The sequence below is a fragment of the Centroberyx affinis genome, unplaced genomic scaffold, assembly GCF_046629955.1.
Source record: "Centroberyx affinis isolate AG114_WGS23_722 - 3 ecotype Tasmania unplaced genomic scaffold, CSIRO-AGI_Caff_v1 ptg002339l_1, whole genome shotgun sequence".
Classification (NCBI taxonomy): domain Eukaryota; kingdom Metazoa; phylum Chordata; class Actinopteri; order Beryciformes; family Berycidae; genus Centroberyx; species Centroberyx affinis.
In genome coordinates this window covers 26,441-137,578 of record NW_027280606.1, presented here as the reverse complement: position 1 = coordinate 137,578, position 111,138 = coordinate 26,441, and the positions used below count along the sequence as shown (strand labels likewise).

At 40.0% G+C, this 111,138-nt stretch overlaps 4 protein-coding genes across 9 annotated transcripts; 2 read left to right on the top strand and 2 right to left on the bottom strand.

Moving 5' to 3' along the window:
* Positions 1 to 3,279: 3,279 nt before the first annotated feature.
* On the top strand, positions 3,280 to 10,985 carry LOC139655844 (olfactomedin-4-like). Its single transcript, XM_071533218.1, has 7 exons — positions 3,280 to 3,369; positions 4,069 to 4,191; positions 7,236 to 7,454; positions 8,226 to 8,379; positions 8,489 to 8,716; positions 9,390 to 9,558; positions 10,061 to 10,985. The coding sequence occupies exons 1-7, from the start codon at positions 3,316 to 3,318 to the stop codon at positions 10,494 to 10,496; spliced, it is 1,383 nt and encodes a 460-aa protein (XP_071389319.1). The 5' UTR covers positions 3,280 to 3,315; the 3' UTR covers positions 10,497 to 10,985.
* Positions 10,986 to 12,995: 2,010 nt separating this feature from the next.
* Positions 12,996 to 21,399, bottom strand: LOC139655847 (olfactomedin-like). 2 transcript variants are annotated; one of them, XM_071533224.1, is made up of 5 exons: positions 21,281 to 21,399; positions 20,943 to 21,101; positions 16,918 to 17,130; positions 16,248 to 16,391; positions 12,996 to 15,507 (listed from the first exon to the last, which is right to left on the bottom strand). In XM_071533224.1, the coding sequence occupies exons 1-5, from the start codon at positions 21,314 to 21,316 to the stop codon at positions 14,677 to 14,679; spliced, it is 1,383 nt and encodes a 460-aa protein (XP_071389325.1). In that variant the 5' UTR covers positions 21,317 to 21,399; the 3' UTR covers positions 12,996 to 14,676. The 2 variants fall into 2 exon arrangements, with proteins under 2 accessions (XP_071389325.1, XP_071389324.1); XM_071533223.1 differs by having other exon boundaries at positions 12,996 to 15,512; positions 16,259 to 16,391.
* Positions 21,400 to 31,744: 10,345 nt separating this feature from the next.
* Positions 31,745 to 41,258, top strand: LOC139655849 (olfactomedin-4-like). The gene is made up of 7 exons (XM_071533226.1): positions 31,745 to 31,800; positions 32,335 to 32,457; positions 34,601 to 34,819; positions 35,602 to 35,755; positions 35,838 to 36,065; positions 39,091 to 39,259; positions 40,286 to 41,258. The coding sequence occupies exons 1-7, from the start codon at positions 31,747 to 31,749 to the stop codon at positions 40,719 to 40,721; spliced, it is 1,383 nt and encodes a 460-aa protein (XP_071389327.1). The 5' UTR covers positions 31,745 to 31,746; the 3' UTR covers positions 40,722 to 41,258.
* A 4,684-nt stretch (positions 41,259 to 45,942) lies between these two features.
* On the bottom strand, positions 45,943 to 101,214 carry ndrg4 (NDRG family member 4). Of its 5 annotated transcripts, none has more exons than XM_071533213.1 (18): positions 101,141 to 101,214; positions 80,240 to 80,330; positions 77,582 to 77,749; positions 71,260 to 71,298; positions 61,252 to 61,357; positions 57,199 to 57,319; positions 56,621 to 56,683; positions 55,426 to 55,486; positions 54,315 to 54,401; positions 54,055 to 54,111; positions 53,557 to 53,660; positions 53,373 to 53,429; positions 52,852 to 52,903; positions 49,651 to 49,698; positions 49,463 to 49,498; positions 48,105 to 48,156; positions 47,828 to 47,866; positions 45,943 to 46,097 (listed from the first exon to the last, which is right to left on the bottom strand). In XM_071533213.1, exons 1-18 carry the CDS (start codon positions 101,212 to 101,214, stop codon positions 45,943 to 45,945), a joined length of 1,410 nt encoding a protein of 469 aa, XP_071389314.1. The 5 variants fall into 5 exon arrangements, with proteins under 5 accessions (XP_071389314.1, XP_071389315.1, XP_071389316.1 ...); XM_071533214.1 differs by having other exon boundaries at positions 77,582 to 77,731; XM_071533215.1 differs by lacking the exon at positions 47,828 to 47,866 and having other exon boundaries at positions 77,582 to 77,731.
* Between the last annotated feature and the right edge of the window lie 9,924 nt (positions 101,215 to 111,138).

Sequence of the window (111,138 nt, the reverse complement as noted above, 5' to 3'; positions counted from 1 at the left end):
TTGCATGTATGAAATACTTTGAAGCCTCTTGTTTTGTTGATTTAATCTTGTAATGAAATCATGTTGAAATGATGATATCACCTGTGTCTTTCCACACACCTGTGACAATTAAGATTCCCTACATATAGAGGAAAAAGATTGGTTACTATTAAACACTGATGAAGGCCGGAGGGCTGAAAATGCTCTGTCCATCATGGAATAAAATGAGTGCTTAACAAAGTAACATCCATGTGTGATCCCATCCTTATTAACTCATATGATCTAATAACTGGATACCGCACCGAACAGTCTGAGTGCAATGGCCGTACTACTGGCTCCATGCAAACCGTCCATGAGTGAGTGAGTGACCTGACTTCGCCACTTTCTGCCCCCGGATGCATGGCGCACTGTGGGGAAAATATCAGTAACACTTTCTATGACGCCCATGTCTATAATGCATTATAAACATACTTATAATGCATTATAATCTGCTTATATAACCTAGCACTGTATAATTATAGTTATAAGAACTCATAAATATTCATAATGCTTTATAACATTAATCATAACACATTATAAAGCATTTTATAATGACTTATAAGGTCAAATATCATAATACTTCATAATTGCTGGTCACTCACTGACATTTTTTTTGCAAGAATCATAGTGTATTATAATTCTCATAGTTGTAATACATTATAATCATTTTATAATGCATTTTAATCACTGTTATAATGCATTATAATGTGATTATAAGTTACTCTAAGTGGTCATTTGGTGCTTTAAGTTAGGTAATGAAATTCCTGAGGTACTGTATAGGCAGATATAATATATTACAAGCTGGTTATAGGTCACTATAAGTGGTCATTCTTTGCTTTAAGTAAAGTGAAGGAAAAAAATCATTAAATCTATGCAAGAACAACACAAAACGTTGTAAAATTAATTTATTTGTTTAACGGGTCATAACAGAAAGTGAGTACTCCAATTTGACACAACTTTTTGATGATGAACAACTGAATGATGGACATTTACATTTTACTAATGTAATGTTTCCCCAGAAAACTCACTCTAAAGACTCAATTGACTCAAATTATAGATAATAACTGAAACAATTCTACTTTACCTGTAGCTGTATATAATGGGTCATAACAGACAGTAAACTGAGTACTGGTAAGGTACTCCAATTTGACACAACTGAATGATGGACATTTACATTTCACTAATGTAATGTTTCCCCAGAAAACTCACTCTGAACACTAAAGTGACTCAAATTATAGATAATACCTGAAACAATTTCTACTTTACCTGTAGCTGTATATTTTACTTTTATGTAAATGTTTGATCAACAAAAGTGACTCCTTAAAAAACACAGGTGCAAACCATGCACTGGTGTTAACACTTGGTGCTGAATTCAGCACTTCTGTTTATTGTTGACGCACTTGCACCCTTACGTTTCTTTGCAGAGTGGACAGTTTCTGTTCCTGATACATGTTCCTGAATGTTACCTATCTTACCACATCTCCAGCACAGATCCATCTGTCTTAACACACCAAATCATGTACGCTAGTCACCCCTCTTCTTCCCCATTCTTCCCATCCTCTCCAGTCACATCGGCAGATACCAGCCCACTCGCAGTCTCCATCCCTAAAATAATAAAGCCACAGTGTCCAGTGAATGAGATTACCAGCAGTGGAAAGAACCTAACCTAAGTATTTCTACTCAACGTGACATATCTGAGTTGACTTGACTTACCTGTACTTGAGTATTTCCATGGTAGGTAAGTATTTTGTTTTCAGTAATGTAGTGGTGGATAAAGTTATGTCATCATTCAACAGTATTAAATTGAATGAAAAAAAAAACATTCATGGGAACATGCAGGGGAAAGCCCTGCAAGCCCCAAAAAGACAGTCCATAATATGTTACACATAACAATATTCTTGAGTCACAAGCTACTGGTGGGATATCATCTTGAGTTAGATTTTCAATTCTAGTACCATTACTTGTGAGTCTCTCTCTCTCTCTCTCTCTCTCTCTCTCTCTCTCTCTCTCTCTCTCAAACACTTGTATTAACAAGACAAAAAATAGCAAAAAAACTAATCCCTTCAAATAACCTTACATTTACATTAATTTACATTAATTCACCCCTTCATTTATACAAAATCCCCTTAAAAGTAGTTAAGGGAGTGATTCATCGAAACCTCCTTAAACACCCCCTTACTTTTTGACTGCTTACTTTCTAATATAATGAAAAATTCAGGGAGACAGGAACTTTCCATTAATAACTCATCAATAACCCTGTAAACCATGCACAAAAGGCATAAAAATCCTATAATTACTAGTGCCTCCATGAATAAATCCCTTAAAGCTATGTTATTTTTAATGGATAATTAATGTTTATATAATGGAGAAATTAAGGACATTTCAGGGATAAAATGAAGGGTTTTGGTTTGGTTTCTGTAAACGGTGAATGAGTTCTAATTTTGACAATAGTGAACGTATGTAAACCATAGAGTAGTAAAGACAGATATTCATGAAATTACAAATTTTAACTATCATACCATTTTTTTTTTAGCAATCGTTGTCCATTAGCACCTGTAGGCTACATTATTGTTTACATGAGGTTTAGAACAAAAGAAGATACATTTGTTTTCTTAATATTAAGAGAGAGTTTGTTGACTTTAAACCATTTTGACAGCTTGTCTAGCTCTTCATTTACAGCCGTTGTTATAGTGCATACATTCCTAAAAAACACACTGGTGTCATCAGCAAATAGTGTCTGCAGCGTTCGGCAAATCATTCATGTATACACGATATAAAAGTGGAAAAAGAGCCTATCTTCATATAACTTACATCATGTTGATACTATGAATTTCTATTATTTTCTACAATGATTTCTATTAGCCTAAAAAGGTGAATAAACTCTATTCCTGCAAATAACAAGCTGGGTTAAAACCAAGTTTAGGTTGGTTACCCTCCACTGCATCCTTAATTGTTTTCCTTACACTACGTTTTAAAGCAAATTACACTACAACTTTAGTCTTTATCTGACACTTGCAGTATATGAAATTGGTACACTTTCGAACTTTAAATTCTCCCCATTTTGCTTGATCAGCAACCCACACAGAGATCATAACCCCAACCACAAGGAAGAAGTGAGCCATTCACTGATTGTGAATCATGTCCTGGAGTAAACAGGACACACACACACACACACACACTGCACACATGCACATGCAGGGGAAAGCCCAGTGGGAGTGTTCGGAGGTCAGAAGCCGCTGCCATTTATTCAAACTGTGTTCAGAGAAAGTCTCATTTTGTTCTGCTGTCTGATCCACCATGACTCTGTCTGTGATCGTCCAACTCTGTGCTCTGCTCACCATCAGCCAGCAGGTAAGGACTACAACAACAGTACAAAATATGTAAAGTAACATATAAATAATGTATATTGTATAAAAATATAATGTAATATGATATATTATAATATAATATAATATAACAATATTATTCATTTTGTATTTTATATTATTACATTATATATTATTATTATGTTTTTATATATATAAAGTATGTATATATTAATTCACATATCCTATTTTATTTGACCATTATTTTATACAGCCTATTTTCAAAACTTGGTATACTTTTCTATATACATTAATAACACTTTATTAGAGATTAAAGCTTTTTACAGTTTCCAGGGACACTTTAGTTTAAAATTGACTCAAATTACTAAAAAGTTTTGTTTTTCATTATTATTATTAATATTAAAAACTGTACACCTATTTTGAAACAACTATTATAAATGATACATAATATACAGTAATATAATATTTAATATAATATGAAATTTGATATCTGCACTTGAGAACCAACATACTGTACTTCCTCAATAATGCCGTCATTATGTTCTTTCCCATCTCTCCTGCTCTGATTCATTGGTAGCTGTGTTGATGTAATAGCCTAGAAACTTTTTTTTTTTTTACCTCACCTGCACACTTATATTTCTTTTCTATTTCATTTTTTCATTCATTTGGTCTTAACGTGTGCAAAATAAATACATAAATAAATAAAATTCTTCATATTTCCCAGGCTGCGTCCTTGCCCAGCTGTGTGTGTGACCTCACTAGCTCAGAGCAGCCCTTCCCTCATGATAAACTCAGCAGTGTGGAGGATAGTACAGTCAAGTGTACCGGCAGCATCACCCGGCAGAAGGTAACTACTGCCAATATGCTGCAGTCCATTGTACTCGGAACTCTGAGAAAAACGACTTCCGACACAGAAAACTGCAACAGAACGGTCATTCAAGACATAATTCCCAATACCCAATAAAGTATAGTAGAATATGAAGAACAAAGTATGTGAATTTACAGCATATGTACAGGATGTGCAAAGCAAACACACTGAATCCCTACCAGCTCCAGTGCTGCTGTTCTTTAGATGAGCCAGACCTCTGACCAGGGTTTCCGTCAGAAAAAATTGGTGCCGGTCCACGTGTCCTGGAAGATTTTAATGTCCCGGACAAATGGGGGAAATTCAAATATTATCTGTGTTTATTGAGCTTAAAAACAATTGATAGGCAGGCTATATAAAGAATGACATCATCAATGCATGTAGATTTATAATATTTTTTATTGAAAAGTAGGTTACTTTTGCTTATACATTATATTCCAAATAAAATAAGTCCCGTTAATAGACTCACGTGTATAACGCTAACTTATCTCTCTCAAACACACACACAACGTTACCATGCAAAATCGAAAAATAGGATCATCTACTATGAAAATTTGCACTTTACTTCGTTCCTGACATGTATTTTGTTGCCAAATAGCCATATGCTTTCACCATTACGCAATGCCAAATGCCAAAAACTACGTGTCCCTCTCACCATTATGCAATGACAAATGTGCAACGTGCATGTCCCGTTAACCATCATCATACGCAACCTCCAACCAAGAAAAACAACACAGAAAATGTGTAAAAAGCACAGCCCAGCAAAAAGTCATGAAAATAAACTGCAAAGGCATCTTACCTTCACCCGACGCACAACGTAGGCCTACCCGCACACACACATCGCCCTTGATTGGTTAATACATTACACTACATTCAAAACAATTTAGTAAATCCTCCCCAGTTGTCTCATGTCACTTAAATCAACTCACGTAGTGCAATATTTATTATTAGGCTACTTTACTGAAAGAGACTTAAAGCTACTCAAAGCTACTCGTCGGGAGCAGGTTGGGAGACAGACTGGGAGTATAACTTAACCTGTTGCTGTAACTCAGTCTCAGTAAAACAAGGAGCACAATGTTCCAATAATTGTGCTTAGAGGGAATTATTTTCACCGGACATTATGACCGGAGAGATTTAAATATGTCGGACTTCAACAGATTTTCCCGGTAAAAAAACAGTAATTACCGGATAACGGAAACCCAGCCTCTGACCTCCCTGTGGAGGGGAGCAAGAGAAAAGACTAATTTCCCCTTTTGTATTACAAACCATACCACACGTCTCTCTTCCTCTTTTTTTCTCCCTCTCTTTGAATGGATAGAAGTTAAGATGTTGGCTTCTGTTGTGGCATAGATCAGCGAGGATTAGACCAATATGCAGTATGGGTTTGCTGACATATGGGGTTAATATTGGCTGTTTATTAAAAATCAGATCTGGTCCAGTCACACTGGATGTCTATGGGATATATATGTCACCTTCTATAGTACAACAGGTGGTGACATCACCTGGCACCAAAGGTTAGCCAATAGCAGATGATCAGTTCAGTACTCTACTTCACACCACAGATTTGGGTTTGGGATTTCGTTACTCTTTACGAATCCCCATCAGTCAGCAGTAGATGAAAGTATCTCAGTGTTTTTGCCGGGCCCATGGGACCGGCCTAGAAGAGTGAAAGTAGCTAACTGACTGACTGACTGACTGAGTGACTACCCATTGTTGAAAGTTGCGCGAGAAGTGGTGTCAGGACCTGCACCGTTATGGTGGTATTCAACCCATAGGCAGTGGTGGAAGAAGTACTGAGATCCTTTACCTTTACCTTTAAGTAAAAGTAGCAATACAACAATGTAAAGATACTCCATTACAAGTAAAAGTCCTGCATTCAAAATCTTACTTAAGTAAAAGTACATAAGTATTGGCAGCAAAATGTACTTAGAGTATCAAAGTAAACGTACTCATTATGCAAACTGTCCCCATTTAGAGAGTTATATTTTTCATAAATTATTGGAATATAAATACTGATTTATTGACATACATGTACACATGTACGTACACATTTTAAAGTTGTCAACGTGAAGCTAATCTTAACAATTTAGCTATACTTTTGGGTAGTCTAATCTATAACAATGCTATTTTATAGTTATTTTATAAAGATGATCAAATGTTTTAAATATAAAATATTGATCTGAAAAGTAACTAGTAACTATAGCTGTGAAATAAATGTAATGGAGAAAAAAGTACAATATTTCCCTCTAAAATGTAATGGAGTATAAGTACAAAGTAGCATAAAATGGAAATACGCAAGTAAGGTACAAGTACCTCAAAATTGTACTTAAGTACAGTACTTGAGTGAATGTACTTAGTTACTTTCCACCACTGCCCATAGGCGAGAGGCCATCTCTTAGTCAAAGATGCCCTCTAGAGGCCATCTCACGAAGCAACATCTCACTAAGCATTACTGGACTGCCTGCTGCATGACCTGAATTTGCCTCATGATGCCCTTGGCTGTGTCGTGGGAAAAATACAAACCTGACACAAAAAATATTGACTCCTTTTTTTCTTTGTTGCTTTCACACACTAAATTGACTAGATTTTTTTCACTTTGCTGATGTCACACACTATCGTGGTTTGCAGATGAATCTATGAACAAACGATGATTCCAATAACAGTGACCACTGTATGCAGCCGAATGCTACTTTTTTACCTTCTGGAACAGCTGCATTGTTGACACCATCTGCAAGTAACTCTGGGTATACATAATAACACCTGCACCTGGGAGTGCACAACTACCTTTCATCGTATGTGTACCTGTGCACTTTACAATGACAATAAAGTTCAATTGAATTAAAGTGAATATCAAAATGTTTGTTTAGATGCACTTCCCAGGCAGGAACCCTTAAAACTGTAAAGTGCCACTTATATAGTGTATCACTGCAATGCAGAGGACAGTACAGAAGCGGAAGCTAAGAGGCGAGACATCAATGGCCTGGCTTGCACTAGGTCAACCTCGTATTGTTCTCTTTTCCATGCAGAGTTTGGAGCTGGATAGCCTGTTGCTGGGCCTGCAGCGGCGTTTGCCCCAGCTGGAGGCAGACGTGTCTCTGCTGGAGAGGGAGGATGACGGGGAGCTGTACGGAGCCGTCAGCCTGCAGGTGATCGAGAACGAGCTGGTGGAGATCATGCAGCTCATGAACAAGCTCAACAGCACCACGCTGGCACACAGCCGCCTCACCTCTGACACCGCTCAACAGGTACGTTCATGTGGCAACCGGCTCCTGCAGCACTGACATGGCTCACAACATAGATACAAGAAAATCCAAGTTCTGAATTCTGACCCCGCTCAGGAGGGTAGCTTCACATCAAACCTCGTTTAGAACCTCATTTTTACATTTTCAATGTTGTGTTTGTCTGTTTCAATTCACAATGAGGTCTACCCGATATCAAGTTATTATATATGTTTTACGTAATAAATACACAGGTGCAAAATATTAGAATTGTAACTCTGTGGCAAAAATCTGATCTTTTTATTTCAGTCAAAACAGGGAGAAACCAGATGTTTCTTTCATATTTTGAACTTAATGAAAATGTCTTGTATATTATGACTTTGACGTACAGGAACAATAATTACTATACAGCTGCTGAGATTTCTGGATTTCAAATTTCACTTTCCAACATTCCATTTAGGAACAAAACTCCCCACCCATTGGAGTTTGACAAGTACTGCCAATGTTGTTGCAGTTCCTACTAATTGCCAGTAGAGGCCAGTAAGCTACATAGATCACATAATGGGAGAGGGAGATTAAAAACACAAATGTTTGCTGAGTTTTAATGGTTGTCATAAATTTAATGCCTGAGATATATTTGTGTTTTGAGAATTCTAGAAAATATTCTTTGTTATTCCAGTCCAGTTCCTTTGCTAACTGGCAATTTTGCGATCATCAGAATTCTAATTGATGTAATTGAAACAGTTCCCGCATTTCAACAGTAAATATTATACCGTCCGCCACGCTGCTGTCTTTCAGGTACAGGACCTGAAAGTGGAGATGCAGCAGCTGGAAGTCTATGACAGCACGCAGGCGGTGAAGCGCCAGCAGGCCAACCAGCGTCTGAAGAGAGACCTGGACCAGTGCAGGAACGGACATCACCCCACCACCCAGCCCACGCAGCCTCCAAGTGGTACGTCCCAAACCTCCACCTAACCTGCACCCAACATGGTATGTTCCAAACCTTTTCCGAACCTTCCTGTGAGCAAAACCACCGCTGACCTTCCCCTCTCTGTCCTCAGGTATCTGTCCCCACGGTCACTTTCTGAACGTGACTGGGCCAGGGGTCTACACAGCAGGAGAGTATCCTGGCTCCTACAAGTATGGATCCTGGGGTCGCGATCCCAAACCTGAGGCGGGAAAGGAGAACTGGTATTGGCTGGTCATGCTCACCTCCAGCAACAAATACGCCAACTATGTACGCCGCTACTCCAGCCTGAGCTCCCTGATCGTTGGGGTGAGCGTTCCAGGTATAGTTGTGTTTTAGATGTGGTCTGGTGGTTAGTGTCCTGATACTACACTGATAAATGGAGGTATGGAGTTCAATCCCCTTAAAGTCATCACAAAGATTTCAAATAGCGGACCTGATGCTAGTTTTGAGGACTGGATTCCATCTGTTTGTTTGTGTGTTCCTTTATCCGTTTGTTCATAATGCACGATAATGCACACCCCAGCCCAAGGGGGGCGTTACAATTTCAGGTTAAAACAAGGTACTGATTGGCCCAGAGGGGGACTGCATCATTTGTAGGGGACAAGATGTTTACTGTTGCCTTATTTTATTCTTTGGGTTGAGGCAGCACAATAACCTACACACCCAAAGTTTCTACAACTGTCTTCATGGGATGTTTCTTTGCTGCCTGTGCTTCCCCACTGGAAGTATCTATTGCAATTGCTGCTTTGGGAATGCACCATGGATAGTTGTTTCTTGACTGCGAGCACTCCTTATAGCATGCACTGGTACACTTGAAATGCTTCACAGTACAGATACAGGAGAGAAACTATCGATCGATCAGCCATTGGCTGATTTGTTTCTTATTAAAACATATATTATTACTAACCTTTTTACCCATCTTCTCCCTCTCCTTCTTCTTCTTCTTCTTCTTCTTCTTCTTCTTCTTCTTCTTCTTCTTCGTCTTCTTCTAGGCAATGTTCAGATCCACTCCTCCAACCCAACCACCAACACCATCCAGGGGCCAAGTGCTGTTCTCTATGGAGAGGCCTTGTACTATGGCTGTTATAACCGAGATGCTGTCTGCAGATTCAACCTCACCACCAAATCTGTTACCTCCGTACAATTGCCTAAAGGGATCAGGTTAAGTTTTTTCTTTGAAATAGAGTTTTGCTGATGCTAGATAAAACCCTCCCAAAAAGTAATGAAGCTTTACACTTTTGGATGCGTGCAAAGGTTTACATTTTCAAAGTTAGAAAATGATAAATAGTTGTGGCATGAAAAGCAGCAGCAAATACTAATAACAAGATACAGTAAAGAATAATAGATTATAAATAAGAACAGAGTAAATGGCAGGTACGCTACTAAACATAACGTAACCTACCATTCCAGTATTTCAAGGACATATTAAGTGGAATGCATATTAAAAGGAACAAACTAAAAAATGTGTTTGCGGTTGAAATAGTGAGACATTATAAAAATACTGAGAACATATGTGCATAAAGTGTCTAGGTGTGAAGACGTACGTTGTCTAAAACAAACCAAGCAAATACACATTCTGAATTTCCAGATGTTTTAGTTTATTTTTTATAAAGGAAACTCTCCCTCACTACTGCTTTCTCTTTCCATCTCCTTTCTTTTGCAGGTTTAACTCCAAAGGTAACTTCTGCCGCCTCGATGAATGCTACCCATACACAGACCTGGACCTGGCAACCGATGAGTCGGGTGTGTGGGTGATCTACACCACCTCCCAGGACTTAGGCAACCTGGTGGTGTCCCGGGTGGAAGAGGGCGAGACGCCGACGATCAACCAAACCTGGCACACCTCGCTCTACAAGCAGGCGGCGACCAACACCTTCATGGCCTGTGGCGTGCTCTACGCCACGCGCTACGTCAGCAAAGACGCCGAGGAGATCTTCTATTCCTTCGACACCTCGACAGGCGTGGAGAGGTTTGACATCGGCATACAGATTCAGAAGATGTCCAGCAACATGTATTCCCTCAACTATAGTCCCACAGACCAGATGCTGCATGCCTACATCGAGTCCCACATGGTCTCGTACAAGGTGGTGTTTGGGTGATTGGATTGGTGCTTTCAACACCGATACACTGTAGCAATTTTCTGTACTTATCCACTTGTGTGATTTCCAAAATAAATGTATTTGCATTTCCAGCAAGCATTCGTCAGATGGCAAGGTGCAGGATGTGGCTAAGTTCAATCAAACAAGCACAAAATCTTCACAGTATTATATTATGGCATGGTAAAAATTAATCATCAGTAAGCGAACCTGAGGAAGCAACAAGTGTTGCTTAAGCTTATTTTTTGCAAATGTTATAAGAAAAATAAAGATGTGAGTAAATTGGCAACAAAGTCTAACAGTGTGTGGTTGGATAATTCCTTTATATGGTAAAAATTAATATTTAACTGTTTTGAATTGATATCAGAAAGAATTTCAGCAAAGGATGCAGGTAGCAGTAGACTATGGACATTGTTTCAACTTTCATTTTGGTGCTACATTTACACTAGTTTTCAAAGTTTGTGTAAAATCTATTCAACGTCTAAATGCTTGCTGGGTTATTTCTTTGCTTAGCATCAGCGACTGTACTGTAATTTTTGAGTCTCAGACAGAAGAAATAAAGGAAATATGGTTTTGTCACAAGACTATGCTCTATTGTGTTGAGAGTGCAAGTTTGTCTTACATTCAAAACGGGTGACTTTCTGACATGATTGTCCAGGACAAATGTTGAAAATGATCAGACGTCTCACCCTTAAAATTCTGACATAAAAGTCTTTATTTCTTATTCATTACTTGTTCAGTACCTGGACAGAGACAGCTTACGTATATGTATTTATATATAATATATTTAAACTTTACAGTACACATCTGAATGACGACAACGCAGGTAAGAGTCCTTCTACCTTTTGTGACTAGAAACAAGCTCATAGGGAAGACTCCCACAATATCAAGCAATCCAAACAAGAAAAAAAAGAACAACTTACTGCTCAATACAAATCAATCATAATGGCAGTAATAAGAAGAATTATAGTAGTAATACACATGAACCAATATCATTAAACCAAGATGAGGCTACACCCTATTGTTGCCTATAAAAAAGAGACACTCCAGGGCTTTATGATCTACGCTTATGAGATGCCTTGTGATCTTCCAAACTGTCTTTGTGTGGTGTGTGTATGTGTGTGTGTGTGTGTGTGTGTATGTTATTGCTTCCTGGAAGAAGTAATTTGATACACTACTTACTTACACTACTTTTCCATTACATCTCAAACATTGGTGACTGCATCCTCTCTTATCTGCAATAATTAAGGAGAACTCAGTTGTCTCTCATGTGCGCTTGGGTGTGAATGATCAGAATAACAAAACATCAGATGATGTCAGATGATGCTGGTGGTGGGATAAACTGTATGTTATAGATAATTGACGTTCAATCTGATTGACAACTAAAGTAGTGTATACATAGGTACAACTGCTGAAATTTAAATAGTAACTTGTTATGCTACTTGTTACTGGGAAAGGTAAAACTAGATAGAAATTATATAGAAAAACATAACTCAAGATATATTCATACATACAAGTCTACAACTCTTTCTTTTAACTTTGAACAGCTATCCCTAATTGTGTGTGGATGGGATTAGGCAACTAACAGGAATCCTCATTGGAAATTAATGGGAGCATTGTGTCAAAAAACAAACAAACAAACAAACAAAAACAAAAAAAAAAACATCCTGAACATGAACCACCAGTCTCCAGTCTTTCCTCTTACTATATTGACCAGGCCTTACAGCTCCCTCTGGTGGTAAAATGGGTAGCTTACTTTCCTCAGGCTGTGTTTTGCATCGAATTGATTTACATACTGAATGTTTTGCAGTATGCTCTGCAGGCATTATACAGCCTGCCTTACTTGACTGGAAAATATTGTGAGTGAGCAGCAACAATACAGACAGTACAGCTTATCACAGCATGATACCCAGCTATCCCTATATTTCAAGAAGTCTTAAGGCACATTAGTGAGGACGTCTTAGTCAGCTGAAGTCTTAAGACATCTTAAGACATGGTGATAGTAAGTTGCTGCCTTACCACCAATATTATCCTCCTTCTCAGATGAGCGAGCCCAGGCTCTCAGTGTATCACCCAGTTCTCCTGCCAGTCCCGGCTCATTTGGATTGAAGCATCCACCCATGGCGGCCGACCCGGAACAGATCCTCTGGCAGGCTTTACATGTTGATTCTCCCAGCTCATGACACATTGTGCTTTGTTGTCTTCTTTGTATGGGGGAACTCAAAATAGCTCTATGCTGTAGACATAAACTTGACACAGTCAGGTTAGGGTTTTAGGTGAAACTCTTGTTCCAAGAGAGAAGAACAAAATGTTAGAACTTTATGTTGGATTCATAAAGACAGTACAGAAAACTGTTGTTTTGTGTGCGTGGACTTTATGGACCATATCCAGAGTGTTGGTATTATCTACTTTAGCAGAGTGTGTGTGCTTAATTTGTGATAATAAACACATTACACTTTTGATCTTTTGATCAAGTTTTTTATTGTTTAGCACATCAACACATTTAGAGAATAAAAAATATAAATTTTGGTCAATGTGAAATTATGCACAAGGTATGGCAAAAATAATTCAGTTAATCAATTAGTCAATCAATCAATCAATCAATCAATCAATCAATCCATCAATCCATCCATCCATCCATCCATCAATCAATCACACTGGAGAGCTGGTTTCAATACTAGCTCTTGTGGTAACAATGGAGCTAGCTAGCGATGTTTCTTGTTTTCTTGTGTTTTTTACCAGCTGAATTCATATTGTCAGCATTAACAGTCTTTATCTTTGGTATTTGTAATATACTAACTTTATACTTCATATCTTTAGTAGCACTTCTTGGATAGTCAAATTGTTGATGTTACCCGCATCTGCTAGCTAATGTTAGCATTACGCTAGCATTACCGTTTTTGCGTAATAACGTAGAATAACGTAATAACTTAGCCTATTACATTATTGACTGGTTATCACAGTGCTGACTCAATAACAATTTGTAGTGTCAACCAATGTAATAACATTCTGAAATCTCTTTTATTGTCTTTTCTGCATCAAATAAGAGATTAACATTTACAGTAATATTCAATATTGGATTGGATATTTTGAGTAAACCTTAAATCTGTGTCAGCAACATAATAACCAGTAAATAACACAATAGGTTGCTATTACATTATCTTTCCAAGATTTTAGGCTTTTTATTATGCTAGAGGCTTCATTACATCCAGTTTTACTACATTATTGGCATTTTTTATGTTACAAGCCTCTACAAACAAACAACAAAGTAGCTGACTGCTAACATTAGCTAACACGGATCAACACCATGGATGTTCTTTCAATCCAGTTGCTGTAGCCTTTGATTTGGGCATTTTCCTGCTCTGGTCTTCTCTCGACATAGACTGATCTCACAGAAAAACATGAAATGAACACGACTTGTTAACAGCAAATTACGTGTTTGTCGAACGTAAAGTGTTAAATATATGTATTCCCAGCACGAAACGGTTACGTGAAGGAGACATGATTATAAACAGGAATAGTGTCACATTGAAGTAGTATGGTGGCCAGTCAGAGTGTGGAGGTTGGGGTGGTGGATGGGTGTGTGCGTTTGCCATCGATGCCAGTGACCGGGGTTTGATTCCCAGTGTTTTCAAAGGACATTTCAACCATAAGTCACATTTTAATTTTTCACAAAGGTTTTTCTTATTTAACCATGACCAAGCCCTTTCCCTAACCTTAACCAAGTTGTTTTAGTTGCCTAACCATAACCTTAACCCAAAACTTAACCAAGTTGTTTTACTTGCCTAAACTTAACCCTTAACCAACCTTTGGGACGTAGTTCAATTCGTGGCAGAGGAACGTATTTAAGTTGGTGGCAGAGGAACGTATTTAAGTTGGTGGCAGAGGAACATATTTCAATTAGTTCCAGGGGAAAGTAATTCAGTTTGTGGTGGAGAAACATTATTTTCCCATAATACGTGTCCACAGCATGTAAATCGCCAGTTTAGAGTTCATGGTCATTTCACGTATTTGTGTGAGATCATGTTGTCTCGACAATAACAAAGGATACTTTTGATTTGACATTTAATTTTTCTGTCCAAAAAAACAGTTGTGTTTGCCTCCATTTCCATCTGCTTTTCTTTTTGTATGACGTAAATCAAATATGGCCGACATGAACAAAGCAAACTGCAGAAGCTTCAGATCAGAACTCGGCCTGGTAAGCCAGTAAATATCCATCGTTGTACATGTAGATCTGCCTGTCGGTGGGGTTATAGCTCAGACTGGCCACTCCGGTAGCCACCTTCTCCAGCGGCAGTGCCAGCAAGTTGTCCTCCCTGCCTGTGGCCGTGTCGAAGGCGTAGAAAACCTCCTCGTGGTATTCGTTCACGTAACGCGTGGCATACAGCACGCCGCACACCATGAAGGCGTTGCTCACTGCCTTCTTGAACAGCCTCGTCTCCCAGGTCTGCGTGACGTTGAACGCCTCGCCGTCCCAGGCCAGCCGGCTCACGACAAGGTTACCGTGATTTCCGAGGGTGGCGTAGATGGCCCACAGCCCCGTCTCGTCCGCCTCCAGGTCCACATCGCTGTAGGCACGGCAGTCGTAGTAACAGTATGGGAACTTGTTGTAGAAGCCCACGCCCGTGCCCGGCAGCGTCACCCGTTTCACAGACTTGTCGGTCAGGTTGTAGCGGCAGACGTCGGCGGAGCGGTAGCAGTGATAGTACAGCGCCTCACCATACAGGACAGCATTAGGACCCTCAATGGCGTTGGTGTGGGAATAGGATGAAGCGAAACTAAAGTCCCGGTGGTTGGTAGAGGCCATGAAGTCTTCGTAGTTAGAGTAGAGACGCACAGTGGTGCCCCAGGCGTGGCTGTTGACCAGAGGTTGAACCCAGTAGCTGTCCCGTTCGCCCTGGCTGTCCTGCTGGGCCTGTTTGCCCCAGGAACCAGAGATGTAGCTCTTACCGTAGGGGCTGATCTTAGTCACTACAGGGTTGCTGATGTTGGTCATCAGGCCCTTGTAGCATTGCTGGTCTGGGAGGTAGTGGGAGAGATGGGAAGGGTCTGAAGGTCAGGAGAGATACAGTACAGCCAAGAGTCTCACTGCCTATCTATCTGTCTTCCTGTCGCTCACAAAGTATCGCTCAGTGATGCAGTGCAAGCCATCAGACTTGTTTATATGGAGGGAATTCTGGTTCAAAATTCAGAAATTACATATGAGGAAGTATGAATAGAAAAAAATGGAAATGAATGAAAAGAATGAAAATAATGAATGAAAAGATGTCCTCTAAGCATAGACAGTGTACTTGGACAGCAGACAGGAATATCCATTTATATTTCTATTAATCCCATTTCATATATTGCTGAATTTTAAACCAGAATTCCCTCCATTTTTCTTTCCCTTTTTCTCTCTCTCTCTCTCTCAGTTCAATTGAATGGTGCTTTATTAGCACAAAGTACTTATTGCCAAAGCAAAAACAACACAGTTCGCAACCACAATATTAACAACAATAAATGGCTCAATAATATAATACAGACGGAACAATTAATCAATCAACAAATTTATCAATGAACAAATTTATCTTCCATAGTTAATGTTTCCTGTCTGAGATTGTGACAAGTTAACACATATTTAGCTCTTTTTTCTCCATAGTTGTTGCAATGCAAGAGGAAATGCTCTCTTTCCCACTCTCTCTCTCTCTCTCCCTCTCTCTCTCTCTCTCTCAAACGCACACACACACACACACACACACACACACAGTGACTGACAGTGTACTTACTTGTGAAGTCTTTGGGGATTGACCTACAGGACTCTGCACTGTTCTTCAGATATCGCAGTTTGTTTTTGACGGTCTCCATGTTTATGGTGTCTGACGTATGCATCCTCTGTACATCTCTACGCAGTTTACCCACCTGACACACACACATACATAACTAAGTACTGTAACAGAAACTTTCAAACCTTTAAAATCATTCTGGTCAGATGTTATATTATCCAAATTTACATATTTGTTTTCTTCATATTCTTATATTCTTTCTCAATCTCAATATGTCACTTAGATTTTCACTTATTCCACACTGCATGCATTTCCATTTTTTTTTTTTTTTTTTTGCTATATTTTCATATTGTACATATTTTTCCCCCTTTCTTTCAGTATGTTCTATACTGCTGTTAGTTTGCACATACCTCCAAATGCTGTTATTCATAGTATTTCATACTATTCATTCTCTCATTTCAAATGAATATGTTCTTGACAGGCTGGAAGTGTTGGTTGCATTATGTTTAATGCCCCCCATATTCTATTTTTCTTTGCTGTATCCTATTACTATTTGCTACTGCAACAACCCAATTGTCCTCAGTAATCACTGAAGTTTCATCTCATAATATGGGTTCAAACATTGCTCTCTACACCTCTACATTTCGGTGTCTTTGCCATACCTCCCTGGTGAGTTTCTGTGTCTGGGCGTTGTTTTTCGCGGTGTGGATGGAGCTGATGTCCGTCTCCAGCTGTCCCAGCTCCTGGCCCAGCAGCCGGAGAGACAAGGCAGAGTACAGGCCCTTATCGTTCAGATACTGGTAAGGCTGCAGCCGGGCCGTCAGCTTCTCAACCTGAGCCTGGATATCAGGGAGATGCTGGTTGGACAACTCCACCTACAGGGGAGGAGAAACAGAAACTTAGTAGAAAGAAAAATATGAGAAGCTACTGTACGAAGGCTTTCGATACTGTGAACCATGAGGTACTCCTGTCAAAACTATCTTTTTTTTTTATTTCTCCATTGATGCAATTAAATGGATGAAGTCTTATTTAGCAAACAGAAAGCAACATATATGCATTGGTAACACTCAATCAACATTCCTAAACTGTACCATTGGTGTTCCTCAAGGATCAATACTGGGCCCAATTTTGTTTAGCTTGTATATTAATGATCTACCTCTACCTCTCTGCCCATCTGTCAACATATGTATGCGGATGATACAGTCCTTTCTATACATGCTAAAAACAAACACCAAGCTGCATACAAACTAACTGCAGCTATGGTCCATGTATCGGATTGGTTAAGAAATTCATGTCTACATCTGAACATAAACAAACTGTATGCTTTTCTCACAAAGACCCACAGAAACTCACCAACCTGATGTTTTTGTTAAAGGAGAGAAGCTCAAGATTGCCTGATTTTAAATACCTTGGAATCATTCTTGATTCAAATGTATCTTTTAAAAAGTATGTTAAAAGATGGCCATTGCTGTCAAATTCAAGCTGGGTAATTTTAGACATATTAGACCTTACCTGACAACAGAGACAACTGAGATATCTTACCCACCTCTCTGTTCAAAAATGTACTGGGATCCATTGGCCCCTGCTTAGTATCAATTATAAATAACTCCCTTGAATCATCTTGTGTCCCTGATTATTTTAAACATGCTATAGTTCAGCCTCTCCTTAAAAAGCCAAATCTTGATCCATCCCTGCCCATGAATTATAGGCCTATCTCTAAGTTGCCTTTTGTGTCAAAAATCTTTGAAAAAGTGGTTGCCAAACAGCTTGTGACTGTCTTCAAAAAATATGAAATCTTTGGTAAATTTCAGTCTGGTTTCCATCAGAAACATTACACTGAAACAGCTCTCCCCAGAGTCTCAAATGATATCTTAATACACACTGATGCTGGTAACTGCTCTGTCCTGATATTGCTGGATCTTAGTGCAGCGTTTGACACCACTGACCACTGCATGCTTACTGAGAGGCTTAGGCAGTGGGTGGGTGTTGCTGGGACTATCTTGGATTGGTTCTCATCTTACCTTTCTGATAGAAGCTTTTCAGTCTCTGTTGGTAATTTTGTCTCATCACCCGCTGTTCTGTCATGTGGAGTGCCTCAGGACTCAGTCGTGGGTCCTATTCTGTTCACTCTATACATGCTTCCCCTTGGCCAGTTAATCAGTCATTTAGTGTATTTCTTACCATTGTTATGCGGACAATACGCAGCTGTACCTCTCCTTCAAACCAGATCAATTGGATAAGATAACTGTTTTACAGGATTGTTTGGCTGCCATCAAGGACTGGATGGCAACCAATTTCCTCCAGCTTAACTCTGAAAAAACGGAAGTTCTTGTTATTGACCCAGACAATATAGCAACTGAGGTTCAGCAGTGTATTGGCCCCTTGTCTTCTAGTATGAGATCAAGCTGTAAAAACGTAGGTATTATTTTTAACTCTTTTATGAATTTCGACGGGCATGTTAAGTTGTTGACTAGGTCTTGTTTCTACCAGTTGAGGAACATTGCTAAATTACGGAGGGTTGTGCCTCAGCCGCAACCTGAAATGATTATTCATGCATTTGTTTCCTCTCGCCTGGATTGTAGTAATGCCTTAACAAGTCTTCTCTTGACCGACTTCAGTTAGTCCAGAATGCTGCTGCTAGACTTCTTAGCAGATCCAGTCGGAGGGCTCATGTCACACCCATACTGGCCTCCCTCCATTGGCTACCTATTAAGTTCAGGATTGATTTCAAAATCCTGCTGATAACTTACAAGGCATTGCATGCTGTAACAACGCATTATGTAATAACACCGCATTATGTAATAACTCGACAAAATGTATTACATCTTCACTTCATTATGTAATAACACCTGCATTTTGTAATAACTCGACAAAATGTAATACATTTTCACTTCATTATGTAATAACACCCGTATTTTGTAATAATCTGCCGCATTTTGTAATACAGTCTGAACGCAATATGTAATAAATTTCCCCGCATTTTGTAATAAATTATTACATATTGCGGTGGTTATTACAAAATGCGGGAGTTGCACTTTTTTATGATGAAAATGTAATAATACAGTGAATTATGTAATAACCATCTATGGTTCTTTCTATCGTGGCTACTTGATAAGTAGTTTTTGCAAGTTAAAACTTGTTTTATATTAGAAATCCACTGCAATCAGTGTGTTGTTAGGCTATATGCTGTGGTTGTTTTTCACTTAATTACTTAAATTCTATGAACCCTCAAGTACAGTTTCTATTAAGCTAAGGAATACAGTGACACTTAATGTAGTTTTGACCAATGAAAGATACTAATCTACTGAACTAATAGTATCTTTTTAAAATGAATTTTGAGTCAGTATGATTCATGCTAGAATGCATAAAATAAACATTGTTGTTATAATGTTATAACGATTTTTATGAATGAAGACATCCATTTTGGTTGGTTATTACATAATGCACCATATTATTATATTTTCATGTATTTTGTAATAACCACCGCAATATGTAATAATTTATTACAAAATACAGGGAAATTTATTACATATTGCGTTCAGGCTGTGTATTACAAAATGCGGGTGTTATTACATAATGTAGTGAACATTACATTACATTTTGTCAAGTTATTACATAATGCGGTGTTATTACATAATGCGTTGTTACACACGCCCAGGCTCCGGCCTATATTACTGAACTTTTGTCCCCACACCTTCCTGGTCGGTCTCTAAGGTCCTCGGACCAGGGGCTGCTGGCGATTCCTCAGTCCAGTCTCAAGACGAAGGGTGATTGTGCTTTCACTGTTGTTGCACCTAGGCTATGGAACAGCCTTCCGCTTGACTCGGCACATTTACATTGATGTGGAAACTGAAATGTTGATTAATGTGCATTGTCCCTGTTAAATAAATAAATAAATCATGGATATTGGCAATACCGATAACCATGCTGATACTGTATGACCAATACTGATAACCACCATGATAGCACCACCTTGACTATATATTTTTTGCACTTATACATTTACAACATTTTTACAATAGTATTAGGCAAACAAAGAAGCAAGTTTTAGGTTTTAAACAGACTTGTATAAGACAGATGTAATTTGTCTCCATCTCCATCTGATGATTTAGTATTTTCAATATTTTTTGTATTGATGTATCACACTCAAATTAACTGAGGAGATTTCCACTAGCGCTTGGTCGATATGGATTTTTGAAGGCCAATATTAGTATTTTTGGGATTGAAGCCCCATCGTATGTATTACTTTGGATGTGAATGACATAATTAATGAGGTGCAGACTGCTCGATAGATTTGACCATTTTCAAGTATTCAGTGTTTCCCCCATAATTTTATTCTTGTCAGGGTGGAAAATAGCATAGTGAATAATGATGATAATAATAATAATAATAATAATAATAATAATAATAATAATAATAATAATTATAATAATAATAATAATAATAATCACCATCATCATCATGCACATTTCTGTGTAATCTGATCAAAATGTCTCAGAATCAGTTCAAGTTAAGGTCTTCCCATAGACAACCAGTGTAGTATTGATCATTTCTATAATACATATGTAATCATTCAAACTGCATCATATCCATCATATCAGAGGTGGACCACACTGACTGAACCAGATCTGATTTCTAATAAAATACCAACACTGTCCTGATATATTGGTCCATCTCTAGCTCTTACCCGTGTCTGTAGGTTGTTCACAGAGTCTTCACAGCTCTTCACCTGCTGCAGAACAGCATCGTACTTTACGGCAGGGAACGACCACATGCTGGAGTTCACCGCACACACACACGACCCGCCTTTCTGCTGGCCCGAGATGCGCTGAGCCTGGCTGTCATCCTGCAGGGACACACACACACAAACATATTCACCGACGAATATTCATGTAATATACAAGAGATGATCCCTGTACAGCTGATGAAGTAAAGAATGTAAAAGAGAGAGAGTGGTCTGCATCAGCTTCTTTTGTTCTTCGTCTTCTGAATAAAACCCATGGTAGAATATCAAATGTAACTCACTGTGGATGACAGCAGCAGCAGTAGGAACAGCAGCATGGTCAGAGTTGGAGTAACAAATGTTAAACTGACAGAGAGGAAAGCTGTTAATACTCAAGTCACCTCCCTTCCTCTCTCTTTCTCTCTAATGAACTCAGAAAGTCATGTGGATGCGAAACTCGGGGGAAAAAAAGAGAGAATGTGACATTTCGCAGTAGTTGTAGGACACTCCCATATTTCCCCCTCCTTAGGCAATGGTCATTTCTCCTTAGTTTGCAATATCCTCTGCTGACTTTTTCCTGGTTTTTTTTTTTTATAAAATTCATTGCATGAAAGAATACATCGTGGTTGTATAAAGGTGGCATGTAAAATATATTTCGGGATTGTTATATCAGTGGTGTTGGGGCTCTAGGCAATGCACAATCAGGTATACTGTCTGTGTCCTGCAAAACTTTTATTTTTAATATTTCTGTATTTTATTTTATATTCCTTATTTTATATTCTATTTGTGTGTGTTTATACTATTACTACTATTATACAATTTCCTGTTTCCTGTCTGCTGAAAAGGTTTCATGACCCAGGGTCCAAGTCAAACCACTGAAAAAGTTCTGTCAAGGAGTTGCAGAAGTTCAGTTGTCAAGCAGTTGTTCTAAATTCCTGAAAAGTTGACGTTTTGGAGATGGCTGCCATTGACAAGACATTGAGCTGTAACCCTTTTGCACAATCCATATCTAAGTTGTCTCTGGATGTAAAAATCTTTCTTTAACCTGTCTCCTTCCCTCTTCATCTACATCTTTCCTTCACGTTTGAAGTGGATTTACTCTAATGAAGACATAATCGCATATTGCATGCATGGAAACGTGAAGACTGACCTGGTATTTTTTGACAGAATAGCCAGTTTGTTTCAGTATTGTTTTTGACTGGGAACTGATTATTATGATTATTATTACCACTGATTACCTCTGATTGATTTTATTTTTTAGATAATGTTAGCTTGTTAGCTAGCTAACCATAGCATCTGGTAAGCTAATGAACCGGTGGCCAGACACACACACTTTTGATGGGCTTTACAGTCTTTTAGTGCAATTTGTTTTAGGTTTCCTGCCAAAGGGCAAGTAACATGAAATCATACCTATTTGAGAAGCTAAAAATTAAATTTTATATCAAAGAGTTTATGTGTCCAGAATTGCGCGCCAGTTAAAAGATATGTTCGGCAATTTTGGACCTATATATAGGCTAATTTGTCTCTTACATACCTGTAGTACTTGGACCCACAGATAATACTGACTCCAGAGCTGCTGTCGGCAGAAATGGCGAGCTCCGTTGCCACCCCTCTTGCTCCTAACAATGAGTCCAAATGGGGCTAGGTCCAAATCGCAGATTTGTGAGCTTAATTGGAATTCTTGTGTTGGTTATCCAAGTCCGTTGGTTTGGTCTCACATTACTGGTTTTCCAAATCCCTGGTCGTTTATTTGGTTTTTGCATTATTATCAGCTACTGATCTGCCAGTGCTAAGTTGTAAGGAGAATATATAGGACAAGCGTTTGGCTTGCAGTGTTTCAGCAAGGTAGGTTGGTTTACCTCAGTTGTTAAAACTATGATGAGAGACAGTGGTCAAATTGTGTATTAACATGTGTAACTATCTTTGCCGTTAAAAAACTTTTGGATAGTAGCCTAAGTGTGTAGTGTGCAAACTAATGTGTGCATTTTTTGTAAGTTTAGCCTAGTTTGCTAACGAGCAGCGTTTGTCGTAGGATAGTTAGCTGGCTAGCTAGCTAGTCTGGACCACGTATGGACACATTTGCACCTGTAGGTTTTGCTTAACATTCACACACTGAATTTTTTTGGTTAAAGATTTGATTTCCGCTGCCGCATGAAAGAATCACAGACAGGTAGGTAGTTTCAGCTTTAGGTCAAATGATGGTCGATTTGTTTTAAAGATTTGATGTGACTTCCAATGTTCTTTCTTTTTTTCTTTCTTTCTTTCTTGCAAAAGACTCTTCCCAAAAAGAAGAACCATTCAGTAATATTCAGCACTACACACAAATTAGGCACTATTGTAAAAAAAATACTGGCATATACTGTCATCAGATCCTACAGTGTCAGTTGACCACAAAGGGCCTCCCATTATAGTATATAGAAGGGGACGCAATCTAAGGGATAGATTGGTACATTCAGGAATTGTATAGGCCTATATAAGCTGAGCGCCACTAGGCCTGTAGATGTCACTGCAGGCTGGTTGTATGTAAGTTTCTACTGTTCCTCTTTTAGCTCCACCCCCGAGCAAAGTATAAATACTGACCGGGACCCAGTGTCCGGTGAGAAGGACGTTTCACTACTTGAGTGATGACCTTTCTCTTGAGCACGTAAAATAAAAACATAATCAACAGCAGTCAACTGAGTTGTTTACTGAAGAAATTCCACGACACATGCCAACAGCAAACCTAGGAAGGGCGTCACTCAAACTCTTTTATGCCCACTCCGCAAAGGTTGCTACAAATGCAGAGGATGTGCACAATGCAACAACATGATAAAATGTGAATACTTCTGTCATCCTCATACTGGCAAAAGATTTCCAATTAATGATGTAATAACATGCTTTACTTCTCATGTCATCTATTTGATAAAGTGTCCTTGTGGTTCGGCATACTCTGGGAAAATGTCCTCTAAAAACACAAAATAAGTGAACATAAGAGCTCTATCGGGAGAAATGATAGAGAATACCCAGTGGCAGTTCACTTCCATGATTGTATACATGGCATCTCATCATTCAGGTTCTGTGGTATAGAAAAGGTGAACCCACCAGATAGAGTTGGCGATGTTGGAAAGATCTTAAACCAGAGAGAAGTGTATTGGATATACGCATTACAAACCCTATCACCGAATGGACTGAATGATGAGATACCATGGCATGTGATGCTGTAATAAAAATGGAATCTCTTTCTGATGAAAGTCAAGTATGACCGATGTCCCATTACAATGGTATCTAATCCCTGTATACATACTGTGTACAGTTCTGTATATAATATGTAGTTATTGGGACAATTTGTTGCACGTTTGACTACTGGATACCATAAGATATTGTATTGACTGACCATTTACCCTATTGATGTCATGATTGCCTCACAGCTGAGGACACAGAAAGGGGTGGAGCTTTATCTATTTAAGACACCCGAATGACAAGATCCACTTACTAGTCTGAGGAAGGTCCCGTAACGTTACCGAAACGTTACTTTGTATTAAACAGGTGTTGCATTGCCAGTAGCAGTGATGCGGGAGTTTCTTCCATTGTTTATTCTGGTGCTTCCATTCATGCCTTCACTGACAACTATATTTATTTTTGGTGTTTCTGTTCATGCCTTAAGTGGAAGATACATTTGTTATTTTTGGAATTTGATGTATGTGTGGCAAAGGAATTAACCTTGGAGCCAAGAAGTCTCTATCTGATCAACAATCCATGGTTTAATATGATATATGAGTGTACAAACACATGAGACATCTCTCTGGAATTGGAGAGTAGCTGTGTTTCTTCCAAAGACACACAGTCAACTCCCAAAACAGTGTTCACACAGTGCTTCTGTCATATTTGTTGTTGCAACCCAGGTTGTTGAAGTGACATACACACATGCCCTCTCCTGACTCAAGACATCCACAGAACAAACAGTGTCTAGGCCTATATATGAAACATATTTACATAATCATTAATAGCCTACATAAAGATCAAACATATTGCATTGCAAAATTTAATTTTAAAGTTTTGTCTGAAATATCGCTCTACAGTGTGGATTTCTTTAAAACTACAGAATTAACCTACTGAACTCTTACTTTGACGAGGGGAGGTTGTTGAACCGAATGTAGCTATGACCAATCAATCAATCAACCAATTGGTCAATGAGTGGCAATATGTATTTAATCCGACCCACACCTGAAAATCAAATATTCAAGGTATGTTTTGGTTTTGTGATTATTAACTACAAAAGGAGACTTTGAGTCATATTCTCATTTTTGTGTCTTGTTAAAAAACGAAAAAAAAACAAGCCACATGGGAAAATCAAATAATCAAGTTGTGTTTTGGTTTTCTAATATAAACAAGACAAGGAGAATTCGAGTGGCATTTTCATTTCTGCGTCTTGTTAAAAAACGAGAAAATAAAAAAGTCAGAAACAGCGGTCTGTTGTCTGTTATAGGTTTGTTTAGAAATAACAGACATAAGAATGTGTTCATTGGCCAGTCAGAACTGCGTATTCCACAAAGCAGTGTAATAAATATGTTTAATGCATACAGGCCCTGTACAGTGAGCTCAAAGGTATTTTCCACCCTTTTCCCCTTATGTTTTGGATGTGATGTAATGCCAGTACAAACTGTCAGTATTATGGATTTTCATCCACAATGGATGCACAATTCAACATATACAAACTTAACCTGTCCAAATCCTTTTCCTCCTAACCATGTACAGAAAAGTGTTATTAAACTGTTCACTGTTCCAATACTCTCAAATTAAGTAGTTTAAGTTAATTAAGTTTGATCAAATATTGCATTCTAAATATATTTGGTATTTTCTGGTTTCATTGCAGAGTGGACAGTTTCTGTTCCTGATACAGGTTCCTGAATATTATCTATCTTACCACATCTCCAGATCCATCTGCCAGGACACACTAAACCAAATATGCAAGCTAGTCACCCCTCCCATTCCCCATTTGGATTTCCTTCAAGTTCAAGGTCAAGTTTGTTTATTTATATAGCCCTTTATCGCAAGTCTGTCAGAGGACTTTACAGAGAATGAGCCTAATTAGATCTAACTTATCAAAAATGGTGAACAAAATGATATAGGACATGCATAGCGAAAAACACAGGACAGACAAGAGCAGATTTTAGCCTAACCTACCCGGCACAAAACAATGACAGGATCATGAGCGACGACAACAAAGACAGGAGAAAACTGAAAAAAAGAAACAGCATCAGAGCACAGCACAGTTTGTATGTATACAAACTGTCCAACCTAAAGTGAATATTCAGAATGCCAGGGCCCTCATTTATCAACAGTGCGTCCGTACAAATATGTGTTTAAAGCATGCATACGACCATTTCCAAGCAAAGAATCGCATTTATCAATCTGTACTTTGAAAATGAAAGACCACCAAGAAAGACAGGAACAGACAATCACATGAATAGGCCTTTTCATAATTATGAATATAAAAATATTTAGGCTACAGTAGTGATAATAAAAGTGCATGTTATACCATTCTTAAACAATTTCGACAGTTCATGTTGTTCAACTATATTATCTAGTCCATAAGCATACTGAATTAAATCGACTAATTGGCATCATTTTAAATGTTAGTATGGGTGATGAAATGCAGGGTATAGGCAATAATAAAAGGCCACAATAATACATTGATTGTTGTGTGCGTAAAATGGCTCATCTTGCTTTGATGGATGATTTGGAGCATTATGCATTGCGCATGGAGCGCGTTTTCAGACAGCGCACCAACATTTTAACTGAAACCGATGAGTGGCGACTCAGTAGATTTTGTTTTCCAAGCCCTGTTTCCTGCCCCACCTTCTTCTTCAGGGAGGACCTGCAGGCTTAGAGAAATATGTTCAAAATATAGCCGCAAGTGGCGATTGCGAGGTCCAAGCACAATTTGAAAAGACGGATAGATAGACAAAACATTACAGAAGGTAGAAAGACACACACAAAAACTGGCATGTTGGGAAGATCGGACATGCAGTCTATTAGTTATGGCTTTACACCGGCTTGTGTTGGCCTGTGACTTCTGTCATTGTTGAAGTTATTCCCAACGGCCAAATTTTCAATTACTTGTTCTTTTTTTATTTTTTTTTATTTAAATGTGTAAGAAACAATAACAAACAATAACAAGTGAACATTTAACATTGACTAAGTAACAAAGACATTATGACAGGACATTCAGTGGACAGTTTCTGTTCCTGATACAGGTTCCTGAATATTATCTATCTTACCACATCTCCAGATCCATCTGCCAGGACACACTAAACCAAATATGCAAGCTAGTCACCCCTCCCATTCCCCATTTGGATTTCTTTCAAGTTCAAGGTCAAGTTTGTTTATTTATATAGCCCTTTATCGCAAGTCTGTCTCAGAGGACTTTACAGAGAATGAGCCTAATTAGATCAAACTCAAATCAGTGGTATACGACATGCTAGGGTTGGGCGATGTCTACCAAATAGTGAAACATCGCGATGGACGATGATATAATTGTTGTTGGGGGGGTGGGGGGATTTTATAGACGAACAAGAAAAGATGTTCTTCCATATGTCCGTAATGAAACGAACAAGGCTCTCCTGTGAGCTGCTCTGGTACTAAAATTTGTATATACTTTCTTTTATACTTTTTACATGTATGTAGCCAATGTTGGATATGAATTACTATTTCTATTTTTTGCACATTTGAGCCCACAGCCCATCCTCACCTACTCACCTGGTCTTTCCTTACTTTTCCTCCCTATAGCCTATGCTTAAGCAACCTCATTAAGCAGATCATCTGATTATAAAAAAATATTTTAAATACTAGTCATAGTGATGTAACTGCAGAATATACCAGTGAGTGAATTTAAAAAAAAAAAAAGGCAGCCAGCCCAGCGGATGTGAGCGGATATCGATCAATGACGGTGGCAGATCACCTTGCATAATATATATCTATAATTTGTTTAAGATAATTGCATAATTCGCTTCGCATTTCTTTTGCACAGCAAAATCTTGACTGTTAAATTGGGTTTATGTAACTCTTTGAATGTAAAATGGAAATCCCGAGTGTCCAGGTGGGAACAGCAGCAGGGAAGAATACTAGGCCAGCACTGATGACGGAAGAGCCAGGACAGCACCCGTTCTAGTACCATTACTTGTGTAGACACACAAGACACACACATACACAGGCAGACATGCATACACATACACATCCAATACATACACATATACTGTACACAGGCACAGACAGCTCACCAGAAATAAGCTTACTCAGTCAAACATACAATACACATTTCCAGACACACACATACACTCACACATGGCCACATGCAAACAAAACAAAACACTTACAATATACAAACAGAAAATAGCAAAATATTCCTAGCTGGACTGGCACAAGAAAGTTTTTTTTACAGTTGTTTTGAATTGATTGGGAGCAAAATTAACAAAGTATGGAGGAAGTAAATTCCATATCTTGGAGCCTCTGTATTCAGTTCTAAACTGAGATGTAGATGTGTGACACGTAAGGGGGTCTGAGTGATTGTAGATTTTGTGTAGAGCAGCCATTCCCAAACTTAAGAATCTAAAATAAAATGTATCAATATCCAACCCATCGATCAAATCCCAGCGATAGGTGCTCACTTGAGTACTTTCTACGAGTCCTTCTTTTTGTTTTCACGGATTCATTTAGATCTTCTGATGATTCGCTTGTGGAGGTTGATTCTCCATTAATAGCTTTCCTTTTGCAAGCTGACAGCCACCGCTCCATTTTTACTCTTCCCCCGCCAATGACGAGATATACGACACGTTCTGGCCGGATCAAAAATAGGTCAGATAAATGAAGAATAACACGTAATTTAAATCCCATGGCTTTGTTTTATTAGTTCTGATTACTTTTTTTAATGCAAATATTTAATCATAAATATTTTATGGTAATTTCAAACTTAATTACAAAATTGAAAATTAAAAACTTTTTATTTATTTTAAAATGACCTCTCGCAGCCCACCTGCAGTACCTTCACGGCCCACCAGTGGGCCGCGGCCCACACTTTGGGAATCACTGGTGTAGAGTAATGATGAAACTGAAAATTAAACAAAACGGTATCATGAAAAAAAGGAAGTGTTTTATTTAGCGACCCGTATACAACAAATATGGTGAATATTCAGAATGCCAGGTTTTTCCCACGGCGCAGCCGAGGGCATCACGCGGCAAATTCAGGTCAGTCAGTCAGTCAGTCAGTCAGTCATGTAACACTTCGTGAGCCTCTAGTTTACCGGCTGGGCGGTGTTTGGACCTTAGCGCCAATCACAGTGCTTAAAAATGGAAAACTCCACTCAACCGGGAAGCCGGGACACATTAAACAAACGCACATTACTATTATTATTATTATTATTATGTATCATTTATTATTCTATGCTTACTATCATATTGCACTATTATTATTACTATTTATTATTATTGTATTGCATTCTGGAATATATTACATAACTATCTATTTTGCGCACCCAGGTGTCCTCACTAAGTTTCCAGTTGATGTTATTGAGTTGTTATTGAGTTTAGGCTTACCTTGGAGTAGGGGCGTCTCACCCATCCTGTTGAATATGGGGTTTGTGCTAAGTCTTAATCAGAGTAAGCGAGAACACATTTTGCAGTTCAGGTAGCTGCCATGTGAGAGAGAAATCCTAAAACCCACTTTGCCATATTTTGTAGTATTCATACTGGCTACGTTATTGAGCAGGATAGGTATAAACATAGTTGCACACGTGAGTACTGAGACTAATTGTATTGGGGGTGGGGACTCAGATCCTTCCGCTATCACAATCGGCCAAGGTAGGAACACACTAGTTACACCCCTACAAAGCGGTGGCTCAACCCCTTCGCTACATGCCTCTCCCACCATGTTGAAATACAAGACAGCCCAACGGACAGAAATATATCCATCAATAATTCTTTCCGACGGATCAGTGTGGCCGCAGCTAGTGGAATGCAACACACGCGCCGTGGGCCTGTACAGGATCTGTACTTGTTTGAATAGAGGAGTAGTTTTGAGTCTTTGAGTTGAGTATATAACTACTAATCTTAAAATAACCTTACATTTACATTCACCGCTAAATTCATACAAAATCCCCTTAAAATTAGGGAGTGATTAATTGAGGAGACCAAATCGAAACCTCCTTAAACACCCCCTTAATTTTTGACTGCTTACTTTCTAATTTCATAAGAAATTCAGGGAGACAGGAACGTTCCATTAATGACTCATTAATAACCCTGTAAACCATGCACAAAGGGCATAAAAATCCCATAATTACTAGTGCCTCCATTAATCAACCCATGAATAAATCCCTTAAAAACCCATTATTTTAAAGCTATGTTATTTTTAACAGCTAATTAACATTCATGTAATGGAAAAATTAAGGACATTTCAGGGATAAAATGAAGGGGTTTGGTTTCTGAAAACAGTGAATGAGTTTTAATTTTGACAATAGTGAGTATACTAATATATTTTTAGCAATTGTTGACGCTATTGTGTGAAATATGTGGCTTCCAAGATATGTGTTCGTCGACTGTCACACCAAAGAATCGAGTAGTTTTGATCATTTTTATGGGGACGTTATCAATTAGCACTTGTACATTATTGTTTACATGAGGTTTAGAACAAAAGAAGATACAATTGTTTTCTTAATATTAAGAGAGAGTTTGTTGACTTTAAGCCATTTTGACAGCTTGTCTAGCTCTTCATTTACAGCCGTTGTTATAGTGCATACATTCCTAAAAAACACACTGGTGTCATCGGCAAATAGTGTCTGTAGTGTTTGGCAAATCATTAATTTATATAAGATATAAAAGCAGTAAAAGACCCTATCTTCATATAACTGACATCACGCTGATGCGATGAATTTCTATAATTTACACAATGATTTCTATCAGCCTAAAAATGTGAGTAAACTCTATTCTTGCAAATAAAAAGTTTAGGTTAGCTCCACTGCATCCCCGATTGTTTTCCTTACACTACGCTTTTAAAGCAATTACACTACAATTTTAGTCTTTATCAGACACTTGCAGTACATGAAATTGGTACACTTTCAAACTTTAATCTGTTCTTCCCTGCCGGCCCCACCACTGGGTCCATTATTACAAACGCAAGTTGCACGGTCAAGCGTGGTTCAAACCCACAGAACTTTATTTTAAATTCTAGTCAAGATAACAGGTTTTCCAAAGATACCAAATATGTCATGCTACATACAGGGAAATGTATATATAATGATGCACAAACATCTAGATTTGTGCAGCCATAAAAACATGGCGTCTTGTATTTGAATATTTCAATATAAGCAGCTAGAGCTTCAAGAAAGCGTTGGAACAGCAGATATGGAATATGGATGTGATGTTGTTGTACAGTTAGGAACCTTTTTTTTTTGTAGCTTTGAAGCTAATTAAGGGGAAATTTAAGGGTAAAGTCAGCTAAAGTCAGGGTACAAGAGGTTAAATTCTTCCCGTTTTGCTAGATCAGCAACCCACACAGAGATCAAAACCCCAACCACAAGGAAGAAGTGAGCCATTCACTGATTGTGAATCACGCTCTGGAGTAAATACTACACACACACACACACACACGCACACACACACATAGCACACATGCACATGCAGATGCACATGCAGGGGACAGCCCAGTGGGAGTGTTCAGAGGTCAGAAGCCGCTGCCACAGACTCACTCAAACTGTGTTCAGAGAAAGTCTCATTTTGTTCTGCTGTCTGATCCACCATGACTCTGTCTGTGATTGTCCAACTCTGTGCTCTGCTCACCATCAGCCAGCAGGTAAGGATATATTATTTATTATTTATTTATTTATTTATATATTTTTTATATTATGTATTTTTATATGATATTATAATATTATTATAATACTACTAGACTATACTACTAGACTATTATAATATTTTTATACAATATACATTATGTATATATAATTTTACATATTCTATTTTATTTGACAAATGACCATTATTTTATACAGCCTGTTTTCAAAAGTAGGTATACATTTTTATATACATTATTAATACTCTTTGTATTACTAGAGATTAAAGATTTTACAGTTTCCAGGTACACTTCAAAGGTAGGTTAAAATGGACTAAAATTACTAAAAAGTTTTGTTTATCATTAATCCCATCTCTCCTGCTCTGATTCATTATCAGCTGTGTTGATCTGATAGCCTATAAACTTTTTTTCTTATAAAAATAAATAAATAAATAAACCCAGAGTGGGTGTCTCACCTCACCTGCACACCTATATTTCTTTTCTATTTCATTTTTTCATGTGTGCAAAATAAATACAATTCTTCATATTTCCCAGGCTGCGTCCTTGCCCGGCTGTGTGTGTGACCTCACTAGCTCAGAGCAGCCCTTCCCTCATGACAAACTCAGCAGCGTGGAGGACAGTGCAAACAAATGTAGCAGCAGCATCACCCAGCAGAAGGTAAATAGTGCCTCTGAACCAGAGTCTGCAGGGTTTCCTTCCTTTCAGCTGATTTCACTTTGCTGATTAGTTCCTCCTCTCTGACTGAAATCAGTGAAGTGAAATCACCTGGTCTAGTATTTGGTCTGAGGGAAACCTAAATGCCTACATTTTAGACATTTACTTTCACTGAGATCAAAGCCATGTTGAACACAGCGTCCGACCGCGACATCTGCTGGACACGAGCAACATTGCAACCAAAGAAGGGCAGATTATTTTGGGAGCATCACATTGTGAGTCAAGTTAATTATTAGATTTTAACAGAAAAATCCACCCTAAAACATTTTAACACTGATAAAAAAAGGAGCTATTTGTGATTGGTGATTTGATGTAGTATTTTTCTTTTGTGAATTGATTGGTGGTTTACGGAAGAGGATTAGGGCCACGTGAAAAATGTATTTGAGTTGTGAGATTAAAGTCAGAATTCTGAGTTTATTCTCAGAATTCTGACTTTAATCTCAGAATTCTGACTTTATTCTCAGAATTCTGACTTTAAACTGAGAACTCAAATACATTTTTCACATGTGGCCCTAATCCTCTTCCGTAGTGGTTTGCAGATGAATCTATGAACAAACGAGATTCCAATAACAGCGACCACTAGTGTTGTAGTACTCGAGATCAGTCTTGGTCTCGAGACCGGTCTTAAGACCACATTGTGATGGTCTCGGTCTTGTCTCGGACTTGACTGCATTTTTACTCGGTCTTGACTCGGTCTCGGACAAAGAGGACTCTGAATTTTATTTCAAGACCAGTCGAGACCACAAGTGCAGTAACATCATTAGGCTACCTGCCGGTGCATTGTCTGATTTATTTATTTTTTACTGTGATTGGATATAAAACTTTCCCCTTCAAATTGCAACCGATAACTTGGCTTATTTTAAGTTTGAAAGTTTATTAACCATTAAACGCTGCCACCCTCACTCACCCCCCTCTGAGCTGCGCCAAGAAAGAGAACGCAGGATACAGGAGGAGAGAGCACCATGTGTGGCTGAGGAGGAGCGAATGAGATAATACAATTTGCCTCCAGAAATCACAGAGAGTTTTGCAAAACAGTTCTAAGAACAAGCACCGATTCTATACAGGCGCATGGCGCGTTCAATTCAACGCGCTGCATTAAAGCATTGCGACACAGTTATCGGTTAAATTATAATTTCACTAATGTTAGGCTTAAATTCCACAAGGTAATAACGTTACCGTTAAAGTCTGTAATGCAGCAGAAGACGTGTTATCAGGTTACTGTTTATACCATTACTAACCCAGGCGAGTACATTGTGGAATTTTAAGTTTCACTTTCTTCTGGCTCTGGCAGATTGAGTAGGGGAGAGCGGGGCAAGTTCTCACATTGGTCAAAGTCAAAACACTATAACATAAAAACAATTTGTAGCCTATACATGACAGTAAGTTTATGTTTCTTCTCATTTCAGGAATCAAAATAATTAAACATTGTGACATAAAAGCAAGGGTCAGCTATAACCTGATAATAATTTTGAATGTTTTAGTGAAGCTATCTGCTCAGGGTGTTTTAACACTTCTGTTTCATTCTGCCCACTGTCTTGAGCCTTTCCAAAGGTCAGTGAAATCGAATTGCAATGTTTCAAAGGATTGCCTTCTGTCACTGAGTACATACTGTACATCCATTTGTATTTTACTTAAATTCCTAAATAATGCTTTCTTTCTTTTTGAATTTTAGCAGAGAAATGTTGAGCCATCACTCTGATTACATGGTCTTGAAAATGGACTCGCATTGGTCTGGTCTCGGTCTTGACTCGGTCTCGCCCCCCTTCGGTCTTGGTCTTGACTTGGTCTCGCCCCCTCAAAGTCTTGGTCTTGACTCGGACTTGATACGCTCTGGTCTTGGTCTTGACTCGGTCTCGGTTTAGGTGGTCTCGACTACAACACTAGCGACCACTGCATGCAGCCGAATGCTACTTTTTACCCTCTGGAACAACCACATTGTTGACACCATCTGCAAGTCACTCTGGATATATGTAATAACACCTGCACCTGCACCTGGGAGTGCACAACTACCTTTCATTGTATGTGCACCTGTGCAATGGCCCGGCTTGCACTAGGTCAACCTAGTGTTGTTCTCTTTTCCATGCAGAGTGTGGAGCTGGATAGCCTGTTGCTGGGCCTGCAGCATCGTTTGCCCCAGCTGGAGGCAGACATGTCTGTGCTGGAGAGGGAGGATGACGGGGAGCTGTACGGAGCCGTCAGCCTGCAGGTGATCGAGAACGAGCTGGTGGAGATCCTGCAGCTCATGAACAAGCTCAACAGCACCACGCTGGCACACAGCCGCCTCACCTCTGACACCGCTCAACAGGTACGTTCATGTGGCAACCGGCTCCTGCAGCACTGACATGGCTCACAACACAGATACAAGAAAAGTTCTGAATTGTGACCCTGCTCAGGAGGGTAGCTTCACATCAAACCTTGTTTAGAACCTCATTTTGACATTTTCAATGTTGTGTTTGTGTGTTTCAATTCACAATGAGGTCTACCCGATATCAAGTTATCATATATGTTTTACGTAATAAACACAGGTGCAAAATATCTGAATTTTAACTCTCTGTGGCAAAGATCTGATCTTTTCATTTCAGTCAAAACAGGGAGAAACCGGATGTTTGTTTCATATTTTGAACATAATGAAAAGGTCTAGTATATTATGACCACATATGTAAAAATGTATACAGCTGCTGAGATTTCTGTTTTTCAAATTTCACTTTCCAACCCATTTTGGAACAAAACTCCCCACCTACTGGAGTTTGACAAGTTCTGCCAATGTTGCTGCAGTTCCTACGAAATGCCAGTAGAGGCCAGTGAACTATATAGATCATTTAATGCCCCTTTAATGTATCTTCCTTTACGTCTAGCAATTTGAGCGAAAGTTAGAGGGAGAATTAAAATAAAAATGTTTGTTGAGTTTTGTTTAATGCCTGAGAGTTTTGAGAATTCTACAAAATATTCTTTGTTATTCCAGTCCAGTTCCTCTGCTAACTGGCAATTTTGCCATCATTAGAATACCCTTAAAATGTCATAAAGTAATAGAAACAGTTCCTGCATTTCAACAGTAAATATTATACCGTCTGCTGTGCTGTCTTTCAGGTGCAGGACCTGAAAGATGAGATGCAGCAGCTGGAAGTCTATGACAGCATGCAGGTGGTGAAGAACCAGCAGGCCAACCATCGTCTGAAGAGAGACCTGGACCAGTGCAGGAACGGACATCACCCCACCACCCAGCCCACGCAGCCTGCAAGTGGTACATCCCAAACCTCCACCTAACCTCCATCCCAACATGGTGTGTCCCAAAACCACACTGACCTTCCCCCCTCTGTCCTCAGGTAACTGTCCCCATGGTCACTTTCTGAACGTGACTGGGCCAGGGGTCTACACAGCAGGAGAGTATCCTGGCTCCTACAAGTATGGATCCTGGGGTCGCGATCCCAAACCTGAGGCGGGAAAGGAGAACTGGTATTGGCTGGTCATGCTCACCTCCAGTAACGTATACAGCAATTACGTACGCCGCTACTCCAGCCTGAGCTCCCTCATCATTGGGGTGAGCGTTCCAGGTAAAGTATAGTTGTGTTTTCGATGTGGTCTGGTGGTTAGTGTCCTGATACTACACTGATAAATGGAGTTCAATTCCCTTTAAGTCATCACAAAGATTTAAAGTAGTGGCTTGGTGCTAGTTTTGTGGACTGGATTCCATCTGTTTTCTTGTTCATTTGTTGATCTGTTCGTAATGCACAATATCTCAGACACTGCTGATGAGATTTTGGCAAAGTTTGGGTAGATGATGCATCTCACCACTGCATGCCGACATTTTCAAAATTACACCGATTGGCCCAAGGGGGGCGCTACAATAACATTGTACAATCCCTTTTGGATTCCTTTGGATCCCTTTTGGATTTTGCCTAAAAGTAGCTGCAGCTCAGAAACTATAAGAGCTACAGTTCCCAAACTTGGCAGATCGGTTCAAAGTCCCCCCTTCTACTCAAATCTAAAAAATTACACCAATTGACCTCATGGTGGCACTATAACAGCCCTCTTTACGTTTTGGTCCATAACTTCTGAACCACAGGTTGTAGAATCAAAATTCTTCTTTCCCTGAATTCCCTGGGTCATTACGCATCTACCCATATAGGCCACGGCCATTTCGGTCTGACTAGATTTTCTGCCATTTTGAATTTTTTCAAAAAACGTTTTTTTGCTACTCCTTCAAATTTTGTCCAATCTTCACCATACTTGATACACCACATATCTAGACACACACCCACACATGCACGTACCCACACGGACACGCCCACACACACGTGCCTACACACATCACATATGCTAGGTATTTTTTTATTATGGGCTGTCACACACAACAGTTTTCACTCTCAGCAATCACACACATTTTCTCTAGAAAATGCACCTTTCTAGTTCTTTAACTTCTTCTGTACAGTTTTTTGGCACCTAACTATACTTTAAGCTAGAAACTCCATTCAAACTTCAAAATGTTCAGCTTTTGTTTGGACATTATCAGATGTATTCAACTTTTTGATATCTATTATACTTTTTACAGTATTTTAATGGACGGAATGTTCAAACTCAGCACTTTTTGAACTCTACTCTTACATACTTTCAGCCAGAAACTTCATTCAAACTTCAAGGACATTAGGACATTAGGACATTATTACATGTATTCCACTTTTTTTTAATATCTTTTATACTTTTTGAACTATTCAACTTTTTAGTACCTGTTTTTACAATGTAAGTCTATGGGAGGACTGTTCAAACCATGCTCTGTTTGCACTCTAACTCCTCTTTCATACTTTGTACTACAAACTCTATACAAACTTTAAACGGGTCACCATTTTTAGTACTTTATTACTGAAAGTGGTGAACTAAAATGACTAAAAAACTATTATTATTGTACATTTTGAGAAATCACAGTTTTTAGTTTTATGCTTTTCTTCAACCTTTATAATTGGAGCATATGGAGCCAGCCTAGAGTGGGTGATGTCATAACTCAATCTAGCCACTGTAGCAGACTGTACATGATTTTTACTAAATTCACACGTTTAAACTGTGACAGTTCACACAACTTTAGCACTACATACACATAATATACATCAAAAGCTTCAGCTACTTCTGCTCTCACTCACAGTATGAATATATAAGCGATATGATGTATAGTTTTTGAGATATTGACGTTTGTTTGACACTAGCGCTCCACTCTCTTTCACACTAGTTTCTGCTGCACTGCTGCTCCATAACACAGGCAGCTGTTCTGCTTTTTTCACTCTTCTCCATTTCAACATGTCTTTTACATATTTTCATACCTTTTTCCTCTTAGTATTATTACATTTTAGAACATTTCTAACATTATTACTTGTCACTTTCTTACTTTCAGTTTTTTTCTACTGAATATACCCTTCATGCTATTCATACTCCTTCTACCTTTCAGCTTTTACACAATAGCCTTCCTACTAACTCTCTCTCCTGATGCCCTGGAGGCATGCCCAAGTTGTTCTTTAGTTTTTTGGTCGTATAAGAAGTAATCTTGTTCAGGTAAAGAAAAGTAACTCCATCCTGGATGTTCTTTTTTTTTTTTTTTTGAGATATATCTGCTTTATTTCTCAGAGATAAAGGAGGCTGTTTTCTTAGCTCCTGGAAAGTTGACATTTTGGAGATATAAGGTATACCTGACAACAGCACTATATTCCAGTTTGGTGGACACTTTACAGTACTGTTAGTATACACATTTTTAGTGTAGATGGGAATCAAACTCCTAGTCCTGGCAGTGATGGTGCCTTGCTCTACCTATTGAGTCAGACAGGAAAGTGAACCTAACTGTGGCTAGTGTGTTTTGAGGCAAAATAATAATAATAATAATATATATTTTTTTTTTTAATTGGTGCAAAAACAAAACAGTAGGGACTTTACAGATACAACAATGATTGAAACGGGGATAACAAGGGCAGACAATGAATAAACAACAACAGGGTGATGTACAGCACTTGACATGGTACATATATAAAACAAAACAAAATAAAACAAAACAAACAAAGATGAAATAGTCATAATAATTATGATGATAGTGACATCATGCAGTTACTGTGATTTAAATTAGTGTTTTAGGGAAGATCTATTATAGAACGCATGTTTATGTGTATGATTGTGTGTGTATGGGAGAGAAGAGAAAAAAAAAAATAATAATAATAACGATAATAATAATAATAATAATACATCCAGTATGTTCTATGCGGCCAGCTTAAATAGCTGATGGTGGCCAATCAGAGCCAAACAACAACAACAACCCAGGAGATAGTGCCGTACAGTAAGGATAAATTATAGCTGCCACTGCTAGTTATTGGAAGTTTTTTATTGAAAAATTCAGCAAGCTGCACAAGTAAAAACAGACCTGTCACTCACATGTGCACGCATACATCAAGCAAAGAGTTATTGTAGAGCACCCTACCTTCTAGCGGCTAACCTGGGTAGTGCAAGGCACACAAATTCACCACTGATTTGTTTTTTATTGAAACACATATATTACTAACCTGTCTGTTCTTCTTCTTCTTCTTCGTCTTCTTCTTCTTCTTCTAGGCAATGTTCAGATCCACTCCTCCAACCCAACCACCAACACCATCCAGGGTCCAAGTGCTGTTCTCTATGGAGAGGCCTTGTACTACTGCTGTTACTACCGAGATGCTGTCTGCAGATTCAACCTCACCACCAAATCTGTTACCTCCGTACAATTGCCTAAAGGCACCAGGTTCAGTTTTTCCGTTTTGTGTTGGTTTGTTTCAGCAGTTTGTTTTTTTTTCTTCTATTTATTGAAATAGAGTTTTGCTGATACGAGATAGAACCCTTGTCTTTCCAAAAAAGTAATGAAGCTTTAAACTTTTGGATGCATGCAAACTTTAAACATTTTCAAAGTGAGAAAATGATAAATAGTTGTGCCATGAAAAGATAGGATTAAACTTTAATGATCCGCATGGGGACATTCACAGCAGCAAATAATTATAACAAGATACAGCACAAAATAATAGATTCAATGAGAACAGAGTAAATGGCGAGTACTAAACATAACGCAACCGACAATCCCAGCATTTCAAGAAATGCATATTAAGTGGAATGCATATTAAAGAGTAACTAAACCCCAAACCCAAATCTGTGGTGAAGCCTGACATCTAATGGTGAAAAGTAGGGTACTGCACTGGCACTCTGCTATTGGCTGATCTTTGCTGCCAGGTGATGTCACCTTCTATAGATTACAACAGGTGGTGATGTCACCTGGCACCGAAGATCAGCCAATAGCAGAGTGCCAGTGCAGTACCCTGCTTTTAACCAGTAGATGTCAGGCTTCACCACAGATTAGTTACTCTTTAAATGAAAATGCATGAACGAACGTATAACAAGTTATGAAATATGGCATTACGAAAGTGTGCAAAAAAAACAGCAGTAGAGTATCCTGAAACAAAGAAAAATAAAGAAATGTATATGGAAATAGACTAAAAAATGAAATATTTGCAGTACAATATAAGCAAGATATTATTGAAAAAAACAGAGAAATATGTAATATATGGAAATGAGACAGACTATGGGAAATAAACAAATCTGGGAATTTTATGCTTATATACATTATGTGTAAAATGTGCATTGTATTCACAGGTTTACAGAAGGTACCGAAAGTGTCTAGGTGTTCAAGCAAAAACACATGCTGTATTTGCAAATGTTTTAGTTTAAAGGAAACTCTCCCTCACTACTGCTCTCTCTTTCCATCTCCTTTCTTTTGCAGGTTTAACTCCAAAGGTAACTTCTGCCACCTCGATGAATGCTACCCATACACAGACCTAGACCTGGCAACCGACGAGTCAGGTGTGTGGGTGATCTACACCACCTCCCAGAACTTTGGCAATCTGGTGGTGTCCCGGGTGGAAGAGGGCGAGACGCCGACGATCAACCAAACCTGGCACACCTCGCTCTACAAGCAGGCGGCGACCAACACCTTCATGGCCTGCGGCGTGCTCTACGCCACGCGCTACGTCAGCAAAGACGTCGAGGAGATCTTCTATTCCTTCGACACCTCGACAGGCGTGGAGAGGTTTGACATCGGCATACAGATTCAGAAGATGTCCGGCAACATGTATTCCCTCAACTATAGTCCCACAGACCAGATGCTGCACGCCTACACTGAGTCCCACATGGTCTCCTACAAGGTGGTGTTTGGGTGATTGGATTGGTGCTTTCAACACTGGTACACTGTAGCAATTTTCTGTACTTATTTGCTTATGTGATTTCCAAAATAAATGTATTAGCATTTCCAGCAAGCATTCGTCAGATGGCAAAGTGCAGGATGTGGCTAAGTTCAATCAAACAAGCACAAAATGCACAATATGATATTATGGCATGGTCAAAATTCATCATCAGTAAGCGAACCCGAGGAAGCAACAAGTGTTGCTTAAGCTTATTTTTGCAAATGTTATAAGAAAAATAAAGATGTGAGTAAATTGGCAGTGTGCGGTTGGATAATTCCTTTATATGGGAAAAATTCATATTTAACTGTTTTGAACTGATATCAGAAAGATATTTAATTCCTGATTTCAGCAAATGATGCAGGTAGCAGTAGACTACGGACATTGTTTCAACTTTCATTTTGGTGCTATATTTACACAAGTTTTCAAAGTTTGTGTAAAATCTGTTCAACGTCTACATGCTTGCTGGGTTATTTCTTTGCTTAGTATCAGCGACTGTACTGTAATTTTTGAGTCTCAGACAGAAGAAATAAAGGAAATATGGTTTTGTCACAAGACTATGCTCTATTGTGTTGATAGTGTAAGTTTGTCTTACATTCAAAACAGGTGACTTTCTGACATGATTGTCCAGGACAAATGTTGAAAATGATCAGACGTCTCACCCTTAAAATTCTGACATAAAGTCTTTATTTCTTATTCATTACTTGTTCAGTACATGGACAGAGACAGCTTACTTTGTATATGTATTTATATATAATATATTGAAACTTTACAGTACACATCTGAATGACGACAAAGCAGGTAAGAGTCCTTCTACCTTTTGTGAATAGAAACAAGCTCATAGGGAAGACTCCCACAATATCAAACAATCCAAACAAGAAAAAAAAAGAACAACTTATTGCTCAATACAAATCAATCATAATGGCAGTAATAAGAAGAATTATAGTAGTAATACACATGAACCAATATCATTATACCAAGATGAGGCTACACCCTATTGTTGCCTATAAAAAAGAGAAACTCCAGGGGAATAGGAACAGAAAGATGTTGGAAGTTCTTGTCACAATACAATAGTGTTGGAGTGCTCTGTTTTGGGTAACCTGCTCTATAAATACAAAGTATCTACAAGTGCAAGGAGGACCAAGGTCTATAAATTGTCGTTTTGAAGCAGAACCAAACTGATCCTGTGCCAGCCTAGGAGCCATTTACTTTCACGAATCGCTACTCGACTTCATAATTTATAGACCTTGAGGAGGACCGGGAAGGATCTGGGTTCTCTTGGAGGGGTTGAGGGTCAAAGGTTCAAGGGTTTGAATGTGCAAACCCCAGAGAGGGGGTTCTGAGGAGATGGGGGCATAGGGTTGACAATACTGTACAGCACTTCAAAGGGACGAAATACATTCAGGAGCCCCCCAGGCAGTACGGGAAGGAGTCTTATAGGAGGAAAACCAAAGTCTAGGTGGCAAAAATAGCCAATGTGAAGAGCCTAGAAAAACCACTGCGCTTACAGGTGATTGTATACTAACTCGGCTACATGCAAACTAGTTGGCGTTCGGTGTTCGTGAAATTCATCAATGAGGTTCTAGTAGGAGTGATTGAGGTGTTTGTTCTGACTTTGTCCAATACCCTCTCATACTCTCTACTTGGGTCTTTTGCTTCCCACATCTTTCCCCTGCTCTCAGAATTCTGTTACACCTATTGGATATCTCTCCGTCTCAAACAAATGCATATTCGATCCCATTGCTAAAGTGAACATTCATTCATTCGACTGATTCGTTAATTCTCTCCCTGGTCAGAATCTCTCTCTGTTTTGGTAACATTCTTCCTGCTCTTTGCTTTGCATGAACACACTAGTAACCCATCAATCCTTAGCTCGTCCTCTATCAGTCCGTTGCGCTCTCTAGGGCCCCCTAATGCTCAGGAACACAACTAACACTACCGACATTAAAAAAAGTGACTTCAGCTGATAGCCCTTTAGGGTGCGGCTGGGTTCGCCTGTGAGGGGCGGGGCACCTTGTGTGTTTTTTTTTTTTTAGGGGAGGGGTTATATTTTATGGTGGGTGGGGGTTGCCCTACATTCCGAGCTTGGTGCCCAAATGGCTCCAAATAAGCCCCGCCCCTTACAGGCCGCCTCAGGAAAGCGCACCCTCAGCAATTGGAAGCTACTCCCCTTCCAACAGGGGAAAAAAGGGTTTTGCAAAACTGGAAATAGGAGAAGGTGACTATGGTACATAAATACTGTACATTACTAAGCAAACCTCCGGGGACCCCAAGATTGATCCCTTCATGACTAACCTGAACGAGGCGGTCCAGTATTATAGCAGACAACAGCACACAGCTACGCTATTCTAGGAACTGAAACTCTCATTATATACATGTACTATACTGATGACTGCTAAGATGACGGTTACAAGGTATATCCACTCACACACACTGCAACGGAGTGTGAGAGAATGGCCTGATAGCAACACATTCCTCTTTGTGTGTGGGTGTGTTTTAATATTTTGTGAGCTTGGAATTACAAGGTTCTACCCAACTTTATTCTTTAAAAAAAAAAAAAGAACCTTTTTGGGGTTAAACATTTAAAACGATTGAAAGTATTTTTGGGATGTCAAATCTGCACTCCACCCAAATAGAAACGTATAATGCCGAGCTCACGAACTGGGTATTTATGTCTTTCCTTTGGCTCAGTTCCCTTACAAATCCCAGCCCACGCAGGTTCGTGTGTATCAGCGTTCGCATGAGATGGTGCGTGTGTGTGCTTGTGTGCGTACGTGCATGTGTGAGAATGTATGAGTGACTGTGAATGCGTGCACTTGTGCATGTGTGCATCGTGTGTGCGTAGCTTTGGTACATCCATGGAGTGGGGCTGGGTGTTGTAAGAAGGGCAGGCTTGCTGCGAGTCATCCGGTTCCGACCCAAAATGAGAGCATGTTGGGTCGGCCTGGTTCTGCCTCGGCCCCCCTGGTCTGGTTTGGTTTGGGTCAGAGTGTGATTGTCACGTAAGAGACCACAAAGAGCCGACTATGGGCAGAACCACTTCTGTGAGACAGACGATGGTGGTAGTTGCATCCATGGGACTAACAAACTGGCCACATCTAAGGTGCTAATGTTACTAGAATGCCCTAATACTAGATAAGGTACTACTGAGATACTACAATGCCCGAACATTACTTTTGTATGTAATAAGCATGCATATACATCTATATATACTGTATCATCTAGCCTATAGCAATGTGGTGGATTGTCTCATAGATGGAAGACGACACGTGGGTTAAAGCTTCACTAGGCAATTTTGCACTTTAGTGGCCCCAAATGGCAGCGAGAGGTAACTGTTTGAAAAATTTGAACTTCAGTACCCAGAAATCCTGTAAGGTGATGTCAGTAAACTGCACACAGCAATGCTCATATTTACCAACCCGACAACTGACCAACTGACACCAGAATTCAATTTGGACAAACAGGACGAATCTACGCCATCTCAATGAGTGGGGATGGGACACTCTTCGCTGTACCTCTGGACACATTTTGAGAACGCTACTCCTCATACAGTTTGTACGCTACATACACATATTACACATGAATACGCTCAGCTCATCATGGTGCATTTAGCTATGTCTTTTCTAAGCGCTTCATTAAATACTATGTAAGATATTGATCATTTCATGCTCAATTGATTTCACATATAGACAATGAATCGAGGCTTAAGTGCTTGACGTTGCTGCCTTTCACGTAAGAGATCCGGGTTCGATTCCCACTCTGAACTGTTGTGTTTTTCCGCATGCTGATCAAAGTGCTTGATAGTTTGTACGCTACATAGGCTACATAAGATGCTGTATGTACATAAGATAATGATCATTTTATGCTCAATTGATTTCACACAATAAACAGACTGAACTAGCGTCACACATCACGCATGGACGTCTTGCTCGCTCAAAATCGGACGATTCAAAAGCAATTTTGGCCATATCAGGTACAAATAAGCATGGTCACAGCAATAAAAACCTCATGCGAAGTTATACATTTGCATCAGCTAAACATCAGCTCCCTGGTGGTGTAGTGGCTAGAATTCGGCGCTGTTACCGCTGCGGCCTGCGGTTCAGTTCCTCATCAGGAATTAATAAGTTTAGGCCTGTAGCCTCTAAGATAATACACAAATAGAATTCAAATCTATGACTATATTGAACATTACAAAGAGCGCTTATGAAGGACTCTGCCTGCTATTCCAAATTACATTATTGCAAAAGCAGTCATAATGATAATGTAGGTCCATCATTTGTGAGTAAACCACAAAAACATCTTGCCTAGTGCAGCTTTAAATCACGGCGGTAAGCTAACAAATCCTCTCAAAGCACTACAAGTGTACTCAGCTACGATTGGCTGTGTTCTACTGTCTGTCAAATTCTGGACACGCCCCCTACAGAGCCTCCTACAGTGACTCACGGAGAGAAATTACTGCTCATATCATTCCCTTCCACAGGACACAGAGAGAGATACTCACACTTTTGGCCACAGAGAGAAGAAAATAAATTGCTTGCAACATAATTACGCGTCACACTTATTTTCAAAATGGCACCCCCTCTGATGCTCCGTTTCCTCTACTTTTCAACAGACAACCCTTCATATCGCATTGTCTTCAGCAGCCCATTTTTGTTATACATATTGCTGTGTGGGTAGTTGACAGACAGGTTTGGGCTTAGTTTGTTTTTTTGTTTTTTTTTGGGGGGGGGGGTAAAAAGGGAGCAGGCAAAGGATGAAGAGACACTGAGCAAAACACAAATTTGACACTGCAAGAACAAAAAACCAAAAAGAGTTGCCTAAAACTGTAGGTGACGGGTGACAAGTGTAGGGGTGGAGGCGGATATTTCAAGGTGTCGTTGGTGGGGAGGGGGGTTTTAGTAGCAATACATATGTTATTTTACAGTGGAGGAGGGAAGAAGATGGCAGACGAAGGGATCTGGAGGAGACCGATGAAGACGGAGAGAGCGCTGCCTCCGCCTCGTTCAAAAGGGGAACTATCTCTCTCCCACCTTCGGTCCATTCTGTCTCCAGTTCTCTCCACACGACGTCACCTTTTCCTGCACATTCCTCCTACCCCATTCCCTTCATCCCTTTCCCCCTCTCTCTCTCTCTCTCTCTCTCTCTCTCCGCCCATCTATCCCCTCCCTCCCTCCCTCCCTCTACGGGCTGGGCCGACTTCTCAGCAGGACACCTCCATGGTGTGGGTGACCTGGCCGACGCCCTCGGCGCTGTCGGAGTGGGTGCAGGCCCGAGAGCGCGACCCGTCGATGGAGCCCGCGCTGGTCAGGGAGGCCGTCCTGGAGCGAGCCAGGCGGGTCATGCTGGCGGAGGGCACTGGGAGGAACGGGAGGGGAGAGAGAGGGAGAATGAAGTACATATTATAGAACGTCTAGGAGCAGTTGATGCTGGGGAGATGTGGGGAGGACATGCCGATGTGGGGAACTGAAGAACATCCCTTGTAGCAGCCTCATGGACAGCTAGTGAGAAAAAAGGCGGCCAAACCGGCTCAGACAGCCGCGGATGGTCGAGATCGTTCGGTAAGGCGATGTGTCAATGTGTCTTACGAGGAGACACATTCGTACATTCGACCAGCTGTGGCAACACCATGCAGTGGAGGAACTGAGGGGGTTCGGTATACGTCTATCGTAGAACTTCACTGGGTCACTCTGCCTTAAAGAGCTGCTAACCCTAAAAGAATTTCATTAGCCTGGGTTTCAGTGGAGAGTTTTAGTGTCCCATGATGGTCTAAATGCTGTTTCAGAGGCTTTTCCACCCTGAGAAGAATACAGTTCAGAGGGAAACACTGAATCCTTGAGTCTTCACCTCTTCCAGCAAAATTGCCCCCAAGGCCTGAGCGCTAGAGGAAATTCTTGAGGCTCAATGGTATAATTTCAAACATTTCTAACTGTAAAATGTGCTCCTGTGGAAGAGGCTCAGCAACTCTATAATCTGTATTAACCTTGAAGAGAATTTTAGTTTTCAGCTCGGCTTTCAGTCACTCGTTTGCAATTTTAATTCGCTTCAGTAACATGGAAGAAGCAGCCAGACTAGAGCGGGCTGACATTCGTCTTGCTTTAAGAGCTGACACGGGCAAGTACGAATTTTCCTTGGTCTTGTCCAGGTAATGCTTACTTTCACGAGTGAACACTATATGTGGGGGGGACAGTGCTTGACCCTGTATGATTCTCATCCATCTGTGGATGGTGAGGTTTTTGACCAAGAGGAGAATCTATGATTCTCGTCTGCCTTAGGCAGTGAGATCTGACGTAAATATCAGATCAAGAGTAGAATCAGGAAGGACAGGGGAAAAGAAAATGAAAGAAAAACATATGGGTTCACTCACAATGTGCATCTAAAAGTGGGAGTATTTGTTGTGTTCTTATATCTTTCTATTTTACTTGATTTGATTATTTTAATGCAATGCATTTTGCTTGTTCTTTATATGAATTTTATCTTTTTATCTGTCTTTTATCTGCCTTCTATTGATGTAAAGCACTTTGAGCTGCATGTTTGTATGAAAGGTACTATACAAATAAAGGTTATTATTATTATCAATATTATTATTATTATTATTGTTATTATTATTGTGATTATTATTATTAATACCTGAACTAAAGTGAAATGTTGTATCGGCCTTTCTCCTCTTTAGCCCAGGTTAGAAAAGGAATGAATTCTCAGATTTTTCCGGCCGGTTTTGTATTTTTCTTGAAACTAGTCCAACAGGCATTGCTCAAAGCTAGCTCAAGGCCATGCAAAGAGCAATATCAGAAATGCAATGGCAGGGGGATGGGAGGGGGAGGAGGGGTAAGGACAGTATATTTTTCCTTGGAAGGAAAAATTATTTTTGAAAAAAAACCAAAGATGAAGTTTAGTATCCTTGAGATTAAAAAAAACAAATAAATCAGAAATGATAGCAAAAGTAAAAAGTTCAAAACAGCCCAAAATATAATAATAATAATAATAATAATAACAAAATGAAACAAATCTCAAAATGTCAAAATGCCAATGTCATCAGGGCGGGGCAGCAATAGGAGGTCAGAGGTGGAACAGGAAGGAGGAAGTACCTGGCCCTCCACTCAACCTCCGATCCTTCACATAAGCAACTGAGAGAACGGGGCAAGGGAGACAGAGGGCAAGATTAACACAGCACACCTCCCTCTGGATGAGACACACCACATCCACCACAACACACTCACCCTTTAATACACACAGATACAACTGCAATGTGCTGTTTCTGAAGCATTTCTCAACTAGGAATTAAGATACACAGACACACACACTCTCTCTCTCTCTCTCCATACAGTTCATTTTATTTTATTTGAAGTATCTGTGGAGACTTACTGTAGCCCATTCCCTGGAGGAAGTACTTGAAGGCTTCGGTCAGCTTGCCAGGCTGTAAAACAACGCGGCAGGATTCAGTGACTTTACGAATACAAACAATAAATTCACATTGTGCATTCATGTGTTGTTGGGATTATTGTTTGACTTTGCCACCAGAAAGTATCTAGTTGTAATTTTGTCTTCATCTTTGGTGCTTTGCTGTGGTGTTTTTTTTATTTTTTATTTTGTGTCTATCCTTGTATTTGGATTTTCTGTTGACGCAGTTTGAGTTTCTCTTTTCTTTGTCTGTTCAGCCATGGTGGCTATCACTGCTCATGCTCACTACCCAGTTCTTCTTCTACTTATTCCAAACAAATCGGAAACAAAGAATGCATCACTTCCTGCGCGCCAGAGGATTTTTCCCAGGAAAGAGCTACCAGACACTGGCTGTTTAGAACAGCAAATGGAAAAGCTTTCATGAACTGAATATAGGTTGAATCACTGATAGAGAGTAGCAAAACGGACATTTATTAATGTATGAAAATGTCATGGATTACGACTTTAAAAATTCATAAATTACCTTATGCATCTACTTTCCTCTACATTCTCACACAACTACTGGTAACAGCTGCTTAGATGTTTTTTTTATTTTTGTATATATATATATATACAGTATTTTTTGGTAACACTTTACAATAAGGGTACATTAATTAAGGGTTAGTTAATGCTTAATAAGCATTAACTAACCCTTAATTAACAGTTAACTAATGTGTCTGGTAATCATTTACGAATGTGTTCATGTTAACTAAGGTATTCATTTTTTATACATTATTTAATAGTTTATAAAGATGACTATTAAATAATGTATAAATTAATACCTTAGTTACCATGAACACCATTAGTAAATGATTACCAGACACATTAGTTAAATGTTAATTAAGGGTTAGTTATTGCTTATTAAGCATTAACTAACCCTTAATTAATGTACCCTTATTGTAAAGTGTTACCATTTTTTTTTCTCCTTTATTTAGCCATGAAGGACCCATTGAGATACAATATATCTTCTTCCAGGGAGTCCTGGGCAGCCAGACATAAATCAGACACTTCATCACCTCCATGTTTGTTTTAATTTCCAAACAAGAGCACATGAATGCGAGTCGGGTGTCCGACTTCACACCTCTACGGACCGGATTGGGAATCTCACTACAAATCACAACTGTCCCTTTGAAGCGGGAACACTGTAGAGTTGGAGATGGAAGCTTTACCGACTTATTTGCCAAGTAAGCGAGTCGTTGTCAGTGTGGCTACAGGTTGAGCGGGGCTTTAAGGAGATTGGTGTCCAAATAGAAAGAGTGAAATACTGCAAATCTGTCCGTTACCTGTGTGATCTGGGGCAGTCCACCGGAGTCAGCCATCTGACACGAGAGAAGACAGCGGACGTTAACCAAGCTGCTGACAACCCACCACTGCATATCACTGCTGGTGTGTGAAACCTCATAAATGTCAAAATGTTTCAGAATGCACTGACAGATCTATAGGTGTAGGTGAGGTGAAGATGAACAAATACCTTTAGGAAGGTGGTGTTGGTCGGGTCCAGCTTGGAATTACACTCCACCTTGAAGACAAAAACAGCAGGATGAGCTGATTATGCTGCTGAGGCTACAGTGACAAGGAATTTGTTGGTGAATAAAGAAGTAGGAATAAAACAGTGGCCAGGACTTAGACAGCTATGTGGGTAACTGTGTATGTGTGTGTGTGTGTGTGTGATACGAGTGACCCAGATACTGCAGTATACTGTAGAGATGAGTCACTCCGGCAGGCAGACAAGCGCACAGCCGCAGTGTGCATACACAGTAAGCAGATGTGGACACATGCACACACACACACACACACACACACACACAGGCCACACCACTATGGATAAACACACAGTCTCATGCACAGAAACCTTGTTTTTGCTCTCTGCTGATTTGCTATTCCTGTTTTTCATGCTCTATTTAATCTTTATTCCATCATATAGATAATCAAAGTCTACCTATTTCTGTACATTTTCTTTACATCTAGACAGCTCAGATGAAATAGAAAGAGATAACAAAAACACAATATGTCGATACAAAATCTGGGTTTCTACCTTCCAGCTGCTGATCAAATATTTAAATATGAATATAACAAATATTTTACGTTGTGCTTTACAGTTTTAAGTTTGTCTTTTGAATGCATCAGTCAGTCAGATTATAATTATAAATGCTAAATTTTGCAATATTATTGTTTTATGGTACATAGGGGACAGTCCACATCTATAGTAGTATTTTAATGTAATTTTAATTAAGTGTCTTAAATTACAATTCTGTGGTCTTTCAGCAAAAGTACACTATCTGCTACTACAGCTGCAAATGTAAATCTACACCTAAATCAATGCACCTCTCTACCGCAGTGGTTCTCAACATGGGGTCTGGGGACCACCAGGGGTCCTTGAGGGGGTTCCAGGGGGTCCGGAGCAAAGTGATAAATTGTTAAACTTCACCATTATTTCATTTACAAGAAGTTAACGCAATCAGAGAATGTAGAAGAATGACTGTTTTGATCATAGTTTCACTGTTAACTCTCTACCTACAATACAGATAGTCATGGAATACTGGACAAAAAATTTTCAGATTTGTGTCCGAGAGACAAAATCTCATCAAATGGGGGTCCGTGGCACTAATGCGTACTAAATTAGGGGTCCGTGATATGAAAATGGTTGAGAATCACTGCTCTACCGGTTCCCATTCTCCGCTCCACCCTCTTTCTATGTAAAACAGCAAAGCAAATCCTAACTGGTTGCATCAGAGGACATTAAATATTAACATGACCTCCATCTGTCACATCCACTCAAACAACCTTCCTTTGCATCTCTCTCTCTCCCTTCTGCTGCTCTCCATTCCCCCCCTCGTCACTTCAATCCCTCCATCTTTCTCTTCTTTTATCAGTGTTCCCCTTGAAGCCAAGGTTTTATAACAGCTCTTGCTGCAACCTTCCCCGCCTCCACTTCGCCTCCCTCCTTCCCTCCGTCTGACAGAGAAGTGATTTTATTTAGGCTTGACCTCGGGAACATGCGGCAGATTAACTAGTGCAGAGACACCGGTAGAAATATCTGGGCCACTTCAAACTAGGAAAACCCCAGGGACAGAGCAAGGCCATCTGGCCCCTGGAGAATGGACACACACACTCACCCCATGCATACATCCACTCACACACACACACATGCATGCCTATACTATCAAGGACATGCATGCGTACACATATATGCATATAGGCACAGGCACAGACAGACAGAAAACAGACAGAAAGGCACACACACACACACACACACACACACACACACACACAGTCCTCAGGCAGGGTTGTCTAGAACAAGAAGCAGGCCTCTGCTGGCTGACCTGTTTCTGTTTGCCTGATTGAGGACAAACAGTCACTAACTGGGTTTACATGCCAAGTACAAAACACTGAACAGAGCAAGTACAGAGGGAGTTTTAGCTCTACAAACAGTTCTTGGAGGCAGAGCTGCTCTTGAGGCAGAAATAATCTGATTGGTTGAGTTACACCTTGAGGGGCGGAGCCAAAGAAGCACAGGTTTTCAGAACGTTAGCTAACTGGCAAACTTGAATAGCAGAGAAGGAACTCTGGTCAAAATAGAAATAAAAAATTAAAATAGTATTGACTTTTTTTTCATTAATTCATGACGATGGTATTCATGATGTTGGAAGGTCAGCAACTAGCTAACTAGCTTACCTAGCTAGCTATAGGTTAGTATGGCTAGTTTGAACTTGGAAGGTCAGCTAGGCTAACTAGCTAACCAAGATAACTTAGTATCAGGGTTCCTACACATTTTCAATTAAAAAATTCCATACTTTTTCCAGACCTTGATTTGTTTTGAGGATTTTGTCTTTTGTTCAATATGATTTACGCAGACAGACATCTTGCTCCTGCTAACTAGGTCATATCACTATATAGATGAAGATTGTTCTTCACAGCGACAAATATCAGAATATGTAAGCTGATTGGCAGGGTTCCTACACGGTTTCCATTTTAAAATTCCATATTTTTCCCAGACCCTATGTTCTTGACTGGATTTGATTTTTGGTCTGTATTTGATATAATGCATGCTGACAGCAGCTGGGTAATAAGAGCGTCCCTCTATCTGAACATTATTCTTCACACCAACAAAAACTGTGGACTCAAAGTGGCTCTACAACAACATAAAAGCTAGAATTATGTGTATATCGGACCTGAACCACAACATTTTCTGTACTTTTCCAGAATTTTTTTCAAATTCCCAAACTATTCAAGACCTGGAAATGATCAAATTAATTTTTAATACTTTTCCAGACTTTCCAGACCTGCGTAGGAACCCTGTAGTATGGCAAGATTCCTTTTTTTTAGTTAGCAGCAGAGCGCTAGGCTTCATAATATTAGCTTCCTCCTCTCTTACCTCTCGTCTTTTTCACTGGACTAACGTTACTTAGCCTGAAAAACATTGGCTCCACCCACTGAGGTTTAACTTGAGTATTATTTAGGTTCTTTGGTGCCACCTGAGTTGTTCTCACCTGAACAAACCGAACTAAGGGAGTAAACACTCCACAGTTCAAATAAACCGATGTGAATGCGCCCTAAAACTCCAATCTGCAGAAGGCAAGGAGGAAGCTAGGAGAGGTAGGTAGGGAGGAAAGGGAGGAGTTTTCAAAACAGACGGATAAAGTCCGTGGAAAAGATTATCGTACGAACTCACCACTCCCTCCTCGGCGGGCGCGTTGTCTCCCACAACCAGCATCACAGGACACCTACAGAAATACCATCACGGGTCAGCATTTAGACTGTGTCGCTGGATGTGGATTTGACTAGTAAATATAAATGAATCTTTGTCTTTGTAATTTTATACCCATTTTCTTTGAGGGAAAACGGAAAAAATAATGTTATGCCTGTAGAAAACACTGACCATATGTAGATGCACACAGAAAATGTGATTGTAATGCGATTTAGAAAATGATAAAGCAAACTCGCACAGCATTATGGGTACATTTTGATGTTAGCAACAAAACAAGGCACATATTACTATTGGGGATCATTGTTTCCTTTGTATTAGCAGTTAGCTACTATTGCTCAGTAAAGGGGAATATTCTGTTACCTGGTTGATTCGCGGCAACAGAGACTCAATCACAGGATACCAAACAGATTAACCTGATTAAGACCTGAACCAGATTCATTTTTACATCATTACAATGTATATGAAAGGTATTTTTGTGGACTCACTTCAAAGTTTTGGCGTTGAGCACTGTCCCACTGCGGTTCATCTCCAGGTCCCTCCGGCTGAGATGGACAGGAAATAACGCATGGTAAGATCAACTGCAATCTACCACCAGTCATACGCAAATAATGTGTGTGTACGTGTGCATGCATGTGTGTGTGTAAGTGTATGTTTTTTGTGTTGCTCCACCTGTTGTACATGTTCCAGAAGAGCTGCAGGTTGAACTGGTTGATGGTGTTGTTGATCTGTTGCCGGTAGCTCTGCACCAGCTCCGTGTTGCTCATCAGCTCCTCCTGCACATGCACACACACACACACACACTTCAATAAGCATATCTGGGCACCAACACACATATTACCTGAAGCATCTTTCCACAGCAGCATTTCTAAAACTGTGTCGGAGATCCAAAATGGGTCAGAGGCTTGTTTTCGTTGTTTGTCTTTGAAGGAGGTCCAAGGACAAGGACATATTGACTCAGTTTAGGCCTACTGGCTGAATAAGATTTCATAGTCCTACTGTTGTACGGCTTTTGAGAAGTATGCGATCTGATTTGAGGATGCGATCAGGAAAAAAGCAGGAAATATGATGGGGGAAAAAACAGGAAAGCTGGAACTGCCATTGCAGAAGAATGGGAGTTGCATGTCTAAAAAAAAAAAAACCCTTCAAATTAAAAATCATATCACTTACCTGGCTGAAAAGATGTGGCAGCACAGTATCTGGCAGAGCACTGGTCAGACCTGACAGCTAGGGCAAAGAAGGGAGGTTATTATTGTAACCTAATGAACAGTAGGTGTGTGTAGAGAGCGTGAAAAGATTGAGCTATTGAGATTCTTCTTCTTCTTCAACAACAACCTTTTCTGTGCATTACCCCCCTAAAAACTGGTGAGGTGGCCATCTAAGGCTTTTGAAAAGCCCTGGCTAGTATGTACAGTATATTGGCTAGGTACCTTGGTGGCAGCCCAGTCGATCCAGCCCTTCCCATTGGGGTCGATGTTGAGCAGAACCAAACCCTCCACCAGGTCGGGGAAGATCAGCTGAGAGAGAGAGCGAACGGTGTTCAAGCAGAGTAGAATAGAAGTCAAAAAATCAAAATAAACTGGTGTTGGAAAAGAGCAGACTAGATTAGAATAAATAGTAAGGAAAACAGTGTTAGATGGAGTAAAAAGTAGTAAAATTGTTCGAGAGTATGACATTTTACATTGAGATGATACCGTTTAATACTGTAAAATAGAAACAAAGGCAACAAAATGGAAATTAATGAATAAAATTTATATTAGAATGAAATACAACAGTATATAAAAAATGTTCTATAGTACTGTGAAATGACACAGAGTAAAATAGAAGTTTTGTTCCAAAACATCTACTGTTTTAAGAAAGTGACACCTACTGTTACAAAAAAGTAAAACAAATTTTGATTAATTTAGGCTTATTTAGGCCAATTAAAGGTTGGAAAAAAAATAACACTTTGACAAGCTGGATCTGGATTTATTTTATGAGAAGCCTGTCATCTAATGGTGAAAGGGTACCGAACTGGCCATCTGCTATTGGCTGATCATTGGTGCCAGGTGATGTCACCACCTGTTGTACTTTATAGAAGGTGACATCACCTGGCACCAAAGATCAGCCAATAGCAGATGGCAATTTCAGTAGCATGCTTTTTACCATTAGATGTCAGGCTTTACACAGATTTGGGTTTGGGTTTTAGTTACTCTTTAAATGAGGAGGACACATTAGCCACACAGCGTAAAGAATAGACTTTTATTATTAATCCCTGTCAGTGAGAGAATACCCGGCCTCACCTTAGACTCTGATGGAAGTTGTGGGTTTTTCCCATTTCCCAGACACAGATTTCAAGCCCATTCCTGGACCACTTTTTACAAAAACCACCGGTCATAAACAATGTGAGACACAGACCACTGAATATCTCAACCTGTAATCCAGGACTAGGCTCTTTCAAATCTGGTCATCTGGGAAAGCGGTGAACATCGCTACCAGGTTGCTTTGATAAATCACAGGCCTACAGCCAGGCAGTGGGAGGATCAGTAGGATGTGACTTACAGCAAACTTGGCCAGGATGTAAGCTCCAGCTCCCACTCCGATGCCGACGATGCTCTTGAATCTAAAAAAACAGACCATTGGTCCCTCAGATGATTCGGTTTAAAGAAAATAGATGGTGCACTATGGTAAATGGTTCATATGGACTGATGCGAGATGGATACATTGAATTCTGGCTGTGTGCTATAACGGTCTGGTGTGTCAATCAGTTAAATGTTACATAATGGTATTGTTGGGAACACAGTCTGAAATTCAAGCTGGTCACAAGCCAAATGCTGCTACATCTTGGCTGTGGCTGCTAAGTCTGTCAGGTCTAAAATTACTCCTCTTTGGCAGGCAGCAAACCGCTCTTCACTCAGTATTTTCTGTTCTGCCATCTACTTAGGCTGCTAAGAAACCAAACCATCTGGTAGAAATCACTATCCACTATGGTGACGATGAGTTTCATGCCTTTGGTCCGAAATGTACAAAGAGGAAGTGCTGGGTGATGTATATGAATAGTTCTGCTTTATTGATAAAATGACCGCGATATAATGAGAAACTCAGTATCTCAGTGGTGCTCAGTATATAGACTAGAACAAAGAACTGCACTGCATTGAACATTCTAGCTAAAGATATTGTTCTTCATAGTTTATATGCTACAAATTGTCTTCTTTTGTAATTGTAATTGATAACTAACATTGCACGGCAGGTCTAACTTATGAGGAAATACGTTGAATCCATTGTCAAATACCCAAATAGGTAACACTTTACAATAAGGGTCACTAAGTTAAGGGTTAGTTAATGATTAATAAGGGTTAGTTAACAGTTAACTAATGTGTAATTTACTAATGGTGTTCATGTTAACTAAGGTATTAATTTATACATTATTTAGTTAGTTAATGCTTATTAAGCATTAGTTAGTTAATGCTTATTAAGCATTAACTAACCATTAACTTAGTGACCGTTATTGTAAAGTGTTACCGTAAAATATCTCAACTGCATTGGTGTAAATAGGAGAATCAATCAAATTTTTCAGAATTGTTGACTCTTTCAAGATACAAGCCATCAGTATTGATTTTGTATGGAGCTCAATGGAGCACACAGGAGGGTGTATATAAAATAAGACGCCCCTGAGGAAGACTACTGTTGAAAAATGAGCTGTGTTGGCTCTATTGAATGAATCTGGACTATGTCTGATAAGACAGAGACTACCAACCCAAAGTGCTGCACCACACTGGGCAGCATCCCAGCCAGCTGGTCCATAGTGGGATACTGGTACCTATGGAGAGAGAAGTCACAACACCTTCAGCCTACCAGTCACTGTGTAAGTGTGTGCATATACATATTTGTAAACATCAGTTGTAACTTTATAATAGTGGCCCACTTAATGCTTATTTATATTTTACAAAGCATTTGTTAGTCATTAATAAATTCTTAACTACGTATTTAGTTTAATCTGAATAATAAATAACTAACAAATTGTTAACTAATCAAAAATCATTGACTTAATCTCTTAACAGTGATGACACAACATACAAATGATCTTTTCTCAACATGTCATTAAGTAATGATTAAATAATGTACACAATATAATTTATTGTTAATTTGTAATTGACTGATCATCAATTAGTTGTTAGTTAAAAGCTAATTAAATGCTAATTAAAAACATACAAGAATTCACCATGTATTAGTGATTGTTATTTTAAAATGTATGCATATGCAGGTGTGCATGTCAGTGTGTATGTGCACATGTACTGTATTTTTGTGTGTGTGGGTGTGTGTGTTGCCCCATACCCCTGTGGCAACTGTGAGGCTCCAATCTGCTGTCCTGGGGCGTCCACGTGGCAAACCACAAAGTGCTTGGTGATCTCCTGCATGTCCTCATTGTGGAAGAAACTGTTGAAGCACAGCTTGTCTGTAGGAGAAAGAGGGAGGAGAAGAGGAAACAAGAGGGGATAGAGGGAAAGGGTGGAAGAAAGAGAGAGAGAGCACAAAGTGAGAGGGAGGCAGGAGGAAAGCAAAGGGCAGGGAAAGGAGAGGATGGAGGGATGGAGGAGAGAGGGATGTGATCACATTACATATGCACCGGACCCAGAGAGTGGACCTTGAAGGTGGCCATCTGTACAGCTGATCCTCTGCCAGCAAGGAGACGGAAAAGACTCCTTCCACCATCACATAATCCTCCACCACCTACCTCTATTGTAATTACACCTGAGAAACGGCATGCAATACACACCAAAACCTGTATATGAGTCTTTGACATCACGTTTTTGGGGTTTTTCAAATGTAAACAAGTAGCCTAAAGATTGCGTCCAGTGTCCCACGGAGCTTTGCGGCAATGACATATAGATCTAATTAATGATCAGTTCATGAATCGATTATCATTTGAATGTGCTCTCTGACTCCCTAGTTGATCAGCTGCCTTCATATCTTCTAGGGAGAATTCATAGCATTCTGTTCCTCACCACACGGCCATCTTGGTAGGAAAATAACAGGTGATTGTAATAAAATTAACAGGTGATTATAATCAAATGACAGCCACTGCCAATGAGCTGTGTATATGGCAAAGCACCATATTGGTAGGAAATGCATTGAACATCATGGGAATACTATGAATACAGTAACATTAGACTACTTGGCTAGCTAGCTAACATTAGCGAGCGAACTGTTAGCAAATATAGCTTATAGCTACAGTATGTTCGCTTATATGCTTAGGCCAGTGATTCTCAATCTTTTTCATATTAAAGACCCCTAATTTAGTTCACATTAGAGCCACAGACCCCCATTTGATGAGATTTTGTCTCTGACCCAAATCTGAGAATATTTTTATTGTTAGATATGATTTTGTCCAGAATTCCATGATTATCTGTAATGTAGGTAGAGAGATAACAGAGAAACTATGATCAAAATAATCATTCTTCTACATCCTCTAATGGTGTTAACTTCTTGTAAATTAAATAATGCTGAAGTTTACCAATTTATTAATTTGCTGGGGACCCCCTGGAACCCCCTCAAGGACCCCTGGTGGTCCCCGGACCCCACGTTGAGAACCACTGGCTTAGGAACCCAGTAGTAAGTTTTCTCGTTGTGTAACATTATTGATACTCATTTGCATACAAAGAGGATTATGGGAGATTAAAATCGCAGCTAAAATGTAAAGATTTACAGTTAAGGTAAAGTTAAAGCAATAGTACAACTTGAACTTAATTTTATTAACAAGATATTGTTCAAAAAGTAAAGACGTCATCATCTCTTCACTGTCTGTTTTAGGAAGCTAAAACAGATTTATTTTCTAAATGAGTCACTGAGGATATTCTCTAAAAAAAAAAAAAAAAAAAAAGTAGAACGCCGTTTCCCGAACCGGAACCCAATGAAAACCCAGAGCATTGAATTCTGAAATAGCTCCATGTATTATAGATGCTCTCCGTTTGCCCTCCTCCCACCGGCTCTGCAGTTGGCCTACTTTCCTGGCGCGGTGAGTCAGACTCGCACATCGTAACATCGCAGCATTGTTTTTTCCTGGCGTTAATGCAGCGGACCGATTAGTACGGCGACCGGGTAAGAGGGGCCACTTCGTCGAACTTTCGTGCGTTTCACATACACACACATAGACTAAGTACGTACAGAGGTGGCACTTTCTCATCCGTATCGACGCTGAATCATCGCCAGTGTTCCCGGTCTGCGCTCCCACTGACCCACTTCCTCTCTATTTCTTTTCTCTCCCTCTCTCTCTCTTTGCCTACGCCTCTCCCTTCCCCTTGTCTCGTCCTCTTTCCTCATCCCTCTCTTCCTCTGCAGTGATGCTGACCAGATTCCCACATGTAGGCCAGTGTTTCCTTCGATTTCGTTTTCTTTCTTTTCTGCCACAGCTCCGCCTGTTCTTTGACCTCTTCTCTTTCTCTACATCTTAAATCTGTCTCTCTCTCCCTCTTCTAATCTCGTTCTTCCCTTTTTTTTATTGTCCTCATCTCTCCTTTTTCCTGGGCAGAGCTCTATGCCATTAGCTAATTGGGATCCTATTTAAAGGGACCAATATACTCCCCGCCCCATTTTCCTTTATTTGTTTTTTCCTTTATGTGTTTTTTTTCTATTTTCTTGCTTCCCCTTTCACCGCTCTGTTCCACACTCCATCCTGTTGGGTTGTACACTGCAGTCGAGTGCTTTAGTGACTGGCTATGAATACTAATAGCCCTCCGGTTATACTGTTGCTGCAGCAAAACACAGGTGCACACCTATCATTTTCTATTCTAGTCTGGGCCAAATGATTTGTCTTCTGTTCTAATTTATTGTATTTTTTTTTTAGTGGACCATCCTAAAGGAGATGATAGTATTTATATATATACAGTACAGTACAGTATAGTATAGTATAGTATAGTATAGTATAGTATAGTATAGTATAGTATAGTATTTATACAGGACAATAGACGAGAAGAAATACAACAAAAGCCAGTCAGACTGAAAGACAGGTACACACTTATTTTATTCTGTTCTCTTCTCTTCTATTCTATTTTCATGTTCCTTTATTGCTTTGAAAAGTGCTATATAAACAGTTTATTATTATTCTATTCCATTCTATTCTATTCTATTCTATTCTGTCCCCTCATCTCCTGCTGTTATTCTTTATTTATTATGATTGTTATGTTTTATGCACTATTTATCGTTTTTTTTTGTGTTATTTATGTATTTATTTATTTGTTTTCCTAGTGGAGCATCCTAAATGAGATGGACAGTCAGCTTAATACTTTACAGGACCGATAGAAGAGAGATATTGTAAGCTTAAATAGAAAAAAAAAAACACCCAGCAAATGGATGGACAAACAAAAAAAAATGTGGATCTGGTCTGCTCTTTAACACGCTACACACACACACACACACACATACACACACACACACACCTCTGCCCCTCTCCGCCGCATTGCCGCTGACCCCGCCCCGCCGCCTCCCGCCACTTGACGGGGGGGGAATGTTTTTCTGACCTACATTTTATCCATGCCACACTCTGCCCCTCTCTCTTCCCCCTCCTCTCCCCCCCCCCCCCCCCCCACCTCTTCTTCATGTCTTTTTCATCCTCTCTCTCTCTCTGCCGTCTTCATCTCCCTCTCCTATACTCTCTAGGTATCTATCTCCTGCTCCATTTACTAGTGTGTGTTATTGTCCCTGCCTTTATTGAATTATCGAGCGCTCAGCCTGCATTAGCGGGTGGAATGCGGGGCGTGCGGTGACTTTGTACAGAGTTCATGAACGACCAATGCTCAGCTGTTACTGAGATCTCAGTATAGAGTTTCAGGTTATTTTTGTGCACTGTTACCTCTGATTAGGAGTGATCCTACTGAATTCATACCAATTTTATTCTTAAACACCACAGGTTTTATACTCTCAACACTAGCAGCTACTTAAAACAATAATGGCAGGTTTTCATTACTAAAAACTTTAAGTAGTGTTCGTCATTCTCTATTTTCCATAATTACCCAATAAAACACAACTATGCTGCGTATTATGCTGAATTTATGTGAAACATTGGAGCAACTTGGTGATAGTTTTCGTTATTTTTAGGAAAAAGCATGCATTTTCTTCTTGTTTTATGACTCATTCCTGACCTGCTGCTTCTTATTGTCTGTACAGTCGTGACACTGGTGACATGGGTCCCCTGCTGGAGATGATAACAAGTGTGTGTATGTGTGTGTGTGTGTGTGTGTGTGTTTGAGTGAAGGCTGAGAGAAACAACGCGGTGTGGAGGCCAATTATCGCCTCTGATAAGTGCAGAAACACCTTATTGAAAGGCCTGACACATCTGTCAAGACACACACACACACACTCACACACACACACTACATTGTGTTTACTTACGGTTCAGTCCCACATCATGGTAGGTGAGGATGGCAGGCTTGTTTCCTTTGGGCGCCCCGCGGATCACCACATGCAGCATCCCATAGGGGGTTTCCACATCATGTTCCTGTGAAACACAAACACACACTCACTCACCTGACAGATCATATCATATCACATCGGATATTAATTTTTTCCATTTAATCCTTAATGCGTTTAAGCCCCAATCTATGCAGCAATGTTCCTCATTAATCTTATCACAGAGTTTTCTCACACTATGGTGGAGGTGCAGGGTCACTGAAGTGTCCTAATAGGAAGGGGCTTGATAATTAGAGTGAGCTGTGATCCATTGATTTCCTCATAGTTCATTCTTAGCCTTTGGATTGACTTAACAAGCTGCACTCTGCATTGATTCAATGGTAAATGGGTGAGAAGCAACTACATCTTAGAATCTGGAGCTAATTGGAAACGATTCAAATCGATGAGAATCATGCAAATGTTCAAAAGCAATGCGTGTCCTGTTTGTAATATTTATGAATCCATACAGTTAGGGATGGGACGATATACTTATCTAACATATATATATCTAATATATATATATATATATATATATATATATATATATGATTCGATACGCAATATGGGGTTCAGGATTCAGTACAACCATGATACGATGTAATAAATAAAAGTTCAATGAGAACAAAGTTTGACTGTGCAGAATTCTGTTCCACAAATATTCCTAGCGATGACATTGGTTCGCTAGAACGTAAAAAACAATTTAAAAATGTCATTACAAAGTGCAAATAATATCATTTCAATGGAGATTTTATGAAATTGTGATGGTCAAGCCGTCTCATTGGTGATTACTACAGCAGAATAAAATGGAGCTAAAATCACGATTTTTCTGCCCCACTATACGTATCGTCACATTTTTGTATCGCGATATATTGAATTCCGATATATCGCCTACATACATTATATGTGCAATTTAATGCTCTACTTCACATTCTACCCTTTCCTGCATTTCCAAATTGTTATGAAACACTGAATCCCAAATTCTCCAGTGTGTCATGTTGGTGCACATCCAAACACTCTCTTGTTGTGACCCACATTTTGTCTGCATGCACCGGTTAAAGCCAGCCAAACTCAAAATGGAGGTAGGAGATATGAGTTTCCATGAGCGGCGCGAATGTAGGTACACACACACACACACACACACACACACTACAGAGAGGCATTCCAGGATTATTATGCCAGGTTTAGGCTGTAAACTGCAGTGAAGCCCTTTCTGATGATCCTGACGCCCCTGTCTATATAATCCACTTCAAAGCGAACACACACACACACACACACACACACACACACACACTCCTCCTCCTTCTATCTCCACACTAACACACTATGATTATCCACTGTTTTGATAACACCAGAGCTATTCACACATGGAGAAAACAGTCGATCCCAAATCAACCTGCCGCTGTCAATCTGCAGCCTCACTGCAGCATCTCAGCCTCCTACACACACACACACACAGTCAACCTGCCACTTGTAACACACTGCACATCCACAGTCTTTTTAATAACTCGCAACACCAAAACAAACAGCATTTTACAGCCAACACACTGTGTAATCCCCCCAGCATCAGCAGATACTTGAGCTAATCCAGCTCTTCCTCTGCCACGGATGGCAGATTATCTCCCTATTATTTCAGCATATTTCACATTTTTTTGGGGGGAAAAATCTGGAATAAGCGTTCTAATTTGAGTGCGGTGACTGCATCAAGAGGCTTTGTTTGTTTGGATTGTGTTTCCAGGGATGATATTTATTCGTCCGCCTTAAAGCTGAGGAGGCGTTTTTCCCTCCTGATGACCTTCAGATGCTCAGGAGGAAAACCGGCGCTGACAATCGTTGGAAATATCTCGAAAATGAGAATGAGAGGTTTCAAAATAAGATGATGCTCTATAGGATTATGATTAGTGTGATTTTTGTGGGGTTTTTTTTGGCATGATTACACATTCTGAGCTGAAGCCCCAAAAAGCAGCAAATGTCCGCAAACCTCCTTGCTGCATCATGTCAACGCAAAAAACAGACAAAGAGCTGCATGAACACAAAAAAATCCTTTACTCTGCAGAAAAAAACCCTATTTTCCCTTCTTAACACACACACACACACACACACACCCTTACTCCTCCTTTGCAGCCAAATTGGATAACACTGCAAAACGATTACCATCTCCTCTCCACATACACACACACACACACACACACACATGCCAGTGTGGATATCCGCAGAGGCATGTGCACCAGCGCATAGCACAGCATCTGTGTTAGTGTGCCAAAGTGTGTCAGTGGGCCAAAGTCAAACCGTGACCCATAATGCAACAGCTAGAGCCTGCTGCATTATTCACCGACCAGCTATACTGCAGTCTCATTATAGAATACACAAACCCGAGGCGTATTCCGCATTATTGCAAAAAATCAAAGATAATATATTGACCTTTTGCGCGACCTGACATACAGAAACAAAAGCTATTTTGCTTCATCACGCGATCGACTGAGAAGTTTATTCAAATGCATTTGACACTACATCCAAACAATCAACCGCACACACACACACACACACACGCATATACAGTAGAACCCCCCCCCCACCCCCCTCCTGCATCATGAAACTCGTCCCTGCCACTCACCCCGTCCCAGCACTCAGGCATGGCGCCACAGCAAATGCGCTCTCAGAGGGAGAAGAAGAAGAAGAAGAATGAGAAGAGGAGGAGGAGGAGGAGGAGGACGAAGAGGAGCAGCCGGGCCTCTCCTGCTGTACGGGGACTAGATCCTGGCTAGCGGCTCGCCGGAGGACAGGGATGGATGGATAGTAGAGGAGAGGAGAGGAGAGGAGAGGATGGATAGATGCTGCAGGCTGCTGCAGTGTCTTTGTCTGCGCGGCTCCGCTCCCACCCCCCCGACTCTTTAAGCTTCACGCTGCCGCTTCCCTCCTCCCCCCTCCCCTCCCCTCCCCTCCCCTCGCGCTCTATAGGCAACTGAAGACAAGAGGAGGGGTGGGGGGGCGGAGATCATTGGCTAGGAGCTCTGGGATTGGTCGCCCGTCTCTGTCAGTCGCCGATCGGGCTTGTTTGCGCGCTCTCATCAGCACCAGCGCTCCAGTTTTGACCTGTCTGTTTCTCTCTCTCTCTCTCTCTCTCTCTTTCTGATTTCCTCACTGACCCGGTAACCTTTCCCCTCCTTTGGACCCAAAAACAAAACAGCCGCTGTTCAAAGGAATGAGACCTTTAACGAGGCCCGAATCTTTTGATGAACCGAAAAACGTGAGGACACCTGAACTGAAAGTCTGCCAATATCCTAATAATAAGTCATTTAGTCTCATATTCAGCCTTCAAATCTTATTTTTTCTTGAACCAAGAGAAACATTCTGCCAATGAAGTGAGATAACTCAGATCACTGCACTACTATCAAGAAAATGACTCTTGATTCTACAAAATTCTTGAAATAAGTTGACTTGCGGATTCTTTCACTTATTTTAAGAATATTATGATTTTAGGACTCAATAATAGAGTAAATGACTTGTTAAGATGGAGATTTTTTTTGCTGTGAAGTAAGAAGGCAACTCTTCTTGAAATGAAAGAATTTTTAAAAGCCTTTATTCAATGGCCAGTTCATCTTGGAACATTAAAAAACGAGTATATTTTAATTTTATTTACTTTATTTTAATTTTTTTGTATCTCACCTACGATTCTTGTTACATTGACTTTATTTATATGTACATGTAATTGTTTGTGAAATCTATTCCGTTTGATTACTAATGGTACAATAGTGTTTATTCAACTGTATCTGTGATTTATTGCATTTTGTATGACTTTAAATACCAATAGTAAGACCTTGAGCAAAAGAAGAGTTGCCTTGGGTCTTTCTTCACTGATGCATGGGTAATGAATGTGTAATTACAGAAAAATTATCATCAAGTAACTATTTTGTAATTATAATGTGTAATTTCTTGGGTAAATGCTGGTAATTTCTGGTGATAACAAGTTATTATTAGCATGATAACACTGTAGTAAGTTACTATTACATTACTGAATATTTACCATATAATACTTTGGAAACATTGGCTTACTGGTCCTTTCCTTCTCGCTTAAATGGAACTTCCATACTGTAGTTCAGAAGAGGGATGAGGGTGTTACAGTATTGTTATCCAACACCTATTATGAAAGTACAAGATAACACCATGGGAACTGTACTGCCAAGTAAAGCCAAGCTTGACACCTCAATGTTATGATTGCACAACTTACTACATTAATGCAGTGCCGTTATCATGCTAATCATGACTTGTTATCAACAGAAATTACCAGCATTTAACCTAATTTATAACACCAGCCCATGTCACCACTATGGTTTGTTACTGAGTTTCAGACCTTGTTGTCGAGGTTCAGTATTATATGTATACACCTATGATGTACATCAAAACCTCTCCTGGATGTAGATGTAATATATTGTAAGATATTGTACAGTATCTGTAAAATATGTAATACCCCTCAGATGAGCGGCGATATTTAAGTCCATTTGGAATTTATTTTCAAAAGCCAACATGTTTTCAGTTGTGTAGTCAATCCAAGTGATTTAGAGTCTGAATATTAGACACCACTTGAAATATCACAGTCTGTACTGTCCTTAACTCTCAGAACACAAAGACTTGCAACATACTGTTATTGTCTTATTTTCTGTTTCTGTTATTTTATAAGTGTTATTTTCCAAGTTTAAGCTGGTTGGAACAAGATAAAGACTTAGTTTTCATCAATCCCAGACTGTACTGTCATATAGACAGTTTCATTGAAATGGATCAACTAACCTGGAAGGACCCTTGAAGGACCCTTGAAGGGCCCTTCAAGGGCCCTTGGTGGTCCCCGGACCCCAGTTTCCCTGATCTACCACATACACATTCATATCTCCAGTCGAAATAAAACAGCGCGTTGAGATCAGGTGAAAGGTGAAGCGGACTTATCTGCAGAGATCACACACACACACACACACACACACACACACACACACACACACACACACACACACACACACACACACAGGCCCTTTCTCCCTCTCTCCGCTCCGCTCTCCCCTGTCGTTCAGCAGCCCTTTTGTCCTGCCCTTTCACCCCATCTCTCCCCTTTTCTCTCGCTCCATCCCCTCTTTTCTCTCTCCCGCGATCCCCCCCTTTTCCTGTTGACAGAAAGCTTAGCGTGCTGACTCAACTGGCATGCTTCCCTTCCCTCTTTCTCTCTGACTCTATCCCCCCTTTCCTTTCCTCCACAGAGGAGATTAACTCCCTCCCTGCTGACTCCGCATTGCACCGTCTACTTTCAACAGAATTTCCAAGGAAAGCGCTTAGCGGACGGCGATGTGTAGGAAGGAAAACGGGAACAAATTTTTTTTACAATATGATATTATGGCACGGTAAAGATTCATATTAAAATAGCTTTGGAAAGTGTTTTGAACTGATTATCAGAAAGATGGATTTCACCCAGCAATGCGTGTAGCAGCTATGGACGACTATAGATGTCTTAAATTTACAAGGGTTTTCAATGTTGGTGCAGTAATGCTACCATCCCCTCTCTTGTTAACTATTATATATGCAGTGTCATCACACATATGCACCCCAACACACACACACACACACACACACACACACACAGCTGTTACCGCTTTCTCTCTCTCTCATTTCCACTTTCTCAGATCATAATGAAAATGTATGAGGACTGTGGAAGATCGAGGCTTCTGAGCATCATGTGAGTGTGCACTGCAAAAAATGTTCAAAGTGTAGTACTGAGTCTTAGAATCTTGTTTTACTTAAAGGAATAGTTCACCCAAAAATGAAAATTCTCTCATCATCTCCTCCCCCTCATGCCAGTGGAAACACAGGTGAAGTTTGTCCATATAACACACAGGGAGGTTGCCAGCACAACTCCATAGCAGCCTTCTCCAAAACAACTGAAGTCAGTGGGGACCAGTTCTTCAGAGTTCCAAAAAGACCTACAGTGTATTTACACCATCATTTAGTGCAAATCTTAGTACAGCTGATTGACTTGCAACAAATAATGGTGTATAGGTCTTTCTATTCACAGTGTGATTGTTTGGCTGTTTTTGTTTTAGAACTCTAAAGAACAGGTCCCCATTGACTTCAGTTGTTTTGGAGAAGGCTGCTACCAAGTTGTGCTGGCAACCTCCCTGTGTGTTATATGGACTAACACATTTCACCTGTGTTTCATTTGGCACGAGGGTGAGTAGATGATGACAGAATTTGCATTTTTGGGTGAACTATTCCTTTAAAGTCTGCCGATGAGGTGAGAGAATTTCATTTGTTTCCAGTGTGCTTTCACATGAAACAAGTGATAATGTCTTGAAATAACGTGTCAAATACATGTCAAGATAATGTCACTTGATTCAAGAAAATGCTTGGAACAGGTTGATTTGCACTGGAAACAAGGAAAGTTAACCCAAATGGCGGCTTTTGCACTTGTTTTAAAGTGGTAATCCATGACATTTTTATATATACAAATGCCTGCTTTGCTACTCTCTATTGCCAAATGATGTAACACAACAGTGATTCAACCTATATCCACTTTATGAAAGCTTTTCCATTGTCTGTTCTAAACACCTGGTGTCTAGTAGGTCTTATGGGAAAAATCCTTCCAGTTCATTCCAGTTTGTTTGGAATCAACAGAAGAAGAAGAACTGGGTAGTTAGCATGAGCAGTGATAGCCACCGTGGCTGAACAGACAAAGAAAAGAGAAACTCAAACTGCATCACCAGAAAATCCAAGCTCCGCCCACACTGTTTGATTGACAGGTGATCTCTGGGAAGTGCAGTGCAGAAACACCACAGCAATGAGCGCTCAGTCTTGTCTCCAAATATGGAGACAAAATCAAGAAACAAAGATCTTGAGGATAGCACTCTACTCTTTTATGTTGGTTTTAAAGCGTAGTTAAACAGACATTTATTTATATGAAAAGGTTGCAGATTATTATCATTAAATTATTTGTTAAGATAGATATTTTTTGCAGTGTGCCAGGCAGCAGACATAAATAATGCTGTGTGTTGGAGAGGGCTGGTGAGACTAACAGTGTCAGACTTCAATGTGAAACAGAGGTGTTTCATGAGGTTCGTCACATCGCTCCCATTTGACACCCGGCAAGCGTCTGACTGAAATAGGCTGGCGGATTCTATGCAGGTGTGAAGCCCAACTTGTCATTACACCCTGACTTATGAAACTAATGGCGTAATGGTTTGTGCAAGTTTATAAGACAGATAGTTCTGGTTGTCAGTTCTGATTGACTGAGTCACGTTTGAAGCCGTTGTAAAAGATCTGTCACCACCACTAGTACTGCTGCTCATGTGCCATTACACTTTGTTTAGCTACTGTTCAAGACAGAACTTGAATGTTCTACCACTGTTTGCTGAAACACTGACCCATTAACAGCAAGGAATTCTAGAACATGGTCTAACAGTAACTAAGGTGATCTGGGTAGACTACCAGTCACCATCATAGCTGCAGTGGGTTATTCTGCCACATAATGCAAGCTATTATGGTGACTGGTAGTCTACCCAGATCACCTTAGTTACTGTTAGACCATGTTCAAGAATGTTCCATGGCAGAAATTGAGAGACTGTTCCTCAAGAAAAAAAAAATCTGTTTGAAAGATTAATGTGAAACAAATGTGAGAATGAATGCCTTGCTGTCAATGTTTCAGTGATGCTTCAATGTTTATTTCTGTGAAGTTGTTTAGAACGCATGTTAATAGAGACAAGTCACTTAGAATTTGAGTAAAAGGAACAGTACATGTGATAAAGTACAAGTAACTTTATTAGAGATATGGCTTATTACAATTGACATGAGTTATTGTGACTGACATGTCTTAACAGACTCAAAGGAAGGGAGGTGTGTTGAAATGGCACTATTTCATGTGTGCAGAGCGTAAGGACACTTGATATGACGTCATCAGTAAGTGATGCGACTAACGAAGTTAGTTCGAGTGCCCAGGTGAAGTCAGTCTCCGGTGTTATGTTGGCGAATAATGTTTATACAATAAAGTAAGTGAACATGTATAAGCCTCCAGCTCACTACTGTCAACACATAACACTACATTTGCTAGGATAATTTGGCTACTACAGCATAAAAAGGTGCGTATGAAAATTTAAGGGTTGCTATGGTGACAACACAAGTCTGGACATTCAGGCCATAAAGTGTGTCACACTTGAGAACTGCGCAGATGTGTCTGTTGCACAAGTGTGTAGCACACTGTCAAAACTCAACTGAAAGCTAACAAGGTTAACGTAGCTTTATCGAAGATTGTACTTCTCTTGCTAGCTTTCTAGTCAACATTAGCATGTTAGCAATCCATGTCAGCAATGGAAAAGCTCCTTTGGTTCCTTCTGTAAAACCTCTACTCTCAGTGACTTGCCGTAAGTGGGTTTATACGGAAGCTAGCCCAACGGTTCACATAAAAATGGCCGCCGCTCTGACCGTCCAGTAACATTGATTTGAATGGGAATGACCGTTCTATCCATTCAGGGTCTGTGGTTCAAGAACTGTATTGCTAAGTGGAAAAATAACATTTACAAAACATTTTTTACAAAAGCAACCCACAAGAGGCTGTGATTTACAGTGATTTTAGAGGCTATTCCTCCACTTTGCATTGCACCTATGCTGTTTAGCTGTTCTAAAATCACCATAAACCACTGTCTCTCGTGGCTTATTGCCTTGGTTAAGTGTGGAATGGAAAGTCATGTTACAATGTTGACTACGCACATATATGGTGCTCGTTCCTGACATTGAAAAAAGAACTTTTAAAGGAGCATTAAGTAATCTACAACATCGACAGGTCTCTGGCACAGTCTACGGTGGCCTGTAATTGACACAGATAATAAAGTCACATTTTCACAATAGAGAGTAAGCTAGCTATTTAGAGCAGAGATCCAACAGAAAACTCTGGTGACAGTATGGGCTAGAAAAAAGACTTTTGAAAGCCAGATCTCAGCAGCTGGTGAAGTAATGATTGAATCCTTGGTATTGATCAACAACCCTATCAGTCCCCACAGATACAGTATATTATGGTCGTTTTTCTATAGGGCAGTAACAGTCTTACTTATTGCACCTTGAAACAGTGCATTTGATGTTTTTTTTTCTTATAAGACATTTAGAATTTAGTTTGTCTTTTCAACAACATCATTATCAGATTTAGAAGTATACTGGTGCCATGGTCAGAGGTGGAAAGAGTACTGGAATGTCCTACTCAAATACAACTACTGTGACTTTGTTGATATTTTTCTTAAGTAGAAGTAAGTACTGCAGTACAAATTGTTACTGAGTTGCTTTTTAGAAAAGACAATGTTGTCAGCTGTGATCTTTCCCATGTGATTCCAAAAGGATGACAGGACAGAGTTCAAACTAGATTCTTTTCATTGGGAAATTTGGAAAGTGCAAAATAAAGTGCACAAACAAAGTAAAGCCAGATTCTTCTTCTCTTCTTTGCTGACTGATCGCTCACTGTGAATGGCTCCACAGTTTGTTCATTTACGTTGGTCCAGTTTCTGATGCTGATGGAGCTTTGTAATGAATGTGATGTAGATTGTAGTTAAGTGCAATACTTCAGTAAAAAGATACTTAAGTCAAAGTAAAATGATTGACTTTAAAAAATACTCAAGTACACAAAAAAGCTACTCAATTACAAAAACACAAGTAAATGTAATTAGTTACTTCCACCTTATTGGCCATGGTTTTACTGAGTGAGGGTGAGGCAGCACTTCCATTTTAAGATGAGTATTATCCTCATTGTGAAATAATAGACATTTATCTTCCACCTTCCCCTCACCGTTTACCCGAGCGAGCGAGCAGTAAGAGATGACACCCGGAGAAAGAAAGACGGAGGACGATAGACGGCAAGAAAACAAAAGACGAGACATAAAGAGATAAGAAGAGGAGAAGAAAGGCGCTCTCAGTCACAACACAGCAACATCAGCATCATACCTTCCAATCTCCTGCCGGCATCAGCTGCTCACAGTTTTCCTGCCGAGAGAGAGAGAGACAGAGAGAACGAGGTAGGCACAGAAAGAGAAAAAAAGACAGAAAAAGACAGGCCAAGAGAGAGAGAAAAAAAAAAGTTAGTTTAATCACACTCGCACACGTCTTCCTCACACATTAAAGGGAGCTTCCACTGCACCAGGCGACAGAGTGTCGGAGCTGAGGGCCGCTGGATTTACAGAAGAGCAACACAAGCTGTGCACTGCAGGTCCACATCAGATGAAACCCAGGTTCCCACAAGCATCTTAGCAGTGTAATAATAGTCATCTTCTATACCAGTGTGCACTAGAAAGAGATGAGTTGTAAAGGTTGATTTGTCTCTGTACACACACACACACACACAAATACATACAAATGTGTTGAAAAATGACATAACATGTTAAAGATGCTGAAGTTTGTTATTTGAACATATTATGTTGTGCCCAAGAACTTGAATGGATAGAAGGGTCATTCCCTTTCGAATTAACGTTCCTGCATGGTTGGAGCGGGAGCATTTCTATGTTCCCAGGGTCCTATGTTCCCAGGTCCTATGTTCCCCAGATTTATATGGCACATAATGGGAACATGACAAAGGGTCCTATGTTCCCATGTTTAACCCTAACCCTAACCCTAACCCTCTGTTCTGTGAAACAGTTGTGGTCAGAGCTCTGGGTAAACATCTACACACAACCAACCTAACCCTAACCCTAACAACTAACCATATTAAGCGAATACAGGTTCTCATTATGTGCTATATAGAGCTGGGAAACATAGGATCCTGGGTGAGCACATACGTAGAACTGGGGAACATAGGACCCTTTGTCATGTTCCCTTTATGTGCCATATAAATCTGGGGAACATAGGACCCTGGGGACATAGAACCCTGGGAACATAGGATCCTGGAAACACAGGAATGACAGCGGCCATTTTTATGTGAACCGTTGAGCTAGATTCCGTATAAACTGACTTACGGCAACTCTCTGAGGCGAGAGGTTTTGCAGCGAGGACCAAAAGGACCTTCTTCGTTGCCTTGCTGCCATAATATGCCATGTTGACTAGAAGAGCTAGCGAGAGAAGTACAATCTTTGATAATGCTATGTTAACCTCATCGCTAACGTTAGCTTTCAGTTTGCTAAGCGCTCGTGCAACAGACACATCTGCAACGTTCTCAAGCATGTGTGATGGACTTTACGGCCTTCATGCCCAGACCTGCGTTGTCACCATAGCAACTAACCCTTGAAATCAACATTTTATCAGAGGTGGAAAGTAACTAAGTACATTTACTCGAATACTGTACTTAAGTACAATTTTGAGGTACTTGTACTTTACTTGAGTATTACCATTTTATGCCACTTTATACTTCTACTCTACTACATTTCAGAGGGAAATATTGTACTTTTTACTCCACTACGTTTATTTGATAACTTAAGTTACTAGTTACTTTGCAGATTCAGATTATTAATACAAAATATAATCAACTAATAAATTGTGATGTATTATTATAGATTACTGTAAGCTACCCAGCAGTATATAAAGTAGTGGAAATCAGCCCCACCTTTTCCAGCTGCAACATTAAAGTGATTCTTACACATAATGCATCAATAATTATAAATTCAATAATATAATATATACTGTATTATTCTGAAATGGGCCATTCTGCATAATTAGTGCTTTTACTTTTGTTGCTTTAAGTACATTTTGATGCTAATACTTTTGTTCTTTTACTTAAGTAATATTTTGAATGCAGGACTTTTATACTGTGGTATTTCTACTTTTACTTAAGTAAAAGATCTGAGTACTTCTTCCACCACTGCATTTTATACTGTGCCAAATTACCATGGCAAACAGTGGAAGGACTGTTCTACCCATCAAGTTCTGTGGTTGTGCCTGTATGTAGGCAGTCAGAATGCTTGCAAAGCATCTGACAAATGGCGTATATTATATTTCAACACAACAGTATGTGCTAAGTTTGTGACAAATAAACCTGTCATTTCAATGCATCTCTTTCAAGACAGTGGATAAAGATAACATACTAAAATGCATGTGAGAGACTGGGAACAGATCAGTGGTTACAAGTGAGGGAAGATGGCAGCTTACAACAGGAAGAGAGAGAGCAGTAGTGCCCGGAACCCACGAAAGCAAATCACCTCATAATTATCTTATCAGTTTGATCACTTGGCTGCTCAGAGACACTGTTTGAAGACAAGCTGGCTTCCAGTAGAAGTGACAGGCTTACTAACCCCAGCCAAGGTTTTTCAGTATTTGATTAGTGTCAGACCTAGACAAAATATTGTTTGGATCCATTGTGAATCCTTGAAGAAACATAAGGAGTACTTGTTTCTTATCTTGCAGGTTGCAGGATATTAAACTGGTTGACATCCAAAGTAGTCCAAATGTCTGACACCATATTAAAATGTTTATTTTGGTTGTTGTTTTTTTCAGTTTCTTTTTTATGATTTTGGGGAGCTGGGCCCTGACCCTTTCTCTAGAAAGAGATGTATTGAAATAACACAGATTTTTCAGCTAAACACACACTGATGTGTTGTTCTTTAACATGGGTGGTGTCATTTTTCAGCACATCAGCAGGAGTGTGTTCAAGGACAACGCAACCTGTGTTATTTCAACACGTCCCTGAAGAGTTTATTCCTACTCTGCTGCCTCTGCACAGGTCACAGCAGAACAGGAACACACAGACATCTGGGCAAAAAAACACACTGAGGGCATGCACGAGGCGGAACCTCCTGCACGAGGTTCCACATCAGTCAGAGCACTGTTAGATATACAGATGTCACACTGGTTCCTATGTGGATTCAACAGACAAAAGTGAGTTCTTAATTTGTGAGTTCACAAGAAAAGTGATTGCTGAAAGAAAACATGACGGGATTAAAGATGGGTTATGTGAAATTCGTAAGGAAGTGAAAGATGAGGACAGGGAAAAAAAAAGAAAGACAGCAAAGAAAGACAAATTGTGCGTTATTAACATTGAAGAGGACAGGAAGGGAATGGAAAGGGTCAGACACCTAGACACACCTAGAGAGAGAGAGAGGTCAGCTCTTCATGCACTAACCAACAGGACCTGAAGCTGCCCTAGGAAGAAAACAACAACATCTAATGATGTTGGATGGGCTGTCAACAATTTCCAATCTGCTGACATCATCAGAGGGAAAAACTGATGGTTTTATATCATTGTCTTATTTCAAAAAGATGTACTACTGATAGGGCAACTTCACTCCATGTGGATTTCATGCATTGCTGTTTTCTGAGGGAAAATGTTACTGATGACAGTAGGGTGGTCGGACCAGCAGGTGGCACTCTTCTCTTTATTATAACTCCCCATAATACTGAATCTACAGTATGTGATTGCAGCTGCTCAGCATAGTGGGAAAGAGCACTGTGGAGGATAGTATGTGACTTTGACACTAAATGTTTGGTTTGTCATTCTTTGATAAACTTGAAGCCCGGTGTCTCCCACCAAATGTTTAGATTGTGTGACACAAAAACTCCATTGAAACCAATTGAAATTGTTTAGGTGGTCCTCCTTCAGCCAGGATTCCACCCATCCTGCCTGCTTAATGGCAACCCCTTGCAGTATGATCAGTCTTTGGATGAAGGAGCATGTGTGTGCCGGGTATGGGTTGGGTTGCGTATGACTGCATTAACTCAATGATAGGGCACTGTGGAGATGTGTTGGATGTAGTTGCAGCACCGCTCTCTGAAGTCAGATGCTGCTTTTTGCTGCTGTGATGTGTTTGCTTGTCTCAGATCTTGGAGTCTCTTAGTCTGGAGGCTGGTTTCTTGGATGTGGATTTGTCCTAGTTCTAGGCTTTCCGAAAGGATCTCTACTAAAAAGCCAAATTACTCCTGCACTAAATTTAATTCATCTAGTCCACGGGGGTCAGAAGACAGACTTAATTAAATCTGATCCTGGTGATGCTATGAATGGAGTTCTCCAGTGGGGGGAAAATTCTAGTTTAGCACCAACCAGTGATATTTGCATATGAAGTAAGGCTGCTAGACAATAAACAAGGCTGTGCTCTGAGTGTTCTGCTTTCACTTCTTTTCTGTTCTTGTGTCCAGTTCTGCTGTATGCAGGGATGTCAATTCAGTAAAAACTTAGCTAGGGAAAAGGAAAAAGTCCCTGGATATAAGTTGCCACCAAAACTCCCAAACCAACTCATATCCCTTAAATTTCTGGGGACAAAGTTATTATTATAAATTATTATTTGGCCAGTGTGATAAATTGTTAGATGTAGGTCAGCTCATTCAGATGGGGACACTCAAATAAGTTCTCAGTTTGCTTTCAAATCGCCAGGTTAGATCCTTACCCTAACATCTGAATTCCCAATGACACTGCATTGCACTGAAAAGGGGCTTGCCAAATTAGGAGCCTGGGGACCCCCATCTGTGAGACAACTGGGCGGGACCCATGTTTCACCAAGCTCCTCCCCAATGACTCCTCGAATTTGAGCACGTCTTACAGACAAATCTATAGCAAATACTACATATTCAGTAAATTAATAGGCTACAGTTTGTCTCACAGACATTTTGACCTAGCATGTCTTGGAGACAACTCCATAAGCAATGGCCAAGTCCAGCTGTTGTAGCCTTTACTTGCCTAACAGACAACAACTAAGCAATTAACTACGCCATTGCTTATGGAGTTGTCTCCAAGACATGCTAGGTCAAAATGTCTGCAAGACAAACAGTATTAGCTTACTAAATAAAAGGTGTTTGTCATAGATTTGGCCGTAAGATGCTGAACTGATTGCTAAGTTGTTGTCTGTTAGTCAAGTAAAGGCGACAGCTGGACTTTACCATCGCTTATGGAGTTGCCTCCAAGACATGCTAGGTCAAAATGTCTGCAAAACAAACAGCAGCCTATATTAATTTAAGAGTAAGAGGTGTTTGCTATAGATTCGTCTGTAAGACGTGCTCAAATTCGAGGAGTCATTGACCCAGCGGGACCTGGCAATTCCGGCTCTGGAACCAATTCAAACTTTTTGCCTATGATCACAGTACTCCCCGTGGGGTAGAGAAATACATATTTTACTGTTGAAAATGGGTGGCATTTCCCTTTCAAGGAATAGCTTGCCCCAAAATGAAAATTCTCTCATTATCAACTCACCCTCAAGTCAGTCAAAACACAAATGAAGTTTGTATGTCCACATAACACATAGTGAGTTAGCAAGCTTGGCTCCATTTCAGCCTTTTCAAAAACAAATGAAGTGGCTGGGAACTGGTTCTTTAGAGTGCCAAACGATTGCACTGTTGGTTCAAATGTACAATATTTACCTCATTATCTCCTAGATTTTTCTCACAGATGATTTGTTCTACAACCCACCAACAGTCACTCTAAAGTAGCAAGCAGAAAGAACCAGTTCCAGGCCACTTCTGTTGTTTTGGAGAAGGCTGACACAGAGCTCTGCTAGCTAACTCGTTGTGTGTTATATTGACATATAAACTTCACTGGTGTTTTGACTGACATGAGGTGAGTAGATGAGAGAATTTTCTTTTTGGGGTGAAGTATTCCTTTAAGCTAAGGTATTGCGAGTGTCACACCTTGCCATAGCTAGTTGATGCTACCTGACACAAGGACAGAAAGGACAGTTCTCTGTTCTGGTGTTTCTGTTTTCTGTTCAGCTGGGTATGTTCTGTTCTCTGTTCTGGTGTTTCTGTTTTCTGTTCAGCTGGGTATGTTCTGTTCTCTGTTCTGGTGTTTCTGTTTTCTCTTTGGCTAAGTGTGTTCAGTTATCTGTTCTGGTGTTTCTGTTTTCTCTTTGGCTAAGTGTGTTCAGTTCTCTGTTCTGGTGTTTCTGTTTTCTCTTTGGCAAACTGTGTTCAGTTCTCTGTTCTGGTGTTTCTGTTTTCTCTTTGGCAGTTCTCTGCTCTGGTGTTTCTGTTTTCTGTTGAACTGAATGCATTCAGTTCACTAATCTGGTGTTTCTGTTTTCTATTCGGCTAATGTATTCAATTTGCTAATCTGGTGTTCCTGTTTTCCATTTGGCTGAATGTATTCAGTTTGCAATATTGTGTTTCTGTTTCTGTTCAACTGAATGTATTCAGTTCACTAATCTGGTGTTTCTGTTTTCTATTCAGTTGAGTGTATTCAGTTTGCTAATCTGGTGTTTCTGTTTTCTAGTCGGCTGAATGTATTCAATTCGCTATCGTGTTTCTGTTTTCTATTTGGCTGAGTGTATTCAGTTCTCTATTCTGGTCTGTGGACTGAGTTTGAGGTTCTGTGTTATGGCAGTCTGGTGTTTCTGGTGGTACTGGTGGTTCTGGTAGTTACCGGGATGACCCCGCTGGTCCGACGGCGGGTCTGGCGGAGCCAGTGCCGCGCGATGACATGCCAGCGGTGAGTGGGGCGGCTGGGGGGAGGGGGGTGGGGGAGAGGCGCGGGGCCGGTGGGGCCGGCGGGGCAGGGGAGCCCCCCCGACGCCTCCTCTCCTCTATCCTGCTGTGTTATGAAACAACAAGCACAACAAGATGGGTTATTGGGTCAAGACCAGGGGCAGAAAAAATACCAACATAGCATACTCAAGTACAAGTACTGAAGAAGTAGATGTTTCCTAGTACTGATGGCACTACACTGATGTTACTGTAACATTACGAGTAGAAGTACACTGTTGCTGAAAATTTACTTAAGTCAAGTTTGATGCAGATCATTCATGATTTTACAATTTCTGAGGCGATGTTATGGAGAACCTACAAAATATGCACTCATAACGGATGCTTGCACAGTGTTGTATTATAATAAATGACAACACTGAGGAAAGGTAACCTCAGAAAGGCTGCCATTAAGAGTCCAAAATGTCCAAAGATGGCTGGATGGATGGATGGATGGTAACTGAAGCCTTCCTTCCCTTTTTGTCAGAGAGGAATAAAGAGGAGCCATTTGTGGGCCAAGGGATGGAGGAAAACCAGTCGAAGTAGATCATCCACCAGCTCCAGAGCGGAAGCTTGCTGCATTCACGTCAGATGGGAAATACCTGCTGTATTTTTGGTTGTCATTGCAATGGTTGATTTGCTGTAAATCATGAAGTCAAATATATCACTCTCTAAGTGCATGTGTGTTCAGTGTGAAAAAAGTGATCAGGAGCAACCAAAGTCGACAGAAAACTTCAGTCATGGTGTCTTGACGGCCTCAAACCAGTTTTATACAAGTGAAAACATCTAAGTCGTTGCTTCTAACCATCAAGTCATCTCTGTTGTTCCCATATGACGTGAACGCAGCAGCATGACTTCCAGCGAGCCAGCCCGGTGCTTTACTAGTTTGGTGCCAGGAGGTAATCACTCAGTAAATGTGCTAAAAGGTCACTAACACATTGTTGCACAACACCAGAGAGCAACGGAAAGAACACAAGTTTAAATGAGCTGGAGGAAGAGAGAGGCAGAAAATAAAACGTGATGTGCGTCTACGCCACAGTCATCTTTGACAGAACGATAAAACGATAGGCCCGTTGAGTCACGCAAACATGTAACTCGATCGATGCTGTGGTCGATGGCCTCGATTATTTACGAGCAGTGAGTCGTAAATGAGCGGGCTTAATGAGCAGATCAATAGCGTGACTTACAAGAATTACTCATTTATATTGACGTAACCCATATTACTTCCAAAAAACCTATTGAGTCAGAGTCAAGTGGATACAGTTAGAATCACAGATTTATCATATTGGTGCAGGCGTACTTTTCTTTCACTGACTAAAGCGGTAACACATTGAGTCAGTACATTGGCCTCTCCGGTAATCATTTGCCACTTCATACAGATTCACCAGAAATACACTAGAAACTAGGTTACTAAGGTTCGTGCTATTATTGCTTGTTCGTGAGTCAGATCCAGATCCGCTCCAAAATTTAATGGGTTCTTCCTTGGCCCATGCAACACCCTTCCACGAAGTTTCATGAAAATCGGGCCAGTAGTTTTTCCGTAATCCTGCTGACAGACAAACAAACAAACAAACAGACGGCACCGCAAACATAACCTCCTTGGCGGAGGTAATAAGTGGTGTGTCAAAGGGAGAGGAATATTCTCCACTTCTTTTTGGCTAGTTCAATATGTTTTCATGGTGTGCTGTGCAGAAATGTTTTTGTCTTCCTTCAATGAACACAGCATTGCTTCTCTTAACGGGCCATTCAGACCATTAATTTCTCTGAGCCTGTGTATTCTGCTGTCTCGGCTCAAGTACCCTTTTTCTACTTTTAAAAATGTCTATATATGTCCAGTGACTGGACAAAAGTATGACTGATTTACCCAATTCACAAAGTCTGTAGGAATACTAGCAACATTGCCTCCCTAAGAAAGTAGTTTGAAAAGTTTAATGAGCCAAACATTTTATTTTTCTGTTATAAATATAGCCTCAAACATTAGCCTTTTTAAAGTAGCTTATCCATCAAGATGACCCGGCATTTCTCCACCGTTTTTATCATTCCTGTAACTAGTGACTCTCGAACATTCAAGAGCCACTGACTCAGTCACAACCTGTTGCTTGGGTAATAGATAAGTGGACCGGAATAAATGGCTTTTACATAACCGCCCACTCCCTATTGCCTTTTTTTTTTTTTTTTGCTTCTCTTTTTGTCCCCCACCTCTCTCTTTCGCGCTCTCTGATCCTCGGCTTAAATGAGTTTTCATCTTTTCAGAGTGTTGTTATCAAAGAGCCACGGTTGGACGGAGCTCATTAATTTCCTCCTCCGCAGGTAAACAACCACATTGTCTAATTATAAACCATCACACATAATGGGCGCAAACATCTCTCTGTTAATACATCAAGACTTTCATGGTGGCGCGTACCGCACACACCAATCAGCACGTACAAACACCTTAACAGGCAGATTAATGAAAAATAACACTATGGTAATAATAATAATACACACGTAGGATATGAATACTCTCTCACATACATTAAAATAACAGCAACAACAATAAGTAACAGCCATGCCAACTGACCATATCTGAGTCGAGTCCTCTCTGCTCAGGCAGTAGGGGCTTCTCCTCCGTGAACTGCTGCTCCTTCATGCCCGCCATCCTGGACAGCAACCTACAATCACCATGGCAACACACACATACACACACACACACACATGCACACCTAAGGTTACACTGTCATTTCATCATGCAGGATACCTTTTGAATCCATGCACGTTGTGTGTGTGTCTGACCCTAGAGAAAAAAATGCATTGTATATTACATGCTGATGGCAGTTCAGTTTCAATTCAGGTGGATGGACTCATATAGTGAAGTCCTTCATGGAGGAATTTCACAAATCCACATTGTGAAATGATGGAAGGAGTCAGTTCATTGATTGTATGTCATACTGAATTGGAATAGTCTGAACAGCCGATGGATGAGGGTTCAAGTGGAGATGAAGGAAATGGAATTGGCAAGATGAGGGTTAGTTCAGTCTAGCTGCAAAGTTGCCCTGCTTCTCTGAAAGATTAAATGGTAAAAAATATACACACCTACACACTAGAATTTAGCGCCAAGTCACTAAAATACTTCAGTTACAGTACTGGTGATGCTGCAGATACAAGCTGGTGGTCCACCTCCCCTGCATTCTCTCCTCTTGGGGTTCCAGCAGCAACAAGTGAGTAAAAAAGTGCAATTTGCATGATGGCTACATCTGTATGCATAAAGAAAGAATAATTAGCCTTGGTCACTATACTGTACCTGGCCTACAGTGGCCTGGAAGTGCAAAACACAACCACATTTAGCAAAGCAAATTAACAAAGTAGACAACAGATTAACATTCCACCAACCAAATTAACAAAATAGAAAACAAAATAACAAAGCAGAAGAACATTTAATTAAACAACATTTGTAAAAACAAATCACAAAACACAACTGGGTTTAATAAAACAAATTAACATTTCACCAACCAAATTAACAAATCACAAATACAGATCTTAATGCTAATGCTAATGTGCTAATGCAAACACACTAATGTTAATATGCTAGTGCTAATGCTAACATGCAAATTCTATTTATGAAGGACCCTAGCATTAGTGTTAGCATGTTGAGACATTAGCATTAACATTAGCACATTATCATTAGTATAAGCATGTTAGTATTAACATGTTAGCATTAGCATTATGCTAGCTAATAGCTAAGTAAGCATTACCATAAGTGTGTTAGCATTAGGGCGCATTAGCATCAACATACTAGCATTAGCATTAAACTAATTTATTCAATTTGTTTTGTGAACTGTTAATCTGTTTTCTGATTTGTACATTTGTATTGTGAAATGTGGTTGTGTTTTCCACTTACAGACAACCTGGCCACATGGTTATAGCTTGATCTCTCTTCCTTAATCAGTATTAGTCTCAGCCTAGTCTACCAGTCCAAAAGTCTTTGATTTGTTAACTGTGCAACTGCTATAATGTGAATACATGCAAGACTGGGCTCCCAGCCCTACGTAGAGCTAAAGCCATCATAGAACTCTCACTTCTTATATTTTTCCTGCCTTACTGCTGGAGTGTTGTTCCACCCACCAAGAGGAATTGTTCCTGCAGTACTAAATCCTGCAGTACTAAAGCAGGACTGATGCACACTGGGTGTATTACTGCAATGGCTACCACTGTTTTCCAAAAAACTCTCCTCCAGCAATTCTGTCAATACTAACACCACGTCACCTGAGCAGTTTCTTCCACAAACACCACCGTACCCTCCGCTTCAATTTCAAATCCCTAAACCCATGAGCCTCGCAAGACAGACGAGTCTCACAAGTTCATCAGTGTGTGAACTTGTGATAATGCTATAATCCCAGGTGAATGTAGTTTCATTCAGTTTTACAATTGAACACTGAGACGAGAAAGGGAGAGAATCAATAGAGAGTTTAGAATCTAGACCTATCTTTTTCCCAGGTTTATGGTACATTTGCTCTGCGAAAAAAAAAAGACTGTCAACTGATGTACAGTAAAGCCAATTTGAGAGATAGACACAAACAAAACTACCCTTGACATAGATGCTTACTGACCGAGATAACATTGTGAAAAGTGGATCTTGGAGCTGCACACAGACAGACTGCCCTGTAGACAACAAGGGAATCAAGTCCGCATTAAGATCTAATTAAACTTGGCTATTGTGTTTGAGGTCGCACACACAGTGATACACAAACACCAACGCACACAGACACACACTCACTTTAGCATACATTATGTTGAGTGACAGTAGGCTCCATGCTAACACTTTAGCATACACTATGTTGACTGACAGTAGGCTCCATGCTAACACTATAGCATACAGTATGTTGACTGACAGTAGGCTCCATGCTAACACTATAGCATACAGTATGTTGACTGACAGTAGGCTCCATGCTAACACTTTAGCATACACTATGTTGACTGACAGTAGGCTCCATGCTAACACTATAGCATACACTATGTTGAGTGATTGTATAATAACAGTTTTGTATGAGCAGCTACTACTTTCCCTGTTTCCATAGGAAGTGAAGGTGGTGGTAAGGGGAGACTGTACTGCTAAAAATCACTACACAGCAGATGAATATGTGGTTTATCTAATTTTTTTAAATGTATTAATCCATGCGCCATATACAACTAACAACTTATTACTAAAAGGTCAGTCTTCTTACATTGGATAAGGCTAGTGGCCTGCTATCACTCAACATAGTGTATGCTAAAGTGTTAGCATGGACCAGAATGATCTACCGAAGACAAATGGATGACTGGTGTCTTTGCTCTTATTATTTAAAGAGTAACTAAACCCCAAACTCAAACTTTGGCGAAGCCTGACACTTAATGGTGAAAAATAGGGTACTGAACTGGCCATCTGCTATTGGCTGGTCTTTGGTGCCAGGTGATGTCACCACCTGTTGTACTCTATAAAGCATTGGTTCTCACCGTGGGGTCCGGGGAGCACCAGGGGTCCTTGAGGGGGTTCCAGGGGGTACCCAGCAAATCGATGAACTGTTAAACTTCACCATTATTAAATTTACAAAAAGTTAACACAATTAGAGAATGCAGAAAAATGTCTATTTCGATCATAGTTTCACTGTTATCTCTCTACCTACAATAAAGACAGACTTGTAATTCTGGACACAATCTTATCTAACAATACAAATATTCTCATATTTGGGTCCAAGAGACAAAATCTCATCAAATGTGTGTCAGTGGCCCTAATGTGTACTAAATTTGGGGTCCTTGATGTGAAAAAGGTTGAGAATGATTGTTATAAAGGGAGACATCACCTGGTACCAAAGATCAGCCAATAGCAGATGACCAGTTCACTACCCTCCTTTTCACCATTAAGGGTCAGGCTTCACCACAGATTTGGATGAAGTTTAGACACATACTGTAATATTAGGGGCTTGGGAACTTTCACAGTGGCATCAACACATCTTTATCTCTTCCCCTCATTATATATACCTCACCTCACCTCACCTTACTCCACCCTTTTCTCTCTCTAACCCCCTTCTTCTCTACCATTCTGTCTCTCCTCTCGCTCCCCCTCTGGCAGTTGTTCAACATAAACCGTGTGTTTATCTCTAACACCCGTATAAAGACAAAGCCCAGATGCCACTTAGTCATTCACAGCAGCTGCTGAAGTGAGTGTGTGTGTGTGTGTCTGACCCTAGAGTGTGAGCCATAACTACTTAAAAGAGGAACTCCACCCTAAGACAGAACTCATGCATTTTTCCAACATTTGTTTTTGAAAATGAATCTCCACTTCTCAAAACTAATCTGCGATTATGCTGCCACACTGGCAAAGAATGGGAAGGTGATTTTGTGACGGCAGAGAAAGCGCTTCCCATATGTGCCCATATTACTAGAAAATCACCCAGGGTACCTTGTTCATGCATCCAAGTCTTGACAAAAAAATGTCCCAAGAGATCATAAACAACTCTGGTGAATTTTGTTTTTAAGGTGGATTTTTTGATTGAACTGCACCAGCACTCTCCGTCTAATCCCTGGTTTAAAATAGACCACAGTTTACAGTACGCTTATACCACAGCAAATAACATCATATATCAAATTCATGATGATAACATCGCTATTATAACAAATTGGATTTATTGGTTTTTGCCTTTTAAGATTGGTCTCGTACACACACACACACATACAAGCTGCCTCCAGCAAATTACATATGCTCTTGAAGTATGTGTAAGAAACTATTTCTGGGTACGCAGTTGCTTCTCTACATGAAGGAGATCGTCGCTCTTCAAGCACCCGTCGACTGTCACTTTAGCTCAAAATAATCTACAAATATTCTGTCTATGCAACAGAACACCTACTGTCAGATTGTTGATTTGTAAGAAATGATATAAGGGGCAGAGAAAGAACAGGTGACAAAGGAGAATACTTGCTAGACAAGCTCATGTGTTTGCTTTTTTGGGTTTCTACTACACAGATTGCATTTTCCAGCAGGTTTTAACCACTGAATGGATTCTTTTTTCACATGAAGTGATTCAAATGCACACCGAAGCAAACTACTGCAATCAGGAAGAGACTATGATTAGAGCAAATTACCAATACTGACCTTTTATTAAAAATCAGATCTGGTCCAGTCAGTGTGGTCCACATCGGATATGATGCTGTTTGATTGATCACATATTTATACACTGGTGTCTATAGGAACTGATTCTAATGAGACATTTTGAACAGAATCCACAATAGTTTTAGTGTCCCATGATGGTCTACATGCTGTTTCAGAGGCCTTTTTACCATGAGAAGAATACAATTCTAAGGGGAAACACTGAACACTTGGAATTTTGGGGGAATTTTTATTGGCTATCAATAGCTTGAATCCAAAAATATCTGTATCGGCCTTAAGACAAGCCTGTATCAGTCAAACCCCAGAATACACCAAACTATTTCTCCCTTTCTCTTTTTCTCACCACTCCTCTCTCCGCCCCCCTCCCTTCCTCCTTCCCTCCCAGCGTGACCAGTTTATTAACTGGGTGAGTGTGACCTTTCTGTGGACGGTGGAATGGTGCCATGAAAAGTATTAATTAGGGAACAGAGACCAAACAACACCACTCCTCCTCCTCCTCCCTGCTTAACCCTCGCCTTATATCTGTCTTTCTCTCCTCTGTTTTTCTCTGTCACCCCTCAGCACTTTCCTTCTTTCTATCCACTTCACCAACCCCTCCTCTTCTCTTCTCAGACACCACTGGTCTCATTTTGTCGAAACTTGGAGGAATGATGCATCTCACCACTGTTTGATTACTTTGATTAACATGAAATTTGGTGCGTAAATATCCAGCTACCCTTGCACTGCAAATTTGCCTCTACCATCTGTGTATATCAAATTGGATTTCATGCAAATTTGAATTTCGTCAAAAATAGCTTTTCCCCTAAGCTTTTTTTTTTTTTTTTACCTATCAGCACCAGACTTTGTACACAGCTAGACTGAGATATACCTGTACAGCATCTACTAGCCTATATACTCTATACCACTGTATATAGGCCTAAGCATTGGCCTATACACATGCATAGCTGTTACTGACTGGCCCAGTGGGTGACTGCATCATTTGCAAGAGAACAAAATGTTTATTGTGGCCCTTTTTTTTTTTTTTTTTTTTTTTTCCTGTATGTGCTTGTCTCTCGTCCTAAATCACAGCGTACAAGTTTCTCTTTCTCAGTTCTATTTTTTTCTTGCTCTCTCTGTTCTCACTCTGTCTCAATCTGCCATTCTGTCAGGGGTGGAAAGACTAAACCAGACCAAAATATCCTTTTCAAAAGTACGGTTACTATGCAGACATTTTACTAAAGCACAAGTAAAATGACCTACTTAAGTACTTACTTAAAGGTATAATATGTAACATTTCCCCATTAAAATATCTAAAAACGACTAGACTTATGCTATATATTTTTTTTAGTTGTGTACTTACATTATCCCAAATGTTTCCAACAATGTTCAAACCCAGAAAAATCCGTAATTTTATTCAAGGTAATTTGGTCGCCTGTCAATGGCGTCATATCCCCTTTATCCCCTAACTTCCGGGGAAACACGGGAAACACCAGATGATCCGTCAGAGAGTGAGGAAGGAAGTCGGCCAATAGCTAGCTAGCCGCTCTAGCCGCTCTGTTGTTTTTTCATTCTATTGTTTTTATCGCTCATTCGTGACGGATCACCATTATTCATTCCCGTTTGCTGTGCGTTCTGTCGCCGAAGCTGTCCCCGTAAAAAAAACTCCCATGATCCCACGCTACTTCACGACGTCATCAAACATCTTTTGTTATTGTTTTGATTGAGAGACCCCTAGAGGCAGAAATGACATACTGTGCGTTTAAGTAAAAGTAAAACATTGCTCACTATAAGTGACTGAATTAACCTACTCTGTTGTTTCATGCTGTTAGCTTATGCTGCTATTAGCTTTCCAACCTAACAAACCGTTAATAACCAATGTAACTTGATAGATAGCTTTACAGCTAATGCTAACTAAGCTACTATCATAGATAAATTTGAGCATTAAATGTTACAGTTAGCTTAACATTTCCTCCATGTACTTGCAGGTTTGACGCTGATGCAATTTACAACAATTTCTGAGAACCTACAAAATTTGTAAAACATTTGTAAAACATTCTGAGTCAAAACATTCTGAAATAAAAGTCAAATTACTGACTTGAAAAAATACTAAAAAAAGTAGAGTAAAAAGTACACAAAAAAGCTACTCGAATTACAAAAACGAGAGTAAACGTAATTTGTTACTTCCACCCTTGCAATCCGCCTCATCCTCTTTCCTCGGCTTTTCTTTCTGTCTCCGTCTGCCCTTTGTTTACCCGGCTGTCTATCTCTCTCCCTGTCTCTGCTTTTTTTTTTTTTTCTTTTTTTTTCAGTTCGTCTGTCTTTCTCACCCTCTCACCACTCGTTGACAGCTGTTATTTTCCCAAACCCCTTTCCTCACGCCCTCCTCTCCCCTCTTCCACCATTCCGCCTCGTCTCACCCCCTTTCCCTCTCGCCTCCTTTTGACATTTTCCCTCTATCTGTCTCTTTCTCTTTCTCTCTCCTCGTTCCAGCCCATCTCATCCCTCTCTTTCTCACTGTCTCTATTCACTCTGACAAGCTTATGTAAGACGGCTGGTCGTGAAATCAATTACCATTGCATTACACCGGCTATATTTGGCCTTGTGACGCCACCGCTGCCGGTGGAAAGATACTGGTCCCATCCTCCTCTGATTTAATGCTTTCTGCTGTGTGTTGCTTTGCCAAAGTTCTTGATCATACATGTGATTTTATGTATGTTCACATGAGTGTGTGTTCCCGGTGTATGTGTGTGTGTGGTGTGTATTTGTGTGCCTGTTAATGAGGCATCTTCTCAATGTTGGAGGTGTTTTGCATTATTATAGATAGTGATGATGATGTACTGCATAGTACATAATTTCAAACCAAATAATTAACTGAATATGGTTTGAATGTATAAACTGTTGCATGTTGGGTACACATTAAGGGTACACTAATGTGTCTGGTAATCATTTACTAATGGTGTTCATGTTAACTAAGGTATTAATTTATACATTATTTAATAGTCATCTTTATAAACTATTAAATAATGTATAAATTAATACCTTAGTTAACATAAACACCATTAGTAAATTATTACCAGACACATTAGTTAACTGTTAATTAAGGGTTAGTTAATGCTTATTAAGCATTAACTAACCCTTAATTAATGTACCCTTATTGTAAAGTGTTACCGATTTATTAAATTTAGCATTTTTGCACATATCCAGATCTGCATGTTCTGTACATATGTTATCCACATCTATAAAGTGAACATATTTCATAAGGCAAATAGTATTTTACAATGCACATAATGATGTGTGGACTCTGTAGACCTGGTAATGTGAATATAATACACATTTAGGAGGGGCCGTATGGGACATAATCCAAACTTATGTGTGAGCATTTCAATAGTGTATATGAAAATGTTTAAGTAGTATATATGAGCATATAATATTTCAGTCGTGAATGTGAAAGGTCTTACTAGTGTGTGTGTGAACATTTTCAATTTCAATAGTGGGATATAGCAGGATTATGTCCTATACGGCACCTCATACAAATTAGTGTATTAGCATATACTATATGCTGTAAATTGACATATTGTTTTCTTCATATCCTCATATCCTTGTAATGTGTTACGTATTGCATACATTTTGACATTTTTGTATTTTTCACTTATACTGCATATATTTACAGCTTATATTTTGGTATATTTTGACTCCTATTCATATTCTCTTTTTGCGTGCTGTATCCTGTTTCCCTAGTGGGATCATTTATGTTCTCATTTTGCATAGTCCTTTGTTCCTGATAAACAGTGATGCCAGTAAGTGAATTGAATAGTGAGGCATGTGGCCATCACAGTCCACTCTCCACAGCGGAGGGCCGGACTTCAAAGCCTCTCTTCATCCCTGAACCACACTGCGGTCACACTGCCAAAGTGTCAGTGGGTGAGAAGTTATTTACCAGCCTCTCTATTTTTTCCTCTATCTCCTCCCTCTCATACAGGAACAAAGCCAAAAAAAAAAAAAAAAAAGCTTTTCCTTTCAGAGAAAAATACTTTTTTTTTCTACTTTGGGGGAGAAAACAGTCTGCTTTTACAGCAGTTTGGTGAGGAGAACAAATTGAACCTGTCCTGTTTTCTTTTCCCTCCCTCCTTTGCTTTTTTTTTTCTTCTTTCTTTTTAGTTCTGCCCAGACAGGGTTGCTATGACAACCCGGCTTAGTCCCATCGGGTCTGGCTTACCTTCTCTTCTCTGCTGTGTTTTGACATTACACATATTTATTTTCCCGTCCTCTCGCGAGTAGATCTTGTCAAATTACACATCTGCTGTATTGCCAGCTAGGATTTAATATCTGTTTCTCTTTGCCAGGTTTGCAGCAAGCACCTTTATTTCCTTGTACTCTTTGAACTTTGGATTTCACAAAGGCTCTTGCATCAAACTTGCATCAGACAGGCTGGTAGGATGTTGTCTCCTATGAAAAAGTCCCTTTTATTAACCCATAGCATTGGCACAGTTGCGCTATCTTCTCTTCTCTGCTCTCCTGTTTTTACATTAAACATATTTTCCTCAGTTTCCCATCCGCCCACAAGCAGATGTTGCCAAATTACACATTTCATATATTGTCATAACATAATATCTGTCTCTTTGCCAGGTTTCATTTTACTCTATTTTTTTAGTTCATATAGGGTTATGAGTTCTATTTGAATTTCTATTTGATCTCAACTGGGTCTGTACAGTTCAGACTTATGGAAGCCCATTTCCGCCAGTGTGATGAAAAAACAAAGATCCTGTAAGTCATTATAATGAGTTAGTATCTGAAAATAATGAGTTAGTATCTGAAAATAATAATTTAGTATATCAAAATAATTAGTTAGTATCTCAAAATAATGAGAAACTTTCTCAAAATAATGAGTTAGTATCTCAAAATAATGAGAAACTTTCTCAAAATAATGAGAAACTTTCTCAAAATAATGAGAAACCTCAAAATAATGAGTTAGTATCTCAAAATAATGAGAAACTTTCTCAAAATAATGAGAAACTTTCTCAAAATAATGAGAAACCTCAAAATAATGAGTTAGTATCTCAAAATAATGAGAAACTTTCTCAATATAATGAGTTAGTATCTCAAAATAATGAGTTAGTATCTCAAAATAATGAATATCTCAAAATAATGAGTTAGTATCTAAAAAGAATGAGAAACTTTCTCAATATAATGAGTTAGTGTCTCAAAATAATGAGTTAGTATCTCAAAATAATGAGAAACTTTCTCAAAATAATGACTTTGTATCTCAAAATAATGAGTTAGTATCTCAAAATAATGAATATCTCAAAATAATGAGTTAGTATCTCAAAATAATGAGAAACTTTATCAAAATAATGAGTTAGTATCTCAAAATAATGAGAAACTTTATCAAAATATTGAGAAACTTTATCAAAATAATGACTTAGTATCTCACAATAATGAGAAAATTACTAACTCATTGTTTTGAGATACTAAGTCATTATTTTGAGAAAGTTTCTCATTATAATGACTTACAGGACTGTTTTTTTCATCACACTGGTGGAAATGGGCTTCCATACAGACAAGATGTGGCTGCCTATACAGTGACTACTGCTGTGGCAGATGCAGTGATTCCCCACATCCAAAACAACCTATGATCTCATTCAGCCACATGCTTGAGTGGAGTACGTCTCATCGCTCTCCATAATAACACGATGAGTACAGTAGAGCAAGGCAAAACAACAAGACAAACAGCCAACACTAAAACCTATTGAGTCAAATGAATCATTTGCATTCCCAAACAAATGTCATCAAAGTTTATTTAACAATGCCAGACTATGTTATGTGATGTCTTTTACTACTACTTTTATGTGTTGCTATGAGCGTTTTAAACCCTGGCTGCAAACCAAATTTCCCTCGGGACAATAAAGTTGAAGTTGTCGTAAATCACTGCAAGTGTATGTGATAAGTCACATTTCATCAACTGTACCATTTTACGGTTCAGTTCCCAAGTTCAAATGGTTTTCTGAAAGCTGCTGATAGCCGATATTTGCCGATTATCTTTAAATCTGACCATTTTCTTTCCAAAAAATTCCAGGTTTTCTGTGTTTCCCCCCAGAATTCTACTCTTGTCATGGTGGAAAAGCCTCTGAAGCAGCATTTGGACCATCAAAACTCTCCATTGAAACCCAGGATGATAATAATAATTACCTACTAATATAATAACCTTTCCACATTTCTGCTAAACTTCTTCCCCCTATGGCATCTTGTTTTCTCCCTGTTGGCTTGATCTATTTCAGAGTGATTTCTTGCTTAATTTTACTTGACTTTTGATTTTACATATGATTATATATCAGAATTCTATTGTGTTCTATTGGGTCCGTTCTGTTCTGATACATTTATTTGTGTAAATGTCATTACATACATGCATATATATATACATATATACATGCACAACATTGTTCTCACCTAATACTCCTGTAGACACACCTGTATTTTGTATTTTGTGTATGTATTTGTGTATGTATTTTTGTGTATGTATTTGTGGGTGTATTTTATGTCTTTTTTTTAAATTTATTTATTTTTTCTTCTTCCGTTTCTTATCTTTTTTCTTTCTTTTCTTTTTTCTATTTTAACTTCTTAAAAAAAAAAAAAGCCTCCTGTGGACAGGTGTTGTAAATTAGCGTTTCACTACAAACACTAAACACAGTGCATCTGGTCCTTGTGCATAAATGTATGTTACAATTCTAATGCTACTGTGATGTCCATGTCAAATAAAATAAACTTCAACTTAAACTTATATACACACTGAACCACACCATATGATTAGATATGACCGCGTTCAAGTTTTGTGTTATTTTGCGGCTGATCCGACGGACAGACGGAGAGATTCAGAGCCAATCACAGTGAAGCAGGTTGAGGGGATACGGGGACGGCGAGCCTCAGAGAGAGCGGCTTCCTGTCAGACAGGAAATCAATCGCGCAGTCATGTGGAGGGGAAGCATCTGATCTAATGTGCGATCGCACCGATCAATAGCTGGAATCTGGGGCAGCAGAGGGAGAGAGAGAGAGAGATACTGTACATAACGAGGACAAACAAGGCTAGAGAGGAAACTCGGAGAGAGAAAGAGGGCAGAAGAAGAGCGATAGAGAGAGAGAAAGACTCTTTACTGGCATGAAATTGTCTGAGTGTCCAAAAAAATAGCAGAACGCGCCCTGATGGAAGCTGAAAGTTAGGTGCGGGAAAATAAATGTCACACTGAATGTAAGGCGGAGTGCGGAGGAGACTATTTCTTTCTTCCGATTTTCCGCTCCGTCGACGATTCTGAAACGTTCGGAGGGGGAAAGTGCTGAGGCTGGTCTCCCTTCCCCGCGCCCCCCCCCCCCCCCGGCCGCTCCCCTTCGAGCTCCGCGAGGCGACAAGGTGACTGACTCCGGCCGAGTGTATGAATTAGACATATGGCCCGGGCAAACCTCAAAAGAGATCCGATTCGATAGCGGCCCCTCTAACGGATGCGGATGCTCTCTCGCTCTCTCTCTCTATCTATCTCCCCTTCCTCCTCTCCTTCGGAAAGATCACAGACCGGCTCCCGCGATCTAATAAAGCAGGGAAGTTAGCCATCGTTCACGCCTGACACAGTTGGAGTGATAATTAAAGCAGAAGAGACGAGGAAACAAACAAAGCGGTCGTGAGGTTTATCAAGTGGATGCTGCGTTTGCAGAAACTTTGCTGAAGTCAAAGAAGTTCAAGCGTACACAGTTCTTGGTAGAAAGCAGCAGGGAGGGAAAATAATTAAAGCGGCACTATTAGGCAACTTTGCCTGTAATAGTTGAGTCATTTGTTTGTCATTTGATCAACAACCCTATCAATCCCTTGTGCTGTGGGGCGGTAAACATCTTAACTTATTGCAGGTTTAAATATTCGCTGATGACATGCTGTTTTCGCTCCACTTGTTTCCAATGCAGTTTCACTGATTTTACTGGAAGCAAGTGCCACTATCTTGAAATGGGTTCAGGCAGAACAAGGCGGACCACTCCGCTAGTGTTAAGAAAACGACACTTGATTCAAGAAAATGCTTGAAGCAAGTTGATTCGTATTGGAAACAAGTGAATTTATGTCACTCTACTGGCAAATTTTCACACTTGTTTTAAGAAAAATGAAGATACTAGATACTAAATGGCTTGCAAATATGGATATTTTTTGCATTGTACTAATATGTAATATCTTGTTTTCTTGTTTCTTTCTCTTGTTTTCACTCTTTGCCATACTTCATAGACTGTTTTATTTTGTTATTTTACTTTTTTTATTGTTTTGTTTTATGTTTTATTTTAATCTGTTCTATGATAACGCTATGTTTTGGATTGAGGCGGCGGATACACAATATTTTGTGCTCATATTCAGTATCTTTCAATATGTCCATTTTCTTGTCAGAAAAAAAATTCAAAAAATGTAAACTTTGGTGTTTATGCCCCAGAATTGTATCCTTGTCAGGGTGGAAAAGCCTCTCAAACAGCATTTAGACCATCATGGACACTAAGGACGTTTTCACACCAAGTTATTTTTTCAGAACTTTCGTTTACACCGGAAGTTTGTTGGTGTGAAAGCTGTTTTTGAACTCGGGTGCGGTCCAGAAAAGCGGACTGGGGTTTGCATGAAAACAAACGGGTATATATGTCGTATATATTCACTTATTATGACACAGTGCTTTAGGTTACAGTAGAGATTTGTAGTGTTTTTCATGTAGGCTAGTCCACTCATAAGATGGGACGTGAGCGTGACTGCTATCCTAACTATTCTTATTCGCACTTTAGTAGCTAACATGCGTATCATTTCATGAAATGTGACTTAAAGTGACATTGGTGACTACTGATGACATTACAGGTATGTAAGAGATAAATATCTAGGTCCAAAATTGCCCAACTTGTCCTTTAATCATTGCAAGTATATGCGATAAGTCACATTTCAAGGAATTCAAGTCCAATCCCACTCTTTTCCATATGTCATAAACTGTTTTATTTTCTTATTTCACTGTTAACCATTTTATCTTAAACTGTTCTATTTTTGGGTTTGACCAATCTGGATTTTCGAAAGCTGATAACCATATCTTTTCAAGCGAGGCTCCAGACAGACAATATTTATTCAATATCTTTAAATGTGACCGTTTTCCGAGGGTGAAAAACATCCCGAAAATGATCTCGGAATTGGACTCAAGTGATCGGCCTAAGTGTGAAAGTGACTTAGAACTCTCCATTGAAACTCAGGAAAGTAGTACGACCATAACAATAATAATAATAATAATTAACATCTCATGCCTGCTTGGAATCTGGTCAAAATGTCTCATTAGAATCAGTTCAGGTTAAGGTCTTCCCATAGACAACCAGTGTAGTACTGATCAGTTCTACAATAAATATGTAAACAATCAAACTGCATCATATCCATCACATCAGAGGTGAACCACACTGACTGGACCAGGTGTGATTTATAATAAAATGCCAATAAGCAAACAAGATTATCAGCCTAACCTTAGATAGTTTATTTCCCCCCCCCCATCTTTCTGACATCTTGTTTCCTTGTTTCTTGTGCTGGTGATCTAAGTGGATGTATCTACTACCGCGCATATTCTTACACACCTTCACACAAACAAAACTAGTGTAATTGCACCACTTGGAGCGGCTAAGTCATCAAATCACTGTTAGTAACTCGGCTGTTCTCGCCGTGCAAAATGAAACTTTCAATTATTTATAGGCGCTGAAGGTCTGGAGGAGTCTTCTGCGGCTGGGAAGCTACACCCAGAGCGGAGATATCAGCGGCGGAGTCGAGGATTAAATATTAAATAGCAGCTATCAGCTCCAGCCTGATACCCTTGGCAGCATTTTGTCTCCTGGCACAACAGCTTCCTTGTCAGTGCTGTCAGATGAAAGCGTCTAAAAAAAAAAAAAAAAAAAAAAAAAAAAAAAGTGTCCATAAAAAAACTTGTATCTACCAAAAGAAAGTCAGCTTTAGGAGATGTGGCCTCATTGTGGGGATTAAAGGCCGATGCTTTTTTTGAATTCAAACAATGGGGCTTTACGTGGCTTTTGTGGATCATCTGGATTTGGAAGTCAGAACTGTTGATTCAGATAAAAATAAAGAAAATAGCTAAAAAAAAATAGAGATAGAGAGTATCATAGGGTACGCAGAGGGAAGCACACACATACACACTCACTGTCACACTCTATTTCGGTCGCGGGCGCTCAGCTCTGGCATCGGAGGCGGGGTGTGATAGGGCGGCGCCCCCCCCCCCACCCCCCCACCCCCCCGAAGGATCCTGGCTAACTGCTGAGACTCGGGACTCGGCTCTCGAAGCCAGTTTACAAGGGCAAGACTGATGTAAGCGGAGGGCTTCCCAGCAGCTAAGGGGTGTGCAGAGCCTCTGTAAACGTACACACACACGCACACACACACACACACACACCCTCTAACAAAAAAGAAGAAGTCGTCAGCAAATACTCCCGCCGTTACTCGGGGTGTCTGCGAGATAGCGGAAAGCCAAATTTATGCCTTTTTAAGACCTTTTTAATGCGACTTGGAATTGGATTTCGGGCCAATTTAAAAACCAATATGAAGAAATGAGGTGGGCAGAAGCAGCATATTTCTGACTGAACACAGCTAATGAAAGTTGTGAAGCAAAGGGGGTAACACTTTACAATAAGGGTCACTAAGTTAAGGGTTAGTTAATGCTTAATAAGCATTAACTAACCCTTAATTAACAGTTAACTAATGTGTCTGGTAATCATTTACTAATGGTGTTCATGTTAACTAAGGTATTCATTTATACATTATTTAATAGTCATCTTTATAAACTATTAATGTATAAATTAATACCTTAGTTAACATGAACACTATTAGTAGATTACACATTAGTTAACTGTTAATTAAGGGTTAGTTAATGCTTATTAAGCATTAACTAACCCTTATTAAGCATTAATTAAACCTTAACTTAGTGACCCTACCATTGTAAAGTGTTACCGAAAAGGGAAAACAAGAAATTAATTAAGGGATAACTATTTTTAGTAAAGCGGATAAATTGTAGAACTAATCTAAGAGTGGACATGCAGCATTTATCGTGAAACAAACTAAGATCTCTAATGACTGGAGGCATTTTAAAGCATTTTAGATCCTTACATTTATAATTTAACACTTTTTCAGACCATCCACAGATACTCTGCTACTAAAGCACACGTATCAAGAATGTTTTTTTTTCATATCCTAAAATACGCCCCCAGCCTCATGTACTGGGACGGTGAAGAGCTCGCACCGCCTGAGAGTGTGAGCAGTGCGAAAGCCCCTAAGTAAAAGCCCACTCACGCCCGTGTTTGCATACATATCGACTCGCCTCACAACACCCACCTATCTGTGGGATCATGGACAAGAGGCCGGTAGTACTCAGGTGTTGTTTTTTGTTTCCTTTATTTAATCAGGGGAGGTTGACTGAGCGCTCCTTTTCGTCAATAGCTGGGATCTTGCCCAGCAAACATTTAGGCGATGAGTAGATGTTGATGCGAGGGCCTGCCCTTACAGAAAAGTCAAACCCACAAGTGAATACAAAGTACATGTGCTTTTTGGATACATGTTGGTTTTCCTATGTGAACACGTGAGATTTCCCATTGACATTTTTTTTTACCTGTGAATTGTCTCTTTGTTTTCACATGTGAAACAAATATCGGAATATGGTGAAAATGTGAAAAAAAAGTTCACATGTGCACTTCATCTAGACATTGAGAGTTTAACACCTGTCACATGATGCCAGAATACAACGTGAGAAAATGTGTTCACATGTGAAAACCAGCCAGAAAGCACATGTGCTTTGAATTCACATGTGGGTTTTCACATGAAGACCAGTAGCAAGTACGAAAGTAGTTGATATGGGAGCTTTACTCGAGCCTCTTTAGGCTGCTGGTGCATTGGGCAAAAAAAATCTGCCTACTCTTAGAGGACAATTGACAAAGCTTTGATATTAAAAACCAACCATTTTGGCTGCAATAGCCTTATAGGACAAAATCTATTGCAACTGAAACATGTTGGTTTTTCATATAGGACAAAGGCACTAAACAGACAGATCATCTTACCTGAGTACAAATGTAGAGTGGGACTTCAGCTTTGATGGTTACCGACTCTTCTAATACACTTCTATTATTTTGCCCTACAGACAATCAACCTCTCGGTGGCTTTTCATTTGCTCACGAATCAGGACTGTGCCATACAGAGGTGGGTGCTCAAATCCATATTTGCAATTGTACAAGACCCTATCTATTCTCCTAGTGCAACTAAACACCTCCTGTCACTATCTAACCAGTGATATGGGATTGTACTTAGGATTTGTTATTAACTTATCTCATGGTTCTGTTTTTCTTGTACAGAATCAAATGAGTGGTGCACCTGCCGTGTATCTGGGAGCATATCTGAAAATGTGGGCTCCAGGCTGAAACAGTCCTTTTATGTAGGCTATCTCGTGCCATGTATCTCTCACTGGTTATCCCAGTTTTGTTTTTTTTAAAAACACACACACCATCGATCACCAGTGACCTGCTAGCCAGTGTTAAGAGGCATCAGCCAACATATGCCAAGGACATCAGCCAAAGTCAAAAACCACACACTAGGCATATTCACCGACAGTCACACACCAGAGCAGAAGCCTGCCATGCCTGCTTTTTACGTAATTGGCTCAAGCTGAATGGCACAGTTGGATCGTCCGGGGGTTGAAAAAAGCAGCCGAACGAGACCGATGTGTCCGTTCTAGCGGTTGTGTTTCTATGGGCCGACCGCGGCGCCGCGGGCCCGGGGCCAGCGAGGCAGACGGACAGACAGTGTGTGGCTACCAGCAGTAGACTGAGGGGAGAGGGGAGCGTCTGCCGGACTCCTTCCTGAACCGAATGGAGAACCAGATGCCGAGGTGCGAAGCTCAGTGGAGCGAGCCGAGTGAATGAATGGTTTCCCGGACAAACCACAGTCGAGGTTTTTATCCCAGTTTGCTCGGAAAACAAGCCGTCACCTAGAACTCTAACACTCTGTACGCTAGGGATGGGTTGATGTGTCTAAGTTCAATATATATCGCGATATAAAAATGTGACGATACGTATCGCGGGGCAGAAAAATGAATCGCGATATTAGCTCCATTTTATTGGCGGGCTTGACCATCACAATTTCACAAGCTCTCCATCCAAATTATATTATTTACACTTTGTAATGACATTTTAAAATTGCTGTTTACATTCTAGCACCCAATGCCATCGCTACAAGTGCCTCAGAAATAAACAGAATTCTGACTTTATTGTCATTGAACTTTTATGTATCACATCGTATCGTAGCTGTATCGAATCGTGAACCCCATCCGTACTGTACACACATCTATTCCGAGCAGGCTATTTTTTTGATCTGCCAATAATAAAATCCAGGCACTGTCATTGTTAAAGGAATAGTTCACCTAAAAATGAAAATTCTGTCATCATGTCAGCACAACTCCATAGCAGCCTTCTCCAAAACAACTGAAGTCAGTGGGGACCAGTTCTTCAGAGTTCCAAAAAGACCTACAGTATATTTACACCATCATTTAGTGCAAATCTTAACTACAGCTGATTGATTTGCAACAAATAATGGTGTATAGGTCTTTCTATTCACAGTGTGATTGTTTGGCTGTTTTTGTTTTGGAACTCTAAAGAACAGGTCCCCATTGACTTCAGTTGTTTTGGAGAAGGCTGCTACCAAGTTGTGCTGGCAACCTCCCTGTGTGTTATATGGACTAACAAATTTCACCTGTGTTTCATTTGGCATGGGGTTGAGTAGATGATGACAGAATTTTCATTTTTGGGTGAACTATTCCTTTAAGAAAATGTCCAATTCGACATCAAACCTGCATATAACAAAAGGTCAAAGCTCTTCCTCTTGTTTGCTTGGTACGGAGAACAATAATGTTTGATATGCCACTTTCTAATAAATATTTTTTTCTCGAGGGCAAACTATAAAATTATTTTTCCACACGCACACACACACCATATGAAACTGTCACCCCCCCGCTGTGCCATCCTCCATTTTAATACATGTCCTCCATTAGTGACCACAGCGCAGCATGGCGCAGACATTCAATAACCGATATGTCAGCCAGCGCCATCCGCTTAATGAATTAATCCCCTTCTCTCTAACACATCATGACATCCACTCTGGCTTTTAACACGTCGCCCGCTTGAGGACTGACCACGAAATGTTCTTCTGCATCGACCAGGCGGACACACCGACTACCTCCGCCTTCTATCGCATGACAAACTTGCTCGATTCGCTCCGAAACGAGCTCCAGTTTCACATTCGCCATTTTATCTAAAAAAAAAAAAATCGGGGATGCAAAATGTTCCAAGGCGAGTTTTAAGTGTCACCGGAGCAATCGACAAATCAAAACACCACCGATTTTGATGAAATACTTTCTTACGGCTGCTAAATTGAAGATGACCTATATTGTGCACACACTCAAAACACGCCATAACAAAGATGTAATATGCATGCAGAGATGTGCGGAACATGCAGTTCCATCCAGAGTGACACCCAGGGCTGGCATTTCAAAAGCTGATGGGTGACAATAATAGATAGCGCACACATTGAGAAAAAAAGAAAAAGAGTGTGTGATGATTGTGCGTGATGCTATGCTCCGTTTCTTCCCGAGCATCGTTACCAGGGTGTCCAATGAGGGTGAAAGTCCTCATTGGAGTTTCGCTGTGATTGGTCCACAGCTTATGACTCTTACTCCTATTAACGGCACATGAGAAATGGATCAAAAGACTCGGTAACTTGAGAGATTTTGGTCCAATGCACCGCCGTGATTGGACGTTGTCTTATAGTCCAGTTTACGTGTTAATCCTAATCTCAAATTTTGTACACTTGAAGAATCGAATGATCAGGGAATCAAACTGAATCGGTGCAGGTTCACAAAGCTCATCCGTGAACCTAAAGTGCCAAAAATACACACATCTGACCCCAAGCCAGTGGCAACTTGACTGGTTGGTTGATTTCCTACTGTGGTTCTCAAGGCCCGTGACTACAAGTGAGACTACTAAAGGACCATTCCAGTGTGATAGGAGATTTTTGCTCATTTCTTGTATTCCCTTAAGTAAACAGTCTGAAGCAAACGCTACCTAAATATTACAAGGTACTCCCAGGGCAGCAAATTAAACCCTTAAATGTGTAAAATATATCTTTAATTTTTGTATCATTTTACCGACTGTAGCTGGCAGAAGCGTCTGTGGTCTTGACTGGGTTATGACTGACAGAAGGCGGGGCCTAATGTAACCGCAGAGAACATTAGCTACTGGTTGAAAGATTTCTTTTGGACAGGAAATGGCAGAAATCAGAAACCGGAAACTTCAGACGTTTTTTTGTTGTTTACAAGCAAACAGCAGAAGTAAGACGCCCCCCTGCTGTCTCGTCTCGGCTCTCACGGTGTTTTTGCATCCTACTATAAAATGAGGAAAACTCTGTCCGTCTGTCTGTCTGCATCCAATTTGCTCCTCAATGGGTTGACCAATCAATCTGAAACTGCACATGGGCATTGAGCATTGGCATAGGCAGGGACTGACGAAGCTGATTTTTCCATTTTCCCAAATTTAAACTGTTTATGCGCATTTTTGGCAAGTCTGCACAGAGTTGTGGTGCGTGCATCCCCGGGTATGGACTAGTTAATATGAAACGGCCATCTTAGCGTGAATGGAGCTGCTTTCAAAATGTAAAAGTTGTTAAATGTTTTCTATGCTGTTTGGAACTGAATTGGAGAGAATGGCAAAACTGATTTACAAAACCGTGGCGCATGCATGTAAACACTGTCAGAATTAATAGTAAATGGATGGAAAACATAAAAAAATGAGCAAAAAAACATCCAATCAGACTGGATTGGTCCTGTAAGGCGTCTCATTGACACACAGTGTTTCCCCTAGAATATTATGTAGCAATGGTGCATGGGGGGAATTTTCAGTTCCTGGATCTGACTTGGCTCCCAGTCTAATTCCCAGTATCTGTTCCAGTATCTGTTGTGGCCTAAAAAATTATTCTTAGAGATATTTTTATGATGACAGATGGACTACATGTCCTACAGCTGCCACATGCATGTTTGTTTTGCATAATCAAAGACTCCATGTTGGATTTTCATTGGTTTTATGTGTTTTTCTAGCTTGGGGGGGGGGGGGGGGGGGTAATTTTCCTGCCGCTGCTAAATGAATACAGGTGAAACACTGGACTGACTGATTGACAGAATGGAGCGATGGACGGAAATGCCATAGATAGATAAACACAGGTTGGATAAAGGAGACCTATGCGGCACGGTATGGTACGGCAGGTAGGGAGGCAGGTTGGTGCACGTTCCTACGTACATGGTCTGCAGGAGGCTCTGTGGAACCGTGCAGCCAGCCTTGGGAGGGAAGTTCCAAAACAATCCAGGCCCCATCTAGCAGCGGGTATAAAAAATACAAGAGACAAGATCTACTGTACTGCTGTTGGTGCATTGCAGGTGCAAAGGCAAGTAATAAGCTTCACAGAATTATAAGAGGAGAGTCCATGCAATAACTACACAGAGCAGGCACTTCATCATTAGCTGGGAGACAGAAATGAATAGGATCCTGTGGAAATCGCTATAGAGGACGAGGGAGAGAAATGTGAAGGTTAGCGATGAATGGACACAGAAAGGAGTGCTGACCAAAATCGCACCTTTACTCCACCATTGTAGCTGTAGCATCTATTTATCAATGAAAAGGAGAGGTAGCCTCTCCAGTCCTAATGTCAGTGTAATTCCTCAAAGGGGCATTATGTAAGCTAAGACTTTCATCGAATTCTACTGGCAACCAATAGGAATTGCAACAACATCGACAGGTTTCTGGCTCATCCTACTGTGGCCTGTAAATGACAAAAATACTAAAGGGATATTTTCACAATAAAGAGAAGTAAGCTAGCTAATTAGAACAGAGATCCAACAGAAACGTGCAGTGAAGAGGTAATATATACGACCATGCAAAATACTCGAGTAATAACACCACATTTTGGCTTATAAGAACAAGGCTTTTTGGCCGTGGCAGCTGAAATGTGTTGTGACACCGTCCTCCATCATTGAGCAGCTGAAAACGCCAGTAGGTGGAGGGGGGGGGGGGGGATCGGGAGTGTCTTGAAACTCCAGTAGGTGGGGAGTGGTTGCTCCAAAACAGAGTACGGACCAGAAAGTGAGAAATCTCAGCACCTGGTGAAGTAATCATTGAGTCATTGGTATTGATCAACAACCCTATCAACCCCCGACAGATTTATTCTGCTCATTTTGTGCTATGAGGCAGTAAAAGCTTTACTTATTGCACCTTTAGCCATAGTTGTACCCTTGTACACTCCCACTCGTGAAGGATATAGGTAGACAGTCAGGTAATTCTATGGTCTAACCGCAGCAGTGACGAGGAACAAGCTAGCAGTTCTGTCTGGCTCAGTGTAGCTCATGTAGGAACAAAAGCAGGGGTGTATTGCTCTTTGTAAATCTATTTATACACCAGGAGCTGAGAAACAGACCCGCTCCCATAGGGAAGACAGGCACAGCTTCGACTGCCCTTTCATGTGCTGAGGAGCAGCATGATAGTAAAAATCTGCTAATAAGTTTTGGGGATATGTTTGTTTTGAACACCATATGGCATTTAAAGCAAAAATAGGAAAAAAACACTCCCTCAAAAAAGGGAGCTCTGGATCCTGCATAGAAATGACGTAAGAGAAGCGACCAAAAGTGGGACAACATTTGGTTTCGTCGAAGGTTTTCAGTGGGATATTTAGCGTCGCTCGAAATCGTCAAAAGCCAATCAACTTTGGTCCACAACTACAAATACTTGTCGTCTTTCCGCTGACAGACAGGTGTCAGCGTTACTCCTAGCTAAGGCCTGACCCACGCAGGTAGAACAGCATTTGGCTGTCAGACAAAATATCATGGAATGTATGTCAGGTTAAGATTTTGTTCACACATCTCTCATCTTGCAAAGTGCGTACGATTGTAGATTCCCCTGATGGAGCCCATGGGTCTGAAACGTGTTGGACTTCCAATTACGACTATCCAAACAGAATAAAGGCTTCTTATCGTATTATTACGTGCCTTGGATCGCTCTTTTATCCACATGACTGCTAGAAGACCCTTTTTCTTATCCAAAGAGCCCCCGAACCCATAGTCTAGAACACTAGAGGCAAAGCAGCCTCCTATCGCTTCTCTAACAAATGAGGATTTACATTGTGCCACCAGCGAATTGCAAGCAGATACAAGCCTGCACCAAATGTAACAAACTTTTAGGACTTCTACTTAAACTGTAGGTTCGTCATTCAAACGGCTCGGTCTGTCGCTAAAACCGAAGCTTATTTTTCGCTAGTGCGGTCATGACACGTGATCGAAAACGTCCCTGCTGTTGAAAGTACAGTGACTTTTTACACAAACAACATCACCCACATCAAGTTCATTATTCCATTGTAAAGACAGGCAGGCCAGGACTAATCCAGTGGAGAGACGATACAGTAAATTATTCTAAATTTTTTTGCTACATGCACTTTTAGTCGGAGTTAACTTGGCGATAGGCAGCGCCGCTCTATACTGTAACGGTAAATGACGCACTTCGATTCCAGTGGGGTTAATAAATTCAACCTGTCGACATCCTATTCACGCCAATGCAGGGGCTGGCGGGAAGGGGGAGGAGGGGTGGAGGGGTGGAGGGGGGTGGGGGGGGTGAGAGAAGTAAAGTACAGAGTACAAAGCCTCAGCAGCAGTATTCACACACATTGTGCCAAAAGCCTGTCCTCATTTTCACATCCTCCTCCTCATGTAGTCCTCCTTTTATACAAAAAAAGGACAGCTACATGGAGAACTCAGTTTGACTTCCTAGGCAAAAATGAAGGATAAAGTTAAAAAATAAATAAATATATATATCATGGTTTATGGAAGCTTTTGTTGCTGTGTCCAAAAAAAAAAAAAGAAGAGTTTTAGCCTGGCTTCTAGCAACGCAATCACTTCTGGACCTTTAGGACGACTGTTTCACACACATTATCGAGACATAAACAGTGGAAAAAACATCTCATGCTATACAGACAAATAAAGCCTTACTGTACCTGTGGTGTAGTGCAGAGCTTCTCCGGTCAGTACTGTCTGGGTTGAGCTGTGTTTTTTGGTCTCTATGTCGGTGTGCGCGTCCCTCAGGCTGTTGAGGTCTGGGAGAGTGTGTGTCGCTGAGTGTGTGTGTGTGTGTGAGAGAGAGAGAGAGAGAGGGAGAGGCAGAGTCTCTCTCTGTCTATCTCTCTCTATCTCCCTCCCCTTCCTGACAATAAACAGAGAGCACGTGGCTTCACCAATGATGCAGCACGCTGAAGATCAGAGAACGGGAGAGGAGAGGAGAGGAGGAGTAGAAGAGAGGAGAGAAAACAAGGAGAGGTGACGAGAAGGAGAGGAGGAGAGCAGGAAAGGAGAGGGGAGGAGACACGAGGAGAGGAAAGAGGAGAGGACATGAAGTGAGGAGAGGAGGAGAAGGGAGGAGAGGAGAAGCAGGGAGGAGAGGAGGAGCAGGGAGGAGAGGAAACAAGGGAAGAAGAGGAAATAAGGAAAGGAGGAGAACAGAGGAGAGGGAAACTGACATACTTACACACAGACCAGACACAGACAGACCAACACAACATACAACAGAGTATAGCCAATCAGATGACCTTTAGCATACACTATATTGAGTGATAGTAGGTCACTAGAATTATCCAAAGTAAGGCCGACCTTTTAGTATTAAAAAGCTGTTCAAGCTGAGGCAAATTCAGCTCAGTCAGTCAGTCAGTCAGTCAGTCAGGTAACGCTTAGTGAGTTGCTGCATTTCATCAGATGGCCTCTAGAGGGCGACTTTGACTGTGAGATGCAGTGTTTCCCATACAGAGGCACAAAATCAAAAGGTGGTCTAAATCGATCTCTAATGCGCCTGATGTGCACATCATGTCATGTCTGTAATTTGGAGATGTACAGACAGCAGACCAGCAGCATTGAACTCAAGCCACAGAGTGAAAACAAAAGTGAAACTTAACATTCAACAGTCAGTAACGGGGATTTGCAGACAGTAACTCGTGAAAATGGTGTGTCCAATTCATGCTACTGTCACATAATACAATTTGTGGTGGAGGAATGTAATCTTGATATAGTCTAATTCGTGTCCACAACATGCATTCTGCGTTTCAGAGGTTATTTCACAAAATTTGATGAGATCACGTTGCCTTATATCCATAAACCCTTGCGTTTTGGGGTTGCTTCCTGTAGTTGGTTCAGATTACGTGACTACTAATGAACCGCACTACAGTTCTCTTGGAAGAGGACAGAGACCTGCATTTCCTTACTGCATGTCTTACTGCAGTTATTTGGTGCGCAGCCATGTTAGCATGGCATTGTTCTCTCACCTACCCAAACAAACCAAAGGAGTAAAGGCTCAAGAGTTTAAACCGCTCCAAACATGCTTGCTGTGTTGTCTCTTACCATTTAGAGCTCCTGCATGTTCTCATTTTCGTTTTGTAAAGTGTTAGCATGGAGCCTACTATCACTCAACATAGTGTATGCTAAAGTGTTAGCATGGAGCCTAATATCACTCAACATGGTGTATGCTAAAGTGTGAGCATGGAGCCTACTATCACTCAACATAGCTAAAGTGTTAGCATGGAGCCTACTATCACTCAACATAGTGTATGCTAAAACGTTAGCATGGACACTACTATCACTCAACATAGTGTATGCTAAAGCGTTACCATGGAGCCTACTATCACTCAACATAGTGTATGCTAAAACGTTAGCATGGACACTACTATCACTCAACATAGTGTATGCTAAAGCGTTACCATGGAGCCTACTATCACTCAACATAGTGTATGCTAAAGTGTTAGCATGCAGCCTACATAGTGTATGCTTGTCAACAATCTACTGGATGATTTTGGTGTCTGTGTTCTCATCACTTAATGGGTAAGTAGATCAACGGGCCAATCTCCCAAAACGTATTTTCTTTGAATCTTCTTTTCAATATGGGTGACCAAAAAAAGGGCGTGATGCCTTCACTGTAAGTATGTGTCTGTCTGTGTCTGTTTCTTCATCATTCCGTCAACTGATCCATCCATCCATCTCTCTTTTCCTGCCCTTTTGCTCTGGACGTGTTCCTCTGCTTTTTCTTTCTCCGTGTTACATGGACAGAATGACCTACTTAGCACAACACTCTGACTGATTGACTAGACAGCAGCTTCAAAACTGATGGAGAGATAGCCAAAACACTCTCTGCTATCTAACTTGATCAAATTTCATTAAATGATTACTCTGTAGTCTATTTCATCCTAAATTCATTAGACTTAAATGCATGAATCAACCCTTCAAAAGATAAGTCACATACTGTACCGTACTACAGAGCACTTACTGTGATTCAGTTAGAATTATTTAACGCATCTCTGTGTCACATTATATAACATGACACAAAGGTTTAGTGAGATAAATATGGCACCAGCACATTTGGGCTCAAACGTTGACAGTATGACAGCTGTTGTATTTCATAACTACATAGCACTGAATACCAGTTTACAACTCAAAAAAAGTGTTTTAGTGTAGAGTTACCCTTTAAAAGATTATTTTTGAAGGCATTCTGATTATCTTACACTGTTAGATATCACCAATCTGTGATGTCCAATGCATTCCAGGAGTTATTTTGTGATGAAGTGTCTTAATTTACTTTTTGGTGTATCCACTTTCCCTCAATCTGCCTTGTGTATTTCTACAGGTTTCTACGGGTGCAAACGCACTACAATGGTCCAAAGCAATTGCATTAAGAGAAATCTTCAAAAACAATGGAAATACATACAAAAATCCAAAGCAAATGCAACAGGAAACGCGTGGCAAGTTCAGAAACAATTCAAATAAAAAAAAAAACACATGCGAACCACAAAAGCAAATGTAACATCGATCCATATTGTAGCTGTGCTGGAAATGTCTCAGCATGATGTCACATTGTCTGTGTTTGGCCAATTATCCACAGCAATAAGAAAAATACACCACCAAACGGCAAAATGAGCCCAGAAATGCAAGATGCATCAAGTGTTTCGGGTGGAGTTTCTCTGTAATCCCTCACCATTAAAAAAAGAAAAGTTTAATTCATAAACGTTGTTCTATAGGCAACTATAAAATAAATCCTGTTCTGCTGTATATGGGCTATGGGCCATGAGCAAATTCAAAGAGAGGACAAAAAGAGGACAAAGAGAGGACAAAGAGATGTCAACATTGAATCCCTTATGGTGAATCGATTCATGGAGTCATGGATGCAGGCTTACTGACCGGTGGGATCAATGTGTCCTTATTTCGGACTGCTCCTCTCCTCTTGCTCTTGGTCTGGGGGGGATTTCAAGCAGCAGGATGACTCATTCAGCCAAATAAGGCATCATGAAATAACACAATAATGAGAGAATAATAAGACATCTTCTAATCTAATGTTCTACTTAGTGTACAACTGTGGCTGTTGTGTTTGTGTATTGTCATTGTCTTGTTGTGCTGTACATGACTGGATGGCTGTATTTCTATCCTCTCTGTTTTTAATTTGTATGTTGTTGTTGTTGTTGTTTTTTGCAATTAATGCCAAATTAACACTTCCCCACCAATATGACAATATAGCTTGAAATTTTGATCAATTGCAATACTTTAACTATGGAAAATGCCTCTCATCCCAGACTGATTTTTACAGCACATTGCAGTTTGAACAAACTGCATTTTCAACAAACAAAACCATATTTATTGATTTGCATGTTTTTGCCGAGCCTTGAAAAAATATTGTGAGCTGTTTTGCAATTTTTCAAATAAAATGCACAAAATTACGCACTTTTGGAAACAACAAGAACAGAGAAACTTGAGAAGGACTCCAAAAAATCTTGGAGAAACTGGCAAAATTACCAGTTACCCATTGACTATCAAATATCGGTAACACTTTACAATAAGGGTTACTAAGTTAATAATAATAGTAATAATACATGACATTTATATAGCGCTTTTCTCGGTGCTCAAAAGTTAAGGGTTAGTTAATGCTTAATAAACATTAACTAACCCTTAACAAATAACAGTTAACTAATGTGCAATTTACTAATAGTGCTCATGTTAACTAAGGTATTAATTTATACATTATTTAATAGTTTATAAAGATGACTATTAAATAATGTATAAATTAATACCTTAGTTAACATGAACACCATTAGTAAATGATTACCAGACACATTAGTTAACTGTTAATTAAGGGTTAGTTAATGCTTATTAAGCATTAACTAACCCTTAACTTAGTGACCCTTATTGTTACCCAAATATCAAATAAATTCTTCAGATACATCCTTGATGTACTGTACTTATCTGATATGTTGCTCTAATGTCGTTCCAAAAGAGGTGTCTGGCTATTGCAAATGACATGCAATGCTGTCTTTCCTCTGGGAAAGTTGGAACTGTGAAGGACGAGAAACCCCTTCACAAACCCACTGACAGCCGGCAGCAGCTTATTCTGAGGAGTTCATGTCATGTGGAATCATTTGATGTCCGTTGACACGTGACACATGTCAAAAGCTTTTCGATCAAAGTCTCATAATTGTCTCGTTCGTGGCCTGGCAAATTTGGACGTGGTCTTCTCTCTCATAGACCGCATTAACTGCACAGCCGTCTGAGTTCGGCTCTTCCACTACAATTAGAGTCACACAACACAGTAATTAATGTGACAATTATGGAATGTGAATTCAAACATCGTAACATACAACCACGTATAACAGCCCGAACCATTAAAAAAGATCATTAGTTACTGAGTTCAAATGTTATTTACAAAGAGACATCACTTGAATTACAAGTTGGTCTTTCACTTTCCATGCAGATATCACTGAAAATGTATTGCTCTATGATCAGGTTGAATTCCAGTTTGACAGCCTGTGCCTGCATGCTTCAGTAGTTCCAGTAAGGCAGAGGGCAGTAAACCTAATAATCCGTTAAAATAAATAAGCTGCTATTACTGTGGGGCGATAGTCTTGTTATTTTCCTTTTATTCCGCTGCTCCTTGCCATTTTATTGTACCTGTTATTTTTAAATTGTTCTTATTCTATATTACCACTGGGTAACCCTTGATAACGCTTTTAAAGATTTACTGTATGGAAACTTCCCCTGGCCATTTTCCATTTTAGGAACTTCAAATAAAGGTGAAGTCATAGCAATTATCTACAACTGTTCAAACTTTTTCACCGTCAAAAACCACAGTAGGTTCTTTCAAACTCGAATATATTAAATGGCAAAGACGAGAGCCGCTGTTTTACTTTTTGAATTTGAATTTTGGCACCTTTATAGCATAGTATGCCTTTGATAATGAAATTTCAAATGCCTTATTAGAGAGCGCAAAAGCATATAAGGAAAATGACATTTCAAATATTGCATAAGCACACATTTATGCAGTTCGCAAAATTTTAGTTTTCCAATTTGCATCATTTGAATAAAGCTAAGCTATTACATTTCCATTCTGGATTCCATTCAGAATGAGTTCTTGTGCGTTTTTACCTTCCATGACGTGTTTGATGTAGTTGATGGGGCCAACTATCACTCAACGTAGTGTATGCTAAAGTGTTAGCATGGAGTCTGCTATCACAACATAGTGTATGCCAGTGATTCTCAACCTTTTTCATATCAAGGACCCCTAATTTAGTCCACATTAGGGCCACTGACCCCCATTTGATGAGGTTTGTCTCTCTGACCCAAATCTGAGAATATTTTTATTGTTTGATATGATTTTGTCCAGAATTCCATGACTATCTGTATAGGTAGGGAGGTAGAGAGATAACAGTGACATTATGATCAAAATAGTCATTCTTCTGCATTGTCTAATTGTGTCCACTTCTTGTAAATGAAATAATGGTGAAGTTTAACAATTCATCAGTTTGCGGGGGACCCCCTGGAACCCCCTCAAAGGATCCCTGGTGGTCCCCGGACCCCACGTTGAGAACCACTGGTGTATGCTAAAGTGTTAGCATGGAGGATTGGAGCCTATGATCTACCGGGGATTTTAATGTCTATGTTCTGATCACAACAGGTAGGTTCACCAACGGGACTATCTCCTATATTCCTTTAATCCATATTTCTCTTCAAACCAACCCTCCTTAGACTCAAACCCTTACCCACCCACAAAATCACTGCCCCCCCCCCTCCCAGTAGTAGGCAAAAAAAAAAACATACATGCACACAGCCTTATGAAGGAATAGCAATCATGTGGAAACTCATAGGCGAGGGATTTGAAACTCGCCATGGGCTGGTAACAAAGCCAACCCCCTGGTATCTCTGCCCCCCCCTCCCCCCTTGTCTATTCCCATTGATCCAGTCTCAAAAGCACTCATTCTGTTCAGTAATGCCACAGGAGCCCACAGTGTGCCCGCTGCCAACAGACAGACCCCTGGGAGAGCTGAGCTGCTGTTATTATTATTATGACTCACCGGCCTGTTATGCTGAAAATTGGTCTCTGTAGGTTACTGTTAAGTGTGTGAGTGTGTGTTTATGTGAGAGAGAGAGAGAGATAAAGTGATTGAGTGAACAATGACTGAGTGAGTCAGTAGGCTTGGCTTGGCTTTAATGGAGACTCCCCAGACAAAACCATGTAGTCTGTAGCCTTCCATAGAATAGATACTGCCATCTTTAAAGGGGAAATAACTAAGATTTCTACTGCCCCATAGCGCAAAATGTCCATAATATATCTCTGGGGGGTTGATAGCGTTATTGATCAATACCAATACCAAATATGTGGATATTTATTGGTTAATTCAGCATTTCTGATTCCTGATTCTGATTGTCACCTGCATTATAAAAATTCCAAGCCCCATTGACTGAATCGAAATGCCACATGAAAAGGCACTTGGCCTAAAATTGCATTCATTTTGAGGAACCGGCGGGATTATGCGCTCAGTGAATTGAATTCCAATGAATTGAATGTTATTATTTGGTCTAACATTGATTTGCTCAACCTTTGGTAAAACCTCAAGGCGGCCACCTGAGCTCGCCCCGCCGCGCCCGAGGGTGCCCTTGCCGGCGACGACTGTTGTAAAAGTCATGAATTGTTCCTGTGCCAAGGGAGGCGAGGTGTTTACTTACAGCTGAGCAAAAAATTCTACAGTTATTTAGCGGGGGTGGATTTCACTTTTTTTGGGTTATAATGGGGCTGACATGTTCTCGCACCCCAACTAACCCTCCCAACACCCCGAAACACCTCCTGGATATGTGATGTGCTACTTTGGATGTGAATGACGTAACGAATATTAGGAGCAGACTGTCTGCTTGTGTTCATAGGGCATTTCATCCATATGAGATGAATAGGTAAGAGCACAA

What these genes read in the sequence shown, in the direction of transcription:
- LOC139655849 (XM_071533226.1), top strand. Translation starts at nt 31,747, where the DNA reads ATGACTCTGTCTGTGATTGTCCAACTCTGTGCTCTGCTCACCATCAGC. An exon ending in TGCTCACCATCAGCCAGCAG is followed by an intron (nt 31,801 to 32,334) that starts GTAAGGATATAT and finishes CATATTTCCCAG; the next exon opens with GCTGCGTCCTTGCCCGGCTG. An exon ending in CATTGGGGTGAGCGTTCCAG is followed by an intron (nt 36,066 to 39,090) that starts GTAAAGTATAGT and finishes TTCTTCTTCTAG; the next exon opens with GCAATGTTCAGATCCACTCC.
- LOC139655847 (XM_071533224.1), bottom strand. Translation starts at nt 21,316, where the DNA reads ATGCTGCTGTTCCTACTGCTGCTGCTGTCATCCACA. An exon ending in TGAACAACCTACAGACACGG is followed by an intron (nt 17,131 to 20,942) that starts GTAAGAGCTAGA and finishes CCTCCCCTGTAG; the next exon opens with GTGGAGTTGTCCAACCAGCA. An exon ending in CACAGAAACTCACCAGGGAG is followed by an intron (nt 16,392 to 16,917) that starts GTATGGCAAAGA and finishes TGTGTGTGTCAG; the next exon opens with GTGGGTAAACTGCGTAGAGA.
- LOC139655844 (XM_071533218.1), top strand. Translation starts at nt 3,316, where the DNA reads ATGACTCTGTCTGTGATCGTCCAACTCTGTGCTCTGCTCACCATCAGC. An exon ending in TGCTCACCATCAGCCAGCAG is followed by an intron (nt 3,370 to 4,068) that starts GTAAGGACTACA and finishes CATATTTCCCAG; the next exon opens with GCTGCGTCCTTGCCCAGCTG. An exon ending in GCAGCATCACCCGGCAGAAG is followed by an intron (nt 4,192 to 7,235) that starts GTAACTACTGCC and finishes TTTTCCATGCAG; the next exon opens with AGTTTGGAGCTGGATAGCCT.
- ndrg4 (XM_071533213.1), bottom strand. Translation starts at nt 101,214, where the DNA reads ATGGGGCCTGGATTGTTTTGGAACTTCCCTCCCAAGGCTGGCTGCACG. An exon ending in TGCCACATCTTTTCAGCCAG is followed by an intron (nt 53,661 to 54,054) that starts GTAAGTGATATG and finishes GTGCATGTGCAG; the next exon opens with GAGGAGCTGATGAGCAACAC. An exon ending in TTCTGGAACATGTACAACAG is followed by an intron (nt 53,430 to 53,556) that starts GTGGAGCAACAC and finishes TGTCCATCTCAG; the next exon opens with CCGGAGGGACCTGGAGATGA.